General features: G+C 35.3%; 3 protein-coding genes across 4 annotated transcripts; 1 reads left to right on the plus strand and 2 right to left on the minus strand.

Annotated features, from left to right (window-relative positions):
• Positions 1 to 19,039: 19,039 nt before the first annotated feature.
• Positions 19,040 to 33,711, minus strand: LOC134697459 (phosphoribosylformylglycinamidine synthase-like). The gene is made up of 7 exons (XM_063559738.1): positions 33,654 to 33,711; positions 28,282 to 28,437; positions 27,524 to 27,637; positions 26,241 to 26,389; positions 25,115 to 25,331; positions 20,718 to 20,924; positions 19,040 to 19,215 (listed from the first exon to the last, which is right to left on the minus strand). Exons 1-7 carry the CDS (start codon positions 33,709 to 33,711, stop codon positions 19,055 to 19,057), a joined length of 1,062 nt encoding a protein of 353 aa, XP_063415808.1. The 3' UTR covers positions 19,040 to 19,054.
• LOC134697280 (phosphoribosylformylglycinamidine synthase-like) lies at positions 33,540 to 87,825 on the minus strand (the record flags this gene model as incomplete). The annotated part of the gene is made up of 13 exons (XM_063559453.1): positions 33,540 to 35,911; positions 37,130 to 37,291; positions 38,904 to 39,053; positions 43,335 to 43,541; positions 46,832 to 47,048; positions 48,886 to 49,034; positions 50,067 to 50,180; positions 50,828 to 50,983; positions 52,980 to 53,063; positions 53,537 to 53,717; positions 77,005 to 77,130; positions 79,180 to 79,284; positions 87,754 to 87,825. Coding segments are annotated over 13 exons (2,034 nt in total), but the record flags the coding sequence as incomplete, so codon positions are not given.
• LOC134697278 (uncharacterized) lies at positions 57,735 to 77,719 on the plus strand. 2 transcript variants are annotated; one of them, XM_063559451.1, is made up of 5 exons: positions 57,735 to 57,859; positions 60,534 to 61,164; positions 74,075 to 74,170; positions 75,149 to 75,203; positions 75,479 to 77,719. In XM_063559451.1, exons 1-5 carry the CDS (start codon positions 57,849 to 57,851, stop codon positions 76,276 to 76,278), a joined length of 1,593 nt encoding a protein of 530 aa, XP_063415521.1. In that variant the 5' UTR covers positions 57,735 to 57,848; the 3' UTR covers positions 76,279 to 77,719. The 2 variants fall into 2 exon arrangements, with proteins under 2 accessions (XP_063415521.1, XP_063415522.1); XM_063559452.1 differs by lacking the exon at positions 74,075 to 74,170.
• Positions 87,826 to 133,455: the final 45,630 nt, after the last annotated feature.

Here is a 133,455-nt window from a genome sequence, read left to right on the forward strand (position 1 = left end):
TGATATCAAATATCCCTATGGAGGTAAAACAGTGTATTAGGGAAAACACTGACACTGACTTCGAAAATTTTACTCCACAGGATAATTTTTTGGAGAAAATTACTAGGAGTAAAAATATCAAATTCATATATAATAATCTTATTGTAAAATGTGCACATCCTCCAGATGTAAAATTTTCAAAATGGGAGGATGAGCTGCATTCTAACATTGAAGACTGGAAGAAATACTTTTGTATACTTCAGAAAGGTTGTAGAGATACATATTTGTATAATTTCCAATATAAGTTTTTACATAGGACTATTCCTACAAATACATTTTTATATAAGATTAAAATCAAAGATACAAAGTTATGTTCTTTTTGTAGATGTGAAGATGAAACTATTGGACATTTATTTTATGATTGTCAAGTGACATCAAATTTTTTATATTTGTTTTGTGCTTGTCTGAAAAATTTCTATGTTAACATTGAATTTAACAAAAAAAACTTTTTTCTTGGTTTTGTAGAAGAAAGCTTATTTTTAAATTTTCTTGTAATTTTTGCCAAAAAATACATTTATAAATGCAAGCTAGACGAAAAGCTTCCAAATGCAATTGAATTAAGAAATAGACTGAAAAACTTTTATAACTTAGAGTTATATACAGCAAGAAAATACAACAAAGTTTTTGAACTTGAAAAACTTTGGGCCCCTATGCTTATTATTTATCCTGAATGGTAATCTTAAACAACAAAATTTATATCAATATATATCTTTTTCACCTATTTATGGAACAGAGCAAACAACATGTAATGTATGCATAGCACATGTAAACTTTTTTTTCTTTCTATTATATAATGTAGATATTTCTACATGAAGAGATTGTGAAAAAAGAGAGAAAGAGTATCAGAAAGAGAGAGAGAGAGAGAGCAAGAGAGTGAAAAAGAGAGAGGGGAAAAAAGAGATTTTCAAAAAATTATATTTTCGATTGTTTTAATCTTGATAAAACAATAGTCCTATGTTGTTATATATTTGAAACCCTGTACAACCTTAGTCAGGTGGTGCTGTAAGGGTGATGTTAAATCCTGACTATTGAAAAAATAAATAAAAAATAAAAAAAAACATAGAAAATGAAAGTGGGAGTTTCCGGTTAAAGTTTTTGTTCAAGGTAGTTTTTGATGAAGCTGAAGTCCAATCAAGTTGAAACTTAGGTCATATGTTCCCTATAGTATGATCTTCCTAATTTTAATGCAAAATTAGATTGTTAACTAGTTTCATGGTCCGTGGAACATGGAAAAGGATGGTGCAAGTGGGGCATCCGTGTACTTTGGATACATTCTTGTTTTTAATAAAACATGTATTTTTCTTCTTTTAGTGGCATTATTGTTACCATGTCCTGTATTAATCTCTCTATTATGTTGGTGCTGTGGTGTCAATTTTTAAAGGAATAAAGCATGTGTCTTTTGTGGGTTTTTTTACTGCCTTGTATGTTAAATCCTATTCAGCTGATGCTTATAGTTGGTTTTTATGTTGTACTGTTACATCACTGTCAAGTGTTGGCGTTGGGATAGGGCTTGGTGTCAGCAAACATATTTAACACCGTCTTATTATGTATGTTCCTATTTCAAATTATATTGCAGGAGCCTGTAATTCAGTGGTTGTCGTTGTTGCTGTTAATCAGATTTATTTTCAGGTTTATGTTCATGTAGGCAGCTAGTATTTTATTCACTTGAAATTATCTAAATTTAAAGTCATTACGATTGCTCTTTTTCTATTTGCAGGAGGATTCCCTCCTGTTTTCATATTTCAATATATGATTTAAAATTATCACTTATAAATCGAACCAAAATTGATAAGGTTATCTAATGACTTCGATGTAGCACGCCCAACTGTGAATTTACTGTTGAAGGTCGGTTATAATTTTTTAATGAAAACATTACTAAAATACTGTTGCACTTTCTACCAGAGTAGTGCATACACACCAATAATTATATCCTAGATGAAATGATTGTAAAATATAAAATTCTCGTGTGAAATGAACGATGAAAGAAACCTGTTTACCAAGATTTAATGCAGACCCACAGACACTCTAGCTCGAAGGTAAAATTATCAGCACGCTTGTTTTGTCTTATACCTGTACTTTTAATTTTGACACTAAACCTGCATAATTTCCAGAATAAAAATAATGTATTAACGTGTTCGAGAAAATCAATGTTAAGTAGTAAGTTAATCATTTAAAAAGATAACAAGCTGTCATGATATATGAGAAAAGTACATGGTTTAAAAAAAATAACAAAAAGAAGATTGCTCCTTGACATTTCAATGACAACAAAAATTGGTGATTTCACAAATTCGAATAAAATAAACTACTTGTCTCCAAAAAAGGGCATTTTATTTGAATAATATAAATGGTTCTAATATTTATTCTGAATTAACATAATTTAAAACTAAGTAAATAGAAAGAAATATTTAAACAAAATTGATATTTCGGATCGTGAAAGATCTGTCGCTATGAGAACGTTAAAATTAATACAATAGGTCTTTCCACAGAACAGTGAAAAGACCTGTTGTATCTGTTCTGATTATTAGGATATTGGTTGAAAGGGTACACAACTATGTTTTCATAGGTACTTTTTCTGTACTAAAAATCTGTAGTACTGGAAATGACTTTTCATATTCAGTACTATTTTGTTACCTTAAAATTATTGTGATATTTAGGTACCTGTATTTTACAGTACCTAATTTGTACTTGAAATTTAGGTTTTTTGGTTACTATCGTTACATTTTCAGCATTTTGTAAGTTTTGCTGTTTGAAATTTCTTAAATTTATGATTTTCAAACATTGAATATTGTATTATTTCTGTACCGAAATATTTAGTACAAATCAAGTACTGTAAAATACAAGTACCTAAATATTACAATAATTTTAAAGTCAAGAAATAGTACTAAATATTAAAAGTATATTTTTAGTACTACATATTTTTAGTATGCAAAAGTAGCTATGTACATCAGCCAGAGGTGTGTATAATAGCCCAACACATTGATGCTTGGCAACTAGTCCAGTCACAAATCTATCTACCTGACTAAGACATAATGAACTTACCTTAACAATATGAGACAATACTGTAACTGATACATCAACCTGCCAGTGGTGTGTGAAATGGTCTAACACACTGCTGCTGGGCAACTTGCTAGCGCAGTCACACATCTGTCTACCCAAATATGTTGACGACTGATGTGTTTGTCCTTGCATAATTAAAATGAGGAAACAATAAATAGTACTTGTACATTGTCATTGGGTTATTGTGCTAAGGTAAATTTTTGTATTCTTGTCTGAATTTTGCTTATGTGCTCTGTCTTTACTTTTATGTGTTTTTTTTACGTACAATGTATTTGTTTGTTTTTATAGTGATTACAATTATAACACGGTGTTGACTTCTGTACCCCTATTTTTGACATTTCTACCTACTATGTCTGTCTGTTTTGTTCACACATCGTTGTCGATAAAGTGGAATTTGATCTGATCTTCATACAAGCGAGAGGTTTAGCAAGCTATAACACCAGGTGTTATCCTTCATTTTCTACATAAGAAAATATTGCATTGACCATTGCACCAGTCGATCATTACTATTGTGTGATATTTTCCTCATATTTTGCACATCTTTGGTGTCAAAATGGCTTAAATTTTTATTAACAAATTTAATAGAATATAATTCATTATAAAGTTGGGGGTTTCCTTAGTCCTATAATATAAGACTCTAAAGGTTCATATCATTTACATTCAACGTTTTTATCGGATATTTTTTTTTACTATCAATGTTGAACCTTAGAATATCCCATAAAAAACGTTGAATGAAAATGATATGAACCTTAAGAGTCTTATATTATAGGACTAGAGGTTTCCTCTGAAAAAATATATATAAGAAAAAGTAGAATAATTATTTCAGCATATTTTGAAGATTGAAATCTATGATTTTTAACTACATCTTTACACAAAGTATGAAGAATCCAGATCGACAAAAATCATGCTTTAAGGAATATTATAACAAATAAGCTAATACATGTTATATGGAGAGCTTTCTCATTGGCAATCATACCTCATTGTCTTATATCTATTTACTATGTCAATGTGGTACAGAATCTAACAGACTATTTTCTTATTTTTTAAGAAACAGTCCGAAATTATTTTATGGTATTTGAGTTTAAAATTAAGGGTCTTAAATTATGGACAATATCTTATTTTCAATAACAAATGTCTGAAATTATCGACAATATCTTGTTTTAAATATAGCATGTGCGTGTGTTTTTATTGATTGGCTGATAATGCAAGGACACAACAAAACATATGAGATAATTCAGAAGAGATTCACAACCAACAAGGGATGTCAGAAAAGGCAGCGGAGATTCACAACCAACAAGGGATGTCAGAACAGGACGAGGAGAAAATGTGTATGCTTTATAGTCTGGTTCCTTCATACACCATGACAAATACACAAGATTTGATACTGAGTTATTACAAAGATAACACAATTTTAAATTCTATAAGTTTAATAAAATAGTTATCATAAATATACCCTAGAACAAAAAGAATCTCAAATGTATCGATGAACACATTATTATATAAAATTTCCCTTTATTTGATAAGACTATTTTCCGTATTTCATTTATCATGGTGTGGAGCATGTCCATGAATCAGAGTATATATAAGACATACTTAGAATATTAGCAATATGAAAATGAGTCACAATTGCTGTTAGTTGTGGCTGTATATTCCATAACATTAATACATTGTAACTGTTCTTGCCTTTCATATACAGGGATTTCATGATTAAAGTTAGGAACAATCTTTTATGAATACATAACTTGTCATAAAGGTTTTTTTAGAAAACACTGATACATGTAGTTCAATATAAAGAAGACAAAATCATGAAAAAGAACCACAAAAATACTAGAGCATTTTATCAAGAAAAAAGATACATTTTAAAAATGGTACAAAGGTAGAAATTATACATCAATATTCATAAAAGTTATTAGTCTATATGTTTTACAGTCTTTGGTTAAATTTATAAAGGCAGAAAAAAGAAATTGAGATTCAATTTTTGAGATCATTATATTATATATTCATGAGATACAATGTAACACCTTTGAAACAATACATTTTTCTACTTAGGATTATTCAAAAAAAATGTATGGACAGACAGTCAAGATTTTGTTTTTAAAGCCTCCATTACTGCAACTTGAAAAGAGCCCTGATAGAAAGTGTATAATAAGGGGTTAAGGAGGAGTAACAGATACAAAATAGGTACGCAAACAGAGCAAGATAATGGAATGACACATGCCATGATTGTCTAAAGAAAACAGGTCAAAATATATGATGCTAAATGGCATTATTTGCTTAAGATTATGAGAAAGTTTTTCTTAATTCTGAAAAGGAATGAAAGAAAATAAACTGACACAAATGTGTAGATCTGTAACAAAATGTCATGTCATTCCACTGTTAACCCAATACTCATTGTGATGTAGACATTGGGATGTAGAATTAAATAGTATACTCAAATATAAATCATTTGAGAAAGATCATGTTTAGGTTATAAAAAATTCCATGTAGAGGGTCAGCACCAGCTGTTGGTAAAAAAATTGAATATTTTCACAAGGAAGAACTGATTGATGATCAAATTAGTTGACAAAACAAACAAAACTTTACAATGATTTCCTACCATAACATGCAGTGAAATGAGGCATAAACAACCTTCTTTTAAAATTAGTAAGTGAGAGGTATAAAAAAACATAAATATTGTATGATTGAAACATTGCCTAGTCCCCTAAATTGCTTGATAAACCTTACATATTATAACACTGAAAGAATACAAATTTCTCATCAGTGTTTTAAGAACAGACAGGAGGTCATATAAAGTATCTGAAATATATGATTTAAGGGAGTTCGCTTCTCAGTTTCAAAATAATCTAGTTTATAGTGATAGGGGATATATATAGGGATCGAAAGAGCAACAACAAATATAAAGGTCAATGTGCTTGTTCCCAAGATATTAGCCATTGAAATTTTGGTGGGAGAATATTCTCTCTTGACTCCTCATAGATTTATCATTGACAAGTTTAAGTTCTCAAAAACTATTAAAAAATAATTAGAATTTTATAAGACTTTTACAGATGGCATATCATTATATATTTGTAAAAGATTTATAAAAAGAAAAATGGGGGTCAGTGTCAATTTTATTAAAGGCATTCAAATGGATAAAATCAAAGAATTCCAAAAATCTGCCAAAAAAGCCACAACATGACAAGCGAACTTCCTTAAATCAGATTGTCTTTTTTTTAATGAGAGGAAGCTTTAAACATTCAAACATCACATTATATTTCAGTCAGTTGCATTTTAAGAAATAACTTATCAGAACTTTGAAAATCTCCATGGGGGATATAGCGCACGACCAGATTTTAGGTGTTACATTTTTTTGGCGGCGTTTCCATGTACACTTTTTTTTACTCTAAAAATAGTCTCATAACTCTTGGAAATAGCCTTGAAGATAAGCCTTGATTTCTTTTATTTGCATGATTCTTGTACTTATTAATTGGCAAAATAACTTAGGAATAGAGAAAAATGGCATTAGAAATAAGGGATTCTAAGTGAAGACCCTCCGCCTTTTCCTCACTCCAAAGACATTATTATCTTTGCATCATGACTCAAAAGACTCACCCTTAATGTCCTAAAGATAAAAGGATGAAGAAAGATCCTACATCATTTGTGTCTTTTTAATGTAAAGAATAATTTTATGTCAATAACATACTTGATCAAATTTACTTCATGTTATTAATTTCAAATTATTTTCTAACTGATGTACATGAAGATAATTCTATAAATCATTTTCAAAATAACTAATTTGAAATGTATGAAACAATTTTCTGAGGATGACTGATTTTTATAATACTCCTTTTAAAATGCTGAGTTTAGTCTCGCTCTATCATTCTCAGGAAAAACATTCAAGTGAAATTTCAATTCTACTTTCAATAAAAAATTTATTTGTAATGTACATTTATTTCATTACACAAGGACTTTATATAGAAAATTTGTATTCAACTTTTTAAAGCAATTTATACTCTTCCTTGTTTTTGTTAAACAAAACAAAAATTCTAGAATTAATGTTCAAAAACATATGGTATGTTTCTTGAGTTCTTGAATTATATATACTGAACTTTGAACTTTGATGTAGCACTATATCATATTAAATATTTCAGCCAAAAAATATTTTCTTGTTGCTGTGATACATATGATGGTGGATTTTACTGCACACTGATCATTCAAACAACTACGTACCTTAGCCACAATTATAAAATGAAAATTCATTCAAAAGTACAAATAACAATTTTTCTACAATATCATTGTCAATAATTCATTCAAATAAAAATGCTCATAAAATCTATGCTTAACACAACCATAAATATCAAACTTTTTCAACACACCAGTCAAAAGCATGCTGGAACATTTTATTCCATGGAGAAACATCTAATTTCTCCTTCATTCCATATGGCATCCAGGGGCATTGCCATGGCAAGAAACATCGTTCAGGGTGAGGCATAATAGCTAAGTGACGACCATCCTCAGAACACAGAGCAGCAATGCCAATCTAAGTCCATTTATAAGTAAAATACGGAAAAAATGGAATTTTATTTTTACAAAATTTACTTCTGGATATTATCTTATGATCATAAACAAGCTTCTGTCCAAGTTTGGTACAAACCCAGGATAGTTGGAGAAAGTTATTAAAATTCTAAAAACTTTAACCACAGAGTGAATGTTTTGTTTCCCCGCAGAAAAAACTAAGTCCATTTATAGTAAAATACAGAAAAAATGGAATTTTATTTTTACAAAATTTACTTCTGGATACTATCTTATGATCATAAACAAGCTTCTGTCCAAGTTTGGTAGAAATCCAGTATAGTTGAAGAAAGTTATTAAAATTTCAAAAACTTTAACCACAGAGTGAATATTTGTTGACGCCGCCGCCGACGCCGACGCCGACGGAAAGTAGAATCGCTTAGTCTCGCTTTTTCGACTAAAGTCAAAGGCTCGACAAAAATATGGATATCATGATTACACACATTTACTACACTCCCAACGTAAAACTGCTACCTTGATCGGTGGTATACCTAGTAAAATATGGATATCATGATTACATACTATTACAACCCTCCTCACGTAAAACTGCTACCTTGATCAGTGGTATACCTAGTAAAATATCATGATTACATCAAATCATGATTACATCAAATCACTTTTAAAAGCAACATTATAATAATAGATAACATTTGAAAAACTGTCAAAGCAAACTTAAGTTGTAATTTGAAATAACTCTCATTCAAGAATATAAATTTGAATTAATTTAAATGGAAAACTATAATTTAGCTTTTTTATCCCAATTGTCCCTACTTATTCCTTATATTATAATAAAACGAAGAACATTTTTTCTAGAGGTTGTTGTGTAAACATGGGCTACTAACTCACAAACTGAATATCAAATCTTGCAGAATGTTTTGTAAAGTTTGTGCATCACCAATCCAGCATCAGATTGAGAGATTTTATTTATGGTAAAAATAATGAACAACTATCATTTAACACATGATATTTTGCTGAATTTTATTTCATTTAATTCCAAACATTTTTTAAACTTTCTTTTGACCAAAGTACCACTTTATGACATGCATTTGTAATATGCATGAATAGGTTTAGTAACTGCATACAAAATTTAGAATTTTTGAAATACTAAGGCTTTTTTACCTCAGGCATAGATTACCTTAGCTGTATTTGGCAAAACTTTTAGGAATTTCGGTCCTCAATGCCCTTCAACTTCGTACTTTATTTGGCCTTTTTAACTCTTTTGGAATCGAGCATCACTGATGATCGAGTCTTTTGTAGACGAAACGCGCGTCTGGAGTATATACAAAATTTAGTCCTCGTATCTATGAAGACTTTAATTATTTTTCTCTAATAAGCAGGAAATTTATTGATTTTAAAACACAAATTTTGAGCTCATATCAGTTTTTTGGTTTGGTTTTGTTTATTTTATTTACAAACAAATTTTAAAACAGTACAAAAACAGAGTTACTGTTCCTTATATTCTCTTTTCTCAATTTGTCTTTATAGTTCTAAGCTGCAGAATATTTGTTTATTCCTAGTTGTATACAAGTTAATAATGTCTGAATCTGTCAATATAAAACTCTTCAAAGCAATATACAGAATATGAAGCAAATAAATGTAATAATAAGTGTAAATTCATACCACAGAGAAAATTAGTATTACAAATCAGCAGACATATATATAATTCTGCCACAGTAATTTATAAGCTAGGTCCGAAGTGATGGATTATCCTGTGTTTTATTATACACCATCACACCACACGACCGGTGTATTTTTTACTCTTCATATATATAAAAGGATTTCTTATCTTACTACCATTTAAAATATTATCCCTGTATATGTCAAACTATATATAAACATGTTGCTATAAATAGAAAAATATTATTGCAATCTTAAGAATTTAATGTGAAGATTTCTAAAGATATGTTTTCTCTCATCGTCATTTCTTCATATATTCAAAACAAAAAAATCAATCAATTTCAAAACATCAAAATCTTTATCAACAACTTGAATAATATGTTGGTTTCAGGTTAGACCTTATTATTCTATTTATAGGATATTTATTTCAAACACTTGGTCTATTTATAGGTTAGGTTATTTCACATGATCTATTTAAAGGTTTTGTTTACACAATGTAGTGACAGGTTTTCTAGTAAAGTTTTGAGACAGTTTTTATATATTTTTTTGTTTATAAAAAGTGTCTTAACAACTTTAAACAAAGCAAAAGTACTTTTTATTCATATCAATATTTTTACTTTTTTTCTCTGAACAGAGTTGTTGCTCCTGAATATTTAAGCTCCAGAATTAAAGATTTATTTTTGTACATAGTACTTAAAGCATAGACTGTTACTTAGCAAAAGGATTAAATATTGTTCCATTCACTATTTACAAATTTTAACACTAAAACATCCCAAAATAATGATACAATTGTAATGAAAAGTTACAAACAATACTACAGGAAGTAAAATATATACCAGTTGTTGAGTATATATACAGATTAATACACTATACTGATGGTTAGGTCCGGAGTGATGGGTTACCCAATCAAATTCTTAATAGACCATTGCACAATTAGACCAGCTGTTCTTTTTTACTATTTCAATACAATGAAATTAAAAACATTGCAGTGTTTGGTATATATACGATTTTTCGATTTTACGATTTATTAGAAAACACTCAGACACATATAAACATGTAACTTGAGGTCAAATATATAATACAATATATGCAAACAACATGACAGAAGAACGATTAAACATATTTAAATCAACATATACAGCTCATTAGAACCAAACAGTGTGAATGATTATAGAGAAAAAGATATACAATATATATGGATCGATATGACATAAATCAAAGAAATACATTAACTTTTCTGATGAACAATGATAGCTTTTTGTATAGTTCAGTATTACAATAAGAGAGTAAACCTTCAAACTTGATAATGCTCGGGTGAGCTGTATAGTACAAAGGTATGTACTTGTTTCTTAATAAAACAATATTTTCATTTTTTACATATAAACATAATATGGAATTCATCTCCAATACCATTTGTACATAAGTTACATGTTCTTTCTTCCCTTGGGAATTTGAACCAACGACCAGTTTCTATAGGTAAATATAAATTAGATGTACGCAGTGTGGTTAACCACGTTCGATTAAACTCACTAAGTCTCAATAAGTAATTTTCCAAACGAAACTGTTTTTTGAATATCGAATAAAAGAGGCCACGGGAGGAGTTTTGTACATCACTGTACCACTTTTGTATAAACTGATCACATAAAATTTGCTTCACAACAATTTTATCATAAAATGCATACTGGTTTTTAAAAATGTAACTCATCCCAACTTCATCAAAAATAGTTTCTACATATTTTATCCATTTGAAAGTATATTTAGTATTACTTTGTAAGGATAACATCAGTTGATATAAAATACTACTTAGTTTAGTATCATTTTGTACAAGTCTTGTCCAGAATGATACCATTCTAAGTTTAACTTTAATTTCGAGGGGAAATCTCCCAAGCTCACCTAAAAACAATAAAATTTAGCGTAGTGTTCCTTACTTTGAGTACTCTTTTACAAAACTTCAAATGGATTTGCTCAATAATTTTGGGGTTTTCGTATCCCCAGATTTCTGAACCATACAATAAAATTGGTTCTATCATCAAGTCAAAAAGCTTTAATTGGATATCAACAGGTATGGACTCATTTCTGATAAGTTTATAAACACAAAACATTGCCTTTTCTGCTTGTTCTACAAGGTTTGTTTTTTTGTCTCAATAAATGTACCATTATATTTAAATATAACACCTAGGTAAGGATATGTATCTACAATATCAAGAATTTGACCTTTTAATGTAAAACTGAAAGTGTGGTTTACTTTTCTTTTAGAGAAGATGATAACCTTGGTTTTATTTACATTAACTTGTAGTTTCCACAATGAACAATAAGACTGAAATACATCAAGAGCTTTTTGTAAACTATCTTTACTCTCTGCTAAGATAACTGTGTCATCAGCATATAATACAATGACAATTTTATAAAAAATATGTAATTCACTTTCAAGTTTCTCTTTAATTAACTCGAAGGGCAGTCCATCAAGCTGACAAAAATAGTCTTCAAGATCATTTAAAAAGATCAAGAAGAGAAAAGGCGATAAATTCTCCACCTGTTTAACACCTGTTAGACATGGAAAGAATTCTGACTGAGAGTCATTAAATTGAACACAAGACTTAATGCCCCTGTACATATTATACACAACTTTAAAACATTTCCCTTTGATTTCACTTTTTTGTAATTTTTTCCACAGCCCTGTACGCCAAACAGTATCGAATTCCTTTCTAAAATCCACAAATGTACAAAAGAGTTTCTTCCCAAAAGAAAAATACAGTTCAATAAGTGCATGTAATACAAAAATATTATCTTGTTTAGAATATCCCTTACGGAATCCAGTCTGGTTCTCAGATATAATATTCAGTTCATTAGAAAAAATATTCAGTCTAGTATTTATAATGCACGTAAAAAGTTTCCCAAGGCAACTGATGAGAGTAATTGCTCTATAGTTATCAGGATCAATTTTGCAACCCTTGTTTTTGAAAACTGGTTTAATAATACCAGAAGTCCAATTTTCAGGTATAATACCTGTATTCAAAATGATATTGACCAATTTACAATAGATAGATACTAGACTAGGAGGCGAATGTTTCAAATATTCGTTCAAAATTTTGTCCAAGCCCGGTGCTTTATTGTTTTTTAAGCCTTTTATAGCTTCACTAACTTCTAGTTCAGTTATGAATCCGTTTAAGATCTCATCACAAATTGGATTATTACAAACATCGTTTATCTTAAAGTCCTCCTCTTCATCATCACCGACATAGTTATCAGGATCAATTTTATAAAAATATGAAATTCACATCGTTTATATCAAAGTCCTCCTCTTCATCATCACCGACATAGTCACCAGCGTTTAATTTTTTTAAGTATTCATAAAATAGTTCAATATCTATATCTGGATTTTCTTTTCGCCTACTAGAATATTTATGTAATGTTTTCCAGAACGCTTTAGTGTCCGATCTAGATAAAGACCTAAGTTCACTGGGACATTTCTCAGAGTGATCTTTGAAATTTGTGTTCAGAACCTTTCGGTACTCCTTTGCTATTTTATCCATGGAGTCTTTATTTTCAGTTGTCTTACGTTTTGAGTAAGAATCCCTGGCTTTGTGAAATTCATTACGTTTTATCTTTCAGTCAATATTAAACCACGGTTTAAAATCACTTTGTTTTCCTTGCGTTTTTTTTTTCTCGAACCAAAGACAGAAGATGCGGTATTCATCAATGAGCTACCAACATCATGCAATATACCGTTAATCTGTTCAGACATCGTCGATATTTACATGATCGAGTACACTGTTCACCTGTTGTAATACTTGATCTGTGTCATCACTGAGCATCTGTTTAAACTCAGGTGCCTTTTAAAGGTTCCACTTGATGTAAGTATTACCTTTATTATTATTTTGTTCTGTCTTTAGTGCCACTGTAGGTGCACTGTCAATCAAAAAATGTAATCGACAATGCACATCAGAGAACATGGGATTGAATTCAATTACTTCAAAATCTACAATTTCATCAAATAAATGCGGAGATACAATTAAATAATCAACGAGGCTTGCATCTTTGCAAGTAGTTTTATCAATACATTTGTCTTTACCAATACGACCATTTTCAATACAAGTTGAACATCGTTTACATAGTTCAACAATTTTTTTACCATATTTATTGACACGTGTATTGTCTAAACTAAATCTTTCAGTGTGAATACCTTTTTCTGTCAGAAGATTATATAACATAAAATTTTGATGGTTTGTCACTTCATAATCAATGTCTAGAATCTCAAATAAGTGTTCATCTATTTCAACAATGTCACCTAGCAACTTTTTCAGTATTTTTTGAAAATTTTAACAGTTCTTCTTCCACTTTGGTGAAGGCTTCATCTGATGAATATTTAGATAATTCAGGTGGAATATATAAACAACCAAGTAAAACAGAACAGTTCACATTATGAAGTTGTGTGGGGTCTTTAAAAATTTCAACCCATAAAACAAATTCTGACTCTAATTTCAAAAATTTCAAAAATGTTGACAAACTTTTTTTATAAATAATTATTATACCACCAGACTTTTTGTTACATTTTTTTCTGTGTTTGGCTACAAAAGTATAATCATCTGGTAAATTCAAATGGTCAAGTTCATCAGTTTTAGACTCTACGAAAATTGAGATATCATATTGTATGATAAGCAGTTCAAAATCAGGCTTCAACAATTTCGACTTAATTCCACATACATTTAGAAAAGTAACTTTGAGTTGATTACAATTGTCAGTAGAATGACCTTTATTTTTGTCTGATTTTTTGTACTAACTTTCATTATTCGAGCACACCGGTTGTCCAGGTATTGTGTAATTCTCTTGATGAGGATGAAGTTCGTTATAGAGCTGGCCGTCGACATATAGCTTATCATAAACAAGTTTGACTTTCTTCTTCTGACGTTGAAATTCTTTAAGCTTCGGTATAAGTTGCTTACGTCTCTCGTAAATTTCTCGTGGGTACTGTTGATACACTGAAAATTCATGTTTAGTTTTCAATTTATCGACTGCCGCTTTTCTAACTTTTTTGTGGTCATTATAGGATGTGCAACGCGCAATTATACTTCTATGTTTTCCATCCTGTCTTTCACCGAGTCTGTGTACATTTTGAAAGGAGACATTATTTGAGTCAGCAATACCAAACTTGCAATAAAGAAAATCACGTAGTACATTTTCGGTGTTTTCTTCATACCCATGAACATTTTGAATGCCAGCAAAAATTAAATTGTATTTCATTGAGTGGGTTTTGAGTTCTAGAAGTCTTTCAGAAATTTTGTAGTTTTCCCTTTCAAGACCCATATTATTTTGTTCTAACTGTCTGACCCTTTCTTCAATATTATGATGATGCTGTTTTTCATTTTGTAGTATTTTTGATTGATTTTGTTGAACTGTTTTAATGTTTTCGATTTCTGTTTCCGTTGAAGAGATATTTCTTTCGAAATTTCCAAGCCTGGTATCTAACACATCTAACATATCTAACTTTGCTAACCTTTGATTTAATGTCATTTCAAGTCGTTGGATACTTGGTTAGTGTCATTGATATTATTGAATATCATTTGTTGTGAAAGTTGTGCTGAGATGTCTGATGGTAAAGGTTGAGGTGGAGGTAAAAAGTTGGTACCAATATTTGCTGTGGTGGGCCGTTTGGTAAACCCGGGAGGGGGTGCTCTGTAACATCGGCCGGCTCGGACATTGTAGTGGAATATTTGGACTACATGTAAACATTTGGTCTTTAGAACTCATTTGAATACTGTTTGTGTTTTCTGGTTGATCAATATATGATCCGTGAAGTGATTCGTGTGCTTGAGTGAGAACATCTGAAATGTTTTGATTGTGAGTCCCCAATTTTGAGGCGGCTTTGTTTGGTGGGGTCAAACCTGTTTTCGATGAATCATTCCTAGTCTTGCGTTTGTTTCCCATCAAAATGAATAACTGTCTATCATCTGATCATATCTCTGATCGATTTGCACAACTATAATGTCAAGAACCACATTTTAAATACACTAATATTACTTTTGTGTCGGAGCAAATTTTCATACGTCGTGTTCTTTCCGTCATGTTTTTTTTTTTTTTACTAGGGTATTTTGACATCTTCAAATTGATTAGAGAATCTGAATTATAATTACCTTTCATGAAAGTTGATTGAACTGCATTTTGATTACTAATTAATAATTATATCATATATTAATAAACCATAATTATAATTTCATTGTTCACCAAGTTACCTGTCACACCCATTCAAAAATAAATCTGTAGTCATATAATGCAAAATAACAAACATGACAAAGCAAGTAGCCCCATGCAGTTAAATAAGTGTGAAAGGTGAATTAGTAATACTTTCCAAAAAATAACCTGAAATAATTTACTTTCCTGGTCATCTTCAGGGAAACAAATGTAGGAGTTATTATGAAGAGTAAATCTGAGTGAAGTGGCACTTATGTTGCATATTATAACATATCAACTCATAAGTTCATTCATTGAAACAAGTGTTTCATTAAAATGGCAAATCCGATAATGTCCCTTTTAACCAAGATAGCATTCACCGTGTAAGGTTTCATGACTATCTGTTTAGCTATTTAGAATTGTGCTTAAAATGGACAGACAGATCCACTAACTGACAAGGTGATTCATAACTATCTCCATTTATCATGGGTATATTGATTTTAACTGAGATGAATGTCACAAGCCCATTTAAAAATGCAGCAGATACATTAAATTTTGTATGATTTCCTAAAACAATTTCTAATTTTAGTTCATTGTAATGCTTTACTACAGATATCAGTCTTAGGACATTCATTCTAGAATAACTGAAAGGTCAAAACTTTAGACAAACATGTTTTCATAAATTGTAAATGTGAAGTGAGTTAATATACCATCACATACTTGTTGGTCTACCTCTGGGAACAAAACTGATGATTTCTGATTCAAATGGTATATATCCTTGCTGTTCCTGCTGTACACACTGGTAGTCTGTTTGAAAACGCTCTAACTGGAAGCTGGTTTCTTCCCAGATATCTCTGAGACCTGTCATGTCTTCATATAATACCTCCTGTTTGTTTACCGATATATTTATCTGAAATAGATAATTAGGTTACTGATATTTGGATTGAGAGTTGTCTCATTGGCAGTCACAACACATCTTCCTATATCTACTTCTAAAAGTCAGCTGAGTTGTAATGAATGCCTTCCAGATTTATACCCTTAAGGTCAAAGAACAGTAAATGGGCTACTTTAACCTATAATGGTTTACTTTTTAAATTGTTATTTGGATGGAGAGTTGTCTCATTGGCACTCACACCACATCTTCCTATATCTATGTCGCATAATTTGCTAAAAATTTGCATACAACCTTGACTCGTTGAACTTCAACGGAAAATCGAACTAGAGGCTCTAAAGAGCCTGTGTAGCTCACCTTGGTATATGTGAATTAAACAAAGGAAGCAGACAGTTCATGACAAAATTGTGTTTAGGTGATTGTGATGTGTTTGTACATCTTACTTTACTGAACATTCTTGCTGCTTACAATTATCTCTATCTGTAATGAACTTGTCCGTGTAGTTTCAGTGGAAAATGTTAGTAAAAATTTACAAATTTCATGAAAATTGTTAAAAATTGATTGTAAAGGACAATAACTTCTTAGGGGGTCAATTGACCATTTTGGTCATTTGACTTATTTTTGAGTCTTAAATTGCTGTACATTATTGCTGTTTACAGTTTATCTCCATCTATAATAATATTCAAGATAATAACCAACATGACCAAAAACAGCAAAATTTCCTTAAAATTACCAATTTAGGGGCAGCAACCCAACAATGGGTTGTCTGATTCATCTCAAAATTTCAGGGCAGATAGATCTTGACCTGATAAATAATTTTACCCCTTGTCAGATTTGCTCTAAATGCTTTGGTTTTTGAGTTATAAGCCAAAAACTGCATTTTACCCCTATGTTCTATTTTTAGCCATGGCGGCCATCTTGCATGGTTGGCCGGGTAATTAAACACAAACTTTAAACTAAATACATCAATGATGATTGTGGCCAAGTTTGGATTAATTTGGCCCGGTAGTTTCAGAGGAGAAGATTTTTGTAAAAGATTATGGATATTTACGAAAAATAGTTAAAAATTGACTATAAAGGGCAATAACTCCTAAAGGGGTCAACTGACCATTTTGGTCATTTGACTTACTTGTAAATCTTACTTTGCGGAACATTATTGCTGTTTACAGTTTATCTCCATCTATAATAATATTCAAGATAATAACCAAAAACAGTAAAATTTCCTTAAAATTACCAATTTAGGGGCAGCAACCCAACAATGGGTTGTCTGATTCATCCGAAAATTTCAGGGCAGATAGATCTTGACCTAATAAACAATTTTACCCCATGTCAGATTTGCTCTAAATGCTTTGGTTTTTGAGTTATAAGCCAAAAACTGCATTTTACCCCTATGTTCTATTTTTAGCCATGGCGGCTATCTTGGATGGTTGGACAGGTAATTAAACACAAACTTTAAACTAGATACATCAATGATGATTGTGGCCAAGTTTGGTTTAATTTGGCCCAGTAGTTTCAGAGGAGAAGATTTTTGTAAAAGTTAACGACCACGGACGCAGGAGGACGACGACGACGGACGACGGACGCCGGACGCCAAGTGATGGGAAAAGCTCACTTCGCCTTTCGGCCAGTTGAGCTAAAAAATGATTCATTCATCTCTTTTATTATTTGAAAAAATGCAGATTGATTTCTTTTAATGTGGGTGAATATTTGTATAGAAAGCACATAAAATCGGCGAAAAACCTTCTAAAATTTGTCTAAAAATCCCCAAATCTCTAATTCTACTCCATAAGATTTTTCTTAAAAAACTATATATTGTTGACACATACATTTCTGTTTTAATGATTTAAAATAATCATAGGGTCACCGACTTCGTTTTTTGTCTAATAATCAATTTGTAACTTTGTTTGCAGTGAAAAACGTCAAAAATCAACGTTTTTCAGCCTGCAAAGCGATAACGTTACAATTATTTCGACGTTTTGTTGGATTTTCTCACAAAGAACGCAACTTTGAATAATGTGTACCGTAAGAACGAAGTCGGTGACCATATCTTTATTTTGCATCGTTATAACGGAAATTTATATATCAACAACATACAGTTTTTTAAGAAAAATCTATGGAGTAGAATTAGAGATTTGGCGATTTTAAGACAAATTTTAGAAGGATTTTCGCTGATTTTATGTGCTTTCTATACAAATGTTCACCCATTTTGTAAGAATTCAATCAGTAATATTTCAAATGATAATTGAGATAAATGCATTATTTTTTCGATTTCAGTTCAAGTTCATCGAGCCAGTGTTGTATGCCAAATTTTACTGAAATCTGTGACATTATGTTAAGCTACATTATCAACTTTCATTCACTAGTATCAATTTCTGGTCCTAAATTGGTTCCTGGAAATAAGTTCATGATCTGTATCATGTGCTACACAATCAAGTAGACATTACATAATCCTAAGCTGATCCCCTGAAAATGCTTTTGTGATCTTTTTCTTCATTATTGCTTTCCGAATAAAGAAGATCCTTTTAACTTCTCATCCATTTCAAAGTCCTAAACTGATTCCTAACTTTCAGATCTTCATCTTGAGCTACTCAATCAAGTAGACCCATTAACAGTTATTAATTACTCCGTCCTTAACTGATTCCTAATAAATACCTTTCTGATCTTCATCTTGAGCTACCCAATCAAGTAGACCCATCAACTGGTATCCATCACTCACGCCTTAACTAATTATTAATTAATACCTTTCTGGTCTTCATCTTGAGCTACCCAATCAAGTAGACCCATCAACTGGCATCCATTACAAACTCCTAAACTGAAAGTGTCAGGGCGATTTCTGAACTTTAAAAACTGTTCTCTGATGTTCTGATTAAATAAAATTGATGCTGCCCAACCTACAATAAAATATAGCTTACTATCATTTTCACAAACACAGGTAATTTTCATTCACATCAATTTCACGTGAATTTAAATTCACCTGAAACGAGCTTATACGTGAAACTCAAGTGAAATCAGTTTATGCGAGTTTCACAAGAATCACAGGTGAAATTCACGTGAACTTCACATGAAAATTACATGAAATTTGTTCACGTGAAATTCACATGAATTTTTAAAATAAATTATTTCAAACAACATCTAAATTTTTAAATTCAAGTAAAATCATGAAAATATTTTTTTTTTTTTGTCAAAGTTCACGTGAAATTCATGTGAAAATTTTCACGTGAATATCATGTGAATCTCAATTCACGTGAAATTCACATGAAAAGTTTCACGTGAGTTTCATGTATAAGCTCGTTTGAGGTGAATCTCACATGAAATTTTTCATGTGAGTTTCATGTGAGATTCATGTGAAATTCATGTGAGCAAATTTTGCCTGTGTATAATGTTTCTCTGGTCTCAGTAACAATGGGGTGGTTTCTCATAACTCAATATACTGAAACAAATATTTTGCTGCTTAAATAAGACTATAAAATGTGTGGCATTTGATTTTGAAAAGTATTTTTCAGTACAAAATGAATTTGTTATTTTATTCAACTGCTTTCCCTACATGGTGACCTAAGCCTTCAGATAAAGTTCTTTCTGATTATAAATTCAAACTAGCAGACTCTAATTCATGTACTTATAACAGACCCAGTATTGATAAAAGTTCCAAAAAGTCTTCAACACACTTAGAAAACCTCAAGTATTTTTCTTTATAAGAAGATGATATTTTCAAAATTATTCAATCAGAGTCAAAAGATTGCCTTTGGAAGCTGTGTCTAACATTCAATTGGATGGAAAGTGTATTTTTTTAATGACATTCCATTTGTTGACTTCAATAGCCAAGAATATAAACAATCAGCAGTTATATTTGATAGCAGAATATTTGTTGTCAAGTATCATGTATAGAAGTAATTTATTTGAAGATGAATACAGGTATACTACTTTGCTCATTGTTAAAGTCCGTAATGTGACTTCTAGTTGTTAATATCTGTGTCATTTTGGTCTCAAAGACAATAGAGACAGATGACGATTGATTACAAAAGATGAACTAAAGTATAACAGATGAGCTTATCTTCCCAATGAATAGTGTCAGTTCTTTCAAGCAATCTGGCATTATTATAATGTAAACATCCTCTATCCTCCTCATAGTAAGATAGTTACAAGAGTACACAACCTTTTTAAAGTATATTTTTTAAATAACTCCTTGAATATTTAATTGGAGTCAGAAACCTCAGACCATGAAGCATATATAAAAGATATGTAGTTCTAGTGAATTCCTACACTTAACTAAACAATCCTTTAGTTGTTTTATGATAAAAGGAGATACTGATGTGTTTTTCAATTTATGAGGGTTACACTAGTCGTATTTTCAAAATTATAACTGAAATATGTTTTATTTCCATACAAAACCTACCTTTAGCAGATCCACATACATCACCGTAGCTAAATCCACCGACAAAAACTACTCCTCTGAACTGATCAAGAGTTATCTTTCCTGAACACATATCCTGCATGTTGACATCCCAAACTTCAAAGCCGGCCATGTGTAATACAGCGGCCATTTCTCTGTCACTATTACTACCTTCCTCACGTAAAACTGCCACCTTGATCGGTGGTATACCTAGTAAAATATGGAAATCATGATTACAAACATTTACTACACTCCCCAGGTGAAACTGCCACCTTGATCGTTGGTATACCTAGTAAAATATGGATATCATGATTACACACATTTACTACACTCCCCAGGTAAAACTGCCACCTTGATCGGTGGTATACCTAGTAAAATATAAATATTATGATTACATCAAACCATTTTTATAAGCAACATTATAATAGACTGTCAAAGCAAACTTCAGTTGTAATTTGAAATTACTCTCATTCAATAATATAAATTTGGATTAATTTAAATGGCAAATATAATTTAGCTTTATTATCCAAATTGTCCATACATATTCTTCATATCTTAATAAAATAAAAAAACATTTTGTGTGTCACCAACCCAGCATCAGATTAAATAATGAATAATATCATTTAACACATGACATTTTGCTGACTTCCATTTCATTCTATTTTAAAACATTTTTCAAAGCTCTAATGGAATGCATAATTCTCTTTCTCATGCAATAGATTTGTAATAATATGCGCCTCTTGTTTTTTCCCCCCAATTTAAACTTTCTTTTGACCAAAGTATCACTTCATGACATTGCAACAGCATGTTTACAAACAAGGAACAAATTACATATTTATGGGTTTATTTATCTCCCATAAGCAGGAAATTTATTGATTTTAAAACACAAATTTTGAGCTCATAGTCTTATAAGTTTTTTGCTTTTGTTATTTTATTTACAAGCATAATATATTTAATAAACAGCTGCGCCATGAGCGCATGATACGCCCTACGTCTATTGTGGAAGTTTTATGCAATAATCATAATTAGTTTCTGAGAAAGTTTTAAGCAATAACCATATATTGTTTTAGAGACACGGCCGGACATGTGAAACCCCCAACCCTATCACTAAAAAAAAATTTGAATCAAAACTCAAAAGTATACAGATCTTTAGATTGATATAACAAAGAAGTGTGTAAAGTTTTAAGCAATAATCATAAATTATTTTTGAGATACGGCGCGACATGTAAAAACAACCTCCCCTGTTTAACAAAATACTCAATAACTCCAAAAAAAAGTTTTAAATCATCACCAAAAAGGATACAGATCTTAAGATTAATATAACAAAGAAGTGTTTAAAGTTTTAAGCCATAATCAAGAATCGTTTTTGAGATACGGTGCGACATGTGAAACTAGAGGCTCCAAAGAGCCTGTGTCGCTCACCTTGGTCTATGTGAATATTAAACAAAGGAGACAGATGGATTTATGACAAAATTGTGTTTTGGTGATGGGGATGTGTTTGTCGATCTTACTTTTCTAAACATTCTTGCTGCTTACAATTATCTCTATTTATAATGAACTTGGGCCAATAGCTTCAGTGGAAATGTAAGTGAAAATTTACAAATTTTACGAAAATTGTTAAAATTGACTATAAAGGGCTATAACTCCTTAGGGGGTCAATTGACCATTTTGGTCATGTTAACTTATTTGTAGATCTTACTATGCTGAACATTTTTGCTGTTTACAGTTTATCTCTATCTATAATAATATTCAAGTTAAAAACCCAAAACAGCAAAATTTCCTTAAAATTATCAATTCAGGGGCAGCAACCTAACAACGGGTTGTCTGAATCATCTGAAAATTTCAGGGCAGATAGATCTTGACCTGATAAACACTTTTATCTCAATCAGTTTTGCTCTAAATGCTTTGGTTTTTGATTTATAAGTCAAAAACTGCAATTTACTCCATGTTCTATTTTTAGCCATGGCAGCCATCTTGGTTGGTATGCCGGGTCACCGGACACAATTTTTAAACTAGATACCCCAATGAAGATTGTGGCGAAGTTTGGTTTAATTTGGCCCAGTAGTTTCAGAGGAGAAGATTTTTCTAAAAGTTTATAGACGAGGGACGCCGGACGACGGACGCCAAGTGATGATAAAAGCTCACTTGGCCCTTTGGGCCAGGTGAGCTAAAAAAACACACCCCTGTTTTAGTTACAAAGTGCCGTAACTCAAAAAGTTTTAATCTTAATTTCACCAAAAAGTATACAGATCATTTGACCATCATAAGAAACAACTATGTTAAGTTTCATGAAATTTGGATAAGTCGTTCTCAAGTTACGGTGCGACATGTTTACGCTGGACAGACGGACAGACAGACAGACGGATGGACGGATGGACACAGGACATTTGTATACCATAATACATCCCGTCAAAATTTTGACGAGCGTATCAAAACAGTACAAAACAGAGTTACTGTTCCTTATATTCCCTTTTCTCAATTTGTCTTTATAGTTCAAAGCTGCAGAATATTTGTTTATTCCTAGTTGTATACAAGATAAACAATGGCTGACTCTGTCAATATAGAACTCTTCAAAGCAATATACAGAATATGAAGTATATAAATCTAATAATAAGTGTACATTCATACCACAGAGAAAATAAGTAGCACAAATATGTAGACATATATATCATTCAGCCACTATGATTTATATGCTAGGTCCGAAGTGATGGATTATCCTGTGTTTTATATACACCATCACACCACATGACCGGTGTAATTTTTACTCTTCATATGAAGGTATTTCTTTTCTTACTACCATTTAAAATATTATCCCTCTATATATAAATTTTTCTATAAATAGAAAAATATTATTACAATCTTAAGAATTTAATGTGAAGATTTCTAAAGATAGATATGTTTTCTCTCATCATCATTTCTTCATATATTCAAAACAAAAAATCAATCGATTTCAAAACATCAAAATCTGAATCAAAACATGAATAATATATTGGTCTCAGGTTAGACCTTATTCATCTATTTATAGGATAGTTATTTCATATACTTGGTCTATTTATAGGTTAGGTTAACTCACATGATCTATCTAAAGGTTTTGTTTACATAATGTAGTTACAGGTTTTCTATTAGTTTAGAGATAGCTTTCTTTATATTCCTATATAAAGTGTCTTTAAAACAAGTTTTAACATAACAAAAGATATTTTATATATTTATATTATATATTTTACTTTTTTCTCTGAACAGAGTTGTTGCTCCTGAATCTTTAAGCTCCAGAATTAAAGATTTCTTTTTGTACATAGTACTTAATTCATAGATTGTTACTTAGCAAAAGGATTAAATATTGTTCCATTCACCATCAGCACACTTTAACACTAAAATATCACAAAATAATGATACAGTTGTAATGAAACGTTACAAACAATACTACAGGAAGTAAAATATATGCCAGTTGTTGAGTATATATACAGATCAATACACTAAACTGGTGGTTAGGTCCGGAGTGATGGGTTACCCAATCAAATTATTAATAGACCATTGCAAAATTAGACCGGCTATTCTTTTTTTATTATTTCAGGACAACAATTTAAAAAAAAATCTATACTACAGTATTTTGCAATTTTAAAATTGAATACGTGAATCTGTATTGTAATTACCTCTCATCAAAGTTGTTTGCTTTAAATATTGTTTAAAAGTTAAAATGAGAGAACCACTTAATTGAAATAATAATTTCATCATTCATCAAGTATCCATTCAATACTAAATCTGTTGTTACTGCTTGCAATAATACCCAAAAAAAACATGACAATACAAATAGCCCCATGCAGTTAAATAAGTGTGAAAAGGTGAATTAGTAATAATTTCCAAAAAAAAACTTGAAATAATTTACTTTCTTGGTCATCTTCATGGAAACAAATGTAGGAGTTATTATTCAGAGTACATCTGGGTGAAGTGGCACTAACGAGTTGATATGTTATAATATGCAAGATGAGTTCATCCATAGAAACAAGTGTTTCATTAAAATGGCAAATCCGATTAAGTCCCTTTTAACCAAGATAGCATTCACCGTGTAAAGTTTCGTGAATATCTGTTTAGCTATTCATAATTGTGCTTAAAATGGACAGACAGATCCACTTACAGACAAGGTGATTCATATCTATCCCCATTCATCATGGGTTTATTGATTTTAACTGAGATGAATGTTACAAGCCCATTTAAACATGCAGCAGATACATTAAATTTTGTATGATTTCCTAAAACAATTTCTTATTTTAGTTCATTGTAATGCTTTACTACACATTTCAGTCTTAGGACATTCATTCTAGAATAACTGAAAGGTCAAAACTTTAGACAAACATGTTTTCATAAGTTGTAAATGTGAAGTGAGTTAATATACCATCACATACTTGTTGGTCTACCTCTGGGAACAAAACTGATGATTTCTGATTCAAATGGTATATGATAAGGAGGCTTTAGCCTCTCTTTCAATCCTTGCTGTTCCTGCTGTACACACTGGTAGTCTGTTTGAAAACTCTCTAACTGGAAGCTGGTTTCTTCCCAGATATCTCTGAGACCTGTCATGTCTTCATGTAATACCTCCTGTTTGTTTACCGATATATTTATCTGAAATGGAGAAATAGGTCACTGATATAAACATTAAAATTAATTAGGATATTAATTCATCTTTTTCTGAACAGAATAGGAATCCCTTTGTTTTGCATACTGAAACTTTTACAGCAGCCAAGACAAAAAAAAATGTTTTCTTTTGATTGGTTTAAAGTCATAAGTGTTTTTATGAATTATCTTCTTTGGAAATTTTAAAAGCCAAAGATACATAAAAACGATATTCAAGAAGCACAGGTAAAACTGTCAGTTACTGCTCACTGACCCCGCCCAAATATTTTGGAATACAGGAAGTTGTTCAGTGATGAATCTGGAAACCCATCACACGGTTTAGACTACTTATATAAACCCTGAAACCAAATTTCAGAAATCCTTCCATAGTAGTTCCTGAGAAAAATGAGATGCAAGTTTTTTCTTGACTATCATGTGTAAAATGTGACAAAAAGAGATGGCAAAACTCATCTTTGATTAACTTTGCCTGATGGAGTTTGATACTATTGCTAATTTTTTTTTTTTAATCCAGCAATGGCGATTTTTTGACTGGGTTAAAAAAATAGGGTCTTCTGGCCAACAGTAAAATCCTTGCTAAAGGCTCTTCAAGATAAAAAAAAATGTGTAGTCATGCCTTGTTAGAATGGTAATATTAAACCCAGCTTCCTCTGAAGAGCAAGTGCCAAGCTCTCAGCAAGTTATAATTCAGAACCACTGCAATAACTATTTGTGGATGAATAGGTCGCGTGCTGCAAGGCTCATTAGAGACATGGATGTATATTCCTCACAAATACATATATGGAGTTTGCAGCAGATAGTTAGCAAAAGGACTTCAGAATATTCAATATAATATTTAGGTTTTTAATCAGGTTCTTCATTTGAAAGAGTCAATACGACACATTAACTTTCTATACTTACCTGTTTGGTATCTTTTCTTGAATGTCCAATGAAAAAACAAGGAATATTTATTGCAGAAAAGGCATTTATTATTTTTTGTTCATTTTTCTTTGATACTTCAAATACAAATCCCAGTTCTTCAGCAAACAACAAATCAATAAATGGTACATCTGTAAAATACAAATGAACCATACACTTCATTCTATATTCTCAATTTCAATCCCTTTCAATGCCTTTTATAATTACTGCTTTTTATTGAATTTTAATTTAACTTTTGTCATGCAAAAGTTTTAATTTAAAGAAAATGAAAAATTTAGAAAATGCCAGTCTTTGTGAGAATCAGGCAATTTAGGAAAAAAATCAAAACATGATCAGAAAAAAAAACCACCTAGCTAATCATGCTATTTAGTACTTGCCATCATCCTGAGTTAAAAAGTATTAGTTTTTCGTGTGTGTGTGTGTCTGCTAATATCAAATAACTTGGTTAGAAAATTGGTTAGAATTATAGCAAATTACAGAGTTATCTCCCCTTCTTTGTTAATTTCTAGAGCATTTCAACCAAATTGTGTCTTCTATTACCAGAACAGAAAATGGAAATGAATGTTATTTTTGTGCATAAATACATATTATGAACTGAAATCAATGTCAAATTGGGTGGGTTTTTATTGGTCTAGTTTTCACCACTGCCCGATTCTTAGGCAGACTGGCACTTAATTATTACAAATTTCATTTTCATATAAAACCTGGGACTATTCTACTAACTTTTATAATAGTCCTAGATTAAACCCATTAAATATAGAGCATTAGAAACATTCAATAATTTATTGTGTATAAAAGCGGTTGGTATTTCTTGGCCACGTCCTCATGGGAAAAGTATAGTTTCAAATAATTTAATGTGAAAAACTTCATTTAATGAATATTTTTGACGAGGCAATGCTGATTGTATCTTGTATCCCTGAATTTAGGTGACAGTAATGAGTACAATCACATATTGATTTCCTTGTTCATCACTGCTATTAGTCACAAACTGAGAAGTGACAGGAACCATCTCCTGAACATGGTTGCCGTTCCTTTTATTTTACAAACAGAAGGACAAGAAGGCATTACAAAACAAGGAGCCTTCACAACTCCATATAAATCAGCTACTTTTTAATAAAGCTAAATGGTAATACTGACCTTCCACATTTATATCAGTAATGCAAACTTGTCTTACCAGAATCTCTACACATTTGCTAATATATCTCCCAATATTACATGTAAACCTACTTTAATCATAAGAAATATCAATGTAAAATATATCATACCTGAATCACAAGAAATGTCAATGTCTATTCCACAATTACCAGCAAAGGACATCTCTAAAATACATGTTATTAATCCTCCATCACTTATATCATGACCAGAAACCAACTTCCTGTCTGAAATGGAACGGTTGAACTGTTTAACAATGATATTCCTGACTAATACAGTTTTGGTCTTTGCACCTTTTCAAATAATGATCTTATCAAATTTTTTAACCTCCAAGGTAGTTTGGTCAAATTGTTCTTGAAGGGGCCATAAAAAGCAATTAACCACTACAGTGATGCTTTCAACATGGATTACTTATGTAGATCTTGCACAGTACGTAGTAATTTTGAATATGACTTTCCATCTGTAAAATATACTTGAAATACAACCAAAAACTATGTAATTAGGGAGCCAAAATGTCTTCCATAGTTTGCTATTTGTAAGGAAGCAGGTTAAAAGAAGATAGAGTACTTAATATTCTATTACTTCCAGGCAAGTTTAAACCTACTTTTTATTTTATTTTCAAAAGAATAACATGTATTTATGTATAATAAATGTTTTGGAGTTTAACATCCATTTTTACAATTTTATTCAGGGGCCAGCTGAGGATCACCTCAGGTTGTGCGGGATTTTCTTCCCATGTTGAAGACCCCTACCTTGGTGGCCTTTTCTGTTATCTGCTTTTTGGTCAAATTGGTGCCTCTTTGACATATTCCCTGTTTCCTGTTTGAAATTTTACTATGCACAGATTTGTATGTTCTGTTTATAAACCTACCTTTGATAAGTTTCTGTGTGAGATTGAAGGCACTGACAAAAATATCCGGATCATCTAGGTCAGGTGAGATGTTACCTAACTGACCATAACAATGAGCTAATGAAGATCCTCCTAATCTATGTTTACCACAACTCAAGTCTGTGTACAGTAAACTGCCTACAATAAATATATATAAAGGTAAAAAATTTGCCTACTTTTGCTGTAAATCGCAGGCTTAACCAAAAGGAGGGGAAACTAGAAAGAGCCTGTGTCGCTCACCTTGGTTTATGTGAATATTAAACATTGGACACAGATGGATTCATGCCATAATTGTGTTTTGGTGATGGTGATGTGTTTGTAGATCTTACTTTACTAAACATTCTTGCTACTTACAATTAACTCTAAATCTAGTAGTTTCTGTCAAAAATGTTAGTGAAAATCTACAAATTTTATGAAAATTGTTAAAAATTGACTATGAAGGGCAATAACTCCTTCGGGGGTCAATTGACTATTTTGGTCATTGGTGACTTATTTGTAGATCTCACTTTGCTGTACATTATTGCTGTTTACAGTGTATCTCTATCTATAATAATATTCAAGATAATAACAAAAAAACAGCAAAATTTCCTTAAAATTACCAATACAGGGGCAGCAACCTAACAACCGATGATCCAATTCATCTGAAAATTCCAGGGCAGATAGATCTTCACCTGATCAACAATTTTACCTCTTGTCAGATTTGCTCTTAATGCTTTGGTTTTTGAGTTATAAGCCAAAAACTGCATCTTACCCCCATGTTCTATTTTTAGCCATGGCGGCCATCTTGGTTGGTTGGCAGAGTTACCGGACACATTTTTTTAACCAGATACCGCAAAGATGATTGTGTCCAAGTTTATATTAATTTAGCCCAGTAGTTTCAGAAAGGAAGATTTTTCTAAAAGATTCCTAAGATTTATGAAAAATGGTTAAAAATTTACTATAAAGGGCAATAACTCCTATAGTGGTCCACTGACCATTTTGGTCATGTGACTTATTTGTAGATCTTACTTTGCTGTACATTATTGCTGTTTACAGTGTATCTCTATCTATAATAATATTCAAGATAATAACAAAAAAACAGCAAAATTTCCTCAAAATTACCAATACAGGGGCAGCAACCTCAACCGATGATCCAATTCATTTGAAAATTCCAGGGCAGATAGATCTTCACCTGATCAAAAATTTTACCTCCTGTCAGATTTGCTCTTAATGCTTTGTTTTTTAAGTTTTTAAGCCAACAACTGCATTTTACCCCCATGTTCTATTTTTAGCCATGGCGGCCATCTTGGTTGGTTGGCAGAGTTACCGGACACATTTTTGAAACTAGATACCGCAAAGATGATTGTTGGCTGGTTTATATTAATCTAGCCCAGTAGTTTCAGAGAAGAAGATTTTTCTAAAAGATTCCTAAGATTTATGAAAAATGGTTAAAAATTGACTATAAAGGGCAATAACTCCTATAGTGGTCAACTGACCATTTTGGTCATGTGACTTATTTGTAGATCTTACTTTGCTGAACAAATTGCTGTTTACAGATTATCTCTATCTATAATAATATTCAAGATAATAACCAAAAACAGCAAAATTTCCTTAAAATTACCAATTCAGGGGCAGCAACTTAACAACGAAATGTCTGATTCATCTGAAAATTTCAGGGCAGATAGATCTTAACCTGATAAACAATTTAATCCCTGTCAGATTTGCTCTAAATGCTTTGGTTTTTGAGTTATAAGCCGAAAACAGCATTTTACCCCTATGTTCAATTTTTAGCCGTGGTGGCCATCTTGGTTGGTTGGCCGGGTCACCGGACACAATTTTTTTAACTAGATACCCCAATGATAATTGTAGCTAAGCTTGGTTAAATTTGGCCCAGTAGTTACAGAGGAGAAGATTTTTGTAAAAGTTAACGCCGGACACAGGACGACGACGGACGACGGACGCCAAGTGATGAGAAAAGCTCACTTGGCCCTTTGGGCAAGGTGAGCTAAAAATCAATAAAAATATTCCTCTTACTATCTTATGATTGTAAGAAGCTTCTGTCCAAGTTTGGTAAAAATTTAGGATAGTTAATGAATCTAATAAATGTTTTGAAAACTTTAACTGCAGACTGTATGTAATATTAACTGGAAGAAAATCTAAGTCCATTTAAAAGTAAAAATACAGAAAAAATGGAGTTATCTTTTTACAAAATTTACTTCTGGATACTATCATGACTACCATATGATCATAAATAAGCTTCTGTCCAAGTTTGGTACAAACCCAGGATAGTTTAAGAAAGTTATTAAAATTTTAAAAACTTTAACCACAGAGTGAATGTAATGTTTCCCCGGAAAAACTATGTCCATTTAAAAGTAAAATACGGAAAAAACGGTATTTTTTTCTCCAAAATTTACTTCTGGATACTATCTTATCATCATAAACAAGCTTCTGTGCAACTTTGGTACAAACCAAGGATAGTTAAAGAAAGTTATTAAAACCTTAACCACAGAGTGAATGTAATGTTTCCCCGCAGAAAAAACTAAGTCCATTTATAAGTGAAATATGGAGAAAATGGAATTTTATTTTTACAAAAATTACTTCTGGATACTATCTTATAATCATAAACAAGCTTCTGTCCAAGTTTGGTAAAAAAATCCAGTACAGTTTAAGAAATAATTAAAATTTCAAAAACTTTAACACCAGAGTGAATATTTGTGGAAGTCGCCGCCGAAGATGCCGACACTGACGACGAGGGAATGTAGGATCGCTTAGTCACGCTTTTTCGACCAAAGTCGAAGGCTTACAAAAATCATTTGAGCTGCAGAACAAGAAACACTTCCATGATTTACATTCAAACACTGCTTGCATAATATGTAAACAGAAATCCTGATGAACCAAAGCATACTCGTCTACATTTAAACAAAATGTCCTTCTAGATACTAGCTTTTGATCATAAACAAGCTTCTGTCTAAGTTTGGTACAAATCCAAAATAGAATAAGAAAGTTCATAGTATTTTAAAAACTTTAACCACAGTGTAAATGTGTAGTTTCCTGTTAGCAAATTTAAGTCCATTTAAAAGTAAAAAACAGAAAAAATGGATTTTTTTTTCTTTTCAAGATTTACTTCTTTCTGGATACTATCTTATAATTATAAACAAGCTTCTGTTCAAGTTTGGTACAAACCCAGGATAGTTTAAGAAAGTTATTTAAATTTGAAAAACTTTAACCATAGAGTGAATGTAATCTTTCCCGGCAGAAAAACTAAGTCCATTTATAAGTAAAATACGGGAAAAATGGAATTTTATTTTTACAAAATTTACTTCTAGATAATGATCATAAACAAGCTTCTGTCCAAGTTTGGTAGAAATCAAGTATAGTTTTAGAAAGTTATTAAAATTTCAAAAAACCAACCACAGAGTGAATATTTGTGGACGCCGCCGCCGACGGAATATAGGATCGCTATGTCTCTCTTTTTCGACGAAGGCTCGACAAAAATGTATGCACAGATTATATGTGTGGCAATATGTAAATTACCTTTTAAGTTTTCGACTTAGGTTTTTTTAAGACTTTTGGCAAACTGCACTCATTCAACAATATGTGCATACGTTAATTTATGTTGAACAATGGTGTTTGAAAATGGAAGAAGACAATCGTTTATCAAACTTTAATCAAACGCTAAGTTTTGAGTTATAGGAAGAGTTACAGCACACTTTGAAAACAACTATGTGTACCTGTGGAACCGCGATTCGAATACTAGGAAATTCCTGAAATCTAGTGCACAAAACAAAACTTTATTACTAATCAAGTCTATGGTGCAACAAAGTATTAGTATAAATAAAGACATACATGTACAGACATGATTTTTTTTATTGACATCACTTATTCTATGAAATTGTCATCGTATAATGTAAGCATATCTAAATTATTACCTTACGTTAGTGCATGTTGAGTCAGTAACAACTTCATGATCAGAAGTGTACCCCGACTACTTAAAACAGGCCACAGATATTCAAACTTGTTATTCAAGGACAGATCATGTTATGTCAAAAGTCGAACGACATTATTACAAACAATATCCGGACGCTTTAAAATAGTCAGACCACCAATTAAAAATCCCAATCTGACCATCTAATTTTTAAAATTTTCACAGCTTTCTAAATATTTTACCAAACGTTTAACTTCATAGAAACCAGGTATATCTTGATTTGTACATGTATAACCTTTCTACATGCCAATTTTCAACCTTCCTTTTAAGTCTTATAGAAAAATCCGACCTTGGGAATACAGGTATTACCAAAATAACTTCTGGTTTTCTTGAAATCTTACTATAAAAATCCTTGGTATACTATTGAGCACATCTATCCTAAATTTTTAATGCAAACTTATAAATAAGTAAATTTTGGCTCAAAATGGTCTAAATGGATTTCTCTTTCATCGAAAGTAACCTTTCTGCAAATTTGTTGGTTAGTCTAGGTAGGCATTAATTTGTGTCAGAGAATGGCTACTTTTACATTCTACTTTGGAAGGATTAATTTAGTGGTCCGACACAATCGTTTTACTCTCAAAATAACCCAAATTGAATAATCATAAACGAGGATGACAAATACGACTATTCATAGTACTTAAAGGACACAAAGGCATGATGATTCATTTATTGGGGAGGAAGAGAAGCGACAGACAAAAAGGTGGTCTTTTTATTAAGTAGAATATATTATGTATTCCTCTGAGTGTTCTTGTGTTTATTTGTATTGTATTCCTGTCATGTAATATTGTAATTTTAGATGTATTTTTGCCATATAAGCAGGTGGTTTTGCTAATCATTAAACCAGGATTAATCAGTCATTTGTTCTTAAAATATCCTGTATCAAATCAGGATATCGCAGTTATCAAATAGGTCGTTTCTTAGGATGTTGGGAATTGCTTGTGTGGTCGTTCAGTGTTTCTGTTGTTATGTTTTTCCTCCTTTTGTTGATGGGTTTCCCTCGATTTTGTCTTCATTCACGATAACAGATGGACAACAAACATAACGGTGGACGTAAAATAATGACAAACAAGGCAATATGAGCTCAAATTAACATAAAACTCTTAGTTTTCACTTTTGCATACTAATTTTCAATTATGCAGAAAAGATTTGATTAAAATCAACAAGGTATTTCAGAAAAAACACTTAGTCTGGTTCCTTCCTCAACTATGATAAATACACAAGATTTGCTACTTTACAATTATTACAGAGATAACACAATTTTATTTTTTTTTAAGTTTAATAAAATAATTATCAAAAATATACCCTAGAACAAAAGAATCTCAAATGTATCAATTAACACATTAGTATATATTGCGGTTAGTAGTGGCCATATATTCCATAATATTAATACATTGTGCCTGTACTTGCCTTTCATATGATGGGATTTCATGTCTGTAGTGAGGAACCATCTTTTATGAATACATTACTTGTGATAATGTTTTGTTTTTTTTAAAACACAGATACATGTAGTTCCATATGAAGAAGACAAAATCATGAAAAAAAAAAAAAAAAAAATACTAGAACATTTTATCAAGAAACAATCTATATTTTAAAAATGGCACAAAGGTAGAACTAATACATCAATATTCATAATAGTTATTTACTAACAATAAACTATATACCAAACTGAATGATGTCACAGTAATTAATCAAATTCATCAAGGCAGAAAAATACATTGAGATCCAATTTTAGAGATCATTGCATTATATATCCATGACAGATCATCTTTGGACGAATAATTTTTTTCTAATTAAGATTAAGAACAAAATATATGGACAGTTATCCAGGAATTTGATTCCTAAATTCTCCGTTACTACAACCTTTCAGAGCCCTGATAGGAAGTGTCTAATACAGGGTTAAGGAGGAGTAACAGAAACAAATAAGATCATGCAATTATGGCACATTAGATGATTGTCTAAAGAAAACAGAACAGAATATGTCATTCTCAATGACATTGTTTGGTGAAGATTTTGAGAGAGTTTCATTAAATTCTGAATAGGGGTGAAGGAGAAAAAGCAGAAAGAAATGTGAAGATCCATTAAAATTCATATCATTCACAGTAAACCCAATACTGATTGTGATGCAGTAATTAGATATTATGTGTAAATGTTAATCATGCGAGTAAGATTATTGACAAAAGGTTGCACAAAGTTCCATGTAGCATGTCCAGACAAGATGTGGATTAAACATGAAATATTTTCATATGGAAAAACAGATAGCTGTTGTAATTAATATCAAACAAACATGACTTTATAATGATTTTTTGTCTCAAGCTACAGAAAAATGAGATGCAAACAACCTACTTCAGTAAGTGAGAGGTGAGAAGAAACATAAATGATTTATGATTGAAACATTGCCTAATTCCCCTAATTGCCTTGATAAACCTTACATATCAAAACATTGAAAAAGTGTTATTTTCCATCAGTGTATACAAATTATTGATAATCATAATTTAAGTAAGTGAGAGCTATGATGAAACATAAATGATTTATGGTTGAAACATTGCCTAATTCCCCTAATTGCCTTGATAAACCTTACATATCAAAACATTGAAAAAGTGTTATTTTCCATCAGTGTATACAAATTATTGATAATCATAATTTAAGTAAGTGAGAGCTATGATGAAACATAAAAGATTTATGATTGAAACATTGCCTAAGACCCCTTAATGGTTTGATAAACCTTACATATTAAAAAACACTGAAAAGGTGTAATTTCCCATCAATTAATATAAATCATTGATATACATAATTTAAATCAGATTGACCTATTTTAATGGGAGGAAGCTGTTATACATTTGAACTCAATGTTATATATTAGTCAGTTGCTTTGTAAGAAATAACGTTCATCATTTAATTGTCTTTATTTGAAAAGAATAGTTTCATGTCAATAAAATATTTGTTCGAATTAAATTCATGTTGTTTCAAAATATTTTCTTACTAATGTACATGAAGATAATCTTTTACTTTACAATGACTTATTTGAGTAAATGAAATAACTTTTAGAATTTTATGATACAAACTGTTTTTTAAATACTATGCTTTATCTCTCCCATATTCTCAGGAAAATATCTTAGGTGAAAATTTCAATACTACATCACACATAAAGTGGTATTGTTCTTCCATTACACAGGGATTTACAAAATATCTAAAAGAAAAACAACAGTGCACTGGTCATTCAGATCAATAACCTTATAATGAGATTCATTCTACTAACAAATTTTCTACAATATCATTGTCAATAATTCATTCAAATAAAAATGCTCATAAAAATCTACGCTTAACACAACCATTACAATCAAACTTGTTCAACACACCAGTCAAATGCATTCTGAAACATTTTATACCAAGGTGAAACATCTAATTTCTCCTTCATTCCAAATGGCATCCAGGGGCACTGCCACGGCAAGAAACATCGTTCAGGGTGGGGCATAATGGCTAAGTGACGACCATCCTCCGAACAGAGAGCAGCAATGCCATCTGGTGAGCCGTTAGGATTGAAGGGATAAACTATAGTGGGATTTCCAGAATCATCCACATATCGGACAGGAGCCAAGTTCATTCGTAATACATCGTTTTGGATGTCTGGTGTTTTGAATATCATTTTACCTGTGAAACATACAAGAAAAAGATAATAAACAAATGCATTAATTACCATGTTTTCATCTATTGAACAACTATTTAGTTTTTTAATAGAAATTCCAAATTAAATGTATGAATTTTTCAATGCACATATTTTACTACAAGCAGTAATACTTGATTAACAAATACATGCCACCTTTTTTTAAAATCAATAATTAATGTGACATTTATGTGTGAATTCTTTATAAGTAGAATTAGTAAGTATTTACAGTTAAACAATATTAAATTAAAATTGGTATTAAGATTATTTCAATAGAGACCACATGACCCCAAATGAAATGAATTTACACAACTAAAAGTCATTCTTCTGGCTTCAAAATTTACCAAAACCCATACCATATTGTACTTGTTGTAAAAATAATTCATATCAAAAATATGATAAAATTCCACATAACCTATTATAAGCATCAAAACGTCTGAATAAAAAAAAAAAATTATGGAAGTTTTTAGGGAGTTGTATTATTGAATACATGGATTGTTAACTGTTCATTTCAGACTGATTGTAATTTAGATACAAGTTTTGGTGTGTTATAAATCCAATATGAGAATTGAGTCAAATCAGTGAACATGAATTTGACAGCTAACGCCCCTTTAAGGTATGAACTTTGCTATCAATGAAAAAGTTACATGTATGTATATCTTTCATTGGCCACGAGCATCACTGAAGAGACATGTATTGTCAAAATGCGCGTCTGGTGCAAGAAAATTGGTACCGTTAATTTTATTACTACCACTGGGTCGATGCCTCTGCTGGTGGACTATTAGACCCCGAGGGTATCACCACCCCACTAGCCAGTACTTCGGTACTGGCATTAAAATACGGATTTTTTTGTGTTATTAAAATTAGCTGTTACAAAATGATAGAAATTATTATAAATTAAGGAATGTATCTCCCTCATGCAAAGCTGTGATTCCTTTCACGGATTTGGCTGTACTTTTTGGACCTTTTGGATTATAGCTCTTCATCTTTTATATAAGCTTTGTATTTTAAATATGTTGGCCACGAGCATCACTGAAGAGACATGTATTGTCGGAATACGCATCTGGTGCAAGAAAATTGGTACCGTTAATTTTATTTCAGACATTTGTCAACAACTATAATACTATTACATAAATTAATTATTGTGCAACTGTAACAATGCATTTTACTCTTATAATTTTTAGAGGTTATACAGAGTTACCTACCTTCTCCATGGGCACTCCACATACCAAACACTGTACCCTCCATACCACGGAACATGATAGATGGACTCGATTGAACTCTAACAGTTACAAATCTACACTCAAATCTACCTGACTCATTATGGTCTAAAAATACACCTTGGCCTACTCCACTAGACACATTTTCTGAAAACAAAATGATAAGCTTTATTATTCATGGCAAAATTCAATGTGTCAACAAACACACCGACTGTTTACCAAACCACTCCTATTAAAAGTCAGCAAAGTCATAAAAAAATGCCTTTTCAATTTACAAACTGAGCTACCTAATCAAGTAGACCCATAAACCTGTATTCATTAGATACACCTGAACCAGGGGCGGATTTAGGCGGGGGCCTGGCGGGCGTGCGCCCCCCCTAAAATTTGCAAAGCATGGGTTGACTTCAACATATTTAAGTATCAGAAGAGACCATTCAATCTCTTTTAACAATCAAAGTATGTATAAAACCGTCAGTTTCACAGAATCAACGTGATTACTAATCAATTGACCTACGCTTTATCAAAGTTCTGTCAATAATTTGAAAGGAGTGTGTCAAACGCGGAGCTGCGTTTGATGACAGATATAATAGGTGTTTAGCTGTTAAAGTAAAAACAGCTATAACATTGTGTTTGCGGTTTTTATAATCAATTTGTTTGATAATCGAAGTTCCAAAACATCCCTAGATCACTTTCACAATTTCATCATGACACGGTCCAGAAAACAGTCGGCAGGTGAGATTCTTTTATAATATCCGTAATGAAAGATAGAAATACTGTTTTAAGCGAAAGGTTAGTTTATTAATTTGTTTTAAGCGAAAGGTTAGTTTATTAATTTGTATCTCTGTGTCTATATTTATTTCTCCCTTGCAACCTAAATATTTAGCCGAATTCTGTACCGTATTACCGTATGCTTGGGATCCCAAGTAAATAAAGATATCTGCGTAAATGCATCTCATTCTGATTTTAGTTGTTTGTGGCGAACACAGTGAAGTCTGGCACGACCTCCGAAAATCAAAAAAGTAAAAAACAGATAGTATGAAAGGACAATTAAAAATCGCTGGTAAAAGTAGAACTTTTCGTTTGAAAAATATATTGGTTAGGTGAGCAATTGTGATCTGTCTCGTCTCACTTTGCGTCCGTCTGTCCGCCCGTCTATCTGTAGATTGTTGTCAGGTGTGGATTTAGGCTGTTTCAGCTTTAAACTTGAATTCCTCGCTTATTTTAACACACAATAGTTCGAGCTATCTACATTTCACCCCTTAAGAAGAATATTTCAATAATTTTACCTAAAAAAACCTCCAAAAAATTAAAATTTGCGCCCCCCCTAACTGAAAATCCTGGATCCGCCCCTGTGAACTGATTCTTAATTAATACTTTTCTGTTATCTTCATCTGCTACTTATTTTTTATCTTTATCCTGAGATACACCATCAAGTATCCCCTTTATCTGGTATCCATAGCATACTCATACACTGAATTCTTATAAACGCTTTCCAAATTATCATCTTGATCTACCCACACAATCAGAATGACCCTTTCACAGGCATCTATTACACACTCCTAAACAGATTCCAATAATTACCTCTCTGATCTTCTACTTGAGCAACTGAATCAAGTAGATCCATTAAGTGACATCCATTACAAAGCCATAAACTGATTCCTAATAAATACCTTTCTGGTCTTCATCTTGAACTACCTAATCAAGTAAACCGATTCACTGGTATTCATTACTCACTCCGTAACTGATTCCTAATAAATACCTTTCTGGTCTTCATCTTGAGCTACCCAATCAAGTAGACCCATTAACTGGCATCCATTACAAACTCCTAAACTGAAAGTGTCAGGGCGATTTCTGAACTTTAAAAACTGTTCTCTGATGTTCTGATTAAATAAAATTGATGCTGCCCAACCTACAATAAAATATAGCTTACTATTATTTTCACAAAAATAAACACAGGTAGGAGAATGTACAATAATGTTTCTCTGGTCTCAGTTACAATGGGATTGTTTCTCATAACTCAAAACTGAAACAAATGTGTTGCTGCTTAAATAAGACTATAAAATTTGTGGCATTTGATATTGAAAAATATTTTTCAGTAGAAAATGAATTTGTTATTTGATTCAAGTGCCTCTCCATACCATACATGTCAAGTGACATGATATTTGCGTGTAAAACACGATTTTTCAATGTTTTACACGCAAGAATTTTGTCACATGGCGTGTACACGCTTTTCACAACTTTACATGCTTTTTCGTTCTTTTCATTTTTTTGTCATTAGTGATATCGCTATTCTCAAGTTTTTTCCTTATTCGGCGATAAATACCGAAAAATTCGAAGTATTTGTTTTTGCTGCCATATTGTTTATTTTTCTATATGGACAAACAGTTAAAGGTGAGTAGTTTGTGATTAGTTTTTATGATTTTGTAACTTTCTTTCAAATTCACTTTGTAAGGATAATGTGCACAGGAATAGGTCGTTTTCAGGGCATGTACGTCGTCTAAAGCACCAATAATTGTTAAGCCAAAACTATGTATATGTACCAAGATTCAAGATTTATATATTTTGGAGTTCGAGTTTAAATGATCGTGTGACAAGTAACGCATTGTGCATTCTATGTTGCATTGATTATAACAATACATGTGAGAGGAGAAATACAATGTAGCTATTTAAATAGGCATTTAACACATTTATTTAATGTAAATCAAATTTATAAAACGTGACATTTTCCTTTTTCAATTTCAGATTCAAATCTAGCCATTTCTACAGGCCATGGGGATGGAAATATCACAGAACTGTTGGATCAGCTCTCATAATACCAGCTATTATCTGATGAACTACCCAGTAATGGAAACAATGGCAGAGATAATAGATGACATTCTACATTGCAAAATGAAAAAAATATTATGACATTCTTTTAAATCTTGGTGAAGCTTATTCAGTCAATTCCTACTGTGGGAGAGCATTTTCAATTATAAAGAAATGGACACTGAATTCTGATCAGAACTTGACTTTGTTATATATATATTGAGTGATGTTATATGAAATAAACAAATAAATGTAGCTTATCTTGAAAATGGCAGTTGTTTTAAATATGTACCCAGTGGTGTTTCTTTAAAAGCAACATAACAAAACACTTAATACAATAAAAGTTAACAGTAGAATATATATTGTTTTTTTATAGAAACAAAATTGTATGTGAAATTGTGAACATTTATACCACATTCATATTAAAACTTCACATCTACGTCACACGTTTTTTCAAATGTCATGTCATGTCATGACATGATTTTCCATACACCTTATCGCTATTTAGTCCATTCCGGGAAAACAGTCATTTATACAACTTTCTGTTTGAGTCACCGGCCAAAAAATGGAGGTCATCAGTAGTGAGCTGAGGGAGAAAAAACTTTCGAAAGTGATCATCAAGAAAATTTGATATAATATGATCCACTTTTTTCGAAATTGAAATTGAAGTAAAAAAATATTTTGTTTGAAGTATTTACGGTAGTTAAAACAGGTCTCATTAAAAAGTATCATGCATGGTTAATTGTTTAAACAGGGTCCCAGATAGCTTCAACTAGATGAAAAAGTTGTGTAATTTTAGAACTTATCCGGAATGGATTAAATAGTGATTAGGTGTATTGTCAGAGGTTGGCAAGTATGCTCAATACATGGTGACCTAAGCCTTCAGATATAGTTCTTTCTGATTAAAAATTCCAACTAGCAGATTCTAATTTATGTACTTATAACAGACCAAGTATTGATAAAAGTTCCCTTGTTATCTTAAACACACTTAGAAAACCTCAAGAAGTTTTTTTTATAAACTAGAGGCTCTAAAGAGCCTGTGTTGCTCACCTTGGTCTATATGAAAATTAAACAAAGGAAGCAGATGGATTCATGACAAAATTGTGTATTGGTGATGGTGATGTGTTTGTAAATCTTTCTTTAATAAACAGTCTTGCTGTTCACAATAATCTCTATCTATAATGAACTTGGCCCAGTAGTTTCAGTGGAAAATGTTAATAAAAATTTACCAATTTCATTAAAATTGTTAAAAATTGACAATAAAGGACAATAACTCCTTAAATGGTCAATTTACCATTTCGGTCATGTTGACTTAGTTGTAAATCTTCCTTTGCTGAACATTATTGCTGTTTACAGTTTATCTTTATCTATAATAATATTCAAGATAATAACCAAAAACAGCAAAATTTCCTTAAAATTAAAATTACAGGGCAGATAGATCTCGATCTGATAAATGTTTTTACCCATGTCAGATTTGCTCTAAATGCTTTGGTTTTTGAGTTATAAGCCAACAACTGCATTTTACCCCTATGTTCTATTTTTAGCTGTGGCGGCCATCTTGATTTGATGGCCAGGTCACCAGACACATTTTTTAAACTAAATACCGCAAAGATGATTGTTGCCAGGTTTGGAATTTGGCCCAGTAGTTTCAGAGGAGAAGATTTTTGTAAAAGATAACTAAGATTTACGAAAAATGGATAAAAGTTTACTATAAAGGGCAATAACTCCTAAAGGGGTCAACTGACAATTTCGGTCATGTTGACTTATTTGTAAATCCTACTTTGCTGAACATTATTGCTGTTTACAGTTTATCTCTATCTATAATAATATTCAAGATAATAACCAAAAACAGCAAAATTTCCTAACAAATTACCAATTCAGGGGCAGCAAACCAACAAAGGGTTGTCAGATTCATCTGAAAATTTCAGGGCAGATAGATCTTGACATGATAAACAATTATTCCTGCTGTCAGATTAGCTCTAAATTCTTTGGTTTTTTGAGTTATAAGCCAAATACTGCATTTAACCCCTATGTTCTATGTTTAGCTGTGGCCGCCATCTTGGTTGGTTGACCGGGTCACACCACACATTTATAAAACTAGATACCCCAAAGATGATTGTTGCCAAGTTTGGATTAATTTGGCCTAGTAGTTTCAGAGGAGAAGATTTTTTTAAAAAATAACTAAGATTTACGAAAAATGGTTAAAAATTGACTATCAAGGGCAATAACTCCTAAAGGGGTCAACTGACCATTTCGGTCATGTTGACTTATTTGTAAATCTTACTTTGTTGAACATTATTGCTGTTTACAGTTAATCTCTATCTATTATAATATTCAAGATAATAACCAAAAACACCAAAATTTCCTTAAAATTACCAATTCAGGGGCAGCAACCCAACAAAGGGTTGTCCGATTCGTCTGAAAATTTTACTGCAGATAGCTCTTGACCTGATAAACAATAATACTCATTGTTAGATTTGCTCTAAATGCTTTGGTTTTTGAGTTATAAGCCAAAAACTGCATTTTACCCCTATGTTCTATTTTTAGCTGTGGCGGCCATCCAGGTTGGTTGGCCGGGTCACGCCACACATTTTTTAAACTAGATACCCCAAGAATGATTGTGGCCAAGTTTGGTTTAATTTGGCCCAGTAGTTTCAGAGGAGAAGATTTTTGTAAAAGCTAATGAGGCCGGGTCAGGTGAGCTAAAAAACGAAATTTAAAAAATTATTCAGTCAAAAGATTGCCTTTAGAAGCTGTGTCTAATATTCAATTGGATGGAAAGTGTAATTTTTTTAAATGACATTCCATTTGTTGACTTCAATAGCCAAGAATATAAACGATCAGTAGTTATATATGATAGCAGAATAACTGTTATCAAGTATCATGTATAGCAGTAATTTATTTGAAGATGAATACAGGTATACTACTTTGCTCATTGTTAAAATCCGTGATGTGACTTCTAGTTGTTAATGTCTGTGTCATTTTGGTCTCAAAGACAATACAGACAGGTGACAATTGCAAAAGATGAACTAAAGTATAACAGATGAGCTTATCTTCCCAATGAATAGCGTTAGTTCTTTCAAGCAATTTGACATTATTTTGATGTAAACATCATCTATCCTCCTCATAGTAAGATAGTTACAAGAGTACACAACCTTTTTAAAGTATATTTTTTAAATAACTCCTTGAATATATAATTGGAGTCGAAAACCTCAGACCGTGAGGCATATATAAAAGATATGTAGTTCTAATCAATTCCTACACTTAAATTTACAATCCTTTTGGTAATTTTAGGAAACAAAAAGAGATTTTCATCTATGAGGGTAACACTAGTCGTATTTCGAAATCATAACTGAAATATGTTTTCTTTCCATACAAAACCTACCTTTAGCAGATCCACATACATCACCGTAGCTAAATCCACCAACAAAAACAACTCCTCTGAATTGATCAAGAGTTATCTTTCCTGAACACATATCCTGCATGTTGACATCCCAAACTTCAAAGCCTGCCATATGTAATACAGCGGCCATTTCTCTGTCACTATTACTACCTTCCTCACGTAAAACTGCTACCTTGATTGGTGGTATACCTAGTAAAATATGGATATCATGATTACAAACATTTACTGGACTCCTCACGTAAAACTGCTACCTTGATCAGTGGTATACCTAGTAAAATATGGATTTCATGATTACACACATTTACTACACTCCCCACATAAAACTGCTACCTTGATCAGTGGTATACCTAGTAAAATATGGATTTCATGATTACACACATTTACTACACTCCCCACGTAAAACTGCTACCTTGATCAGTGGTATACCTAGTAAAATATGGATATCATGATTACAAACATTTACTACACTCCCCACGTAAAACTGCTACCTTGATCAGTGGTATACCTAGTAAAATATGGATATCATGATTACACACTATTACAACCCTCCCCACGTAAAACTGCTACCTTGATCAGTGGTATACCTAGTAAAATATCATGATTACATCAAATCACTTTTAAAAGCAACATCATAATAATAGATAACATTTGAAAAACTGTCAAAGCAAACTTATGTTGTAATTTGAAATAACTCTCATTCAAGAATATAAATTTGGATTAATTTAAATGGAAAACTATAATTTAGCTTTTTTATCCCAATTGTCCCTACTTATTCCTTATGTTATAATAAAATGAAGAACATTTATCTAGAGGTTGTTGTGTAAACATGGGCAACTAACTCACAAACTGAATATCAAATCTTGCAGAATGTTTTGTAAAGTTTGTGCATCACCAACCCAGCATCAGATTGAGAGATTTTATTTATGGTAAAAATAATGAACAACTATCATTAAACACATGATATTTTGCTGAATTTTATTTCATTTAATTCCATTTTTTAAGCTTTCTTTTGACCAAAGTACCACTTTATGACGTGCATTTGTAATATGCATGAATAGGTTTAATAACTGCTTACAAAATTTTTGAAATACTAAGGCTTTTTTTACCTCAGGCATAGATTACCTTAGCTGTATTTGGCAAAACTTTTAGAAATTTTGGTCCTCAATACCCTTCAACTTCTTACTTTATTTGGCCTTTTTAACTCTTTTGGAATCGAGGAACACTGATGAGTCTTTTGTAGACGAAACGTGCATCTGGATTATATATACAAAATTTAGTCCTGGTATCTATGATGAGTTTATTTTAAACAGCATGTTAACAAACATTACAAAAGTGGTTTCAGCATCATGGTTTATCAAAGTGTAGACCAAGGGAAAAATTACATATTTATGGGTTTATTTTTCTCCCATTTATAAGCAGGAAATGTACTGATTTAAAAACACAAATTTTGAGCTCATATCAGTTTTTAAGTTTGGTTTGGTTTATTTTGTTTACAAACATTATATTTTAAGACAGTACAAAAACAGAGTTACTGTTCCTTATATTCCCTTTTCTCAATTTGTCTTTATAGTTCAAAGCTACAGAATATTTGTTTATTCCTAGTTGTATACAAGATAAACAATGGCTGACTCTGTCAATATAGAACTCTTCAAAGTATTATACAGAATATGAAGCAAATAAATCTAATAATAAGTGTAAATTCATACCACAGAGAAAATAAGTAGTACAAATCTGTAGACATATATATAATTCAGACACTATAATTTATAAGCTAGGTCTGAAGTGATGGATTATCCTGTGTTTTATATACACCATCACACCACATGACCGGTGTAATTTTTACTCTTCATATGAAAGGATTTCTTTTCTTACTACCATTTAAAATATTATCCCTGTATATATACATTTTTCTATAAATAGAAAAATATTATTACAATCTTAAGAATTTAATGTGAAGATTTCTAAAGATAGATATGTTTTCTCTCATCATCATTTCTTCCTATATTCAAAACAAAAAATCAATCGATTTCAAAACATCAAAATCTGAATCAAAACATGAATAATATATTGGTCTCAGGTAAGACCTTAGTCATCTATTTATAGGATAGTTATTTCATACACTTGGTCTATTTATAGGTTAGGTTATTTCACATGATCTATTTAAAGGTTTTGTTTACATAATGTAGTTACAGGTTTTCTATTAGATTAGAGATAGCTTTTTTTATATTCCTATATAAAGTGTCTTTAAAACAAGTTTTAACATAACAAAAGATATTTTATATATTCATATTATATATTTTACTTTTTTCTCTGAACAGAGTTGTTGCTCCTGAATCTTTAAGCTCCAGAATTAAAGATTTCTTTTTGTACATAGTACTTAATTCATAGATTGTTACTAAGCAAAAGGATTAAATATTGTTCCATTCACTATTTACAAACTTTAACACTAAAATATCACAAAATAATGATACAGTTGTAATGAAAAGTTACAAACAATACTACAGGAAGTCAAATATATACCAGTTGTTGAGTATATATACAGATCAATACACTAAACTGGTGGTTAGGTCCGGAGTGATGGGTTACCCAATCAAATTCTTAATAGACCATCACACAATTAGACCAACTGATCTTTTTGACTATTTCAAGACAATGAAATTAAAAACATTGCAGTGTTTGAAATATATACTACGGTATTTTGCAATCTTTAAATTAAATAAGAGAATCTGAATTATAATTACCTTTCCTGAAAGTTGAATGAACTTAATTTTGTTTACAAGCTAAAATGAGTGAAACACTTAATTAAAATAATAATTTCATCAATCATCAAGTTATCCATCACTTCCATTCAATACTAAATCTGTTGTTACTGCTTGCAATAATACAAAAAAAAAACATGACAATACAAATAGCCCCATGCAGTTAAATAAGTGTGAAAAGGTGAGTTAGTAATAATTTCCAAAAAACAACTTGAAATAATTTACTTTCTTGGTCATCTTCATGGAAACAAATGTAGGAGTTATTATTCAGAGTACATCTGGGTGAAGTGGCACTTACGAGTTGATATGTTATAATATGCAAGTTCATCTATAGAAACAAGTGTTTCATTAAAATGGCAAATCCGATTAAGTCCCTTTTAACCAAGATAGCATTCACCGTGTAAGGTTTCATGAATATCTGTTTAGCTATTCAGAATTGTGCTTATAATGGACAGACAGATCCACTTACAGACAAGGTGATTCATATCTATCCCCATTTATCTGAGATGAATGTTATACAAGCACATTTAAACATGCAGCAGATAGATTAAATTGTGTATGATTTCCTAAAACAATTTCTAATTTTAGTTTCATTGTAATGCTTTACTTCACATATCAGTCTTAGGACATTCATTCTAGAATAACTGAAAGGTCAAAACTTTAGACAAACATGTTTTCATAAATTGTAAATGTGAAGTGAGTTAATATACCATCACATACTTGTTGGTCTACCTCTGGGAACAAAACTGATGATTTCGGATTCAAATGGAATATGATAAGGAGGCTCTAGCCTCTCTTTCAATCCTTGCTGTTCCTGCTGTACACACTGGTAGTCTGTTTGAAAACGCTCTAACTGGAAGCTGGTTTCTTCCCAGATATCTCTGAGACCTGTCATGTCTTCATGTAATACCTCCTGTTTGTTTACCGATATATTTATCTGAAATTGAGAAATAGGTATTAACGATTACATTACAGGGTATTGTATCACATTTCTTTCATCTTCATATAATTTTGAATCTATATCTGTCTTCTCTTATTTTCCTCTATTTCATACCATTTTCACTATACAGCTGATTAAGAAATTAGATCTAGAATTCTCAACACATTATTTCAATTGATTGATTAATGGATGTTTTTCCGCCACTTTCACATCTGTTGTATATCCAATAATTTTATTGGTGGATAAAGGTGGAGAACCCAGAAAAAAGCTCAGGTCTTCCATAAGAAAACTGACGATCCTTAAAATTGAGATAGACCTTTGGTATTCTCTGAATCCAAAAGGATCCAAAGACACTCTCTTTGAATTATAAAATAACAGTAAATGTAGAAATCATGAGAAGAACAAAGTTAAGATGAACTGTTAATCCACATGCAACAACTCCCTGTTAAAAAAAAATATATAACTATGACCAGGAAACCATGGCAGATCACCAAATCCCTTATGTCTCACTAATAATTTTTATGTTGAAAGTAGTGTTGTCAACGGTTAACCGGTCGAACGACCGAATACCGAATACCAAAAACGCTAACTGGTTAACCAGACTTTTTTTTCAATTTTGATAGATTTGATATAAATTTGCATGGAAATCATTAAATAGTAATGTTTTATTTAAAAATTGTCGTCTTGGTTATTAATTTGTCAGATCAATTGTCCAGTATATTGATTGCTATTGTTGATCCTAAATACATAAAATTAATTAGAGCTCGTGGCAGGACTTTAAAGAAATCTGATTGGTAAACATTTTTTTTAACAATAACTTTAAATCAGAAATGCGATTAAATTTTACTAATTAGTTCATTCTTGATCGTTTTTTTATCTAATATTGTGTAAACCAACATCTAAATGTATAAACTCCGTAGTGCAAGGTTTAGTCTTTCTTTAAACGAAATGCTACCTCAAAAAGTGTGAAATGCAAACCAAAGTGAATGTACTCAAGGTATACGTAATAGTACGAGTAACATACTTAGAGAAACAAGCAAACAAAGGAAAGAAACAGGTCGTATGGTGACTTATAGTTATTATTTCTGTGTCATTTTGGTCTCTTGTGGAGAATTGTTTCATTGGCAATCATACCATATCTTCTTTTTTTTATAATTAATCAATTCAAATTGAAACACTCCTCATTATTTTCGAAGACAACAAGAGAAAATTAAACAATGATCGGTTTCAGACAAACTCAATTCTACGAGATCAAGACGTTTTTTTTATATATTTTTCAACCTGAAGTTGGTACAAATGCTATAGTTGATAAGGTGTATTTGTTTATTAAAAGCCAAACTTCTCCAGAAATCCTCACAGACAAGCCTTATAATGCCAAAGGACAAACTTCAATTCTTTAATCGTAATATTATGACTTGGATGAAAGGTTGTCAAATTGACACTCATACCACATCTTATAAATATGTGTACATGTAGGGTACTATTGATAAGGCTTTCAAACAACAACTTAAAACTACCGGTTAACTGGTTAATCGGTCGAACGATTATCCGAGTAACCAGTTAGGCAAAAGTGTACGATTTGACAACACTAGTTAACAATTTTTCTACAAGTATCACATAAACTTTATAAGTCTGACTATTAGGCTAATGAAACCTTTTACAGGTGTATTTACAAAGTGTTTTGTTTAGAGACATGGAAGTAACACCTTTTGGAGTTCAAGGCAAAAAGTTAGCAAATGGACTTCAGAATATCCTAATTTATCAATAAATTTAGGTTTTAATCAGGTTCTTCATTTGAAAGACATAACTGAACACAATACCCTTCTATACTTACCTTTTTGGTATCTTTTGTGGAATGTCCAATAAAAAAACATGGAATATTTACTGCAGAAAAGGCATCTAATACTTCTTGTTCATTTTTCTTTGATACTTCAAATACAAATCCAAGTTCTTCAGCAAACAACAAATCAATAAATGGCACATCTGTAAAATACAAATGAAGCATACATTCCTCATTCTATATTCTCAATTTTTAATGATTTTCAATACTTTTTATAACCTAATACAGCTTTTTATTGATTTAAATTCATCTTTTTGAAACAATCATAAACAAAAATGTGTTCATAGTATACCGATGCCCCAAAAGCACTATCATTTTCTATGTTCAGTGGAATTTTAGGGTCAAAACCCTAATATGGCATTACAATAAGAAGGATCATATCATAACGAACATACATACTAAGTTAGAAGATAATCAGACTTCAACTTCATAAAAAATTTCCTTTTCTAAAAACTTTAACCTGAAGAGGGACAAACAGACAGACGAACAAATGAATGAATGTAAGAACGAATGGATGCAGATCAGAAAACATAATGCCTGTAAATGGGACATAAAAAGTTCTAATTAGAAAATGCCATATTATCCAAATTAATACAAATCTAATAATTAGTAATTCATCTTTCAAACCCATCAAATATAGAGCATTATAAATGTTCAATTATTTGTTGTGTAAAAGATCTTATTTAAAGTCTGTTGGTATTTCTTGGTCACTTCCTAACTAAAAGGTATAGTTTGTAGTATTTTAAGGTGATAAACTTCATTTTATGAATATATGTCTGATGAGGCAACACTGGAAAAAAATAGTATTCTGTTTCAGAGAATTGAAATAGCTGACATAAATAAATACAATCGTACATTGCCTTCGTTATACATAACTGATATTAGTAAAAAAAACAACTTATTAGATATGACAGGTACCATCCCCTTAGCATGTATGGCATTCCTTTCATTTTACCAAATGAATGGCATTACAAAGCCAGAACCATCACAATTCCATATAAATCAGCTACTTTTAAATAATGCTAGATGGTAATACTAACCTTCCACATTAATATCAGTAATTAATGCAAACTTGTCTAACTAGAATCTCTACAAATTTGCTAATTTATCTCACAATTACATGTAAACTCCATCCTACTTTAATCATGGAAATATCAATGTAAAATCTATCTTACCTGAATCACAAGAAATGTCAATGTCTAGTCCACAGTTACCAGCAAAGGACATCTCTAAAACACATGTTATCAATCCTCCGTCACTTATATCATGACCAGAAACCAACTTCCTGTCTGAAATGGAATGGTCTAAGTGGTTAACAATGATATTCCTGACTAATACAGTTTTGGTCTTTGCACCTTTTCAAATAATGATATTATTTAATTTCATAACAACCTCTTATGTTGTTGGGTTAAATTGTTCTTGAAGGGGTCATAAAGAGCAATTCACTACTACAGGGGAGCTTACGACGTGGATTACTCATGTAGATCTTGCACAGTACGTAGTAATTTTGAATATGACTTTCCATCTATAAAATATACTTGCAATACAACCAAAAACTATGTAATTAAGGAGTCAAAATGTCTTCCATATTTTGCTATTTGTAAGGAAGCAGGTTTAAAGGAGATAGAGTACTTAATATTCTATTACTTCTATGCAAGTTAAAACCTACTTTTTATTTTATTTTTAAAAGAAAAACATGTATTTATGTATAATAAATGTTTTGGAGTTTAACATCCATTTTTACAATTTTATTCAGGGGCCAGCTGAGGATCACCTCAGGTTGTGCGGGATTTTCTTTTCGTGTTGAAGACCCCTACCTTGGTGGCCTTTGCTGTTATCTGCTTTTTGGTCAAATTGGTGCCTCTTTGACATATTCCCTGATTTCTTTTTGAAATTTTACTATGCACAGATTTGTATGTTCTGTTTATAAACCTACCTTTGATAAGTTTCTGTGTGAGATTGAAGGCACTGACAAACATATCCGGATCATCTAGGTCAGGTGAGATGTTACCTAACTGACCATAACAATGAGCTAATGAAGATCCTCCTAATCTATGTTTACCACAACTCAAGTCTGTGTACAGTAAACTGCCTACAATAAATATATATTCATAACAAAATTTGACCTTAAGGTCAAAAATTTGTAAGGGTTCCGCGGAACCCAGTGTCTCGCCTACTTTTGCTGTAAATCGCAGGCTCAACAAAAATGAGGGGAAAAAATCAATAAAAATATTCCTCTTGATACTATCTTATGATTGTAAGAAGCTTCTGTCCAAGTTTGGTAAAAATTTAGGATAGTTAATGAATCTAATAAATGTTTTGAAAACTTTAACTGCAGACTGTATGTAATGTTAACTGGAAGAAAATCTAAGTCCATTTAAAAGTAAAATACAGAAAAAATGGAGTTATCTTTTTACAAACTTTACTTCTAGATACTATCATGACTACCGTATGATCATAAATAAGCTTCTGTCCAAGTTTGGTACAAACCCAGGATAGTTTAAGAAAGTTATTAAAATTTTAAAAACTTCAACCACAGAGTGAATGTAATGTTTCCCCCGAAAAACTATGTCCATTTAAAAGAAAAATACGGAAAAATGGTATTTTGTTTTTCTCCAAAATTTACTTCTGGATACTATCTTATCATCATAAACAAGCTTCTGTCCTACTTTGGTACAAACCAAGGATAGTTAAAGAAAGTTATTAAAACCTTAACCACAGAGTGAATGTAATGTTTCCCGGCAGAAAAAACTAAGTCCATTTATAAGTGAAATATGGAGAAAATAGAATTTTATTTTTACAAAATTTACTTCTGGATACTATCTTATAATCATAAACAAGCTTCTGTCCAAGTTTGGTAAAAATCCAGTACAGTTTAAGAAAGTTATTAAAATTTGAAAAACTTTAACCACAGAGTGAATTGAATGTTTCCCCGGAAAAACTATGTCCATTTAAAAGAAAAATACGGAAAAAATGGGGTTTTTACTCTCCAAAATTTTACTTCTGGATACTATCTTATCATCATAAACAAGCTTCTGTCCAACTTTGGTACAAACCAAGGATAGTTAAAGAAAGTTATTAAAACCTTAACCACAGAGGAATGTAATGTTTCCTGGCAGAAAAAACTAAGTCCATTTATAAGTGAAATATGGAGAAAATGGAATTTTATTTTTACAAAATTTACTTCTAGATACTATCTTATAATCATAAACAAGCTTCTGTCCAAGTTTGGTAAAAATCCAGTACAGTTTAAGAAAGTTACTAAAATTTCAAAAACTTTAACAACAGAGTGAATATTTGTGGATGCGCCGCCGAAGACGCCGACGACGAGGGAATGTAGGATCGCTTAGTCTTGATTTTTCGACTAAAGTCGAAGGCTTACAAAAATCATTTGAGCTGCAGAACAAGGAGCACTTCCATGATTTACATTCAAACACTGCTTGCATAATATGTAAACAGAAATCCTGATGAACCAAAGCATAATACGTCTACATTTAGTATATAAATAAGGCTGTTAGTTTTCTTGTTTGAATTGTTTTACATTGTCATTTCGGTGCCTTTTATTACAGACTATGCGGTATGGGCTTTGCACATTGTTGAAAGCAACGCTGTAAGGTGACCTATAGTTGTTAACTTCTGTATCATTTTGGTCTCTTGTGGAGAGTTGTCTCATAGGCAATCATACCACATCTTCTTTTTTATATACACTAAACATTCAGAATCTTGTGTTTTTCGTGCTAACTATGCATGCGTCATCATTGATTTTTAATTTCTAAATATTTTCTATCATCATGCACATCATAGTATGTCATTATAGATAATGAACCTTGAATATAAATTTAATAATGTGATACATGACTGAGAATACAAAGGTTTTCATTAAATGGTACGAGCAGGAAAGGAATGTAGTTTTCAAAAAGTTTGATTCCAATTGTTATCCTTCCATCATAGTATTTGGTATTTGAATGCCACCATGGCAATATATTTCATCTAAATTTTTGTAAGGGGACTAGTTTAAAGCATAGAAAGATTGTTAGAACCTACTTGAAGCTAAGATGAAACAATATTTGAAGGATTTTCAAACTAACCTTGACCATCCGGACATTTGAGATCTGGTGTAACAGTGTCTGTTATATCTGGACATCCTACGTATACTGATATCACCAAAGTACCTGTAAATATACATAATACTGCTAATGCTGCAATTGATTCATTTTAGATATATGTAAAACAAACACTAGCGTTGTAACCCAAATATACAAAACATTTCAAATGGTGCAATTAATTCATTTTAGATAAATGTAAAAAAAAATCACACTAGGATTACAATCCAAATATTCAAATAAGTATTAGACCGTTGGTTTTCCCGTTTGAATGGTTTTACACTAGTAATTTTGGGGCCCTTTATAGCTTGTTGTTCGGTGTGAGCCAAGGCTCCGTGTTGAAGGCCGTACTTTAACCTATAATGGTTTAATTTTTAAATTGTTATTTGGATGGAGAGTTGTCTCATTGGCACTCACACCACATCTTCCTATATCTATATAAGATTACAACAATTACTTTACGTTTGCACACATTTTTTTTTTTAGGGGGGGGGGTTTTGATAAAGATTTCAACTCTACAAATTTAATATTATTTTACCAACCAGGTGCTTTGACAGTTTCTTCCCCCACCCTGGCAGCCATACTGAGTGAATCTTTGCCTCCATCAACAGCTATACCAAGTTTCTTCATGACATCACACATGGCTGTACAGGCATCCAGTAAGGCTGCCCCTTCACCTGGTAACTTGGCTGGCCACATCCAGTTCCCGCTACATTTCACATCCTACAATTATTAATTAACTACAGTTCCTTTACTGTAATGTATCTCTTTAACCTATTCTTTTCTAATTCAGTAATATTTTTTTCTCAAGTTTTTTATTCCTCATAATTACGAACACTACCTATGGTAATTTAAAACTAGAGGCTCTTTACAATCCTCTTGGTTTACACGGTAGGTCTATATTCAAAATTGTAGACAAAAATAAAAGTTTATAACAAAAAAATGTTTTGTTAATCTTCTATTGCTGATCAATTAGTCTTTTCAGTATATCTCTATCTTCTTTAGATTTTACTCAAAACACAAAAGCAGGTCAATAAAAAAAACTCAATTAACAGCAACCATTCCTGTAAACTATAAAGAGTGGCATTTTACTACCGAATTAGACTATTTACCTGATTTGTAATCACATAAGCAACACGACGGGTGCCGCATGTGGAGCAGGATCTGCTTACACTTCCGGAGCACCTGAGATCACCCCTAGTTTTTGGTGGGGTTTGTGTTGTTTATTCTTTAGTTTTCTATGTTGTGTCATGTGTACTATTGTTTTTCTGTTTGTCTTTTTCATTTTTAGCCATGGCGTTGTCAGTTTGTTTTAGATTTACGAGTTTGACTGTCCCTTTGGTATCTTTCGTCCCTCTTTTACTAACTATATCAGCAAAATCTGACTTGTTTGTACATTTTCCCTTGCTGATAATGAAAATGATAAGAGTTGTCAATAAAGGGCAATTACTCCAATAAGGAGTCATCGGATGAATTCTTCCATATTATCAGGTAGATCTCTACATTTTGAATATTTCTGCTTTATATTTCATATTTTCTTTTTACATGAAAATTCAATATGGAATTCTAATGCAATTACGATGTTTTACTGTCTGCACTATACGTCGCCAGTAAAACTGCATTTGGGACCGTCAAATCTACAATTGACGGTGGCAACTCTTCAACTACAGTCCTGTTATTCCTTAAATATTGTCTTTTCATGAAAATAACATGTAAAAGTTTGTCTATACAATACTTAAAAACTTAAAAGATACATATATATATAAAAACAAGAGGCTTTCAAGAGCCTGAATCGCTCACCTTAATTTTTTGGGTTAAATCTCTCATCAATGATTATTTTGGCTTTTCAATTTATTTAATTAAATGTTCTTTGAATTGTCCTATTTTCTTCAAAAGCAAAAAAAAATTCATTTTCTCCTATGCTCTATTTTAGACATAGGAGCTATGTTTCTTGACATACAAGGAAATAAAATATAAAATTTATACTAGATACTCTGAAACTCATTTAGCCTAAGTTTGGCTGAAATTGATACAGCAGTTTCAAAGGAGAAGATTTTTTAAAGTAAGTCAACATGATGAACAAATTGTGGAAAAGTCTTTAAAAGGCAATAACTCCTTAAGGGGTCAATTGACAATTTTGGTCAAATTCACCTATTTGTAGATCTTACTTTGCTTAACATTTTTGCTATTAACAGTTTATCTGTATCTATAATAATATTCAAAAACTGCAAAATTTCTTAAAAATCATCAATTCAGGGGCATTCAGGGGCATTATACCTGAAAAACCAGTTACCCAATCCGGCTGAAAATTTCAGGGCAGGTAGACCTTGACATAATAAATACTTTAACTTCTTGTCTTATTTGCTCTAAATGCTGGAGTTTTTGAGATATAAGCCAAAAACTGCATTTTAACCTGTGTTCTATTTTTAGCCATGAAGGCCATGTTTTTTTGACGAAATAGAAAATAAAACACAAACTTTATTTTATACACCCTACTGATCATTCAGATGAAGTTTGGTTGAATTTGGTTGAGTAGTTTTAGAGGAGAAAATTTTTTAAAGTTAGCAAATATGATGAACAAATTGTGTAAAATTGTCATTAAAGGAAATTAACCCCTTAAGGTCAAGGAACAGTAAATAGGCTATGTCGCAGATTTTGTTAAAAATTTGCATACAACCTTGGCTCATTGAACTACAACTGAAAATCGAAAAAATAGTACATTTATCTCTTTTAATATCTGAAAAATTGCAGATTGATTTCTTTTAATATGGGTGACTATTTGTATAGAAAGCACTTAAAATCGGTGAAAAACCTTCTAAAATTTGTCTTAAAACCGCCAAATCTCTAATTCTACTCCATAGATTTTTCTTAAAAAACTATATATTGTTGACACATAAATTTCTGTTTTAATGATATAAAATAATCATAGGGTCACCGACTTCGTTTGTTGTCTAATAATCAATTTGCTACTTTGTTGGTAGTGAAAAACGTCAAAAATCAACGTTTTACGGCCTGCAACGCGATAACGTTACAATTATTTCGACGTTTTGTTGAGTTTTTTCACAAAGAACGCAACTTTGAATGATGTATACCGTAAAAACGAAGTCGGTGACCCTATCTTTATCTTGTATCATTATAACAGAAATTTATGTAACAACAACATATAGTTTTTTAAGAAAAATCTATGGAGTAGAATTAGAGATTTGGCGATTTTAAGACAAATTTTAGAAGGGGTTTTCGCCAATTTCATGTGCTTTCTATACAAATGTTAACCCATTTTGTAAGAATTCAATTAATTATTGAGATGAATGCATTACTTTTTTGATTTTCAGTTGAAGTTCATCGGGCCAGAGTTGTATGCCAAATTTTTAAGAAATCTGTGACATAGCCCATTTACTGTAACTTGACCTTAAGGGGTCAATTGACAATTTTGGTCATATTAACTTATTTGTAGATCTTACTTTGCTGATCATTTTTGCTGTTTACAGTTTATCTTTATCTATAATAATATTCAAGATAATGACCAAAAACTGCAAAATTTCCTTAAAATTACCAATTAAGTGGCAGCAACCCAACAATGGGTTGTTTGATTCATCTGAAAATTTCAGGGCTGATAGATCTTGACCTAATGAACATTTTTACCCCATGTCAGATTTGCTCTAAATGCTTTCGTTTTTGAGATGTAAGCCAAAAACTGCGTTTGACCCCTATGTTCTATTTTTAGCAATGGCGACCATGTTTGTTGATAGATCAAAACGTCGGATACAATTTATAAACTAAAGTTTGGAAGTATTTGGCCTGGTAGTTTCAGAGGAGAAGATTCTTGTAAAAGTTTACGACGACAGAGGACGACGACAGACGACGGCTGATGACGACGGACGCCAAGTGATGGCATAAGCTCACATGGCTATGCCACGTGAGCTAAAAAAAGGTATCTTTTCATATTTTTTTTACTAGAAAGAGGTCGTCTTGATTTTTGTACCTTTATTTGCTGTCTTATTGATCTTTTCACATTAAATGTTTACATCAGTCCTTTTAAATTTTCTTAGTTATAATTTCATTTCAAACTTGTTAATTTTTGCTGCACATCATTCGATTTTTTTGGATTTTCCCGCGGACTTTCACTGAACTAGCTTCATTTATATACAAATAAATAGCATGTTCAAGATAGGTTTACAGACAGTTTAAAGACAAATAAAGGTTTGTATTCCAGGATTTTTTTTTAGCATATAGCAACATCTTAATCCAATGTTACACCCAGCTCCTTTATTTAGTCTTCTGTAATCATCATGTTTTCTATTTAAGTAGGAAAAGATAACATTAAATGGATTAAGTTTCGTTTTTAGTATCAACTTATTTCTATTTTCATTTATTTTGTCACTGGATTTTCTCACTTAATGTTATATTTTCTGATCATCAATACGGGGAAAGTAATGAATTTTAATATAGTTGATATTTGCTGCTTATAACCCCAATACAAGAGCATGCTGCAACAATTCATATAGAGCCTTCACAATGTTAAAAATAATAACACAGTTAAAATTAAAAAAAAAAGAACTTAACTGATATTGTAATTAACCACTGGACTAAAAAGAAAACTTATAATGAAACATCAATTTTAAGATATACTAGTATTTCGTACATTTGGATTTTTTTTTGATTTTCTTAAATTCATTAGATTATCTCCTGCTTAAAATTATATCAAAAGGGAGATAATGCTTTTTTTCAAGCCAAGTTATTTAATTCTAAAAATAGTAATGGGGATTTCCATCTATAAAGTGTCGTCCATCTTTGATAAACTGTTTTCCAGAAGAAAGCAGATCTCTACAGGCTAACCAACAAAATCAAATTGATATGAGTAAAAGGTTAGTTAGATAATGATTTACTAAAGTTTGTTGATAATTTGTAACTATCAAAAAAAGAAAATATCATCTATAACAAAAGTGAAAATATAGAAGCTCTTCTGAAACAATTTGGTCAATGATGTAATATAATATTTAAATAAAAGTAATTCATATTACTAGAATCATTAACTATACTCAGAGTAACTATAAGTTAACAGATATCCCTTATTCCTGTAATTATTTCCCTTTGACCCTACAAAATAGGATCATTATAATCGTATACATATAATATCACAACGACCCAGACCAAAATATTCATTCTCTTCAGTGTTCCTCTTAATAATTTCTTCTCTCAATACTGTGTTTTCTTTAATTTTCCCCAAAGTTTATATTTCCTCCCGTGTCAATATTCAGTTCCCATACAATGTTACCCTCATACCTGCCAACTGTCACTATTTGCGGGGGATTTCCCCCATGGAGCTCCCAAATTGAAATTTTTAAAGAGCAATTTTGTTTACAAATTAAACAAAACAATAAATTTTACAATGACTTTAGGCTTATACAAGTATGAAGGTCCAAAAAAAACAAACAATATTAACATGTATTTTCACCCCCCCCCCCCTTGAAGGTTTTAAGACTATGACAGCCATCTTGCATGCAAAACCCCCATGGACATTTTGAAAGGTTGGCAGGTATGTACCCTAATTTGATAAATACTCTCCTTTCTCATTGCACTGATATTCTGAAGTCACCCTTTATAAAAATCTCACCTATCTCAGCATGACATTTCTATTTAATTTTCTCTTACTTGGTATTTTCATTCCTGCCAAATAGTGAGAACATGATGTTCAACTAGAAAATTTCTCTATTTTTAGATATTCTTTCCTCTTTCAATATTTTGTTTATTTTTGAACTTGAATGAAGTTTCATAAACATTTGGGACATATTACTGCAGGATGCACAAAGAGGCCTGGGATAATAGGCATTACTTCAGTGCTGGTTGTTGTTGTATAAAGATTGAGGCTGTGCAGGGGTGGATCCAGGCATTTTAAAATGGGGGGTTCCCAACCAAGGATAAAGGGGGGAGGGGGGGGGGGGGGTTCAACCACATGTCCCCATTTAAATGCATTGATCGTCCAAAGTAAAAGGCTCTCAAGAGCCTGAATCGCTCACCTTAATTTTTTTTGGTTAAATCTCTCATCAATGATTATTTTGGCTTTTCAATTTATTTAAATGTTCTTTGAATCGTCCTATTTTCTTCAAAAGCAAAAAAAAATAATCTTTTTCTCCTATGTTCTATTTTAGCCATAGGAGCTATTTTCTTGACATACAAGGAAATAAAATATAAAATTTATACTAGATACTCTGAAACTCATTTAGCCTAAGTTTGACTGAAATTGATACAGCAGTTTCAAAGGAGAAGATTTTTTAAAGTAAGTCAACATGATGAACAAATTGTGAAAAAAGTCTTTAAAGGGCAATAACTCCTTAAGGGGTCAATTGACAATTTTGGTCAAATTGACCTATTTGTAGATCTTACTTTGCTTAACATTTTTGCTATTAACAGCTTATCTGTATCTATAATAATATTCAAGATAATAACCAAAAACTGCAAAATTTCTTTAAAATCATCAATTCAGGGGCATTATACCTGCAAAACCAGTTACCCGATTCAGCTGAAAATGTCAGGACATATAAATACTTTAACTTCTTGTCTTATTTGCTCTAAATGCTGGAGTTTTTGAGATATAAGCCAAAAACTGCATTTTAACCTGTGTTCTACTTTTAGCCATGAGGGCCATGTTTTTTGACGAAATAGAAAATAAAACACAAAGTTTATTTTATACACCCTACTGATCATTCAGTTGAAGTTTGGTTGAATTTGGTTGAGTAGTTTTAGAGGAGAAGATTTTTTAAAGTTAGCAAATATGATGATCAAAATGTGAAAAATTGTCATTAAAGGACAATAACCCCTTATGGGGTCAATTGACAATTTTGGTCATATTAAATTATTTATAGATCTTACTTTGCTGATCATTTTTGCTGCGTACAGTTTATCTTTATCTATAATAATATTCAAGATAATGACCAAAAACTGCAAAATTTTCTTAAAATTACCAATTAAGTGGCAGCAACCCAACAATGGGTTGTTTGATTCATCTGAAAATTTCAGGGCTGATAGATGTTGACCTGATGAACATTTTGACCCCATGTCAGATTTGCTCTAAATGCTTTCGTTTTTGAGATATAAGCCAAAAACTGCATTTGACCCCTATGTTCTATTTTTAGCACTTGCGACCATGTTTGTAGATAGATCAAAACTTCGGATACAATTTATAAACTAGATACCCTAAGGAACATTCAGTTAAAGTTTGGAAGTATTTGGCCTAGTAGTTTCAGAGGAGAAGATTCTTGAAATAGTTGACGACGACGACGACAGACGCTAAGTGATGGCATAAGCTCACATGGCTATGCCAGGTGAGCTAAAAAGGGGGGGTTCAAACCCCAAGACCCCCCTCCCTTGGATCTACCAATTCTGTGAGTCAACTGACAATATAGTTTTTAATTCTTTTTGTTATATAACATTGTAAAAAGATAGGGAGGACTGGTAGACATTTATTAATGGTTTGTCACTAGATCTCATACAAAGGCTAGAAAATACTAGTATGTTTAAAATGTCTTCTTTTTACAACAGACCGGACCCAGATGACCGTAGACGGTACTTTATAGTAGGTTCTGTTATACTGGAGATCGTCACACCAGTTTTCAGACAGAGGCTAGAGAAGGACTACAAAAGTAAAGGATTGGGATGTCTACAGGATTTCATCAACAGTAAACCAGTCATACACATCCTGTTCCATCTACGTCACACCAATACAAAGTGTTGTGTGGACACTACCAACTGTCGTTATAGAAAGAAACTACCGTTATACTACAGCCAATGGGATTTACTATACACAGAGATGCCAGGACCACATAAGCATCACTGTCACTGCTTGTATACAACTAATAATGTAAAATTAGATGACCTTGACATCACCTTGGCTAGTTTGATTTTACTGAACTGCTGCAATCTGACACCAAATGAAGTGATATTGATAAGAGAACTTAGGGAATTTAAGAACAACTACCTAAGCCACAACACCAAAGGTGCCATAACTGAAAAAGAGTTCCAAACACTATGGAAAGACCTTATGACAGGTGTCCTTCAACTTGACCCCAGTAAACAAGATGACTTCATAAGAATACAGAACAGACCATTGGACGACTCACTGTGTAACAAGTACTTTGTTTGTCTTCTGGACATTCACAAAAAACTTGAAGAGGTACGCAAAATAAGTTATATAAATACATATCTTAATTCTTAATAAAGACTTTAAAATAATGCAGTTAACAGATTGAGTTTGCTTCTCCTGTTTTTATACCACCGTAAAAATTGAAAATATTTTGGTTGCATATTGGTATCACGTTGGCTTCATCGTCTGCGTTGTCTGCATCGTCAGCCTCCGAATACTTTTTGTTTTCACACCATAACTTAAGTATAAGTGAATAGAAATCTATGAAATTTAAACACAAGGTTTATGACTACAAAAGGTAGGTTGGGATTGATTTTGGGAGTTTTTGTCCAAACAGTGTAGGAATTAGGGGCCCAAAAAAGGCCCAAATAAGCATTTTTCTTGGTGTTTGCAACATAACTTTAGTATAAGTAAATAGAAATCTAATGAAATTTAAACACAAGCTTTATGACCATAAAAGGAAGGTTGGGATTGATTTTGGGAGTTTTGGTCCCATCAGTTTAGGAATAAGGGGCCCAAAGGCATCAAAAATTGAATAATTAGGGTTCTTGGATATGCCAAATTTAACTGTGTATGTAGATTCTTAATTTTTGGTCCCGTTTTCAAATTGGTCTACATTAAAGTCCAAAGGGTCCAAAATTAAACTAAGTTTTATTTTAACAAAAATTGAATTCTTGGGGTTCTTTGATATGCTAAATCTAAACATGTACTTAGAATTTTTATTATGGGCCCAGTTTTCAAGTTTGTCCAAATCATGGTCCAAAATTAAACTTTGTTTGATATCAACAAAAATTGAAATCTTGGCATTCTTTGATATACTGAATCTAAACATGTACCGGTATTTAGATTTTGATAATAGGCCCAGTTTTCAAGTTCGTCCAATTTGGGGTCCAAAATTTAACTTTTGTTTGATTTCAACACAAATTGTATATGTGGGGTTCTTTCATATATGCTTAATCTGGGTTTCTTTCATATATATGCATAATCTAACCATGTATTTAGATTTGTGATGTTCAATCCTGGTTAACAAATTGGTCCACATTGCGGCCTAAAGGGTCCAAAATTGAACTTTATTTGATTTAATCAAAAATTAAATTCTTGGGGTTCTTTGGTATGCTGAATCTAACCATGTATTTAGATTTTGGATATTGGACCATACAAGGTAATGTTCAATTTAAAATTTAAAGTTTTAAAGTTAAAGTTCTTACACCACATTCATTATGTGTCAGAAACCTGTGTTGTGTCAACTATTTAATCACAATCCAAATTCAGAGCTGTATCAAGTTTGAATGCTGTGTCCATACTTGCCCCAATGTTCAGGTTTCACTAACCCCTACTTTTATATTTATTATTTTTTAACATATATATACCAGTAGTTTAAAAACAAAAAATTTGGAAATCTTATATGATCCTTTTTATTTTTATACGACCGCAAATTTTGAAAAAATTTTCGTCGTATATTGCTATCACGTTGGCGTTGTCGTCTGCGTCGTCGTTGTCCTAGTCGTTGTCGTCGTCGTTGTCGTCGTCCGAATACTTTTAGTTTTCGCACTCAAACTTTAGTAAAAGTGAATATAAATCTATAAAATTTTATCACAAGGTTTATGACCACAAAAGGAAGGTTGGTATTGATTTTGGGAGTTTTGGTCCCAATATTTTAGGAATTAGGGGCCCAAAAGGGCCCAAATAAGCATTTTCTTGGTTTTCGCACTATAACTTTAGTTTAAGTTAATAGAAATCTATGAAATTTTGACACAAGGTTTATGACCACAAAAGAAAGGTTGGGATTGATTTTGGGAGTTTTGGTTTCAACAGTGTAGGAATTAGGGGCCAAAAAAGGGCCCAAATAAGCATTATTCTTGGTTTTCGCACAATAACTTTAGTTTAAGTAAATAGAAATCTATGAAATTTAAACACAATGTTTATGACCACAAAAGGAAGGTTGGTATTAATTTTTGGAGTTTAGGTCCCAACAGTTGTTGATAACTTAAATCACTGTATCAAGAAAGATAACTCTTACTCTCTGTAATAAGCTCTTTTGTCTTAAAGATGCTAATTGTCTCTTGGATGAATAAAATGGTGTAACTAACATGTGTTAACAATGATAGCAGAGCGTGCATAAATATTTGAGATAGTGTGTCCAGTGTAATTGTCAAGAGTGTTATAAAAGTTGAAATTAACAATACTGGAAGAGTATCTGACCTCCTGAGAGCTTAATATTTGTATGCATAGAAATTCTAGACAAAAAAGAAAAAAAGGGGGAAAAGTAAAAACAATCATGTCAACCAGAATTAACCTCCCATCATTCAACAAATCTAAATCTTATGAACTATATAAACAAGAACTATTAGCATGGAGTGAAATAACAGACCTAGATAAAAAGAAAAGAGGAATTGCAGTAGCACTCTCCTTACCTGAAGATGATGAAACTAAGATTAGGGAAAAAGTTTTTGACCAAATTGTTCTTGATGATTTGAAGAAAGATACAGGTTTAAATACCTTAGTAGATTTTCTTGACAAGCATCTGGCTAAGGATGACCTTGCAGATAGCTTAGAAAAATTTGAGGATTTCGAAGATTATACAAGGCCAGAAGGTCAATCAATCAATGAATATGTTGCCTATTTTGACAGCAAGTACAGAAAAATTGAAAAGAAAAACATGAAATTGCCCTCGGAAATCTTGGCTTTCAAATTGTTAAGGAAAGCTAACATATCAAAAGAAGAAAAGATGTTAGTCTTGACTGGGATGAATTATGAAAATAAAATGACACTTTATGAAGAAGCAAAACGGTCTTTGAAAAAGTTCAAGGGAGAAGGTGGTCAAGTGAAGGGTGTAGCTCAAAGTATAAAACTTGAACCAACTTTTTTGGCTGAAAACGAGGAAGCATTGTGGGCTGCAGGTTATGTGAAAAGGGGTAACAGCTATGGCTATAAACGTGGAGGCCGCTATAGCAGAGGTGGAGGACGTGGACAAGGATTTCAGTCATCTCAAAGAGGGGCAAAGAATTTAAACCCATCAGGACCAGATGGGAAACTTTTAACATGCAGATCATGTGGATCCTACAGACATCTTGTTGCAAAATGTCCAGACAGCTGGGAAAATCTGTCAAAAGTCCATATTACAGAAGAGGAAGAACATGCTGTTTTATTCACTGGATACCAAAAACAAGACATTAAACAGCTAGGAAATGATGCTCGTAATTGTGCAGTATTGGACAGTGCATGTAGTAGTACAGTATGTGGAAAAACATGGCTCAACAGTTATCTTTATTCATTGAATGAAGAGGATCGTGAAAAGGTTGTCAATCGCAGCGGACATAAAGTATTCAAGTTTGGAGGAGGAACCAGGCTCAAATCAGTTGGAGAGTATGATTTGCCTATTTGTATGGTTGGTGAGCAAGTGAAACTAAAAACTGATGTGGTTGATTCAGATATCCCTCTCTTGCTTTCAAGGTCTGCTATGAAAAAGGCCGGAGTAAAAATGGATTTAGAGAATGACACAGCAATAATTATGGGAAAGGAAGTATCACTGAATCTTACATCATCAGGGCACTATTGTATACCCATAGATAAGACAGAAACATTGAAGGTAGAAGAAGTAAATGCTGTCAGGTTAGATGAATTGAATGTAGAGAAAAGAAAAACAGCTTTACTCAAACTTCATCGTCAATTTGCACATCCACCTAAAAAACGCCTTGTGGCATTGCTAAAAGATGCTGGGACTTGGAAAGAGGAATATGATGAGGACCTATCAGAAATTCAATCTAAATGTGATCTATGTAAAATGTATGCTGTGACACCACCAAGGCCAGTAGTCTCAATGCCTATGGCAAAACAATTTAACGAAAAAGTTACAATAGATTTGAAACAGTATAAAGACCGTTGGATTCTCCATATGATAGACATGTGGTCAAGATATACAGTGTCAGTCTTTATAAATAGAAAGAAACCTACTAATGTAATAGAGGCATTAATGAAAAACTGGGTAGGAATTTTCGGAGTCATGGGAGCTCTCATGTCTGACAATGGAGGCGAATTTAGTTCTGATGAGATGAGGGAGGTAGCATCTATTTTAAATGTTAAAGTATGTACAACAGCTGGAATGAGCCCATATCAGAATGGACTTTGTGAACGTGTACATGCTATTACTGATATTATGCTGATGAAACTTGAGGCTGAAAATAAAAATGTAGAATCAGGAACACTTTTATCATGGGCAAATATGGCACGGAATTCACTGCAAATGTGGAATGGTTTCAGCAGTCACCAATTAGTTTTTGGTAAAAATCCTAATTTGCCAAACTTAATGCATGCACAGCTACCAGCATTAGAGGGAACAACTGGTAGTGAGGCATTTGCTAAACATTTAAATACTTTACATGAGACACGAAAAGCTTATATTCAAACTGAAGCAGACGAAAGAATCCGCAGAGCTTTGCGCTCAAAAGTAAGAGCAGCTGAACAAGTATATGAGAATGGTGACATGGTGTTTTACAAAAGGGAAGGGAAAGAACGTTGGCTCGGACCAGGGAAAGTAGTATTTCAAGATGGAAAAGTTGTTTTTGTCAGACACGGTGGAGTATTTGTTAGAGTATCCCCAAACAGATTATGCAAAATAAATACTGATTTGGGAGAAAATAAAGAACAAGATAACATAGCGTTGAAGAAAAGTGACATTATTATTAGTAATGAAATTAAAGAACAAACTAATGAAGAAAAGAAATCCTTTGACATTATTTCAGAAACTATAACAAGTGCACCTCAAGAAGATCCATCTCATGAAGCAACAGCTGTTAGTCATAATTTACAGCTTATAAAGAAAGATGATAACATTCGATATAAACTACAAGGCTCAGATGAATGGATCAGTGCAACTGTGCTTGGAAGAGCGGGCAAAGCAACAGGAGGGAACAAAAGTTGGTATAATGTGAAAGATCATGTAAGCGATGAACAAAAAAGTGTAGACTTGGGTAATCTAGAATGGAATATTTTAGAAGACCAGACCAATGACATTGAAGTTCAAACAACTGATGAAGTGGATCAAAATGATAGTGACATTGCAAAGCAACTAGAATTACAAAAGCTGAGACAATTTAACACTTATGAGGAAGTTGAAGATGGTGGTCAAAAGACAATTTCTACTAGATGGGTAATAACTAATAAAAATGGAGAAACTAGAGCTAGATTAGTAGCTCGGGGTTTTGAAGAACACTCTTTCATTCCTAAAGATAGTCCTACAATAGGAAAAGGATCTATTAGAATATTCCTTACATTTGCTGCAAGCAAGAAATGGTCAATAAAAACTACCGACATTAAATCAGCATTTCTACAAGGAAAGAAATTAGATCGTGATGTCCATATTAAACCTCCAGTTGAAAGTGATACACCAAAAGGACTCATTTGGAAACTTAAACATGGATTGTATGGACTAAAGGATGGCGCTAGGCAGTTTTATATAAGTGTTAAGGATGAACTCTTAAATTTAGGATGCAGACAATCAAAACTTGACCCTGCTTTGTTTATTCTGACAGTAAAGGGATCTCTTCAAGGTATTTTCTGTTGTCATGTAGATGACTTTCTCCATGCAGGAAATGAAGAATTTGAGAAACTGATGGAAAAATTGAGGAAGAGATTTATAGCAGGAAAAATTGAAGAAGAGAATTTTCGTTATATAGGTTTTATGATAAAGCAAAACAATGAAGGTATACAACTTGATCATTCAATTTACATGGAAAAACTAGATCACCAACATATAGAGCCACAGCGTGCATTTCAGAAATTGAAACAACTTACCCAAGAAGAGCAGAAAGATTATCGCAGAATGGTTGGGCAACTGAACTGGGCAGTGCAAGGATCAAGACCAGATTTGGCTTTTGAACTTGTTGATTTAAGTACTAAATTGAAAAGTGCATTAGTTTGTGATCTTTTACGTGCTATTAAAAACATTGGAAAGTTAAAGGACATAAGGCCTATTCAGCTTTTCCCATCATTAAAAGGAAAGGAAACAGAAGACTGGGAAATTTTTGTATTTAGTGATGCAGCATTAGGAAATATAAATGATGGTAAAGGGAGTACAGGAGCTCACATTGTTTGGATAAAAGATAGAATAGGAAAATGTTGTCCAATTTCATGGCAAGCCAATAAGATCAAAAGGGTTGTTCGTTCTACTATAGCTGCAGAAGCTTTAAGTCTGCAGGATGGATTAGAAACAGCATTATATTTTCGGAGTATTATTGAGGACATTTGTGGAGTTGCACAAAGAACTATACCTATTACAGCTTTTATTGACAACAAAAGTGTTACCGAGGCATTAAAATCAACCAAGTTGGTAGAGGACAAAAGATTAAGAATAGACATTGCATCTATATCTGAAATGATTGAAAACAGCTGTGTTGAAGTAAAATGGTGTCCAGGAAAAGTCCAATTAGCAAATTCTATGACCAAAAGAGGAGCTTCTGGAATTGAACTCTTAAATGTGCTACAGAAAGGACAAATGCCTGAAGAATTTGTGTGAATCAATAGCATTAACATTTACATTTACTTTTACATTTGTTTTTCGGAAAAGGGGCAGAATAATCCCCGTGACCTGAGGATAGTCCAATCCCATAAAGGTTACATCAAAATTAATTTTTTCATTCTTTGTTTTCGGAAAAAGGGGCAGAATAATCCCCGTGACTTGAGGACAGTCTATCCTATGACAGTCACATCAAAAATTAGTTAATCACCATATCTTGTTCATTGAGCTAAAGAATTGTGTTATCTTTTAAAGACTTATTAACGTTACAAAAGAAGACATTTTAATTAATGTTGATAACTTAAATCACTGTATCAAGAAAGATAACTCTTACTCTCTGTAATAAGCTCTTTTGTCTTAAAGATGCTAATTGTCTCTTGGATGAATAAAATGGTGTAACTAACATGTGTCAATTTAGGAATTAGGGGCCAAAAAGGGACCCAAATAAACATTTTCTTGGTTTTCGCACCATAACTTTAGTATAAGTAAATAGAAATCTATGAAATTTAAACACAAGGTTTATGACCATAAAAGGAAGGTTGGTAATGATTTTGGGAGTTTTGGTCCCAACAGTTTAAGAATAAGGGGCCCAAAAGGTCCAAAATTAAACTTTGGTTGATTTCATCAATATTGAATAATTGGGGTTCTTTGATATGCCGAATCTAACTGTGTATGTAGATTTTTAACTTTTGGTCCCGTTTTCAAATTGGTCTACATTAAGGTCCAAAGGGTCCAAAATTAAACTTCGTTTGATTTTGACAAAAAATTAATCGGTTGGGTTCTTTGATATGCTGAATCTAAAAATGTACTTAGATTCTTGATTATCGACCCAGTTTTCAAGTTGGTCCAAATCGGGGTCCAAAATTAAACTTTGTTTGATTTCATCAAAAATTGAATAAATGGGGTTCTTTGATATGCCAAATCTAACTGTGTATGTAGATTCCTCATTTTTGGTCTTGTTTTCAAATTGGTCTACATTAAAGTCCAAAGGGTCCAAAATTAAACTTAGTTTGATTTTAACAAAAATTGAAATCTTGGGGTTCTTTGATATGCTGAATCCAAACATGTACTTAAATTTTTGATTATGGGCCCAGTTTTCAAGTTGGTCCAAATCAGGATCTAAAATTATTATATTAAGTTTTGTGCAATAGCAAGTCTTTTCAATAGACGTATTTACACTTGTATGCAAATTTGTCCGCCATTACATAACATCACACAGGTTCCCGTAAACTTTGACTTCATAATTCAAAACATATGACGTCACAACTAAAAAGTGATTGTTGCTTGACGTCAAAAGGTTATTTGGAGGTGATGTAAGGTCATTTGGAGGCAAGATACAGCTAAATACCAAAAGTGTAAATACGTTTATTGCACAGTATTGCGCAATGGCAAGAAATATATTATTGCAAAATATTGTGAAATAGCAATTTTGTTTTTAATTAGAGTTATCTTTCTTTGTCCAGAATAGTAAGCAAGAAATATCTAATTGTAAGAATTTTTTTATTTGGAGTTATCTTTCTTTGTCCAGAATCAACTTAAATCTTTGTTATATATACAATATACAATGTATATTCACTTTTTACTACCAACTGATAAATTAAAATAATCTTTACCATTCAGTGATAACAAGCAGTTTTTTTACATCTTAATATTTTATGATGTATTTAAATGAGTAGTAATTGTTGCAAACTCCATTAGAAATTTTAATTGAGATTAGTTTTGGAATAAGGGAAAGGGGGATGTGATTAAAACTAGAGGCTCTCAAGAGCCTGTATCGCTCACCTGATTCTACTTGGGTTTTTGAAATCATATAAAAAAATATAAAATTTGGCTAAAAGTGACAACACAACCTCATTTATAAGAAAAGGAACATGTTTAATTTCATTCAAAAGTCCCCCACTGGCGGCCATCTTGGATGACGGATCCGCTACAAAGTAACAACACTTGGTCAGCACCTCATAAGGAACATTCATGCCATGTTTGGTTTTATTCCATTCAGTGGTTCTCTAAAAGAAGTCATTTGTATGCATTTCCCATAGGGTCCTATGTTAAACTAAGTTCCCTGCTGGCGGCCATCTTGGATGATGGATCAGCTACAAAGTAACAACACTTGGTCAGCACCTCATAAGGAACATTCATGCAATGTTTGGTTTTATTCCATTCAGTGGTTCTCTAAAAGAAGTCATTTGTATGCATTTCCTTATAGGGTCCTATGTTAAACTAAGTCCCCCGCTGGCGGCAATCTTGGATAATGGATCGGCTACAAAGTAACAACACTTGGTCAGCACCACATTAGGAACATTCATGCCATGTTTGATTTCATTCCATTCAGTGGTTCTCTAAAAGAAGTCATTTGTATGCATTTCCCATAGGGTCCTATGTTAAACTAAGTCCCACGCTGGCGGCCATCTTGGATGATGGATCAGCTACAAAGTAACAACACTTGGTCAGCACCACATAAGGAACATTCATGCCATGTTTGGTTTCATTCCATTCAGTGGTTCACTAGAAGAAGTGATTTGTATGCATTTCCAATAGGGTCCTATGTTAAACTAAGTCCCCCGCTGGCTGCCTTCTTGGATAATGGATCAGCTACAAAGTAACAACACTTGGTCAGCACTCCATAAGGAACATTCATGCTATGTTTGGTTTCATTCCATTTAGTGGTTCTCTAGAAGAAGTCATTTGTATGCATTTCCCATAGGGTCCTATGTTAAACTAAGTCCCCCGCTGGCGGCCATCTTGGATGATGGATCGGCTAAAAAGTAACAACACTTGGTCAGCATCCCATAAGGAACATTCATGCTATGTTTGGTTTTATTCCATTCAGTGGTTCTCTAAAAGAAGTCATTTGTATGCATTTCCCATAGGGTCCTATGTTAAACTAAGTCCCCGGCTGGCGGCTATCTTGGATGATGGATCAGCAACAAAGTAACAACACTTGGTCAGCACCTCATAAGGAACATTCATGCCATGTTTGGTTTCATTCCATTCAGTGGTTCTCTAAAAGAAGTCATTTGTATGCATTTCCCATAGGGTCCTATGTTAAACTAAGTCCCCCGCTGGCGGCCATCTTGGATGATGGATCGGCTACAAAGTAACAACACTTGGTCAGCACCCCATAAGGAACATTCATGCTATGTTTGGTTTTATTCCATTCAGTGGTTCTCTAAAAGAAGTCATTTGTATGCATTTCCCATAGGGTCCTGTGTTAAACTAAGTCCCCTGCTGGCGGCCATCTTTGATGATGGATCGGCTACAAAGTAACAACACTTGGTCAGCACCACATAAGGAACATTCATGCCATGTTTGGTTTCATTCCATTCAGTGGTTCACTAAAAGAAGTCATTTGTATGCATTTCCAATAGGGTGCTATGTTAAACTAAGTCCCCGCTGGTGGCCATCTTGGATAATGGATCGGCTACAAAGTAACAACACTTGGTCAGCACTCCATAAGGAATGAATATTCATGCTATGTTTGGTTTCATTCCATTTAGTGGTTCTCTAGAAGAAGTCATTTGTATGCATTTCCCATAGGGTCCTATGTTAAACTAAGTCCCCCGCTGGCGGCCATCTTGGATGATGGATCGGCTACAAAGTAACAACACTTGGTCAGCACCCCATTAGGATAATTCATGCTATGTTTGGTTTTATTCCATTCAGTGGTTCTCTAAAAGAAGTCATTTGTATGCATTTCCCATAGGGTCCTATGTTAAACTAAGTCCCCGGCTGGCGGCCATCTTGGATGATGGATCGGCAACAAAGTAACAACACTTGGTCAGCACCTCATAAGGAACATTCATGCCATGTTTGGTTTCATTCCATTCAATGGTTCTCTAAAAGAAGTCATTTGTATGCATTTCCCATAGTGTCCTATGTTAAACTAAGTCCCCCGCTGGCGGCCATCTTGGATGATGGATCGGCTACAAAGTAACAACACTTGGTCAGCACCTCATAAGGAACATTCATGCCATGTTTGGTTCCATTCCATTCAGTGGTTCTCTAGAAGAAGTTCAAAATGTAAATTGTTAACGACGACGACGACGGACGACGACGGACGACGACGACGACGGACGACGGACGCCAAGTGGTGAGAAAAGCTCACTTGGCCCTTCGGGCCAGGTGAGCTAAAAAATGGGTTCAATTTTCTCATTTGAAATTTCATAAATAAAAAGAAAATTTCTTCAAACATTTTTTTGAGAGGAATAATATTCAACAGCATAGTGAATTGCTCTAAGAGAAAACAAAAATTTTAATTTCATTAGAACACATTCATTCTGTGTCAGAAACCTATGCTGTGTCAACTATTTAATCACAATCCAAATTTAGAGCTGAATCCAGCTTGAATGTTATGTCCATACTTGCCCCAACCGTTCAGGGTTCAACCTCTGCGGTAGTATAAAGCTACGCCCTGCGGAGCATCTGGTTCATAGTTTGTGAAAGAAAAAAGCATCCAACGTAAAAAAGAATGCAAAATCCTAGAATAGTTTCCTGACAATTCTCAAATGGACCCATTTTTTCCCCACTTTGTTAGTAAATTTATTTATTTACTATCATTTAAGAACAGCCTGTTAAAATGCTTGTTATTTGAAACAGATAAGCTCCTTGTGAAGAAATTGTAATTTAAATTTTGTATATGCTGACCGAACAGCAAGTCATTCTGTTCAGTAGTTTTAACTAGAGGCTCAAAAGCCTGTATCGATCACCTGACTCTACTTGGGTTTTCGAAATCATATAAAAAAGAAAAAATTTGGCTACAAAGTAACAACACTTGGCCACCACCTCATAAGAAAGGAATATCTATGCTATGTTTGATTTCATTCAATTCAGTGGTTCTCTAGAAGAAGACTTTTGTATGCATTTCCCATAGGGTCTTATGGTAAACAAAGTCACCCCATTGGCAGCCATCTTGGATGTTGGATTGGATACAAGGTAAAAACACTTGGTCAGCACCTCATAAGGAACATTTATACTATGTTTGGTTTCATTCCATTCAGAGGTTCTCTAAAAGAAGACATTTGTATGCATTTCCCATTGGGTCCTATGTTAAACTAAGTCCCCCGCTGGCTGCCATATTGGAAGCTGGATCAGCTACAAAGTAACAACACTTGGTCAGCACCTCATAAGGAACATTTATACTATGTTTGGTTTCATTCCATTCAGAGGTTCTCTAAAAGAAGTCATTTGTATGCATTTCCAATACAGCCCTATGTTAAACTAAGTCCCCCGCTGGCGGCCATATTGGAAGCTGGATCAGCTACAAAGTAACAACACTTGGTCAGCACCTCATAAGGAACATTTATACTATGTTTGGTTTCATTCCGTTCAATGTTTCTCTAAAAGAAGTCATTTGTATGTATTTCCCATTGGGTCCTATGTTAAACTAGGTCCCCCGCTGGCTGCCATATTGGAAGCTGGATCAGCTACAAAGTAACAACACTTGGTCAGCACCTCATAAGGAACATTTATACTATGTTTGGTTTCATTCCATTCAGAGGTTCTCTAAAAGAAGTCATTTGTATGCATTTCCAATACAGCCCTATGTTAAACTAAGTCCCCCGCTGGCAGCCATCTTGGATGATGGATCGGCTACAAAGTAAAAACACTTGGTCAGCACCTCATAAGGATCATTCGTACTATGTTTGGTTTCATTCCATTCAGAGGTTCTCTAAAAGAAGTCATTTGTATGCATTTCCCATAGGGTCCTATGTTAAACTAAGTCCCCTGCTGGCTGTCAAATATTTATCACAATCCAAATTCAGACAGTATCAAGCTTGGGTCCAAACTCTACCAACTGTACAGGGTTTGACTTCTGGTGTCATATCAGGCTGTGCTCAGTGAAGCATTTTATTCCTGATAATGCAGAAATAACATCAAAAACGTGGTGCACACTGAATAACCTGTGTAGCAGGATATCCTAAATTTTGCACCACATTTGTGATGTTATTTCGAATAGACAGAAAACAAGAATATGCCCCCAGTACACGAATGCCCCACTCGCACTATCATTTTCCATGTTCAGTGGACCGTGACATTGGGGTAAAAACTCTAATTTGGCATTAAAATTAGAAAGATCATATCATAGGGAACATGTGTACCAAGTTTGAAGTCGATTGGACTTCAACTTCATCAAAAACTACCTTGACCAAAAACTTTAACCTGAAGCGGGACAGACAAACGGAGGAACAGACGAATGGACGAACAGATGCACAGACCAGAAAACATAATGCTACCTACTATCGTAGGTGGGGCATTAAAATGTATAGTCTTTCCCTTTAATTTAATTATCAATTCCATTTTAAGCAGGATTAATCATGAAAAATGGTCACATGACAAAATTATGTCTATGAACTGATAGACAAAATCCTATCAGCCAAGCAGAAGATGCGTTACGTCCAAAATAAAATTATTTACTTATTATTTTAGATTAGTGATAAATTAGAGTCAAGCACTGCTGAAATTTTGACTGCAATGAATATCAGTAATGGCCAATTAAATGTGGAGCTATTAACAAAATTAGAGGTAAGAACAAGAACTGAACCCGACTTCATGTGTCTTTCATACTTCAAAACTTACCAATAGTGGCTGTATGTCATATCTTTCTGTGTTCATCACAAGTCAGAACTGATCAATAGTTCTTGTAGGTTATATTTTCATTTATAATACTTTAAGTTAAAATGCCATCTTTTGATTGGCTGATACAAGGTTGTTAATCTACTCTATCACATGGCTGAGAGTGTGACAATTTGTTTGAATGTTACCCTCTCGTCAAGACCAAGCAATAATCATTAGTTTAAAGGACAATGAATTGAATTTCCATCAAGTAATTGAATACAATGCTAAAGTTCTACATTTTGGCTGAGATTTTATTAGCTGTTCAGGGTTTGACTTCTGGTGTCGTACCAGGCTGCACTCAGTGAAGCATTTTATTCCTGATAATGCAGAAATAACATCAAAAATTATTTGACTGTCAAAATAAAAAAAATAATACATCTTCCTTAACTTTTTTTTTTCTAATACCTGTAACTTTGTTATGTACATGAAGTCATAGAAAATAATTTTAAAATAATATTAATCTGTAAAAGACTTTAATGATAGGACATTCAGTATAATAAATTAAATATCACATAGCTAAGAGGGTGATAGAGCAGATTGGTACCCCTTCGCCTCAGTTGACAATGTTTTCTCAGAGTAACAATCTGCTCTATCATCCTCTCAGCTATGTGTTATTTATATACTGTCTGTTATCTGGAATGCTTTGGTGGTGTGACAGATCTTTGAATGTTTATGTTTAATTTATTTTAAAATTACATAATACAAAAGCAACATTCTAATTTATCCCCTTTAGTAAATGATGTGGTCAAAATGTAAGCAAAGTTGTAAACTATTATGTTTCGGTGAGAGAAAATAAATCAACCACAAAGAGATCTGTGTTAGACAAATGAAAATATTTGTTTTTTTAAATATTTCAAATTTATAAACTTTTCCTCACTGTTACAGGAGATATTACAATATGTAAGAGGTCAATCATCCAAAGACAAAACTGACAGACAAGGTATTTAAACTTTTTTTCATTTGTTATTTGAATTATTCCAAACCATTGGATTTACAAAGAAAGAAAACAACATTTTGTTTTTACGTATATCAATTAGAATTATTGTTTCAAATCTTGTTTAACTTAATTGAAAAAGGTTCATACGAAATATTAATATAAATACTAATATTTTTTGTCACTTCATTACCCACATGTGTGGAATAAAAAAAAACATTTTATTGAAAAATAATCCTCTTTTGATCTGATTTTGTTGTATACTTTATTGTATATTTCAGTGATTAAGCAGAAACATAAAATACAATCCTACAAACTAGGACAGTCAATCTTCACACTACATCAACAGACAGACCTGACATCAGTACTTGGTGGTGACTGGAGAGGAGTAACAGATATAGTGATGATGGATGATGGTAGACTGGTGATGTGTTTACCTAGGCAGAAAAGACTACTGATCTGTAATACAGATGGATCACAGGTAGACAGTATAGATGTACAGGGTATGCCATACAGTGTTACAGCAATCAACAACTCTACAGTAGCTGTTACATTGTATCTTAGTAACTGTATAGAGATGTATGACATAAACAATAAACTTAAACTTAAATCAATATCACTACCTGGAATATGTTGGAGGAGTGGCATTACAACTAAAAATAACAAGTTAGTTGTAGGTGGTGACAACATACTACTGATCATAGATCATCAGACAGGAAAGGTGGTACAGACAATACAGACTGACTGTGATCATAACAAGTTACATGGTTCTGGTGACAGAATATTCTACAGTAATTACAACAACAACAACAACCTGTACTGGTACAGTTATACTGATGACAGACATCACACCCTAACATTACCATCAACACCCTGTAGGATGACTACATTACAAGATGGCAGTCTGTATGTGAGGTGTAGTGATAGATCAGTACAACATGTGTCATCTGATGGTACACAGTATAAACAGGTGAAGACACTTCAATCCAATCCATTTTGTGAAAGCATACATTATAATTTCACACAAAGGCAACTAGTGACCAAACAAAATAACTATGTAACAGTGTACAGTGAAATATAACTGAATAAGTTGATTACTATATGTTATTGTCTGTTATACTTAGTGATAGGTATCTCTTTACTGTTTCTTGTATGTTACAGAGAGTGATAGTACTTGTTTTCAGCACTTCATATTGAAAGACATTTGAAGATTTTTTGTACATAATTTATATAGTTTGATGTCAACCAATATCTGGGGATTACCATAAGATTTGCACTTTGTTAAAATAATTAAAAATTGTGTTATAGGATGCTTGAAGGCAGTCTGTGCTAATTAGATGCACATTATATGATAATTAAACTTATGGATTATATAATCTATTATGCTGTTAAACATGAGAATGCTGTTAAAGGGATACTGTTGGGTTAAGGGATTTTTGTTCTGATGAATATTTAATCAAAATTTTCCAAAAGTTGCATAGATTTCAGTAAATTTTTATGTAATTTTGTGCAATGCAAATTTAATGTACCTGCAAGTTCCAACTATGTAATATGCCTTAAATTTTTAACACCTTTTATGTAAATATTTATATGGTTCTATCATCGCTCAATATTTCTAGCTCAAAAATATTATTAAATAATAATAAAAAAATATATTATTGAAGTGTCTGTGTTGCTCCTGATAACCAAGGTCTATGTCTGCCTTCAACAATAAACAATAAAGACAAAACCATGGAAGAAAAACACAGATGCCAAAAGGGTAGGGTCAGCTGAAAAAATTATCTGAATTGTAAAATGTTGACCTTACCTTCAGATCTGTTATACAGGCAAACACCAAATTAGTTAGAGCTTCCCCAACAGACATCCTTGCCATACAGGATGGATCTATCAAGCCTTTGATTGGTTGTTCTCCTATAGCAGTGGCTGATCCTACCTATAAAATCATAACTTTTTTTTTAGATCTGTATAGTTTATAATGAAATTTATTGTAAAAGTTTGAATCAAATTTGTTTTCCATTTTCATTTTTTAATGAAATCTGTACATTTGTTAGTAATGAAAACATTGAATACTGGTACCTTATCTCGGCCTTGTTAATGTTAGCAATAGATCACGTAAATATATATGTGTTAGTATTTATTACTACATTCTACAAAAAAATATATAAGCTGTAGTTACTATAACATAATACCACATTTTTCATTTTTTTAAAATAACATAATAAATAAAATCATAAAGATTAATTATGTGATAAAAGTTCAAATTCAGGCTTTTCAGAAATTCCATGTAACAATAATATGATGGTTTAAAGGGATATAATGATTTTTAAGCTGTTGCAAAGATATAAATACATTTCCTATATTATTAGTCTTAGAAAAGTTTATGTATTTGTATATTGCCATTGAAAATATCATATTTTGTTTTATATCAAATTGTGAGGAGAATTTTGTGTGCCTTTTTTATTATATCTATGTATAAACTGATTTATTTTCTATAAAATTGTAATATAAAATACTAGATGTATTTTTTGTGTTGTTTATTTGCTGTCTCTCCACATCTGTAAATATTCCCACAATACCTATAATTTGGGTTTTATTGCTCTTCCTGGTGGGTCAATTAACTCTGAACAACTGTAAATATCTGTAATCAGTTTACCTAAATTGCTTTGACGATCGCAGCTGGATACAACTGCAAAGGTCCAACCTGGAACAGTTGGGGCAAAAACTGACACAAAAACTGCATTTTACCCCCATGTTCTATTCGGCTTTTTGCATTTGCGCCGATCTGCATTTCATTTGCACCCATTTTTTCTTTCATTTGCGCCGATTTTTTTATTCATTTGCGCCGATTTTTTTTTCATTTGCGCTGATTTTTTTTTTCATTTGCGCCGATTTTTTTACAGGTAAATTACAGGTGAAATGATATAAGAAGATGTGGTATGCTTGCCAATGAGACAACTCTCCATCCCAGTAATGTTATTTTCATTTATCATTAAAGACCTATTCCGTTAGCCAGTTGTACATATGTTATGATACACTTTGTCAATCATAACATGTATATAACTGTTGTCTCCTGCTTAAAATCAAGAAGTAAAAACCTAAGATAAAAACACTTTGTTTATACTAAAATGACGAATTAAAAATATATGTTCAGCATTCAAATCCATGCATAAAAACGGAATACATTCAAATCATAAATCTGTTCTTGCCGAGTATGTTTAGGCAACACATCTAATATATTCCTTTCTTATGATTTCGTCTCTTCTATATTTGGCGTAATTGTCGATAACAAAGGCCATCTTTTCTTTGTCTGGCATACGTACTGGTGGGGCATTTCTAGAGTTCGTATTTTCTCACAAGGAAGCTATTAAATCAAGAATTCCAAATGGTGAAGTTGAATTCATCCCTTCGTTAATTTAATGGACGCCATCACGAATTGGTTGACCGTTATGGAATGTGTACTTGTACGTTGTCTAAGAATGTATGACATTTGTCATCAGAAGGAGTGAAGCGTCAGACAATGTCAAATGTGAAGCAGTCATCGATTTCATTTAGGGAAAGGAATGGTAACCCGAAACATTGGGATAGCCATTTACCAATTGCAATGTCACTTGATTTGTCTTTATACTCTGTGCTCAGCCAATGTAAAAGTATGAACTTACCTGTAACTTACCTGTAAATTCAATTAGGAAAAAATATAAAATCGGCGCAAATGAAAAAATGAAATCGGCGCAAATGAAAGAATGAAAAATTTCAAAATCGGCGCAAATGTCATACGCCCGTTCTATTTTATAGCCACAGCCGCCATCTTGGATGATTGTCAGGGTTATTAGATACATTTTGTTAAACTAGATACCATAGAAAGCATTTGTGTAAATAGATTCATGTTTGCCTTAACTTTATCAACATCTATTCCAATCAAGTTCATTAACCATTTGGCTGTGTAATAGATAAAAATTGAAGTACCAAGACATAATGAACTTACTTTATCAAAATAAGTCAGTGCTGTAACAGCTACATCAGCCAGCGGTGTGTGTAAGGGTCCAACACACTGCTGCTGGGCCACTAGTCCTGTCACACATCTGTCTACCTGAAAATAAATTATTGATTGATTTTTGTTCACTTAATGTCCAGTGCTAAATATTCAAAGAATGTTCAGGATGAGAACAAATTTAACAACACATGTATATTAATTAAAGAACCTATAGTAAGCAAACATGCATGCCCAAGATCCAAATATCAAAGGAACAAGATTACTACAAAGCATTTTAATGAGAATGAAAATGTGTGTCACATTGTTTCATTGTGGGAAGATAGTCAAAATATGGTATAAGTCCAATAACTTTTATAAGAGTTGTCAAATAAAAATACAAACAATAGTAACGCAGCATATGACCTCGAAAAGTTCTACCCTTTTATGAGAGCTCTCTATCAACTGGTTTCAGAGGAGTATCATTTAAAGGTGTCATTGTTAAAAAAAAAATTTAAAAATGGTCAAAGTCCAATGATGATCTATCAGTCAAGAAAATATATTGACAAATAATCAAGTATTAGAAATGTATGTCAAACTCTGAGTAATGGTGTGTTTTGAATGGACAGACGGAAGTCGTTGCCATATCCCCTGGTAGCAAGGAGATAGGGACAAAGTTCTCATAAAAAAAAACTAGAGGTCAACAAAAGCATTTTCAACAATTACAAACCATTACAATCACAAGCAAAAATTCAAATTGAGAATTTAGTTAACTATGTCATAGACATCACTTATATAGCTCAAAAATCTACCCAACAGGAAGGACAATTACATGACAGGAAATGCAACTGATTCCAATAGGCTGTACAAATACACTAAAAAGTTAAAAGGGTTTAAAACAGTGGGAGAGGTTGATTACACAATATATGTAACTGAAATCAAAAGTATTGCTAAAAAATGAATTATTTTTACCATCTGGAAAGTTTGCCAAATTCTCCAAGGCTAAACTTAAAGGTCAAAAACAAATAAGAACAAAACACGAGTATCCTAGACTGAATAATCTGTCTCTCTGTGTTTATTTTTGACATTTCATATTTTCTCTTTTTCATTTGGATTTTTCATTTAATTTCTCTTTTTTTTTAACACAGAAGGTGAGATATGGACACAGGTATCCTTTTTCCTCCGGTGAATTCTGTGAAATTAACTACTGCAATCAACCCATTCATTACATCTCACAATGTCATATGAACATAGCTTGTGATTTGTTTAGACTATCAGATTTAAGTATCATGCTTTACCAGTGTTGTCTCTGATTTTAAGGGTTAGATATGCTATACCTGCTACAGTTTGTTAACTGGTCACAGATTAAAAGTTTTACAACAGTATCAATGATAAACTGTAAACATGGCAAAGAAGCAAATGTTCACACATGACTTATTTTAAGGATTTTAGACAAAACAAAACATCAGTCATTTACAAATTTGAGTTTTCGTCTCGAGTCAAAACTTTGGTAGAAAATCATAAATGTAGAGACCATGAAATCAGCAAGAAAAAAGCAACATGGGAAAGAAAGTATCCAAGATTTCAAGGTCAGATTGACTTACTTGCCTTGTTTGTTAGGTAACGCTTACTGGCCACTGATGGTAAACGTAATACTCTATCAAGGGCATCTTTCAAGGTCAGATTGACTTACCTTGTTTGTTAGGTAACACTTACTGGCCACTGAAGGTAAACGTAATACTCTATCAAGGGCATCTTTCAAGGTCAGATTGACTTACCTTGTTTGTTAGGTAACGCTAACTGGCCACTGAAGGTAAACGTAATACTCTATCAAGGGCATCTTTCAAGGTCAGATTGACTTACCTTGTTTGTTAGGTAACGTTTACTAGCCACTGATGGTAAACGTTATACTCTATCAAGGGCATCTTTCAAGGTCAGATTGACTTACCTTGTTTGTTAGGTAACGCTTACTGGCCACTGAAGGTAAACGTAATACTCTATCAAGGGCATCTTTCAAGGTCAGATTAACTTACCTTGTTTGTTAGGTAACGCTTACTGGCCACTGAAGGTAAACGTAACACTCTATCAAGGGCATCTTTCAAGGTCAGATTAACTTACCTTGTTTGTTAGGTAACGCTTACTGGCCACTGAAGGTAAACGTAATACTCTATCAAGGGCATCTTTCAAGGTCAGATTGACTTACCTTGTTTGTTAGGTAACGCTTACTGGCCACTGAAGGTAAACGTAATACTCTATCAAGGGCATCTTTCAAGGTCAGATTGACTTACCTTGTTTGTTAGGTAACACTTACTGGCCACTGAAGGTAAACATAATACTCTATCAAGGGCATCTTTCAAGGTCAGATTAACTTACCTTGTTTGTTAGGTAACGCTTACTGGCCACTGAAGGTAAACGTAATACTCTATCAAGGGCATCTTTCAAGGTCAGATTGACTTACCTTGTTTGTTAGGTAACGTTTACTAGCCACTGATGGTAAACGTTATACTCTATCAAGGGCATCTTTCAAGGTCAGATTAACTTACCTTGTTTGTTAGGTAACGCTTACTGGCCACTGAAGGTAAACGTAACACTCTATCAAGGGCATCTTTCAAGGTCAGATTAACTTACCTTGTTTGTTAGGTAACGCTTACTGGCCACTGAAGGTAAACGTAATACTCTATCAAGGGCATCTTTCAAGGTCAGATTGACTTACCTTGTTTGTTAGGTAACGCTTACTGGCCACTGATGGTAAACGTAATACTCTATCAAGGGCATCTTTCAAGGTCAGATTAACTTACCTTGTTTGTTAGGTAACGCTTACTGGCCACTGAAGGTAAACGTAATACTCTATCAAGGGCATCTTTCAAGGTCAGATTAACTTACCTTGTTTGTTAGGTAACGCTTACTGGCCACTGAAGGTAAACGTAATACTCTATCAAGGGCATCTTTCAAGGTCAGATTAACTTACCTTGTTTGTTAGGTAACGCTTACTGGCCACTGATGGTAAACGTAATACTCTATCAAGGGCATCTTTCAAGGTCAGATTGACTTACCTTGTTTGTTAGGTAACACTTACTGGCCACTGAAGGTAAACGTAATACTCTATCAAGGGCATCTTTCAAGGTCAGATTGACTTACCTTGTTTGTAAGGTAACGCTAACTGGCCACTGAAGGTAAACGTAATACTCTATCAAGGGCATCTTTCAAGGTCAGATTGACTTACCTTGTTTGTTAGGTAACGTTTACTAGCCACTGATGGTAAACGTTATACTCTATCAGGGGCATCTTTCAAGGTCAGATTGACTTACCTTGTTTGTTAGGTAACGCTTACTGGCCACTGAAGGTAAACGTAATACTCTATCAAGGGCATCTTTCAAGGTCAGATTAACTTACCTTGTTTGTTAGGTAACGCTTACTGGCCACTGAAGGTAAACGTAATACTCTATCAAGGGCATCTTTCAAGGTCAGATTAACTTACCTTGTTTGTTAGGTAACGCTTACTGGCCACTGAAGGTAAACGTAATACTCTATCAAGGGCATCTTTCAAGGTCAGATTAACTTACCTTGTTTGTTAGGTAACGCTTACTGGCCACTGAAGGTAAACGTAACACTCTATCAAGGGCATCTTTCAAGGTCAGATTAACTTACCTTGTTTGTTAGGTAACGCTTACTGGCCACTGAAGGTAAACGTAATACTCTATCAAGGGCATCTTTCAAGGTCAGATTAACTTACCTTGTTTGTTAGGTAACGCTTACTGGCCACTGAAGGTAAAAGTAATACTCTATCAAGGGCATCTTTCAAGGTCAGATTAACTTACCTTGTTTGTTAGGTAACGCTTACTGGCCACTGAAGGTAAACGTAACACTCTATCAAGGGCATCTTTCAAGGTCAGATTAACTTACCTTGTTTGTTAGGTAACGCTTACTGGCCACTGAAGGTAAACGTAATACTCTATCAAGGGCATCTTTCAAGGTCAGATTAACTTACCTTGTTTGTTAGGTAACGCTTACTGGCCACTGAAGGTAAAAGTAATACTCTATCAAGGGCATCTTTCAAGGTCAGATTAACTTACCTTGTTTGTTAGGTAAAGCTTACTGGCCACTGAAGGTAAACGTAACACTCTATCAAGGGCATCTTTCAAGGTCAGATTAACTTACCTTGTTTGTTAGGTAACGCTTACTGGCCACTGAAGGTAAACGTAATACTCTATCAAGGGCATCTTTCAAGGTCAGATTGACCTACCTTGTTTGTTAGGTAACGCTTACTGGCCACTGATGGTAAACGTAATACTCTATCAAGGGCATCTTTCAAGGTCAGATTAACTTACCTTGTTTGTTAGGTAACGCTTACTGGCCACTGAAGGTAAACGTAACACTCTATCAAGGGCATCTTTCAAGGTCAGATTAACTTACCTTGTTTGTTAGGTAACGCTAACTGGCCACTGAAGGTAAACGTAATACTCTATCAAGGGCATCTTTCAAGGTCAGATTGACTTACCTTGTTTGTTAGGTAACGCTTACTGGCCACTGAAGGTAAACGTAATACTCTATCAAGGGCATCTTTCAAGGTCAGATTAACTTACCTTGTTTGTTAGGTAACGCTTACTGGCCACTGATGGTAAACGTAATACTCTATCAAGGGCATCTTTCAAGGTCAGATTAACCTACCTTGTTTGTTAGGTAACGCTTACTGGCCACTGATGGTAAACGTAATACTCTATCAAGGGCATCTTTCAAGGTCAGATTAACTTACCTTGTTTGTTAGGTAACACTTACTGGCCACTGAAGGTAAACGTAATACTCTATCAAGGGCATCTTTCAAGGTCAGATTAACTTACCTTGTTTGTTAGGTAACGCTTACTGGCCACTGAAGGTAAACGTATAACTCTATCAAGGGCATCTTTCAAGGTCAGATTAACTTACCTTGTTTGTTAGGTAACGCTTACTGGCCACTGAAGGTAAACGTAATACTCTATCAAGGGCATCTTTCAAGGTCAGATTAACTTACCTTGTTTGTTAGGTAACGCTTACTGGCCACTGATGGTAAACGTAATACTCTATCAAGGGCATCTTTCAAGGTCAGATTGACTTACCTTGTTTGTTAGGTAACGCTTACTGGCCACTGAAGGTAAACGTAACACTCTATCAAGGGCATCTTTCAAGGTCAGATTAACTTACCTTGTTTGTTAGGTAACGCTTACTGGCCACTGAAGGTAAACGTAATACTCTATCAAGGGCATCTTTCAAGGTCAGATTAACTTACCTTGTTTGTTAGGTAACGCTTACTGGCCACTGAAGGTAAACGTAACACTCTATCAAGGGCATCTTTCAAGGTCAGATTAACTTACCTTGTTTGTTAGGTAACGCTTACTGGCCACTGATGGTAAACGTAATACTCTATCAAGGGCATCTTTCAAGGTCAGATTGACTTACCTTGTTTGTTAGGTAACGCTTACTGGCCACTGATGGTAAACGTAATACTCTATCAAGGGCATCTTTCAAGGTCAGATTAACTTACCTTGTTTGTTAGGTAACGCTTACTGGCCACTGATGGTCAACTTATACTCTATCAAGGGCATCTTTCAAGGTCAGATTGACTTACTTACCTTGTTCGTTAGGAAACGCTTACTGGCCACTGATGGTAAACGTAACACTCTATCAAGGGCATCTTTCAAGGTCAGATTGACTTACTTACCTTGTTCGTTAGGTAACGCTTACTGGCCACTGATGGTAAACATAATACTCTATCAAGGGCATCTTTCAAGGTCAGATTGACTTACTTACCTTGTTCGTTAGGTAACGCTTACTGGCCACTGATGGTAAACGTAACACTCTATCAAGGTCATCTTTCAAGGTCAGATTAACTTACCTTGTTTGTTAGGTAACGCTTACTGGCCACTGAAGGTAAACGTAATACTCTATCAAGGGCATCTTTCAAGGTCAGATTAACTTACCTTGTTTGTTAGGTAACGCTTACTGGCCACTGATGGTAAACGTAATACTCTATCAAGGGCATCTTTCAAGGTCAGATTGACTTACCTTGTTTGTTAGGTAACGCTTACTGGCCACTGATGGTAAACGTAATACTCTATCAAGGGCATCTTTCAAGGTCAGATTAACTTACCTTGTTTGTTAGGTAACGCTTACTGGCCACTGATGGTAAACGTAATACTCTATCAAGGGCATCTTTCAAGGTCAGATTAACTTACCTTGTTTGTTAGGTAACGCTTACTGGCCACTGAAGGTAAACGTAATACTCTATCAAGGGCATCTTTCAAGGTCAGATTAACTTACCTTGTTTATTAGGTAACACTTACTGGCCACTGAAGGTAAACGTAATACTCTATCAAGGGCATCTTTCAAGGTCAGATTGACTTACCTTGTTTGTTAGGTAATGCTTACTGGCCACTGATGGTAAACGTAATACTCTATCAAGGGCATCTTTCAAGGTCAGATTGACTTACCTTGTTTGATAGGTAACGCTTACTGGCCACTGAAGGTAAACGTAATACTCTATCAAGGGCATCTTTCAAGGTCAGATTGACTTACCTTGTTTGTTAGGTAACGCTTACTGGCCACTGATGGTAAACGTAATACTCTATCAAGGGCATCTTTCAAGGTCAGATTGACTTACCTTGTTTGTTAGGTAACGTTAACTGGCCACTGAAGGTAAACGTAATACTCTATCAAGGGCATCTTTCAAGGTCAGATTGACTTACCTTGTTTGTTAGGTAACGCTTACTGGCCACTGAAGGTAAACGTAATACTCTATCAAGGGCATCTTTTAAGGTCAGATTAACTTACCTTGTTTGTTAGGTAACGCTTACTGGCCACTGATGGTAAACGTAATACTCTATCAAGGGCATCTTTCAAGGTCAGATTAACTTACCTTGTTTGTTAGGTAACGTTTACTGGCCACTGAAGGTAAACGTAATACTCTATCAAGGGCATCTTTCAAGGTCAGATTGACTTACCTTGTTTGTTAGGTAACGCTTACTGGCCACTGAAGGTAAACGTAATACTCTATCAAGGGCATCTTTCAAGGTCAGATTGACTTACCTTGTTTGTTAGGTAACGCTTACTGGCCACTGAAGGTAAACGTAATACTCTATCAAGGGCATCTTTCAAGGTCAGATTAACTTACCTTGTTTGTTAGGTAATGCTTACTAGCCACTGATGGTAAACGTAATACTCTATCAAGGGCATCTTTCAAGGTCAGATTAACTTACCTTGTTTGTTAGGTAACGCTTACTGGCCACTGAAGGTAAACCTAATACTCTATCAAGGGCATCTTTCAAGGTCAGATTAACTTACCTTGTTTGTTAGGTAACGCTTACTGGCCACTGAGGGTAAACGTAATACTCTATCAAGGGCATCTTTCAAGGTCAGATTAACTTACCTTGTTTGTTAGGTAACGCTTACTGGCCACTGAAGGTAAACATAATACTCTATCAAGGGCATCTTTCAAGGTCAGATTGACTTACCTTGTTTGTTAGGTAACGCTTACTGGCCACTGAAGGTAAACGTAATACTCTATCAAGGGCATCTTTCAAGGTCAGATTGACCTACCTTGTTTGTTAGGTAACGCTTACTGGCCACTGAAGGTAAACGTAATACTCTATCAAGGGCATCTTTCAAGGTCAGATTAACTTACCTTGTTTGTTAGGTAATGCTTACTAGCCACTGAAGGTAAACGTAATACTCTATCAAGGGCATCTTTCAAGGTCAGAATAACTTACCTTGTTTGTTAGGTAACGCTTACTGGCCACTGATGGTAAACGTAATACTCTATCAAGGGCATCTTTCAAGGTCAGATTAACTTACCTTGTTTGTTAGGTAACGCTTACTGGCCACTGATGGTAAACGTAATACTCTATCAAGGGCATCTTTCAAGGTCAGATTAACCTACCTTGTTTGTTAGGTAACGCTTACTGGCCACTGAAGGTAAACGTAATACTCTATCAAGGGCATCTTTCAAGGTCAGATTAACCTACCTTGTTTGTTAGGTAACGCTTACTGGCCACTGAAGGTAAACGTAATACTCTATCAAGGGCATCTTTCAAGGTCAGATTAACCTACCTTGTTTGTTAGGTAACGCTTACTGGCCACTGAAGGTAAACGTAATACTCTATCAAGGGCATCTTTCAAGGTCAGATTGACTTACCTTGTTTGTTAGGTAACGCTAACTGGCCACTGAAGGTAAACGTAATACTCTATCAAGGGCATCTTTCAAGGTCAGATTAACTTACCTTGTTTGTTAGGTAACGTTTACTGGCCACTGAAGGTAAACGTAATACTCTATCAAGGGCATCTTTCAAGGTCAGATTGACTTACCTTGTTTGTTAGGTAACGCTTACTAGCCACTGATGGTAAACGTAATACTCTATCAAGGGCATCTTTTAAGGTCAGATTGACTTACCTTGTTTGTTAGGTAACGCTTACTGGCCACTGAAGGTAAACGTAATACTCTATCAAGGGCATCTTTCAAGGTCAGATTAACTTACCTTGTTTGTTAGGTAACGCTTACTGGCCACTGAAGGTAAACGTAACACTCTATCAAGGGCATCTTTCAAGGTCAGATTGACTTACCTTGTTTGTTAGGTAACGTTTACTAGCCACTGAAGGTAAACGTAATACTCTATCAAGGGCATCTTTCAAGGTCAGATTAACTTACCTTGTTTGTTAGGTAACGCTAACTGGCCACTGATGGTAAACGTAATACTCTATCAAGGGCATCTTTCAAGGTCAGATTAACTTACCTTGTTTGTTAGGTAACGCTTACTAGCCACTGATGGTAAACGTAATACTCTATCAAGGGCATCTTTCAAGGTCAGATTGACTTACCTTGTTTGTTAGGTAACGCTTACTAGCCACTGATGGTAAACGTAATACTCTATCAAGGGCATCTTTTAAGGTCAGATTGACTTACCTTGTTTGTTAGGTAACGCTTACTGGCCACTGAAGGTAAACGTAATACTCTATCAAGGGCATCTTTCAAGGTCAGATTAACTTACCTTGTTTGTTAGGTAACGCTTACTGGCCACTGAAGGTAAACGTAACACTCTATCAAGGGCATCTTTCAAGGTCAGATTAACTTACCTTGTTTGTTAGGTAACGCTTACTGGCCACTGAAGGTAAACGTAATACTCTATCAAGGGCATCTTTCAAGGTCAGATTAACTTACCTTGTTTGTTAGGTAACGCTATCTAGCCACTGATGGTAAACGTAATACTCTATCAAGGGCATCTTTTAAGGTCAGATTAACTTACCTTGTTTGTTAGGTAACGCTTACTAGCTACTGATGGTAAACATAATACTCTATCAAAGGCATCTTTCAAGGTCAGATTAACTTACCTTGTTTGTTAGGTAACGCTTACTGGCCACTGATGGTAAACGTAATACTCTATCAAGGGCATCTTTCAAGGTCAGATTAACTTACCTTGTTTGTTAGGTAACGCTTACTGGCCACTGAAGGTAAACGTAATACTCTATCAAGGGCATCTTTCAAGGTCAGATTAACTTACCTTGTTTGTTAGGTAACGCTTACTGGCCACTGATGGTAAACGTAATACTCTATCAAGGGCATCTTTCAAGGTCAGATTAACTTACCTTGTTTGTTAGGTAATGCTTACTGGCCACTGAAGGTAAACGTAATACTCTATCAAGGGCATCTTTCAAGGTCAGATTAACTTACCTTGTTTGTTAGGTAACGCTTACTGGCCACTGATGGTAAACGTAATACTCTATCAAGGGCATCTTTCAAGGTCAGATTGACTTACCTTGTTTGTTAGGTAACGCTTACTGGCCACTGATGGTAAACGTAATACTCTATCAAGGGCATCTTTCAAGGTCAGATTAACTTACCTTGTTTGTTAGGTAACGCTTACTGGCCACTGAAGGTAAACGTAATACTCTATCAAGGGCATCTTTTAAGGTCAGATTAACTTACCTTGTTTGTTAGGTAACGCTTACTGGCCACTGATGGTAAACGTAATACTCTATCAAGGGCATCTTTTAAGGTCAGATTAACATACCTTGTTTGTTAGGTAACGCTTACTAGCCACTGATGGTAAACGTAATACTCTATCAAGGTCAGATTAACTTACCTTGTTTGTTAGGTAACGTTTACTAGCCACTGATGGTAAACGTAATACTCTATCAAGGGCATCTTTTAAGGTCAGATTAACTTACCTTGTTTGTTAGGTAACGCTTACTAGCCACTGATGGTAAACGTAATACTCTATCAAGGGCATCTTTCAAGGTCAGATTAACTTACCTTGTTTGTTAGGTAACGCTTACTGGCCACTGAAGGTAAACGTAATACTCTATCAAGGGCATCTTTCAAGGTCAGATTGACTTACCTTGTTTGTTAGGTAACGCTTACTGGCCACTGATGGTAAACGTAATACTCTATCAAGGGCATCTTTCAAGGTCAGATTAACTTACCTTGTTTGTTAGGTAACGTTTACTAGCCACTGATGGTAAACGTAATACTCTATCAAGGGCATCTTTCAAGGTCAGATTAACTTACCTTGTTTGTTAGGTAACGCTTACTGGCCACTGAAGGTAAACGTAATACTCTATCAAGGGCATCTTTCAAGGTCAGATTAACTTACCTTGTTTGTTAGGTAACGCTTACTGGCCACTGAAGGTAAACGTAATACTCTATCAAGGGCATCTTTCAAGGTCAGATTAACTTACCTTGTTTGTTAGGTAACGCTTACTGGCCACTGATGGTAAACGTAATACTCTATCAAGGGCATCTTTCAAGGTCAGATTAACTTACCTTGTTTGTTAGGTAACGCTTACTGGCCACTGAAGGTAAACGTAATACTCTATCAAGGGCATCTTTCAAGGTCAGATTAACTTACCTTGTTTGTTAGGTAACGCTTACTGGCCACTGAAGGTAAACGTAATACTCTATCAAGGGCATCTTTCAAGGTCAGATTAACTTATCTTGTTTGTTAGGTAACGCTTACTGGCCACTGATGGTAAACGTAATACTCTATCAAGGGCATCTTTCAAGGTCAGATTGACCTACCTTGTTTGTTAGGTAACGCTTACTAGCCACTGATGGTAAACGTAATACTCTATCAAGGGCATCTTTCAAGGTCAGATTGACTTACCTTGTTTGTTAGGTAACGCTTACTGGCCACTGATGGTAAACGTAATACTCTATCAAGGGCATCTTTCAAGGTCAGATTGACTTACCTTGTTTGTTAGGTAACGCTTACTGGCCACTGAAGGTAAACGTAATACTCTATCAAGGGCATCTTTCAAGGTCAGATTGACTTACCTTGTTTGTTAGGTAACGCTTACTGGCCACTGAAGGTAAACGTAATACTCTATCAAGGGCATCTTTCAAGGTCAGATTAACTTACCTTGTTTGTTAGGTAACGCTTACTGGCCACTGAAGGTAAACGTAATACTCTATCAAGGGCATCTTTCAAGGTCAGATTAACTTACCTTGTTTGTTAGGTAACGCTTACTGGCCACTGAAGGTAAACGTAACACTCTATCAAGGGCATCTTTCAAGGTCAGATTAACTTACCTTGTTTGTTAGGTAACGCTTACTGGCCACTGATGGTAAACTTATACTCTATCAAGGGCATCTTTCAAGGTCAGATTGACTTACTTACCTTGTTCGTTAGGAAACGCTTACTGGCCACTGATGGTAAACGTAACACTCTATCAAGGGCATCTTTCAAGGTCAGATTGACTTACTTACCTTGTTCGTTAGGTAACGCTTACTGGCCACTGATGGTAAACATAATACTCTATCAAGGGCATCTTTCAAGGTCAGATTGACTTACTTACCTTGTTCGTTAGGTAACGCTTACTGGCCACTGATGGTAAACGTAACACTCTATCAAGGGCATCTTTCAAGGTCAGATTAACTTACCTTGTTTGTTAGGTAACGCTTACTGGCCACTGAAGGTAAACCTAATACTCTATCAAGGGCATCTTTCAAGGTCAGATTAACTTACCTTGTTTGTTAGGTAACGCTTACTGGCCACTGAAGGTAAACGTAATACTCTATCAAGGGCATCTTTCAAGGTCAGATTAACTTACCTTGTTTGTTAGGTAACGCTTACTGGCCACTGAAGGTAAACATAATACTCTATCAAGGGCATCTTTCAAGGTCAGATTGACTTACCTTGTTTGTTAGGTAACGCTTACTGGCCACTGAAGGTAAACGTAATACTCTATCAAGGGCATCTTTCAAGGTCAGATTGACCTACCTTGTTTGTTAGGTAACGCTTACTGGCCACTGAAGGTAAACGTAATACTCTATCAAGGGCATCTTTCAAGGTCAGATTAACTTACCTTGTTTGTTAGGTAATGCTTACTAGCCACTGAAGGTAAACGTAATACTCTATCAAGGGCATCTTTCAAGGTCAGATTAACTTACCTTGTTTGTTATGTAACGCTTACTGGCCACTGATGGTAAACGTAATACTCTATCAAGGGCATCTTTCAAGGTCAGATTAACTTACCTTGTTTGTTAGGTAACGCTTACTGGCCACTGATGGTAAACGTAATACTCTATCAAGGGCATCTTTCAAGGTCAGATTAACCTACCTTGTTTGTTAGGTAACGCTTACTGGCCACTGAAGGTAAACGTAATACTCTATCAAGGGCATCTTTCAAGGTCAGATTAACCTACCTTGTTTGTTAGGTAACGCTTACTGGCCACTGAAGGTAAACGTAATACTCTATCAAGGGCATCTTTCAAGGTCAGATTAACCTACCTTGTTTGTTAGGTAACGCTTACTGGCCACTGAAGGTAAACGTAATACTCTATCAAGGGCATCTTTCAAGGTCAGATTGACTTACCTTGTTTGTTAGGTAACGCTAACTGGCCACTGAAGGTAAACGTAATACTCTATCAAGGGCATCTTTCAAGGTCAGATTAACTTACCTTGTTTGTTAGGTAACGTTTACTGGCCACTGAAGGTAAACGTAATACTCTATCAAGGGCATCTTTCAAGGTCAGATTGACTTACCTTGTTTGTTAGGTAACGCTTACTAGCCACTGATGGTAAACGTAATACTCTATCAAGGGCATCTTTTAAGGTCAGATTGACTTACCTTGTTTGTTAGGTAACGCTTACTGGCCACTGAAGGTAAACGTAATACTCTATCAAGGGCATCTTTCAAGGTCAGATTAACTTACCTTGTTTGTTAGGTAACGCTTACTGGCCACTGAAGGTAAACGTAACACTCTATCAAGGGCATCTTTCAAGGTCAGATTGACTTACCTTGTTTGTTAGGTAACGTTTACTAGCCACTGAAGGTAAACGTAATACTCTATCAAGGGCATCTTTCAAGGTCAGATTAACCTACCTTGTTTGTTAGGTAACGCTTACTGGCCACTGAAGGTAAACGTAATACTCTATCAAGGGCATCTTTCAAGGTCAGATTAACTTACCTTGTTTGTTAGGTAACGCTTACTAGCCACTGATGGTAAACGTAATACTCTATCAAGGGCATCTTTCAAGGTCAGATTGACTTACCTTGTTTGTTAGGTAACGCTTACTAGCCACTGATGGTAAACGTAATACTCTATCAAGGGCATCTTTTAAGGTCAGATTGACTTACCTTGTTTGTTAGGTAACGCTTACTGGCCACTGAAGGTAAACGTAATACTCTATCAAGGGCATCTTTCAAGGTCAGATTAACTTACCTTGTTTGTTAGGTAACGCTTACTGGCCACTGAAGGTAAACGTAACACTCTATCAAGGGCATCTTTCAAGGTCAGATTAACTTACCTTGTTTGTTAGGTAACGCTTACTGGCCACTGAAGGTAAACGTAATACTCTATCAAGGGCATCTTTCAAGGTCAGATTAACTTACCTTGTTTGTTAGGTAACGCTTACTAGCCACTGATGGTAAACGTAATACTCTATCAAGGGCATCTTTTAAGGTCAGATTAACTTACCTTGTTTGTTAGGTAACGCTTACTAGCTACTGATGGTAAACATAATACTCTATCAAAGGCATCTTTCAAGGTCAGATTAACTTACCTTGTTTGTTAGGTAACGCTTACTGGCCACTGATGGTAAACGTAATACTCTATCAAGGGCATCTTTCAAGGTCAGATTAACTTACCTTGTTTGTTAGGTAACGCTTACTGGCCACTGAAGGTAAACGTAATACTCTATCAAGGGCATCTTTCAAGGTCAGATTAACTTACCTTGTTTGTTAGGTAACGCTTACTGGCCACTGATGGTAAACGTAATACTCTATCAAGGGCATCTTTCAAGGTCAGATTAACTTACCTTGTTTGTTAGGTAATGCTTACTGGCCACTGAAGGTAAACGTAATACTCTATCAAGGGCATCTTTCAAGGTCAGATTAACTTACCTTGTTTGTTAGGTAACGCTTACTGGCCACTGATGGTAAACGTAATACTCTATCAAGGGCATCTTTCAAGGTCAGATTGACTTACCTTGTTTGTTAGGTAACGCTTACTAGCCACTGATGGTAAACGTAATACTCTATCAAGGGCATCTTTCAAGGTCAGATTAACTTACCTTGTTTGTTAGGTAACGCTTACTGGCCACTGAAGGTAAACGTAATACTCTATCAAGGGCATCTTTTAAGGTCAGATTAACATACCTTGTTTGTTAGGTAACGCTTACTAGCCACTGATGGTAAACGTAATACTCTATCAAGGTCAGATTAACTTACCTTGTTTGTTAGGTAACGTTTACTAGCCACTGATGGTAAACGTAATACTCTATCAAGGGCATCTTTTAAGGTCAGATTAACTTACCTTGTTTGTTAGGTAACGCTTACTAGCCACTGATGGTAAACGTAATACTCTATCAAGGGCATCTTTCAAGGTCAGATTAACTTACCTTGTTTGTTAGGTAACGCTTACTGGCCACTGAAGGTAAACGTAATACTCTATCAAGGGCATCTTTCAAGGTCAGATTGACTTACCTTGTTTGTTAGGTAACGCTTACTGGCCACTGATGGTAAACGTAATACTCTATCAAGGGCATCTTTCAAGGTCAGATTAACTTACCTTGTTTGTTAGGTAACGTTTACTAGCCACTGATGGTAAACGTAATACTCTATCAAGGGCATCTTTCAAGGTCAGATTAACTTACCTTGTTTGTTAGGTAACGCTTACTGGCCACTGAAGGTAAACGTAATACTCTATCAAGGGCATCTTTCAAGGTCAGATTAACTTACCTTGTTTGTTAGGTAACGCTTACTGGCCACTGAAGGTAAACGTAATACTCTATCAAGGGCATCTTTCAAGGTCAGATTAACTTACCTTGTTTGTTAGGTAACGCTTACTGGCCACTGATGGTAAACGTAATACTCTATCAAGGGCATCTTTCAAGGTCAGATTAACTTACCTTGTTTGTTAGGTAACGCTTACTGGCCACTGAAGGTAAACGTAATACTCTATCAAGGGCATCTTTCAAGGTCAGATTAACTTACCTTGTTTGTTAGGTAACGCTTACTGGCCACTGAAGGTAAACGTAATACTCTATCAAGGGCATCTTTCAAGGTCAGATTAACTTACCTTGTTTGTTAGGTAACGCTTACTGGCCACTGATGGTAAACGTAATACTCTATCAAGGGCATCTTTCAAGGTCAGATTGACCTACCTTGTTTGTTAGGTAACGCTTACTAGCCACTGATGGTAAACGTAATACTCTATCAAGGGCATCTTTCAAGGTCAGATTGACTTACCTTGTTTGTTAGGTAACGCTTACTGGCCACTGATGGTAAACGTAATACTCTATCAAGGGCATCTTTCAAGGTCAGATTGACTTACCTTGTTTGTTAGGTAACGCTTACTGGCCACTGAAGGTAAACGTAATACTCTATCAAGGGCATCTTTCAAGGTCAGATTGACTTACCTTGTTTGTTAGGTAACGCTTACTGGCCACTGAAGGTAAACGTAATACTCTATCAAGGGCATCTTTCAAGGTCAGATTAACTTACCTTGTTTGTTAGGTAACGCTTACTGGCCACTGAAGGTAAACGTAATACTCTATCAAGGGCATCTTTCAAGGTCAGATTAACTTACCTTGTTTGTTAGGTAACGCTTACTGGCCACTGAAGGTAAACGTAACACTCTATCAAGGGCATCTTTCAAGGTCAGATTAACTTACCTTGTTTGTTAGGTAACGCTTACTGGCCACTGATGGTAAACTTATACTCTATCAAGGGCATCTTTCAAGGTCAGATTGACTTACTTACCTTGTTCGTTAGGAAACGCTTACTGGCCACTGATGGTAAACGTAACACTCTATCAAGGGCATCTTTCAAGGTCAGATTGACTTACTTACCTTGTTCGTTAGGTAACGCTTACTGGCCACTGATGGTAAACATAATACTCTATCAAGGGCATCTTTCAAGGTCAGATTGACTTACTTACCTTGTTCGTTAGGTAACGCTTACTGGCCACTGATGGTAAACGTAACACTCTATCAAGGGCATCTTTCAAGGTCAGATTAACTTACCTTGTTTGTTAGGTAACGCTTACTGGCCACTGAAGGTAAACCTAATACTCTATCAAGGGCATCTTTCAAGGTCAGATTAACTTACCTTGTTTGTTAGGTAACGCTTACTGGCCACTGAAGGTAAACGTAATACTCTATCAAGGGCATCTTTCAAGGTCAGATTAACTTACCTTGTTTGTTAGGTAACGCTTACTGGCCACTGAAGGTAAACATAATACTCTATCAAGGGCATCTTTCAAGGTCAGATTGACTTACCTTGTTTGTTAGGTAACGCTTACTGGCCACTGAAGGTAAACGTAATACTCTATCAAGGGCATCTTTCAAGGTCAGATTGACCTACCTTGTTTGTTAGGTAACGCTTACTGGCCACTGAAGGTAAACGTAATACTCTATCAAGGGCATCTTTCAAGGTCAGATTAACTTACCTTGTTTGTTAGGTAATGCTTACTAGCCACTGAAGGTAAACGTAATACTCTATCAAGGGCATCTTTCAAGGTCAGATTAACTTACCTTGTTTGTTATGTAACGCTTACTGGCCACTGATGGTAAACGTAATACTCTATCAAGGGCATCTTTCAAGGTCAGATTAACTTACCTTGTTTGTTAGGTAACGCTTACTGGCCACTGATGGTAAACGTAATACTCTATCAAGGGCATCTTTCAAGGTCAGATTAACCTACCTTGTTTGTTAGGTAACGCTTACTGGCCACTGAAGGTAAACGTAATACTCTATCAAGGGCATCTTTCAAGGTCAGATTAACCTACCTTGTTTGTTAGGTAACGCTTACTGGCCACTGAAGGTAAACGTAATACTCTATCAAGGGCATCTTTCAAGGTCAGATTAACCTACCTTGTTTGTTAGGTAACGCTTACTGGCCACTGAAGGTAAACGTAATACTCTATCAAGGGCATCTTTCAAGGTCAGATTGACTTACCTTGTTTGTTAGGTAACGCTAACTGGCCACTGAAGGTAAACGTAATACTCTATCAAGGGCATCTTTCAAGGTCAGATTAACTTACCTTGTTTGTTAGGTAACGTTTACTGGCCACTGAAGGTAAACGTAATACTCTATCAAGGGCATCTTTCAAGGTCAGATTGACTTACCTTGTTTGTTAGGTAACGCTTACTAGCCACTGATGGTAAACGTAATACTCTATCAAGGGCATCTTTTAAGGTCAGATTGACTTACCTTGTTTGTTAGGTAACGCTTACTGGCCACTGAAGGTAAACGTAATACTCTATCAAGGGCATCTTTCAAGGTCAGATTAACTTACCTTGTTTGTTAGGTAACGCTTACTGGCCACTGAAGGTAAACGTAACACTCTATCAAGGGCATCTTTCAAGGTCAGATTGACTTACCTTGTTTGTTAGGTAACGTTTACTAGCCACTGAAGGTAAACGTAATACTCTATCAAGGGCATCTTTCAAGGTCAGATTAACTTACCTTGTTTGTTAGGTAACGCTAACTGGCCACTGATGGTAAACGTAATACTCTATCAAGGGCATCTTTCAAGGTCAGATTAACTTACCTTGTTTGTTAGGTAACGCTTACTAGCCACTGATGGTAAACGTAATACTCTATCAAGGGCATCTTTCAAGGTCAGATTGACTTACCTTGTTTGTTAGGTAACGCTTACTAGCCACTGATGGTAAACGTAATACTCTATCAAGGGCATCTTTTAAGGTCAGATTGACTTACCTTGTTTGTTAGGTAACGCTTACTGGCCACTGAAGGTAAACGTAATACTCTATCAAGGGCATCTTTCAAGGTCAGATTAACTTACCTTGTTTGTTAGGTAACGCTTACTGGCCACTGAAGGTAAACGTAACACTCTATCAAGGGCATCTTTCAAGGTCAGATTAACTTACCTTGTTTGTTAGGTAACGTTTACTGGCCACTGAAGGTAAACGTAATACTCTATCAAGGGCATCTTTCAAGGTCAGATTGACTTACCTTGTTTGTTAGGTAACGCTTACTAGCCACTGATGGTAAACGTAATACTCTATCAAGGGCATCTTTTAAGGTCAGATTGACTTACCTTGTTTGTTAGGTAACGCTTACTGGCCACTGAAGGTAAACGTAATACTCTATCAAGGGCATCTTTCAAGGTCAGATTAACTTACCTTGTTTGTTAGGTAACGCTTACTGGCCACTGAAGGTAAACGTAACACTCTATCAAGGGCATCTTTCAAGGTCAGATTGACTTACCTTGTTTGTTAGGTAACGTTTACTAGCCACTGAAGGTAAACGTAATACTCTATCAAGGGCATCTTTCAAGGTCAGATTAACTTACCTTGTTTGTTAGGTAACGCTAACTGGCCACTGATGGTAAACGTAATACTCTATCAAGGGCATCTTTCAAGGTCAGATTAACTTACCTTGTTTGTTAGGTAACGCTTACTAGCCACTGATGGTAAACGTAATACTCTATCAAGGGCATCTTTCAAGGTCAGATTGACTTACCTTGTTTGTTAGGTAACGCTTACTAGCCACTGATGGTAAACGTAATACTCTATCAAGGGCATCTTTTAAGGTCAGATTGACTTACCTTGTTTGTTAGGTAACGCTTACTGGCCACTGAAGGTAAACGTAATACTCTATCAAGGGCATCTTTCAAGGTCAGATTAACTTACCTTGTTTGTTAGGTAACGCTTACTGGCCACTGAAGGTAAACGTAACACTCTATCAAGGGCATCTTTCAAGGTCAGATTAACTTACCTTGTTTGTTAGGTAACGCTTACTGGCCACTGAAGGTAAACGTAATACTCTATCAAGGGCATCTTTCAAGGTCAGATTAACTTACCTTGTTTGTTAGGTAACGCTTACTAGCCACTGATGGTAAACGTAATACTCTATCAAGGGCATCTTTTAAGGTCAGATTAACTTACCTTGTTTGTTAGGTAACGCTTACTAGCTACTGATGGTAAACATAATACTCTATCAAAGGCATCTTTCAAGGTCAGATTAACTTACCTTGTTTGTTAGGTAACGCTTACTGGCCACTGATGGTAAACGTAATACTCTATCAAGGGCATCTTTCAAGGTCAGATTAACTTACCTTGTTTGTTAGGTAACGCTTACTGGCCACTGAAGGTAAACGTAATACTCTATCAAGGGCATCTTTCAAGGTCAGATTAACTTACCTTGTTTGTTAGGTAACGCTTACTGGCCACTGATGGTAAACGTAATACTCTATCAAGGGCATCTTTCAAGGTCAGATTAACTTACCTTGTTTGTTAGGTAATGCTTACTGGCCACTGAAGGTAAACGTAATACTCTATCAAGGGCATCTTTCAAGGTCAGATTAACTTACCTTGTTTGTTAGGTAACGCTTACTGGCCACTGATGGTAAACGTAATACTCTATCAAGGGCATCTTTCAAGGTCAGATTGACTTACCTTGTTTGTTAGGTAACGCTTACTGGCCACTGATGGTAAACGTAATACTCTATCAAGGGCATCTTTCAAGGTCAGATTAACTTACCTTGTTTGTTAGGTAACGCTTACTGGCCACTGAAGGTAAACGTAATACTCTATCAAGGGCATCTTTTAAGGTCAGATTAACTTACCTTGTTTGTTAGGTAACGCTTACTGGCCACTGATGGTAAACGTAATACTCTATCAAGGGCATCTTTTAAGGTCAGATTAACATACCTTGTTTGTTAGGTAACGCTTACTAGCCACTGATGGTAAACGTAATACTCTATCAAGGTCAGATTAACTTACCTTGTTTGTTAGGTAACGTTTACTAGCCACTGATGGTAAACGTAATACTCTATCAAGGGCATCTTTTAAGGTCAGATTAACTTACCTTGTTTGTTAGGTAACGCTTACTAGCCACTGATGGTAAACGTAATACTCTATCAAGGGCATCTTTCAAGGTCAGATTAACTTACCTTGTTTGTTAGGTAACGCTTACTGGCCACTGAAGGTAAACGTAATACTCTATCAAGGGCATCTTTCAAGGTCAGATTGACTTACCTTGTTTGTTAGGTAACGCTTACTGGCCACTGATGGTAAACGTAATACTCTATCAAGGGCATCTTTCAAGGTCAGATTAACTTACCTTGTTTGTTAGGTAACGTTTACTAGCCACTGATGGTAAACGTAATACTCTATCAAGGGCATCTTTCAAGGTCAGATTAACTTACCTTGTTTGTTAGGTAACGCTTACTGGCCACTGAAGGTAAACGTAATACTCTATCAAGGGCATCTTTCAAGGTCAGATTAACTTACCTTGTTTGTTAGGTAACGCTTACTGGCCACTGAAGGTAAACGTAATACTCTATCAAGGGCATCTTTCAAGGTCAGATTAACTTACCTTGTTTGTTAGGTAACGCTTACTGGCCACTGATGGTAAACGTAATACTCTATCAAGGGCATCTTTCAAGGTCAGATTAACTTACCTTGTTTGTTAGGTAACGCTTACTGGCCACTGAAGGTAAACGTAATACTCTATCAAGGGCATCTTTCAAGGTCAGATTAACTTACCTTGTTTGTTAGGTAACGCTTACTGGCCACTGAAGGTAAACGTAATACTCTATCAAGGGCATCTTTCAAGGTCAGATTAACTTACCTTGTTTGTTAGGTAACGCTTACTGGCCACTGATGGTAAACGTAATACTCTATCAAGGGCATCTTTCAAGGTCAGATTGACCTACCTTGTTTGTTAGGTAACGCTTACTAGCCACTGATGGTAAACGTAATACTCTATCAAGGGCATCTTTCAAGGTCAGATTGACTTACCTTGTTTGTTAGGTAACGCTTACTGGCCACTGATGGTAAACGTAATACTCTATCAAGGGCATCTTTCAAGGTCAGATTGACTTACCTTGTTTGTTAGGTAACGCTTACTGGCCACTGAAGGTAAACGTAATACTCTATCAAGGGCATCTTTCAAGGTCAGATTGACTTACCTTGTTTGTTAGGTAACGCTTACTGGCCACTGAAGGTAAACGTAATACTCTATCAAGGGCATCTTTCAAGGTCAGATTAACTTACCTTGTTTGTTAGGTAACGCTTACTGGCCACTGAAGGTAAACGTAATACTCTATCAAGGGCATCTTTCAAGGTCAGATTAACTTACCTTGTTTGTTAGGTAACGCTTACTGGCCACTGAAGGTAAACGTAACACTCTATCAAGGGCATCTTTCAAGGTCAGATTAACTTACCTTGTTTGTTAGGTAACGCTTACTGGCCACTGATGGTAAACTTATACTCTATCAAGGGCATCTTTCAAGGTCAGATTGACTTACTTACCTTGTTCGTTAGGAAACGCTTACTGGCCACTGATGGTAAACGTAACACTCTATCAAGGGCATCTTTCAAGGTCAGATTGACTTACTTACCTTGTTCGTTAGGTAACGCTTACTGGCCACTGATGGTAAACATAATACTCTATCAAGGGCATCTTTCAAGGTCAGATTGACTTACTTACCTTGTTCGTTAGGTAACGCTTACTGGCCACTGATGGTAAACGTAACACTCTATCAAGGGCATCTTTCAAGGTCAGATTAACTTACCTTGTTTGTTAGGTAACGCTTACTGGCCACTGAAGGTAAACCTAATACTCTATCAAGGGCATCTTTCAAGGTCAGATTAACTTACCTTGTTTGTTAGGTAACGCTTACTGGCCACTGAAGGTAAACGTAATACTCTATCAAGGGCATCTTTCAAGGTCAGATTAACTTACCTTGTTTGTTAGGTAACGCTTACTGGCCACTGAAGGTAAACATAATACTCTATCAAGGGCATCTTTCAAGGTCAGATTGACTTACCTTGTTTGTTAGGTAACGCTTACTGGCCACTGAAGGTAAACGTAATACTCTATCAAGGGCATCTTTCAAGGTCAGATTGACCTACCTTGTTTGTTAGGTAACGCTTACTGGCCACTGAAGGTAAACGTAATACTCTATCAAGGGCATCTTTCAAGGTCAGATTAACTTACCTTGTTTGTTAGGTAATGCTTACTAGCCACTGAAGGTAAACGTAATACTCTATCAAGGGCATCTTTCAAGGTCAGATTAACTTACCTTGTTTGTTATGTAACGCTTACTGGCCACTGATGGTAAACGTAATACTCTATCAAGGGCATCTTTCAAGGTCAGATTAACTTACCTTGTTTGTTAGGTAACGCTTACTGGCCACTGATGGTAAACGTAATACTCTATCAAGGGCATCTTTCAAGGTCAGATTAACCTACCTTGTTTGTTAGGTAACGCTTACTGGCCACTGAAGGTAAACGTAATACTCTATCAAGGGCATCTTTCAAGGTCAGATTAACCTACCTTGTTTGTTAGGTAACGCTTACTGGCCACTGAAGGTAAACGTAATACTCTATCAAGGGCATCTTTCAAGGTCAGATTAACCTACCTTGTTTGTTAGGTAACGCTTACTGGCCACTGAAGGTAAACGTAATACTCTATCAAGGGCATCTTTCAAGGTCAGATTGACTTACCTTGTTTGTTAGGTAACGCTAACTGGCCACTGAAGGTAAACGTAATACTCTATCAAGGGCATCTTTCAAGGTCAGATTAACTTACCTTGTTTGTTAGGTAACGTTTACTGGCCACTGAAGGTAAACGTAATACTCTATCAAGGGCATCTTTCAAGGTCAGATTGACTTACCTTGTTTGTTAGGTAACGCTTACTAGCCACTGATGGTAAACGTAATACTCTATCAAGGGCATCTTTTAAGGTCAGATTGACTTACCTTGTTTGTTAGGTAACGCTTACTGGCCACTGAAGGTAAACGTAATACTCTATCAAGGGCATCTTTCAAGGTCAGATTAACTTACCTTGTTTGTTAGGTAACGCTTACTGGCCACTGAAGGTAAACGTAACACTCTATCAAGGGCATCTTTCAAGGTCAGATTGACTTACCTTGTTTGTTAGGTAACGTTTACTAGCCACTGAAGGTAAACGTAATACTCTATCAAGGGCATCTTTCAAGGTCAGATTAACTTACCTTGTTTGTTAGGTAACGCTAACTGGCCACTGATGGTAAACGTAATACTCTATCAAGGGCATCTTTCAAGGTCAGATTAACTTACCTTGTTTGTTAGGTAACGCTTACTAGCCACTGATGGTAAACGTAATACTCTATCAAGGGCATCTTTCAAGGTCAGATTGACTTACCTTGTTTGTTAGGTAACGCTTACTAGCCACTGATGGTAAACGTAATACTCTATCAAGGGCATCTTTTAAGGTCAGATTGACTTACCTTGTTTGTTAGGTAACGCTTACTGGCCACTGAAGGTAAACGTAATACTCTATCAAGGGCATCTTTCAAGGTCAGATTAACTTACCTTGTTTGTTAGGTAACGCTTACTGGCCACTGAAGGTAAACGTAACACTCTATCAAGGGCATCTTTCAAGGTCAGATTAACTTACCTTGTTTGTTAGGTAACGTTTACTGGCCACTGAAGGTAAACGTAATACTCTATCAAGGGCATCTTTCAAGGTCAGATTGACTTACCTTGTTTGTTAGGTAACGCTTACTAGCCACTGATGGTAAACGTAATACTCTATCAAGGGCATCTTTTAAGGTCAGATTGACTTACCTTGTTTGTTAGGTAACGCTTACTGGCCACTGAAGGTAAACGTAATACTCTATCAAGGGCATCTTTCAAGGTCAGATTAACTTACCTTGTTTGTTAGGTAACGCTTACTGGCCACTGAAGGTAAACGTAACACTCTATCAAGGGCATCTTTCAAGGTCAGATTGACTTACCTTGTTTGTTAGGTAACGTTTACTAGCCACTGAAGGTAAACGTAATACTCTATCAAGGGCATCTTTCAAGGTCAGATTAACTTACCTTGTTTGTTAGGTAACGCTAACTGGCCACTGATGGTAAACGTAATACTCTATCAAGGGCATCTTTCAAGGTCAGATTAACTTACCTTGTTTGTTAGGTAACGCTTACTAGCCACTGATGGTAAACGTAATACTCTATCAAGGGCATCTTTCAAGGTCAGATTGACTTACCTTGTTTGTTAGGTAACGCTTACTAGCCACTGATGGTAAACGTAATACTCTATCAAGGGCATCTTTTAAGGTCAGATTGACTTACCTTGTTTGTTAGGTAACGCTTACTGGCCACTGAAGGTAAACGTAATACTCTATCAAGGGCATCTTTCAAGGTCAGATTAACTTACCTTGTTTGTTAGGTAACGCTTACTGGCCACTGAAGGTAAACGTAACACTCTATCAAGGGCATCTTTCAAGGTCAGATTAACTTACCTTGTTTGTTAGGTAACGCTTACTGGCCACTGAAGGTAAACGTAATACTCTATCAAGGGCATCTTTCAAGGTCAGATTAACTTACCTTGTTTGTTAGGTAACGCTTACTAGCCACTGATGGTAAACGTAATACTCTATCAAGGGCATCTTTTAAGGTCAGATTAACTTACCTTGTTTGTTAGGTAACGCTTACTAGCTACTGATGGTAAACATAATACTCTATCAAAGGCATCTTTCAAGGTCAGATTAACTTACCTTGTTTGTTAGGTAACGCTTACTGGCCACTGATGGTAAACGTAATACTCTATCAAGGGCATCTTTCAAGGTCAGATTAACTTACCTTGTTTGTTAGGTAACGCTTACTGGCCACTGAAGGTAAACGTAATACTCTATCAAGGGCATCTTTCAAGGTCAGATTAACTTACCTTGTTTGTTAGGTAACGCTTACTGGCCACTGATGGTAAACGTAATACTCTATCAAGGGCATCTTTCAAGGTCAGATTAACTTACCTTGTTTGTTAGGTAATGCTTACTGGCCACTGAAGGTAAACGTAATACTCTATCAAGGGCATCTTTCAAGGTCAGATTAACTTACCTTGTTTGTTAGGTAACGCTTACTGGCCACTGATGGTAAACGTAATACTCTATCAAGGGCATCTTTCAAGGTCAGATTGACTTACCTTGTTTGTTAGGTAACGCTTACTGGCCACTGATGGTAAACGTAATACTCTATCAAGGGCATCTTTCAAGGTCAGATTAACTTACCTTGTTTGTTAGGTAACGCTTACTGGCCACTGAAGGTAAACGTAATACTCTATCAAGGGCATCTTTTAAGGTCAGATTAACTTACCTTGTTTGTTAGGTAACGCTTACTGGCCACTGATGGTAAACGTAATACTCTATCAAGGGCATCTTTTAAGGTCAGATTAACATACCTTGTTTGTTAGGTAACGCTTACTAGCCACTGATGGTAAACGTAATACTCTATCAAGGTCAGATTAACTTACCTTGTTTGTTAGGTAACGTTTACTAGCCACTGATGGTAAACGTAATACTCTATCAAGGGCATCTTTTAAGGTCAGATTAACTTACCTTGTTTGTTAGGTAACGCTTACTAGCCACTGATGGTAAACGTAATACTCTATCAAGGGCATCTTTCAAGGTCAGATTAACTTACCTTGTTTGTTAGGTAACGCTTACTGGCCACTGAAGGTAAACGTAATACTCTATCAAGGGCATCTTTCAAGGTCAGATTGACTTACCTTGTTTGTTAGGTAACGCTTACTGGCCACTGATGGTAAACGTAATACTCTATCAAGGGCATCTTTCAAGGTCAGATTAACTTACCTTGTTTGTTAGGTAACGTTTACTAGCCACTGATGGTAAACGTAATACTCTATCAAGGGCATCTTTCAAGGTCAGATTAACTTACCTTGTTTGTTAGGTAACGCTTACTGGCCACTGAAGGTAAACGTAATACTCTATCAAGGGCATCTTTCAAGGTCAGATTAACTTACCTTGTTTGTTAGGTAACGCTTACTGGCCACTGAAGGTAAACGTAATACTCTATCAAGGGCATCTTTCAAGGTCAGATTAACTTACCTTGTTTGTTAGGTAACGCTTACTGGCCACTGATGGTAAACGTAATACTCTATCAAGGGCATCTTTCAAGGTCAGATTAACTTACCTTGTTTGTTAGGTAACGCTTACTGGCCACTGAAGGTAAACGTAATACTCTATCAAGGGCATCTTTCAAGGTCAGATTAACTTACCTTGTTTGTTAGGTAACGCTTACTGGCCACTGAAGGTAAACGTAATACTCTATCAAGGGCATCTTTCAAGGTCAGATTAACTTACCTTGTTTGTTAGGTAACGCTTACTGGCCACTGATGGTAAACGTAATACTCTATCAAGGGCATCTTTCAAGGTCAGATTGACCTACCTTGTTTGTTAGGTAACGCTTACTAGCCACTGATGGTAAACGTAATACTCTATCAAGGGCATCTTTCAAGGTCAGATTGACTTACCTTGTTTGTTAGGTAACGCTTACTGGCCACTGATGGTAAACGTAATACTCTATCAAGGGCATCTTTCAAGGTCAGATTGACTTACCTTGTTTGTTAGGTAACGCTTACTGGCCACTGAAGGTAAACGTAATACTCTATCAAGGGCATCTTTCAAGGTCAGATTGACTTACCTTGTTTGTTAGGTAACGCTTACTGGCCACTGAAGGTAAACGTAATACTCTATCAAGGGCATCTTTCAAGGTCAGATTAACTTACCTTGTTTGTTAGGTAACGCTTACTGGCCACTGAAGGTAAACGTAATACTCTATCAAGGGCATCTTTCAAGGTCAGATTAACTTACCTTGTTTGTTAGGTAACGCTTACTGGCCACTGAAGGTAAACGTAACACTCTATCAAGGGCATCTTTCAAGGTCAGATTAACTTACCTTGTTTGTTAGGTAACGCTTACTGGCCACTGATGGTAAACTTATACTCTATCAAGGGCATCTTTCAAGGTCAGATTGACTTACTTACCTTGTTCGTTAGGAAACGCTTACTGGCCACTGATGGTAAACGTAACACTCTATCAAGGGCATCTTTCAAGGTCAGATTGACTTACTTACCTTGTTCGTTAGGTAACGCTTACTGGCCACTGATGGTAAACATAATACTCTATCAAGGGCATCTTTCAAGGTCAGATTGACTTACTTACCTTGTTCGTTAGGTAACGCTTACTGGCCACTGATGGTAAACGTAACACTCTATCAAGGGCATCTTTCAAGGTCAGATTAACTTACCTTGTTTGTTAGGTAACGCTTACTGGCCACTGAAGGTAAACGTAATACTCTATCAAGGGCATCTTTCAAGGTCAGATTAACTTACCTTGTTTGCTAGGTAACGCTTACTGGCCACTGATGGTAAACGTAATACTCTATCAAGGGCATCTTGCAAGGTCAGATTGACTTACCTTGTTTGTTAGGTAACGCTTACTGGCCACTGATGGTAAACGTAATACTCTATCAAGGGCATCTTTCAAGGTCAGATTAACTTACCTTGTTTGTTAGGTAACGCTTACTGGCCACTGATGGTAAACGTAATACTCTATCAAGGGCATCTTTCAAGGTCAGATTAACTTACCTTGTTTGTTAGGTAACGCTTACTGGCCACTGAAGGTAAACGTAATACTCTATCAAGGGCATCTTTCAAGGTCAGATTAACTTACCTTGTTTATTAGGTAACGCTTACTGGCCACTGATGGTAAACGTAACACTCTATCAAGGGCATCTTTCAAGGTCAGATTGACTTACCTTGTTTGTTAGGTAACTCTTACTGGCCACTGAAGGTAAACGTAACACTCTATCAAGGGCATCTTTCAAGGTCAGATTGACTTACCTTGTTTGATAGGTAACGCTTACTGGCCACTGAAGGTAAACGTAATACTCTATCAAGGGCATCTTTCAAGGTCAGATTGACTTACCTTGTTTGTTAGGTAACGCTTACTGGCCACTGAAGGTAAACGTAATACTCTATCAAGGGCATCTTTCAAGGTCAGATTAACTTACCTTGTTTGTTAGGTAACGCTTACTGGCCACTGAAGGTAAACGTAACACTCTATCAAGGGCATCTTTCAAGGTCAGATTAACTTACCTTGTTTGTTAGGTAACGCTTACTGGCCACTGAAGGTAAACGTAATACTCTATCAAGGGCATCTTTCAAGGTCAGATTAACTTACCTTGTTTGTTAGGTAACGCTTACTAGCCACTGATGGTAAACGTAATACTCTATCAAGGGCATCTTTTAAGGTCAGATTAACTTACCTTGTTTGTTAGGTAACGCTTACTAGCTACTGATGGTAAACATAATACTCTATCAAAGGCATCTTTCAAGGTCAGATTAACTTACCTTGTTTGTTAGGTAACGCTTACTGGCCACTGATGGTAAACGTAATACTCTATCAAGGGCATCTTTCAAGGTCAGATTAACTTACCTTGTTTGTTAGGTAACGCTTACTGGCCACTGAAGGTAAACGTAATACTCTATCAAGGGCATCTTTCAAGGTCAGATTAACTTACCTTGTTTGTTAGGTAACGCTTACTGGCCACTGATGGTAAACGTAATACTCTATCAAGGGCATCTTTCAAGGTCAGATTAACTTACCTTGTTTGTTAGGTAATGCTTACTGGCCACTGAAGGTAAACCTAATACTCTATCAAGGGCATCTTTCAAGGTCAGATTAACTTACCTTGTTTGTTAGGTAACGCTTACTGGCCACTGATGGTAAACGTAATACTCTATCAAGGGCATCTTTCAAGGTCAGATTGACTTACCTTGTTTGTTAGGTAACGCTTACTGGCCACTGATGGTAAACGTAATACTCTATCAAGGGCATCTTTCAAGGTCAGATTAACTTACCTTGTTTGTTAGGTAACGCTTACTGGCCACTGAAGGTAAACGTAATACTCTATCAAGGGCAGCTTTTAAGGTCAGATTAACTTACCTTGTTTGTTAGGTAACGCTTACTGGCCACTGATGGTAAACGTAATACTCTATCAAGGGCATCTTTTAAGGTCAGATTAACATACCTTGTTTGTTAGGTAACGCTTACTAGCCACTGATGGTAAACGTAATACTCTATCAAGGTCAGATTAACTTACCTTGTTTGTTAGGTAACGTTTACTAGCCACTGATGGTAAACGTAATACTCTATCAAGGGCATCTTTTAAGGTCAGATTAACTTACCTTGTTTGTTAGGTAACGCTTACTAGCCACTGATGGTAAACGTAATACTCTATCAAGGGCATCTTTCAAGGTCAGATTAACTTACCTTGTTTGTTAGGTAACGCTTACTGGCCACTGAAGGTAAACGTAATACTCTATCAAGGGCATCTTTCAAGGTCAGATTGACTTACCTTGTTTGTTAGGTAACGCTTACTGGCCACTGATGGTAAACGTAATACTCTATCAAGGGCATCTTTCAAGGTCAGATTAACTTACCTTGTTTGTTAGGTAACGTTTACTAGCCACTGATGGTAAACGTAATACTCTATCAAGGGCATCTTTCAAGGTCAGATTAACTTACCTTGTTTGTTAGGTAACGCTTACTGGCCACTGAAGGTAAACGTAATACTCTATCAAGGGCATCTTTCAAGGTCAGATTAACTTACCTTGTTTGTTAGGTAACGCTTACTGGCCACTGAAGGTAAACGTAATACTCTATCAAGGGCATCTTTCAAGGTCAGATTAACTTACCTTGTTTGTTAGGTAACGCTTACTGGCCACTGATGGTAAACGTAATACTCTATCAAGGGCATCTTTCAAGGTCAGATTAACTTACCTTGTTTGTTAGGTAACGCTTACTGGCCACTGAAGGTAAACGTAATACTCTATCAAGGGCATCTTTCAAGGTCAGATTAACTTACCTTGTTTGTTAGGTAACGCTTACTGGCCACTGAAGGTAAACGTAATACTCTATCAAGGGCATCTTTCAAGGTCAGATTAACTTACCTTGTTTGTTAGGTAACGCTTACTGGCCACTGATGGTAAACGTAATACTCTATCAAGGGCATCTTTCAAGGTCAGATTGACCTACCTTGTTTGTTAGGTAACGCTTACTAGCCACTGATGGTAAACGTAATACTCTATCAAGGGCATCTTTCAAGGTCAGATTGACTTACCTTGTTTGTTAGGTAACGCTTACTGGCCACTGATGGTAAACGTAATACTCTATCAAGGGCATCTTTCAAGGTCAGATTGACTTACCTTGTTTGTTAGGTAACGCTTACTGGCCACTGAAGGTAAACGTAATACTCTATCAAGGGCATCTTTCAAGGTCAGATTGACTTACCTTGTTTGTTAGGTAACGCTTACTGGCCACTGAAGGTAAACGTAATACTCTATCAAGGGCATCTTTCAAGGTCAGATTAACTTACCTTGTTTGTTAGGTAACGCTTACTGGCCACTGAAGGTAAACGTAATACTCTATCAAGGGCATCTTTCAAGGTCAGATTAACTTACCTTGTTTGTTAGGTAACGCTTACTGGCCACTGAAGGTAAACGTAACACTCTATCAAGGGCATCTTTCAAGGTCAGATTAACTTACCTTGTTTGTTAGGTAACGCTTACTGGCCACTGATGGTAAACTTATACTCTATCAAGGGCATCTTTCAAGGTCAGATTGACTTACTTACCTTGTTCGTTAGGAAACGCTTACTGGCCACTGATGGTAAACGTAACACTCTATCAAGGGCATCTTTCAAGGTCAGATTGACTTACTTACCTTGTTCGTTAGGTAACGCTTACTGGCCACTGATGGTAAACATAATACTCTATCAAGGGCATCTTTCAAGGTCAGATTGACTTACTTACCTTGTTCGTTAGGTAACGCTTACTGGCCACTGATGGTAAACGTAACACTCTATCAAGGGCATCTTTCAAGGTCAGATTAACTTACCTTGTTTGTTAGGTAACGCTTACTGGCCACTGAAGGTAAACGTAATACTCTATCAAGGGCATCTTTCAAGGTCAGATTAACTTACCTTGTTTGTTAGGTAACGCTTACTGGCCACTGATGGTAAACGTAATACTCTATCAAGGGCATCTTGCAAGGTCAGATTGACTTACCTTGTTTGTTAGGTAACGCTTACTGGCCACTGATGGTAAACGTAATACTCTATCAAGGGCATCTTTCAAGGTCAGATTAACTTACCTTGTTTGTTAGGTAACGCTTACTGGCCACTGATGGTAAACGTAATACTCTATCAAGGGCATCTTTCAAGGTCAGATTAACTTACCTTGTTTGTTAGGTAACGCTTACTGGCCACTGAAGGTAAACATAATACTCTATCAAGGGCATCTTTCAAGGTCAGATTGACTTACCTTGTTTGTTAGGTAACGCTTACTGGCCACTGAAGGTAAACGTAATACTCTATCAAGGGCATCTTTCAAGGTCAGATTGACCTACCTTGTTTGTTAGGTAACGCTTACTGGCCACTGAAGGTAAACGTAATACTCTATCAAGGGCATCTTTCAAGGTCAGATTAACTTACCTTGTTTGTTAGGTAATGCTTACTAGCCACTGAAGGTAAACGTAATACTCTATCAAGGGCATCTTTCAAGGTCAGATTAACTTACCTTGTTTGTTATGTAACGCTTACTGGCCACTGATGGTAAACGTAATACTCTATCAAGGGCATCTTTCAAGGTCAGATTAACTTACCTTGTTTGTTAGGTAACGCTTACTGGCCACTGAAGGTAAACGTAACACTCTATCAAGGGCATCTTTCAAGGTCAGATTGACTTACCTTGTTTGTTAGGTAACGTTTACTAGCCACTGAAGGTAAACGTAATACTCTATCAAGGGCATCTTTCAAGGTCAGATTAACTTACCTTGTTTGTTAGGTAACGCTAACTGGCCACTGATGGTAAACGTAATACTCTATCAAGGGCATCTTTCAAGGTCAGATTAACTTACCTTGTTTGTTAGGTAACGCTTACTAGCCACTGATGGTAAACGTAATACTCTATCAAGGGCATCTTTCAAGGTCAGATTGACTTACCTTGTTTGTTAGGTAACGCTTACTAGCCACTGATGGTAAACGTAATACTCTATCAAGGGCATCTTTTAAGGTCAGATTGACTTACCTTGTTTGTTAGGTAACGCTTACTGGCCACTGAAGGTAAACGTAATACTCTATCAAGGGCATCTTTCAAGGTCAGATTAACTTACCTTGTTTGTTAGGTAACGCTTACTGGCCACTGAAGGTAAACGTAACACTCTATCAAGGGCATCTTTCAAGGTCAGATTAACTTACCTTGTTTGTTAGGTAACGCTTACTGGCCACTGAAGGTAAACGTAATACTCTATCAAGGGCATCTTTCAAGGTCAGATTAACTTACCTTGTTTGTTAGGTAACGCTTACTAGCCACTGATGGTAAACGTAATACTCTATCAAGGGCATCTTTTAAGGTCAGATTAACTTACCTTGTTTGTTAGGTAACGCTTACTAGCTACTGATGGTAAACATAATACTCTATCAAAGGCATCTTTCAAGGTCAGATTAACTTACCTTGTTTGTTAGGTAACGCTTACTGGCCACTGATGGTAAACGTAATACTCTATCAAGGGCATCTTTCAAGGTCAGATTAACTTACCTTGTTTGTTAGGTAACGCTTACTGGCCACTGAAGGTAAACGTAATACTCTATCAAGGGCATCTTTCAAGGTCAGATTAACTTACCTTGTTTGTTAGGTAACGCTTACTGGCCACTGATGGTAAACGTAATACTCTATCAAGGGCATCTTTCAAGGTCAGATTAACTTACCTTGTTTGTTAGGTAATGCTTACTGGCCACTGAAGGTAAACGTAATACTCTATCAAGGGCATCTTTCAAGGTCAGATTAACTTACCTTGTTTGTTAGGTAACGCTTACTGGCCACTGATGGTAAACGTAATACTCTATCAAGGGCATCTTTCAAGGTCAGATTGACTTACCTTGTTTGTTAGGTAACGCTTACTGGCCACTGATGGTAAACGTAATACTCTATCAAGGGCATCTTTCAAGGTCAGATTAACTTACCTTGTTTGTTAGGTAACGCTTACTGGCCACTGAAGGTAAACGTAATACTCTATCAAGGGCATCTTTTAAGGTCAGATTAACTTACCTTGTTTGTTAGGTAACGCTTACTGGCCACTGATGGTAAACGTAATACTCTATCAAGGGCATCTTTTAAGGTCAGATTAACATACCTTGTTTGTTAGGTAACGCTTACTAGCCACTGATGGTAAACGTAATACTCTATCAAGGTCAGATTAACTTACCTTGTTTGTTAGGTAACGTTTACTAGCCACTGATGGTAAACGTAATACTCTATCAAGGGCATCTTTTAAGGTCAGATTAACTTACCTTGTTTGTTAGGTAACGCTTACTAGCCACTGATGGTAAACGTAATACTCTATCAAGGGCATCTTTCAAGGTCAGATTAACTTACCTTGTTTGTTAGGTAACGCTTACTGGCCACTGAAGGTACACGTAATACTCTATCAAGGGCATCTTTCAAGGTCAGATTGACTTACCTTGTTTGTTAGGTAACGCTTACTGGCCACTGATGGTAAACGTAATACTCTATCAAGGGCATCTTTCAAGGTCAGATTAACTTACCTTGTTTGTTAGGTAACGTTTACTAGCCACTGATGGTAAACGTAATACTCTATCAAGGGCATCTTTCAAGGTCAGATTAACTTACCTTGTTTGTTAGGTAACGCTTACTGGCCACTGAAGGTAAACGTAATACTCTATCAAGGGCATCTTTCAAGGTCAGATTAACTTACCTTGTTTGTTAGGTAACGCTTACTGGCCACTGAAGGTAAACGTAATACTCTATCAAGGGCATCTTTCAAGGTCAGATTAACTTACCTTGTTTGTTAGGTAACGCTTACTGGCCACTGATGGTAAACGTAATACTCTATCAAGGGCATCTTTCAAGGTCAGATTAACTTACCTTGTTTGTTAGGTAACGCTTACTGGCCACTGAAGGTAAACGTAATACTCTATCAAGGGCATCTTTCAAGGTCAGATTAACTTACCTTGTTTGTTAGGTAACGCTTACTGGCCACTGAAAGTAAACGTAATACTCTATCAAGGGCATCTTTCAAGGTCAGATTAACTTACCTTGTTTGTTAGGTAACGCTTACTGGCCACTGATGGTAAACGTAATACTCTATCAAGGGCATCTTTCAAGGTCAGATTGACCTACCTTGTTTGTTAGGTAACGCTTACTAGCCACTGATGGTAAACGTAATACTCTATCAAGGGCATCTTTCAAGGTCAGATTGACTTACCTTGTTTGTTAGGTAACGCTTACTGGCCACTGATGGTAAACGTAATACTCTATCAAGGGCATCTTTCAAGGTCAGATTGACTTACCTTGTTTGTTAGGTAACGCTTACTGGCCACTGAAGGTAAACGTAATACTCTATCAAGGGCATCTTTCAAGGTCAGATTGACTTACCTTGTTTGTTAGGTAACGCTTACTGGCCACTGAAGGTAAACGTAATACTCTATCAAGGGCATCTTTCAAGGTCAGATTAACTTACCTTGTTTGTTAGGTAACGCTTACTGGCCACTGAAGGTAAACGTAATACTCTATCAAGGGCATCTTTCAAGGTCAGATTAACTTACCTTGTTTGTTAGGTAACGCTTACTGGCCACTGAAGGTAAACGTAACACTCTATCAAGGGCATCTTTCAAGGTCAGATTAACTTACCTTGTTTGTTAGGTAACGCTTACTGGCCACTGATGGTAAACTTATACTCTATCAAGGGCATCTTTCAAGGTCAGATTGACTTACTTACCTTGTTCGTTAGGAAACGCTTACTGGCCACTGATGGTAAACGTAACACTCTATCAAGGGCATCTTTCAAGGTCAGATTGACTTACTTACCTTGTTCGTTAGGTAACGCTTACTGGCCACTGATGGTAAACATAATACTCTATCAAGGGCATCTTTCAAGGTCAGATTGACTTACTTACCTTGTTCGTTAGGTAACGCTTACTGGCCACTGATGGTAAACGTAACACTCTATCAAGGGCATCTTTCAAGGTCAGATTAACTTACCTTGTTTGTTAGGTAACGCTTACTGGCCACTGAAGGTAAACGTAATACTCTATCAAGGGCATCTTTCAAGGTCAGATTAACTTACCTTGTTTGTTAGGTAACGCTTACTGGCCACTGATGGTAAACGTAATACTCTATCAAGGGCATCTTGCAAGGTCAGATTGACTTACCTTGTTTGTTAGGTAACGCTTACTGGCCACTGATGGTAAACGTAATACTCTATCAAGGGCATCTTTCAAGGTCAGATTAACTTACCTTGTTTGTTAGGTAACGCTTACTGGCCACTGATGGTAAACGTAATACTCTATCAAGGGCATCTTTCAAGGTCAGATTAACTTACCTTGTTTGTTAGGTAACGCTTACTGGCCACTGAAGGTAAACGTAATACTCTATCAAGGGCATCTTTCAAGGTCAGATTAACTTACCTTGTTTATTAGGTAACGCTTACTGGCCACTGATGGTAAACGTAACACTCTATCAAGGGCATCTTTCAAGGTCAGATTGACTTACCTTGTTTGTTAGGTAACTCTTACTGGCCACTGAAGGTAAACGTAACACTCTATCAAGGGCATCTTTCAAGGTCAGATTGACTTACCTTGTTTGATAGGTAACGCTTACTGGCCACTGAAGGTAAACGTAATACTCTATCAAGGGCATCTTTCAAGGTCAGATTGACTTACCTTGTTTGTTAGGTAACGCTTACTGGCCACTGAAGGTAAACGTAATACTCTATCAAGAGCATCTTTCAAGGTCAGATTAACTTACCTTGTTTGTTAGGTAACGCTTACTGGCCACTGAAGGTAAACGTAACACTCTATCAAGGGCATCTTTCAAGGTCAGATTAACTTACCTTGTTTGTTAGGTAACGCTTACTGGCCACTGAAGGTAAACGTAATACTCTATCAAGGGCATCTTTCAAGGTCAGATTAACTTACCTTGTTTGTTAGGTAACGCTTACTAGCCACTGATGGTAAACGTAATACTCTATCAAGGGCATCTTTTAAGGTCAGATTAACTTACCTTGTTTGTTAGGTAACGCTTACTAGCTACTGATGGTAAACATAATACTCTATCAAAGGCATCTTTCAAGGTCAGATTAACTTACCTTGTTTGTTAGGTAACGCTTACTGGCCACTGATGGTAAACGTAATACTCTATCAAGGGCATCTTTCAAGGTCAGATTAACTTACCTTGTTTGTTAGGTAACGCTTACTGGCCACTGAAGGTAAACGTAATACTCTATCAAGGGCATCTTTCAAGGTCAGATTAACTTACCTTGTTTGTTAGGTAACGCTTACTGGCCACTGATGGTAAACGTAATACTCTATCAAGGGCATCTTTCAAGGTCAGATTAACTTACCTTGTTTGTTAGGTAATGCTTACTGGCCACTGAAGGTAAACCTAATACTCTATCAAGGGCATCTTTCAAGGTCAGATTAACTTACCTTGTTTGTTAGGTAACGCTTACTGGCCACTGATGGTAAACGTAATACTCTATCAAGGGCATCTTTCAAGGTCAGATTGACTTACCTTGTTTGTTAGGTAACGCTTACTGGCCACTGATGGTAAACGTAATACTCTATCAAGGGCATCTTTCAAGGTCAGATTAACTTACCTTGTTTGTTAGGTAACGCTTACTGGCCACTGAAGGTAAACGTAATACTCTATCAAGGGCAGCTTTTAAGGTCAGATTAACTTACCTTGTTTGTTAGGTAACGCTTACTGGCCACTGATGGTAAACGTAATACTCTATCAAGGGCATCTTTTAAGGTCAGATTAACATACCTTGTTTGTTAGGTAACGCTTACTAGCCACTGATGGTAAACGTAATACTCTATCAAGGTCAGATTAACTTACCTTGTTTGTTAGGTAACGTTTACTAGCCACTGATGGTAAACGTAATACTCTATCAAGGGCATCTTTTAAGGTCAGATTAACTTACCTTGTTTGTTAGGTAACGCTTACTAGCCACTGATGGTAAACGTAATACTCTATCAAGGGCATCTTTCAAGGTCAGATTAACTTACCTTGTTTGTTAGGTAACGCTTACTGGCCACTGAAGGTAAACGTAATACTCTATCAAGGGCATCTTTCAAGGTCAGATTGACTTACCTTGTTTGTTAGGTAACGCTTACTGGCCACTGATGGTAAACGTAATACTCTATCAAGGGCATCTTTCAAGGTCAGATTAACTTACCTTGTTTGTTAGGTAACGTTTACTAGCCACTGATGGTAAACGTAATACTCTATCAAGGGCATCTTTCAAGGTCAGATTAACTTACCTTGTTTGTTAGGTAACGCTTACTGGCCACTGAAGGTAAACGTAATACTCTATCAAGGGCATCTTTCAAGGTCAGATTAACTTACCTTGTTTGTTAGGTAACGCTTACTGGCCACTGAAGGTAAACGTAATACTCTATCAAGGGCATCTTTCAAGGTCAGATTAACTTACCTTGTTTGTTAGGTAACGCTTACTGGCCACTGATGGTAAACGTAATACTCTATCAAGGGCATCTTTCAAGGTCAGATTAACTTACCTTGTTTGTTAGGTAACGCTTACTGGCCACTGAAGGTAAACGTAATACTCTATCAAGGGCATCTTTCAAGGTCAGATTAACTTACCTTGTTTGTTAGGTAACGCTTACTGGCCACTGAAGGTAAACGTAATACTCTATCAAGGGCATCTTTCAAGGTCAGATTAACTTACCTTGTTTGTTAGGTAACGCTTACTGGCCACTGATGGTAAACGTAATACTCTATCAAGGGCATCTTTCAAGGTCAGATTGACCTACCTTGTTTGTTAGGTAACGCTTACTAGCCACTGATGGTAAACGTAATACTCTATCAAGGGCATCTTTCAAGGTCAGATTGACTTACCTTGTTTGTTAGGTAACGCTTACTGGCCACTGATGGTAAACGTAATACTCTATCAAGGGCATCTTTCAAGGTCAGATTGACTTACCTTGTTTGTTAGGTAACGCTTACTGGCCACTGAAGGTAAACGTAATACTCTATCAAGGGCATCTTTCAAGGTCAGATTGACTTACCTTGTTTGTTAGGTAACGCTTACTGGCCACTGAAGGTAAACGTAATACTCTATCAAGGGCATCTTTCAAGGTCAGATTAACTTACCTTGTTTGTTAGGTAACGCTTACTGGCCACTGAAGGTAAACGTAATACTCTATCAAGGGCATCTTTCAAGGTCAGATTAACTTACCTTGTTTGTTAGGTAACGCTTACTGGCCACTGAAGGTAAACGTAACACTCTATCAAGGGCATCTTTCAAGGTCAGATTAACTTACCTTGTTTGTTAGGTAACGCTTACTGGCCACTGATGGTAAACTTATACTCTATCAAGGGCATCTTTCAAGGTCAGATTGACTTACTTACCTTGTTCGTTAGGAAACGCTTACTGGCCACTGATGGTAAACGTAACACTCTATCAAGGGCATCTTTCAAGGTCAGATTGACTTACTTACCTTGTTCGTTAGGTAACGCTTACTGGCCACTGATGGTAAACATAATACTCTATCAAGGGCATCTTTCAAGGTCAGATTGACTTACTTACCTTGTTCGTTAGGTAACGCTTACTGGCCACTGATGGTAAACGTAACACTCTATCAAGGGCATCTTTCAAGGTCAGATTAACTTACCTTGTTTGTTAGGTAACGCTTACTGGCCACTGAAGGTAAACGTAATACTCTATCAAGGGCATCTTTCAAGGTCAGATTAACTTACCTTGTTTGTTAGGTAACGCTTACTGGCCACTGATGGTAAACGTAATACTCTATCAAGGGCATCTTGCAAGGTCAGATTGACTTACCTTGTTTGTTAGGTAACGCTTACTGGCCACTGATGGTAAACGTAATACTCTATCAAGGGCATCTTTCAAGGTCAGATTAACTTACCTTGTTTGTTAGGTAACGCTTACTGGCCACTGATGGTAAACGTAATACTCTATCAAGGGCATCTTTCAAGGTCAGATTAACTTACCTTGTTTGTTAGGTAACGCTTACTGGCCACTGAAGGTAAACGTAATACTCTATCAAGGGCATCTTTCAAGGTCAGATTAACTTACCTTGTTTATTAGGTAACGCTTACTGGCCACTGATGGTAAACGTAACACTCTATCAAGGGCATCTTTCAAGGTCAGATTGACTTACCTTGTTTGTTAGGTAACTCTTACTGGCCACTGAAGGTAAACGTAACACTCTATCAAGGGCATCTTTCAAGGTCAGATTGACTTACCTTGTTTGATAGGTAACGCTTACTGGCCACTGAAGGTAAACGTAATACTCTATCAAGGGCATCTTTCAAGGTCAGATTGACTTACCTTGTTTGTTAGGTAACGCTTACTGGCCACTGATGGTAAACGTAATACTCTATCAAGGGCATCTTTCAAGGTCAGATTGACTTACCTTGTTTGTTAGGTAACGTTAACTGGCCACTGAAGGTAAACGTAATACTCTATCAAGGGCATCTTTCAAGGTCAGATTGACTTACCTTGTTTGTTAGGTAACGCTTACTGGCCACTGATGGTAAACGTAATACTCTATCAAGGGCATCTTTCAAGGTCAGATTAACTTACCTTGTTTGTTAGGTAACGCTTACTGGCCACTGAAGGTAAACGTAATACTCTATCAAGGGCAGCTTTTAAGGTCAGATTAACTTACCTTGTTTGTTAGGTAACGCTTACTGGCCACTGATGGTAAACGTAATACTCTATCAAGGGCATCTTTTAAGGTCAGATTAACATACCTTGTTTGTTAGGTAACGCTTACTAGCCACTGATGGTAAACGTAATACTCTATCAAGGTCAGATTAACTTACCTTGTTTGTTAGGTAACGTTTACTAGCCACTGATGGTAAACGTAATACTCTATCAAGGGCATCTTTTAAGGTCAGATTAACTTACCTTGTTTGTTAGGTAACGCTTACTAGCCACTGATGGTAAACGTAATACTCTATCAAGGGCATCTTTCAAGGTCAGATTAACTTACCTTGTTTGTTAGGTAACGCTTACTGGCCACTGAAGGTAAACGTAATACTCTATCAAGGGCATCTTTCAAGGTCAGATTGACTTACCTTGTTTGTTAGGTAACGCTTACTGGCCACTGATGGTAAACGTAATACTCTATCAAGGGCATCTTTCAAGGTCAGATTAACTTACCTTGTTTGTTAGGTAACGTTTACTAGCCACTGATGGTAAACGTAATACTCTATCAAGGGCATCTTTCAAGGTCAGATTAACTTACCTTGTTTGTTAGGTAACGCTTACTGGCCACTGAAGGTAAACGTAATACTCTATCAAGGGCATCTTTCAAGGTCAGATTAACTTACCTTGTTTGTTAGGTAACGCTTACTGGCCACTGAAGGTAAACGTAATACTCTATCAAGGGCATCTTTCAAGGTCAGATTAACTTACCTTGTTTGTTAGGTAACGCTTACTGGCCACTGATGGTAAACGTAATACTCTATCAAGGGCATCTTTCAAGGTCAGATTAACTTACCTTGTTTGTTAGGTAACGCTTACTGGCCACTGAAGGTAAACGTAATACTCTATCAAGGGCATCTTTCAAGGTCAGATTAACTTACCTTGTTTGTTAGGTAACGCTTACTGGCCACTGAAGGTAAACGTAATACTCTATCAAGGGCATCTTTCAAGGTCAGATTAACTTACCTTGTTTGTTAGGTAACGCTTACTGGCCACTGATGGTAAACGTAATACTCTATCAAGGGCATCTTTCAAGGTCAGATTGACCTACCTTGTTTGTTAGGTAACGCTTACTAGCCACTGATGGTAAACGTAATACTCTATCAAGGGCATCTTTCAAGGTCAGATTGACTTACCTTGTTTGTTAGGTAACGCTTACTGGCCACTGATGGTAAACGTAATACTCTATCAAGGGCATCTTTCAAGGTCAGATTGACTTACCTTGTTTGTTAGGTAACGCTTACTGGCCACTGAAGGTAAACGTAATACTCTATCAAGGGCATCTTTCAAGGTCAGATTGACTTACCTTGTTTGTTAGGTAACGCTTACTGGCCACTGAAGGTAAACGTAATACTCTATCAAGGGCATCTTTCAAGGTCAGATTAACTTACCTTGTTTGTTAGGTAACGCTTACTGGCCACTGAAGGTAAACGTAATACTCTATCAAGGGCATCTTTCAAGGTCAGATTAACTTACCTTGTTTGTTAGGTAACGCTTACTGGCCACTGAAGGTAAACGTAACACTCTATCAAGGGCATCTTTCAAGGTCAGATTAACTTACCTTGTTTGTTAGGTAACGCTTACTGGCCACTGATGGTAAACTTATACTCTATCAAGGGCATCTTTCAAGGTCAGATTGACTTACTTACCTTGTTCGTTAGGAAACGCTTACTGGCCACTGATGGTAAACGTAACACTCTATCAAGGGCATCTTTCAAGGTCAGATTGACTTACTTACCTTGTTCGTTAGGTAACGCTTACTGGCCACTGATGGTAAACATAATACTCTATCAAGGGCATCTTTCAAGGTCAGATTGACTTACTTACCTTGTTCGTTAGGTAACGCTTACTGGCCACTGATGGTAAACGTAACACTCTATCAAGGGCATCTTTCAAGGTCAGATTAACTTACCTTGTTTGTTAGGTAACGCTTACTGGCCACTGAAGGTAAACGTAATACTCTATCAAGGGCATCTTTCAAGGTCAGATTAACTTACCTTGTTTGTTAGGTAACGCTTACTGGCCACTGATGGTAAACGTAATACTCTATCAAGGGCATCTTGCAAGGTCAGATTGACTTACCTTGTTTGTTAGGTAACGCTTACTGGCCACTGATGGTAAACGTAATACTCTATCAAGGGCATCTTTCAAGGTCAGATTAACTTACCTTGTTTGTTAGGTAACGCTTACTGGCCACTGATGGTAAACGTAATACTCTATCAAGGGCATCTTTCAAGGTCAGATTAACTTACCTTGTTTGTTAGGTAACGCTTACTGGCCACTGAAGGTAAACGTAATACTCTATCAAGGGCATCTTTCAAGGTCAGATTAACTTACCTTGTTTATTAGGTAACGCTTACTGGCCACTGATGGTAAACGTAACACTCTATCAAGGGCATCTTTCAAGGTCAGATTGACTTACCTTGTTTGTTAGGTAACTCTTACTGGCCACTGAAGGTAAACGTAACACTCTATCAAGGGCATCTTTCAAGGTCAGATTGACTTACCTTGTTTGATAGGTAACGCTTACTGGCCACTGAAGGTAAACGTAATACTCTATCAAGGGCATCTTTCAAGGTCAGATTGACTTACCTTGTTTGTTAGGTAACGCTTACTGGCCACTGATGGTAAACGTAATACTCTATCAAGGGCATCTTTCAAGGTCAGATTGACTTACCTTGTTTGTTAGGTAACGTTAACTGGCCACTGAAGGTAAACGTAATACTCTATCAAGGGCATCTTTCAAGGTCAGATTGACTTACCTTGTTTGTTAGGTAACGCTTACTGGCCACTGAAGGTAAACGTAATACTCTATCAAGGGCATCTTTTAAGGTCAGATTAACTTACCTTGTTTGTTAGGTAACGCTTACTGGCCACTGATGGTAAACGTAATACTCTATCAAGGGCATCTTTCAAGGTCAGATTAACTTACCTTGTTTGTTAGGTAACGTTTACTGGCCACTGAAGGTAAACGTAATACTCTATCAAGGGCATCTTTCAAGGTCAGATTGACTTACCTTGTTTGTTAGGTAACGCTTACTGGCCACTGAAGGTAAACGTAATACTCTATCAAGGGCATCTTTCAAGGTCAGATTGACTTACCTTGTTTGTTAGGTAACGCTTACTGGCCACTGAAGGTAAACGTAATACTCTATCAAGGGCATCTTTCAAGGTCAGATTAACTTACCTTGTTTGTTAGGTAATGCTTACTAGCCACTGATGGTAAACGTAATACTCTATCAAGGGCATCTTTCAAGGTCAGATTAACTTACCTTGTTTGTTAGGTAACGCTTACTGGCCACTGAAGGTAAACCTAATACTCTATCAAGGGCATCTTTCAAGGTCAGATTAACTTACCTTGTTTGTTAGGTAACGCTTACTGGCCACTGAAGGTAAACGTAATACTCTATCAAGGGCATCTTTCAAGGTCAGATTAACTTACCTTGTTTGTTAGGTAACGCTTACTGGCCACTGAAGGTAAACATAATACTCTATCAAGGGCATCTTTCAAGGTCAGATTGACTTACCTTGTTTGTTAGGTAAAGCTTACTGGCCACTGAAGGTAAACGTAATACTCTATCAAGGGCATCTTTCAAGGTCAGATTGACCTACCTTGTTTGTTAGGTAACGCTTACTGGCCACTGAAGGTAAACGTAATACTCTATCAAGGGCATCTTTCAAGGTCAGATTAACTTACCTTGTTTGTTAGGTAATGCTTACTAGCCACTGAAGGTAAACGTAATACTCTATCAAGGGCATCTTTCAAGGTCAGATTAACTTACCTTGTTTGTTATGTAACGCTTACTGGCCACTGATGGTAAACGTAATACTCTATCAAGGGCATCTTTCAAGGTCAGATTAACTTACCTTGTTTGTTAGGTAACGCTTACTGGCCACTGATGGTAAACGTAATACTCTATCAAGGGCATCTTTCAAGGTCAGATTAACCTACCTTGTTTGTTAGGTAACGCTTACTGGCCACTGAAGGTAAACGTAATACTCTATCAAGGGCATCTTTCAAGGTCAGATTAACCTACCTTGTTTGTTAGGTAACGCTTACTGGCCACTGAAGGTAAACGTAATACTCTATCAAGGGCATCTTTCAAGGTCAGATTAACCTACCTTGTTTGTTAGGTAACGCTTACTGGCCACTGAAGGTAAACGTAATACTCTATCAAGGGCATCTTTCAAGGTCAGATTGACTTACCTTGTTTGTTAGGTAACGCTAACTGGCCACTGAAGGTAAACGTAATACTCTATCAAGGGCATCTTTCAAGGTCAGATTAACTTACCTTGTTTGTTAGGTAACGTTTACTGGCCACTGAAGGTAAACGTAATACTCTATCAAGGGCATCTTTCAAGGTCAGATTGACTTACCTTGTTTGTTAGGTAACGCTTACTAGCCACTGATGGTAAACGTAATACTCTATCAAGGGCATCTTTTAAGGTCAGATTGACTTACCTTGTTTGTTAGGTAACGCTTACTGGCCACTGAAGGTAAACGTAATACTCTATCAAGGGCATCTTTCAAGGTCAGATTAACTTACCTTGTTTGTTAGGTAACGCTTACTGGCCACTGAAGGTAAACGTAACACTCTATCAAGGGCATCTTTCAAGGTCAGATTGACTTACCTTGTTTGTTAGGTAACGTTTACTAGCCACTGAAGGTAAACGTAATACTCTATCAAGGGCATCTTTCAAGGTCAGATTAACTTACCTTGTTTGTTAGGTAACGCTAACTGGCCACTGATGGTAAACGTAATACTCTATCAAGGGCATCTTTCAAGGTCAGATTAACTTACCTTGTTTGTTAGGTAACGCTTACTAGCCACTGATGGTAAACGTAATACTCTATCAAGGGCATCTTTCAAGGTCAGATTGACTTACCTTGTTTGTTAGGTAACGCTTACTAGCCACTGATGGTAAACGTAATACTCTATCAAGGGCATCTTTTAAGGTCAGATTGACTTACCTTGTTTGTTAGGTAACGCTTACTGGCCACTGAAGGTAAACGTAATACTCTATCAAGGGCATCTTTCAAGGTCAGATTAACTTACCTTGTTTGTTAGGTAACGCTTACTGGCCACTGAAGGTAAACGTAACACTCTATCAAGGGCATCTTTCAAGGTCAGATTAACTTACCTTGTTTGTTAGGTAACGCTTACTGGCCACTGAAGGTAAACGTAATACTCTATCAAGGGCATCTTTCAAGGTCAGATTAACTTACCTTGTTTGTTAGGTAACGCTTACTAGCCACTGATGGTAAACGTAATACTCTATCAAGGGCATCTTTTAAGGTCAGATTAACTTACCTTGTTTGTTAGGTAACGCTTACTAGCTACTGATGGTAAACATAATACTCTATCAAGGGCATCTTTCAAGGTCAGATTAACTTACCTTGTTTGTTAGGTAACGCTTACTGGCCACTGATGGTAAACGTAATACTCTATCAAGGGCATCTTTCAAGGTCAGATTAACTTACCTTGTTTGTTAGGTAACGCTTACTGGCCACTGAAGGTAAACGTAATACTCTATCAAGGGCATCTTTCAAGGTCAGATTAACTTACCTTGTTTGTTAGGTAACGCTTACTGGCCACTGATGGTAAACGTAATACTCTATCAAGGGCATCTTTCAAGGTCAGATTAACTTACCTTGTTTGTTAGGTAATGCTTACTGGCCACTGAAGGTAAACGTAATACTCTATCAAGGGCATCTTTCAAGGTCAGATTAACTTACCTTGTTTGTTAGGTAACGCTTACTGGCCACTGATGGTAAACGTAATACTCTATCAAGGGCATCTTTCAAGGTCAGATTGACTTACCTTGTTTGTTAGGTAACGCTTACTGGCCACTGATGGTAAACGTAATACTCTATCAAGAAATACAAGATGGCCACTAGAGTAGTTGTGAGCTAATTTAGCTCTGCAGTTTTTTGGCATTTTGATGTGTTTTTAGAGTGTTAACATGAACAGAAAATATATGTGAATGTTCAGTTTTTGATGGACTATCTGTTTCTGGACTTAATTGTGAAAAATATTTTCATTTGAAAAAGATACAGAGGATATAAACTTTTTAGTGTGCAAAATTGGATTTAATTTCATTAGTATCCATTGTTATCCATTACTACCACAGTATGTCTCTAGGCAAAAATCAGGCAGGTGTTAAGACTGTACAATCATTGTTAGCTGCTAAGAAACCCGGAGGCAACAAAGATCAACAAGAAAAACCACCAAAGCGAGACAAACGAACCCATTCAGATGTGTCTGAGGAAAGTATTGACAACATTGACATTATGAGCATTCACTCAGACCTAAAAGATATTAAAAAAACGTAATACTCTATCAAGGGCATCTTTCAAGGTCAGATTGACTTACCTTGTTTGTTAGGTAACGCTTACTGGCCACTGATGGTAAACGTAATACTCTATCAAGGGCATCTTTCAAGGTCAGATTAACTTACCTTGTTTGTTAGGTAACGTTTACTAGCCACTGATGGTAAACGTAATACTCTATCAAGGGCATCTTTCAAGGTCAGATTAACTTACCTTGTTTGTTAGGTAACGCTTACTGGCCACTGAAGGTAAACGTAATACTCTATCAAGGGCATCTTTCAAGGTCAGATTAACTTACCTTGTTTGTTAGGTAACGCTTACTGGCCACTGAAGGTAAACGTAATACTCTATCAAGGGCATCTTTCAAGGTCAGATTAACTTACCTTGTTTGTTAGGTAACGCTTACTGGCCACTGATGGTAAACGTAATACTCTATCAAGGGCATCTTTCAAGGTCAGATTAACTTACCTTGTTTGTTAGGTAACGCTTACCGGGCACTGAAGGTAAACGTAATACTCTATCAAGGGCATCTTTCAAGGTCAGATTAACTTACCTTGTTTGTTAGGTAACGCTTACTGGCCACTGAAGGTAAACGTAATACTCTATCAAGGGCATCTTTCAAGGTCAGATTAACTTACCTTGTTTGTTAGGTAACGCTTACTGGCCACTGATGGTAAACGTAATACTCTATCAAGGGCATCTTTCAAGGTCAGATTGACCTACCTTGTTTGTTAGGTAACGCTTACTAGCCACTGATGGTAAACGTAATACTCTATCAAGGGCATCTTTCAAGGTCAGATTGACTTACCTTGTTTGTTAGGTAACGCTTACTGGCCACTGATGGTAAACGTAATACTCTATCAAGGGCATCTTTCAAGGTCAGATTGACTTACCTTGTTTGTTAGGTAACGCTTACTGGCCACTGAAGGTAAACGTAATACTCTATCAAGGGCATCTTTCAAGGTCAGATTAACTTACCTTGTTTGTTAGGTAACGCTTACTGGCCACTGAAGGTAAACGTAATACTCTATCAAGGGCATCTTTCAAGGTCAGATTAACTTACCTTGTTTGTTAGGTAACGCTTACTGGCCACTGAAGGTAAACGTAATACTCTATCAAGGGCATCTTTCAAGGTCAGATTAACTTACCTTGTTTGTTAGGTAACGCTTACTGGCCACTGAAGGTAAACGTAACACTCTATCAAGGGCATCTTTCAAGGTCAGATTAACTTACCTTGTTTGTTAGGTAACGCTTACTGGCCACTGATGGTAAACTTATACTCTATCAAGGGCATCTTTCAAGGTCAGATTGACTTACTTACCTTGTTCGTTAGGAAACGCTTACTGGCCACTGATGGTAAACGTAACACTCTATCAAGGGCATCTTTCAAGGTCAGATTGACTTACTTACCTTGTTCGTTAGGTAACGCTTACTGGCCACTGATGGTAAACATAATACTCTATCAAGGGCATCTTTCAAGGTCAGATTGACTTACTTACCTTGTTCGTTAGGTAACGCTTACTGGCCACTGATGGTAAACGTAATACTCTATCAAGGGCATCTTTCAAGGTCAGATTAACTTACCTTGTTTGTTAGGTAACGCTTACTGGCCACTGAAGGTAAACGTAATACTCTATCAAGGGCATCTTTCAAGGTCAGATTAACTTACCTTGTTTGTTAGGTAACGCTTACTGGCCACTGATGGTAAACGTAATACTCTATCAAGGGCATCTTTCAAGGTCAGATTGACCTACCTTGTTTGTTAGGTAACGCTTACTAGCCACTGATGGTAAACGTAATACTCTATCAAGGGCATCTTTCAAGGTCAGATTGACTTACCTTGTTTGTTAGGTAACGCTTACTGGCCACTGATGGTAAACGTAATACTCTATCAAGGGCATCTTTCAAGGTCAGATTGACTTACCTTGTTTGTTAGGTAACGCTTACTGGCCACTGAAGGTAAACGTAATACTCTATCAAGGGCATCTTTCAAGGTCAGATTAACTTACCTTGTTTGTTAGGTAACGCTTACTGGCCACTGAAGGTAAACGTAATACTCTATCAAGGGCATCTTTCAAGGTCAGATTAACTTACCTTGTTTGTTAGGTAACGCTTACTGGCCACTGAAGGTAAACGTAATACTCTATCAAGGGCATCTTTCAAGGTCAGATTAACTTACCTTGTTTGTTAGGTAACGCTTACTGGCCACTGAAGGTAAACGTAACACTCTATCAAGGGCATCTTTCAAGGTCAGATTAACTTACCTTGTTTGTTAGGTAACGCTTACTGGCCACTGATGGTAAACTTATACTCTATCAAGGGCATCTTTCAAGGTCAGATTGACTTACTTACCTTGTTCGTTAGGAAACGCTTACTGGCCACTGATGGTAAACGTAACACTCTATCAAGGGCATCTTTCAAGGTCAGATTGACTTACTTACCTTGTTCGTTAGGTAACGCTTACTGGCCACTGATGGTAAACATAATACTCTATCAAGGGCATCTTTCAAGGTCAGATTGACTTACTTACCTTGTTCGTTAGGTAACGCTTACTGGCCACTGATGGTAAACGTAACACTCTATCAAGGGCATCTTTCAAGGTCAGATTAACTTACCTTGTTTGTTAGGTAACGCTTACTGGCCACTGAAGGTAAACGTAATACTCTATCAAGGGCATCTTTCAAGGTCAGATTAACTTACCTTGTTTGTTAGGTAACGCTTACTGGCCACTGATGGTAAACGTAATACTCTATCAAGGGCATCTTTCAAGGTCAGATTGACTTACCTTGTTTGTTAGGTAACGCTTACTGGCCACTGATGGTAAACGTAATACTCTATCAAGGGCATCTTTCAAGGTCAGATTAACTTACCTTGTTTGTTAGGTAACGCTTACTGGCCACTGATGGTAAACGTAATACTCTATCAAGGGCATCTTTCAAGGTCAGATTAACTTACCTTGTTTGTTAGGTAACGCTTACTGGCCACTGAAGGTAAACGTAATACTCTATCAAGGGCATCTTTCAAGGTCAGATTAACTTACCTTGTTTATTAGGTAACACTTACTGGCCACTGCAGGTAAACGTAATACTCTATCAAGGGCATCTTTCAAGGTCAGATTGACTTACCTTGTTTGTTAGGTAACGCTTACTGGCCACTGATGGTAAACGTAATACTCTATCAAGGGCATCTTTCCAGGTCAGATTGACTTACCTTGTTTGTTAGGTAACGCTTACTGGCCACTGATGGTAAACGTAATACTCTATCAAGGGCATCTTTCAAGGTCAGATTAACTTACCTTGTTTGTTAGGTAACGTTTACTGGCCACTAAAGGTAAACGTAATACTCTATCAAGGGCATCTTTCAAGGTCAGATTGACTTACCTTGTTTGTTAGGTAACGCTTACTGGCCACTGAAGGTAAACGTAATACTCTATCAAGGGCATCTTTCAAGGTCAGATTGACTTACCTTGTTTGTTAGGTAACGCTTACTGGCCACTGAAGGTAAACGTAATACTCTATCAAGGGCATCTTTCAAGGTCAGATTAACTTACCTTGTTTGTTAGGTAATGCTTACTAGCCACTGATGGTAAACGTAATACTCTATCAAGGGCATCTTTCAAGGTCAGATTAACTTACCTTGTTTGTTAGGTAACGCTTACTGGCCACTGAAGGTAAACGTAATACTCTATCAAGGGCATCTTTCAAGGTCAGATTGACCTACCTTGTTTGTTAGGTAACGCTTACTGGCCACTGAAGGTAAACGTAATACTCTATCAAGGGCATCTTTCAAGGTCAGATTAACTTACCTTGTTTGTTAGGTAACGCTTACTGGCCACGGAAGGTAAACGTAATACTCTATCAAGGGCATCTTTCAAGGTCAGATTAACCTACCTTGTTTGTTAGGTAACGCTTACTGGCCACTGAAGGTAAACGTAATACTCTATCAAGGGCATCTTTCAAGGTCAGATTAACTTACCTTGTTTGTTAGGTAATGCTTACTAGCCACTGATGGTAAACGTAATACTCTATCAAGGGCATCTTTTCAAGGTCAGATTAACTTACCTTGTTTGTTAGGTAACGTTTACTGGCCACTAAAGGTAAACGTAATACTCTATCAAGGGCATCTTTCAAGGTCAGATTAACTTACCTTGTTTGTTAGGTAACGCTTACTGGCCACTGAAGGTAAACGTAATACTCTATCAAGGGCATCTTTCAAGGTCAGATTGACTTACCTTGTTTGTTAGGTAACGCTTACTGGCCACTGAAGGTAAACGTAATACTCTATCAAGGGCATCTTTCAAGGTCAGATTAACTTACCTTGTTTGTTAGGTAATGCTTACTAGCCACTGATGGTAAACGTAATACTCTATCAAGGGCATCTTTCAAGGTCAGATTAACTTACCTTGTTTGTTAGGTAACGCTTACTGGCCACTGAAGGTAAACGTAATACTCTATCAAGGGCATCTTTCAAGGTCAGATTGACTTACCTTGTTTGTTAGGTAACGCTTACTAGCCACTGATGGTAAACGTTATACTCTATCAAGGGCATCTTTCAAGGTCAGATTAACTTACCTTGTTTGTTAGGTAACGCTTACTGGCCACTGAAGGTAAACGTAATACTCTATCAAGGGCATCTTTCAAGGTCAGATTGACTTACCTTGTTTGTTATGTAACGCTTACTGGCCACTGATGGTAAACGTAATACTCTATCAAGGGCATCTTTCAAGGTCAGATTAACTTACCTTGTTTGTTAGGTAACGCTTACTGGCCACTGATGGTAAACGTAATACTCTATCAAGGGCATCTTTCAAGGTCAGATTAACTTACCTTGTTTGTTAGGTAACGCTTACTAGCCACTGATGGTAAACGTAATACTCTATCAAGGGCATCTTTCAAGGTCAGATTAACTTACCTTGTTTGTTAGGTAACGCTTACTAGCCACTGATGGTAAACGTAATACTCTATCAAGGGCATCTTTCAAGGTCAGATTAACTTACCTTGTTAGTTAGGTAACGCTTACTGGCCACTGATGGTAAACGTAATACTCTATCAAGGGCATCTTTCAAGGTCAGATTAACTTACCTTGTTTGTTAGGTAACGCTTACTGGCCACTGAAGGTAAACGTAATACTCTATCAAGGGCATCTTTCAAGGTCAGATTAACTTACCTTGTTTGTTAGGTAACGCTTACTGGCCACTGAAGGTAAACGTAATACTCTATCAAGGGCATCTTTCAAGGTCAGATTAACTTACCTTGTTTGTTAGGTAACGCTTACTGGCCACTGATGGTAAACGTAATACTCTATCAAGGGCATCTTTCAAGGTCAGATTAACTTACCTTGTTTGTTAGGTAACGCTTACTGGCCACTGATGGTAAACGTAATACTCTATCAAGGGCATCTTTCAAGGTCAGATTGACTTACCTTGTTTGTTAGGTAACGCTTACTGGCCACTGAAGGTAAACGTAATACTCTATCAAGGGCATCTTTCAAGGTCAGATTAACTTACCTTGTTTGTTAGGTAACGCTTACTGGCCACTGAAGGTAAACGTAATACTCTATCAAGGGCATCTTTCAAGGTCAGATTAACTTACCTTGTTTGTTAGGTAACGCTTACTGGCCACTGAAGGTAAACGTAATACTCTATCAAGGGCATCTTTCAAGGTCAGATTAACTTACCTTGTTTGTTAGGTAACGCTTACTGGCCACTGAAGGTAAACATAACACTCTATCAAGGGCATCTTTCAAGGTCAGATTAACTTACCTTGTTTGTTAGGTAACGCTTACTGGCCACTGATGGTAAACTTATACTCTATCAAGGGCATCTTTCAAGGTCAGATTGACTTACTTACCTTGTTCGTTAGGAAACGCTTACTGGCCACTGATGGTAAACGTAACACTCTATCAAGGGCATCTTTCAAGGTCAGATTGACTTACTTACCTTGTTCGTTAGGTAACGCTTACTGGCCACTGATGGTAAACATAATACTCTATCAAGGGCATCTTTCAAGGTCAGATTGACTTACTTACCTTGTTCGTTAGGTAACGCTTACTGGCCACTGATGGTAAACGTAACACTCTATCAAGGGCATCTTTCAAGGTCAGATTAACTTACCTTGTTTGTTAGGTAACGCTTACTGGCCACTGAAGGTAAACGTAATACTCTATCAAGGGCATCTTTCAAGGTCAGATTAACTTACCTTGTTTGTTAGGTAACGCTTACTGGCCACTGATGGTAAACGTAATACTCTATCAAGGGCATCTTTCAAGGTCAGATTGACTTACCTTGTTTGTTAGGTAACGCTTACTGGCCACTGAAGGTAAACGTAATACTCTATCAAGGGCATCTTTCAAGGTCAGATTGACTTACCTTGTTTGTTAGGTAACGCTTACTAGCCACTGATGGTAAACGTTATACTCTATCAAGGGCATCTTTCAAGGTCAGATTAACTTACCTTGTTTGTTAGGTAACGCTTACTGGCCACTGAAGGTAAACGTAATACTCTATCAAGGGCATCTTTCAAGGTCAGATTAACTTACCTTGTTTGTTAGGTAACGCTTACTAGCCACTGATGGTAAACGTAATACTCTATCAAGGGCATCTTTCAAGGTCAGATTGACTTACCTTGTTTGTTAGGTAACGCTTACTGGCCACTGATGGTAAACGTAATACTCTATCAAGGGCATCTTTCAAGGTCAGATTAACTTACCTTGTTTGTTAGGTAACGCTTACTGGCCACTGAAGGTAAACGTAATACTCTATCAAGGGCATCTTTCAAGGTCAGATTAACTTACCTTGTTTGTTAGGTAACGCTTACTAGCCACTGATGGTAAACGTAATACTCTATCAAGGGCATCTTTCAAGGTCAGATTAACTTACCTTGTTTGTTAGGTAACGCTTACTAGCCACTGATGGTAAACGTAATACTCTATCAAGGGCATCTTTCAAGGTCAGATTAACTTACCTTGTTAGTTAGGTAACGCTTACTGGCCACTGATGGTAAACGTAATACTCTATCAAGGGCATCTTTCAAGGTCAGATTAACTTACCTTGTTTGTTAGGTAACGCTTACTGGCCACTGAAGGTAAACGTAATACTCTATCAAGGGCATCTTTCAAGGTCAGATTAACTTACCTTGTTTGTTAGGTAACGCTTACTGGCCACTGAAGGTAAACGTAATACTCTATCAAGGGCATCTTTCAAGGTCAGATTAACTTACCTTGTTTGTTAGGTAACGCTTACTGGCCACTGATGGTAAACGTAATACTCTATCAAGGGCATCTTTCAAGGTCAGATTAACTTACCTTGTTTGTTAGGTAACGCTTACTGGCCACTGATGGTAAACGTAATACTCTATCAAGGGCATCTTTCAAGGTCAGATTGACTTACCTTGTTTGTTAGGTAACGCTTACTGGCCACTGAAGGTAAACGTAATACTCTATCAAGGGCATCTTTCAAGGTCAGATTAACTTACCTTGTTTGTTAGGTAACGCTTACTGGCCACTGAAGGTAAACGTAATACTCTATCAAGGGCATCTTTCAAGGTCAGATTAACTTACCTTGTTTGTTAGGTAACGCTTACTGGCCACTGAAGGTAAACGTAATACTCTATCAAGGGCATCTTTCAAGGTCAGATTAACTTACCTTGTTTGTTAGGTAACGCTTACTGGCCACTGAAGGTAAACATAACACTCTATCAAGGGCATCTTTCAAGGTCAGATTAACTTACCTTGTTTGTTAGGTAACGCTTACTGGCCACTGATGGTAAACTTATACTCTATCAAGGGCATCTTTCAAGGTCAGATTGACTTACTTACCTTGTTCGTTAGGAAACGCTTACTGGCCACTGATGGTAAACGTAACACTCTATCAAGGGCATCTTTCAAGGTCAGATTG

Source organism: Mytilus trossulus, chromosome 14 (assembly GCF_036588685.1).
Source record: "Mytilus trossulus isolate FHL-02 chromosome 14, PNRI_Mtr1.1.1.hap1, whole genome shotgun sequence".
Taxonomy (NCBI): Eukaryota; Metazoa; Mollusca; class Bivalvia; order Mytilida; family Mytilidae; genus Mytilus; species Mytilus trossulus.

Coding starts and splice junctions, on each gene's coding strand:
- LOC134697278 (XM_063559451.1), top strand. Junction 61,165..74,074: donor TTCACAAAAAACTTGAAGAG/GTACGCAAAATA, acceptor TTATTATTTTAG/ATTAGTGATAAATTAGAGTC. Junction 74,171..75,148: donor AGCTATTAACAAAATTAGAG/GTAAGAACAAGA, acceptor TCACTGTTACAG/GAGATATTACAATATGTAAG.
- LOC134697459 (XM_063559738.1), bottom strand. CDS start 33,711: ATGGTTCCTCACTACAGACATGAAATCCCATCATATGAAAGGCAAGTA. Junction 20,925..25,114: donor TCCCAGAGGTAGACCAACAA/GTATGTGATGGT, acceptor ATATTTTACTAG/GTATACCACCGATCAAGGTG. Junction 19,216..20,717: donor TGTATGTGGATCTGCTAAAG/GTAGGTTTTGTA, acceptor ATTTTATTGTAG/GTTGGGCAGCATCAATTTTA.